Source organism: Thalassophryne amazonica, chromosome 6 (assembly GCF_902500255.1).
Source record: "Thalassophryne amazonica chromosome 6, fThaAma1.1, whole genome shotgun sequence".
Classification (NCBI taxonomy): Eukaryota; Metazoa; Chordata; class Actinopteri; order Batrachoidiformes; family Batrachoididae; genus Thalassophryne; species Thalassophryne amazonica.
Genome location: NC_047108.1, coordinates 42,789,851 through 42,934,029, shown reverse-complemented (window position 1 = coordinate 42,934,029; position 144,179 = coordinate 42,789,851). Strand labels below are relative to the sequence as shown.

At 40.9% G+C, this 144,179-nt stretch overlaps 5 protein-coding genes and 1 long non-coding RNA gene across 8 annotated transcripts; 4 read left to right on the top strand and 2 right to left on the bottom strand.

Moving 5' to 3' along the window:
* Positions 1-31,761: 31,761 nt before the first annotated feature.
* tbc1d22b (TBC1 domain family, member 22B) lies at positions 31,762-62,639 on the top strand. 2 transcript variants are annotated; one of them, XM_034172082.1, is made up of 14 exons: positions 31,762-32,013; positions 41,764-41,820; positions 42,224-42,407; positions 45,934-46,102; positions 46,515-46,682; positions 49,276-49,346; positions 49,640-49,768; positions 49,848-49,913; positions 54,501-54,615; positions 54,843-54,949; positions 55,024-55,099; positions 57,060-57,187; positions 60,514-60,609; positions 61,474-62,639. In XM_034172082.1, the coding sequence occupies exons 1-14, from the start codon at positions 31,958-31,960 to the stop codon at positions 61,600-61,602; spliced, it is 1,551 nt and encodes a 516-aa protein (XP_034027973.1). In that variant the 5' UTR covers positions 31,762-31,957; the 3' UTR covers positions 61,603-62,639. The 2 variants fall into 2 exon arrangements, with proteins under 2 accessions (XP_034027973.1, XP_034027974.1); XM_034172083.1 differs by lacking the exon at positions 60,514-60,609.
* Positions 62,640-76,809: 14,170 nt separating this feature from the next.
* si:ch211-148l7.4 (uncharacterized protein LOC563603 homolog) lies at positions 76,810-82,840 on the top strand. 2 transcript variants are annotated; one of them, XM_034172081.1, is made up of 2 exons: positions 76,810-76,978; positions 80,614-82,840. In XM_034172081.1, the coding sequence occupies exon 2, from the start codon at positions 80,636-80,638 to the stop codon at positions 82,190-82,192; it is 1,557 nt and encodes a 518-aa protein (XP_034027972.1). In that variant the 5' UTR covers positions 76,810-76,978; positions 80,614-80,635; the 3' UTR covers positions 82,193-82,840. The 2 variants fall into 2 exon arrangements, with proteins under 2 accessions (XP_034027972.1, XP_034027971.1); XM_034172080.1 differs by having other exon boundaries at positions 80,611-82,840.
* Positions 82,841-96,618: 13,778 nt separating this feature from the next.
* snrpg (small nuclear ribonucleoprotein polypeptide G) lies at positions 96,619-102,271 on the top strand. The gene is made up of 4 exons (XM_034172079.1): positions 96,619-96,761; positions 98,399-98,421; positions 99,625-99,749; positions 102,036-102,271. The coding sequence occupies exons 1-4, from the start codon at positions 96,730-96,732 to the stop codon at positions 102,084-102,086; spliced, it is 231 nt and encodes a 76-aa protein (XP_034027970.1). The 5' UTR covers positions 96,619-96,729; the 3' UTR covers positions 102,087-102,271.
* Positions 102,272-105,999: 3,728 nt separating this feature from the next.
* On the top strand, positions 106,000-120,904 carry plpbp (pyridoxal phosphate binding protein). The gene is made up of 8 exons (XM_034172077.1): positions 106,000-106,166; positions 115,597-115,704; positions 115,786-115,821; positions 115,914-115,989; positions 116,725-116,865; positions 116,985-117,127; positions 120,481-120,579; positions 120,706-120,904. The coding sequence occupies exons 1-8, from the start codon at positions 106,035-106,037 to the stop codon at positions 120,871-120,873; spliced, it is 903 nt and encodes a 300-aa protein (XP_034027968.1). The 5' UTR covers positions 106,000-106,034; the 3' UTR covers positions 120,874-120,904.
* On the bottom strand, positions 117,871-120,263 carry LOC117512117. Its single transcript, XR_004561214.1, has 2 exons — positions 119,453-120,263; positions 117,871-119,237 (listed from the first exon to the last, which is right to left on the bottom strand). It is a non-coding gene; the product is annotated as an uncharacterized LOC117512117 (long non-coding RNA).
* A 5,221-nt stretch (positions 120,905-126,125) lies between the features above and the next one.
* On the bottom strand, positions 126,126-143,475 carry tmed4 (transmembrane p24 trafficking protein 4). Its single transcript, XM_034172078.1, has 5 exons — positions 143,280-143,475; positions 134,707-134,807; positions 132,736-132,861; positions 128,255-128,401; positions 126,126-128,133 (listed from the first exon to the last, which is right to left on the bottom strand). The coding sequence occupies exons 1-5, from the start codon at positions 143,410-143,412 to the stop codon at positions 127,984-127,986; spliced, it is 657 nt and encodes a 218-aa protein (XP_034027969.1). The 5' UTR covers positions 143,413-143,475; the 3' UTR covers positions 126,126-127,983.
* Between the last annotated feature and the right edge of the window lie 704 nt (positions 143,476-144,179).

Sequence of the window (144,179 nt, the reverse complement as noted above, 5' to 3'; positions counted from 1 at the left end):
GGGCAGCCCTGGTGGAGGCCAATGTGCACTGGAAACAGGTTTGACTTACTACCGGCAATGCGAATCAAGCTCCTGCTGCGGTCGTACAGGGACCGGATAGTCCTTAGCAAAGGACCCCGGACCCCGTACTCCCGGAGCACTCCCCCACAGGGTCCAGATCCGCGACCAGGACGAAAACCACACTGCTCCTCCTGAATCCGAGGTTCCACCATCGGTCGAATTCTCCTCTCCAGTACTCTGGAATAGACCTTACTGTGGAGGCTGAGGAGTGTGATCCCCCTATAGTTGGAACACACCCTCCGGTCCCCCTGCTTAAACAGAGGGACCACCACCCCGGTCTGCCAATCCAGAGGCACTGTCCCTGATCGCCACGCGATGTTGCAGAGGCGTGTCAGCCAAGACAGTCCCACAACATCCAGAGACTTAAGGTACTCAGGACGGACTTCATCCACCCCAGGAGCCTTGCCACCGAGGAGCTTTCTAACCACCTCAGTGACTTCAGCCTGGGTAATGGATGAGTCCGCCTCTGAGTCCCCAGTCTCTGCTTCCTCTTCGGAAGACGTGACGATGGGATTGAGGAGATCCTCGAAGTACTTCTTCAACCGCCCGACAACATCCCCAGTCAGGGTCAAATGCTCCCCACCTGCACCGTAAACAGTGCTGGTGGAGAGCTGCTTCCGCCTCCTGAGGCGTCGGACGGTTTGCCAGAATCTCTTCGAGGCCAACCGATAGTCCTCCTCCATAGCCTCCCCGAACTCCTCCCAGACCCGAGTTTTTGCCTCTGCGACCGCACGGGCTGCGGCACGCTTGGCCTGCCGGTACCTGTCAGCTGCCTCTGGGGCTGTCAATACAGTATAGGTCCTTTTTATTTTCAACTTCTCAGACAAAGGAATTCCGACGAGGGGCTGGATGACTCCTCCCACAAGGAGTGCTCACAGGCGAATGACGTCACCGACAGGCGTGGAAAAACTCACGCTTGCGCACGAGGGTTCAAGCATGTCTGACTTTTACGTCAGACATGCTTGAACCCTCGAAATGAAATGAAACCCATGAAATCCATATAGTTTTTGAAAAAAATAAAAAGGACCTATACTTTATTGACAGACCTCGTATGTAAATCAAGGAATATTTGTAGGTCACCCTTTGTGCATTCGCAGGTATTAATGAGACAAATTTAACTCCATAGGCCATGCATCTTGATTAGTTCAGTGAAGCAACTTAAGAATTTTCAAAACTTCTGTGTGATGTGACATATGAGTAGAGCAGAGACACACACACACACACACACACACACACACACACACACAGTGCTTCACAGTCTCATGCGCACACTGACATTTGCACCCAAGCAAATTTGAACAGCCACCCCTGGACTGGCTGTCAAAAGGAACCCAACCTTTCTCCAACACACACACATACACACAAAATGTAGAACACTTGAAATGCTATTGCGTGCATGCCACATATACTCTGGATTCCATTCCTACAAATTGATTTGGTTTGATTTTTTTTTTTAACAAGAGATAGATCATTTTGGCAGCGCAGACAGCTGTCATTCATTCCTACCTCAGGAACTCTCTGAGCAAACAATATCTACTGTATGGTCAATAAATGTATTTCTGTGTTTCTTCTTATCCACATAAACCATCAGTAATAATGTTATCTGTCACTCAGTGTGACTCTGAAATTAGTGCATTCTTTGTGCTCTTAATCTGGCAGTGCAATAACTAATCAAATGTGGGAAATAATTAATCAAATACTACAAACATATAAGATCTTGCACATGCAGTGGCATTTCAAGTGATCTACGAGGGTATTTCAAAAAGTTCTGTCTCGGTGAGACCAAGTGCAATAATGTTAAGGGAAACTCACTCACTCGCTTATCTTCAACCGCTTACTCCATTAAGGGTCATGAGGGGCTGGAGCCTATCCTAGCAGTCATAGGTCATGAGGCGGGGTCCACTTTGGACAGAAGGACAGTCTGTCACAGGGCCACATATAGACAGACAAACACATTCTCACCCACATGTACACCTACGGACAATTTAAGGTTTCCAGTTCACCTAACCTGCATGTCTTTGGATGTGGGAGGAAGCCAGAGCACCCATGCGAACATGCAAACTCCACACAGAAAGGCCACAGGTGAGAATTGATCCCATGACCTTCTTGCTGTGAGGCAACAGTGCTAACCACTAATCCACCATGCTGCCCGCTAAGGGAGACAATGAAGAATAAATTCAAGAACAATGTTCCCCTGTGGCGTATTCTGCATGAGATCAAGAGCTTTCTGAAATACCCTCGTATACTGTAAAATGTGGCTCCATATAATTTCTCTCTCTCTCAGATATTATTTATTTCACACTTTTCAAATTCACCAAACAGCTAACACCTCTGTGAAGCAGAGTGTAACAGAATCAGGAAGCTGTGTGTCCTACCTTTCTCTGAGAACTGACAATCCTTCATAGCCAGGTCGTTGTGAGAGCACACGAGCGCACTTACTGATGACAGGATGACGTTGACATGAATAACTGGGCTACTTCACCATGTGCCTGTAGAGGATATTCGCAAAATTAGTGCTTCATTCAAAATGACTGCTTCATGGAGCAATTAAATGCTTCAGTGTAACCATTTCATTAACCCAGAAAAACATTTCATCATCCATTCTGTCATCATGTAAAAGACCTGAACATGAAAAATGGTTTTCTTCTCTTCACTGTAAAACTTGGTAAGTCAATTCAAACAGTTTGAGGAACACACAGCTGCCTTAAAACTTTTTACAGCTCCAGAAGGAAATTTCCAGACACTTTACCTAAAACATTTGCAACTCAGTACTCCCCAACCACACATATTCCATTATATAAAGTTCCCAAAGTGAGTGGCGAGCCCCCTATGTGGGGCACAGAGGTTTTGCAAGGGGGTGCAACAAAGCAAATGAGGCAGTTTTTGGTGCTGTAGGATTTTGTTTCAGCTACATTGCTTTTTGTGATACAGTAAGCAATCAGGATAGACAGATACAGTAGAGTTCAGAATAATAGTAGTGCTACGTGACTAAAAAGATTAATCCAGGTTTTGAGTATATTTCTTATTGTTACATGGGAAACAAGGTACCAGTAGATTCAGTAGATTCTCACAAATCCAACAAGACCAAGCATTCATGATATGCACACTCTTAAGGGTATGAAATTGGGCTATTAGTAAAAAAAAAAAAAGTAGAAAGGGGGTGTTCACAATAATAGTAGCATCTGCTATTGACGCTACAAACTCAAAACTATTATGTTCAAACTGCTTTTTTAGCAATCCTGTGAATCACTAAACTAGTATTTAGTTGTATAACCACAGTTTTTCATGATTTCTTCACATCTACGAGGCATTAATTTTATTGGTTTGGAACCAAGATTTTGCTCATTTACTAATGTGCTTGGGGTCATAGTCTTGTTGAAACACCCATTTCAAGGGCATGTCCTCTTCAGCATAAAGCAACATAACCTCTTCAAGTATTTTGACATATCCAAACTGATCCATGATACCTGGTATGCGATATATAGGCCCAACACCATAGTAGGAGAAACATGCCCATATCATGATGCTTGCACCACCATGCTTCACTGTCTTCACTGTGAACTGTGGCTTGAATTCAGAGTTTGGGGGTCATCTCACAAACTGTCTGTGGCCCTTGGACCCAAAAAGAACAATTTTACTCTCATCAGTCCACAAAATATTCCTCCATTTCTCTTTAGGCCAGTTGGCTTGCCTCTACTGGTGGTTGGCTCTCACTGCGGTATTGTATCACTTCCTGTTCTAGAGCACAGCGGTGCTTTGCTGTATCTGTTAGCTGTTTCATCTGCGTAGTTAGATTGATCTAGATAACGATTTGTTTCACAGTGTCACAGTGTAATCTTCACGTGCCTTAACTAAAGCACTCCCTCTGCTGAATCACCTCTAAATTATTTACACATTATTCACTTTGTGTGTTTTTAGGAATCCGCTAGCTTAGCACAGCTACTAGCTCTTAGCCGGTTTAGCATGGCGGCTTCTCCTGTCTCTCCCGCACTTTTCTGCTCTGGGTGTGAAATGTTTAGTTATTCCTCGGCCTCCTTTAACAGTAACAGTACTTGTAATAAGTGTAGCTTATTAGTAGCTTTCGAGGCCAGGCTGGGCGAATTGGAGACTCGGCTCCGCACCTTGGAAAATCCTACAGCTAGCCAGGCCCCTGTAGTTGGTGCGGACCAAGGTAGCTTAGCCGCCGTTAGCTGTCCCCCAGCAGATCCCGAGCAGCCGGAAAAGCAGGCCGACTGGGTGACTGTGAGGAGGAAGCGTAGTCCTAAACAGAAGCCCCCTGTACACCACCAACCCGTTCACATCTCCAACCATTTTTCCCCACTCGGCGACACACCCGCCGAGGAACAAACTCTGGTTATTGGCGACTCTGTTTTGAGAAATGTGAAGTTAGTGACACCAGCAACCATAGTCAAATGTCTTCCGGGTGCCAGAGCAGGCGACATTGAAGGAAATTTGAAACTGCTGGCTAAGGCTAAGCGTAAATTTGGTAAGATTGTAATTCACGTCGGCAGTAATGACACCCGGTTACGCCAATCGGAGGTCACTAAAATTAACATTGAATCGGTGCGTAACTTTGCAAAAACAATGTCGGACTCTGTAGTTTTCTCTGGGCCCCTCCCCAATCGGACCGGGAGTGACATGTTTAGCTGCATGTTCTCCTTGAATTGCTGGCTGTCTGAGTGGTGTTCAAAAAATGAGGTGGGCTTCATAGATAATTGGCAAAGCTTCTGGAGAAAACCTGGTCTTGTTAGGAGAGACGGCATCCATCCCACTTTGGATGGAGCAGCTCTCATTTCTAGAAATCTGGCCAATTTTATTAAACCCTCCAAACCGTGACTATCCAGGGTTGGGACCAGGAAGCAGAGTTGTAGTCTTACACACCTCTCTGCAGCTTCTCTCCCCCTGCCATCCCCCCAATACCCCATCCCAGTGGAGACGGTGCCTGCTCCCAGACCACCAACAACCAGTAAAAATCTATTTAAGCATAAAAATTCAAAAAGAAAAAATAATACAGCACCTTCAACTGCACCACAGACTAAAACAGTTAAATGTGGTTTATTGAACATTAGGTCTCTCTCTTCTAAGTCCCTGTTAGTAAATGATATAATAATTAATCAACATATTGATTTATTCTGCCTTACAGAAACCTGGTTACAGCAGGATGAATATGTTAGTTTACATGAGTCAACACCCCCGAGTCACACTAACTGTCAGAATGCTTGTAGCACAGGCTGAGAGGGAGCAATCTTCCACTCCAGCTTATTAATTAATCAAAAACCCAGACAGAGCTTTAATTCATTTGAAAGCTTGACTCTTAGTCTTGTCCATCCAAATTGGAAGTCCCAAAAAACAGTTTTATTTGTTGTTATCTATCATCCACCTGGTCATTACTGTGAGTTTCTCTGTGAATTTTCAGACCTTTTGTCTGACTTAGTGCTTAACTCAGATAAGATAATTATAGTGGGTGATTTTAACATCCACATAGATGCTGAGAATGACAGCCTCAACACTGCATTTAATCTATTATTAGACTCAATTGGCTTTACTCAAAATGTGAATGAGTCCACCTACCACTTTAACCATACTTTAGATCTTGTTCTGACTTATGGTATGGAAATTGAAGACTTAACAGTATTCCCTGAAAACCCCCTTCTGTCTGATCATTTCTTAATAACATTTACATTTACTTTAATGGACTACCCAGCAGTGGGGAATAAGTTTCATTACAGTAGAAGTCTTTCGGAAAGCGCTGTAACTAGGTTTAAGGACATGATTCCTTCTTTGTTATGTTCTCCAATGCCATATACCAACACAGTGCAGAGTAGCTACCTAAACTCTGTGAGTGAGATAGATTATCTCGTCAATAGTTTTACATCCTCATTGAGCACAACTTTGGATGCTGTAGCTCCTCTGAAAAAGAGAGCCTTAAATCAGAAGTGCCTGACTCCGTGGTATAACTCACAAACTCGCAGCTTAAAGCAGATAACCCATAAGTTGGAGAGGAAATGGCGTCTCACTAATTTAGATGATCTTCACTTAGCCTGGAAAAAGAGTCTGTTGCTCTATAAAAAAGCCCTCCGTAAAGCTAGGACATCTTACTACTCATCACTAATTGAAGAAAATAAGAACATCCCCAGGTTTCTTTTCAGCACTGTAGCCAGGCTGACAAAGAGTCAGAGCTCTATTGAGCTGAGTATTCCTTTAACTTTAACTAGTAATGACTTCATGACTTTCTTTGCTAATAAAATTTTAACTAATAGAGAAAAAATTACTCATAACCATCCCAAAGACATATCGTTCTCTTTGGCTGCTTTCAGTAATGCTGGTATTTGGTTAGACTCTTTCTCTCCGATTGTTCTGTCTGAGTTATTAGAGTTAGTTATTATTATATATCTCATTAGTTACTTCCTCCAAACCATCAACATGTCTATTAGACCCCATTCCTACCAGACTGCTCAAGGAAGCCCTACCATTAATTAATGCTTCGATCTTAAATATGATCAATCTATCTTCATTAGTTGGCTATGTACCACAGGCTTTTAAGGTGGCAGTAATTAAACCATTACTTAAAAAGCCATCACTTGACCCAGCTATCTTAGCTAATTATAGGCCAATCTCCAACCTTCCTTTTCTCTCAGAAATTCTTGAAAGGGTAGTTGTAAAACAGCTAACTGATCATCTGCAGAGGAATGGTCTATTTGAAGAGTTTCAGTCAGGTTTTAGAATTAATCATAGTACAGAAACAGCATTAGTGAAGGTTACAAATGATCTTCTTATGGCCTCAGACAGTGGACTCATCTCTGTGCTTGTCCTGTTAGACCTCAGTGCTGCTTTTGATACTGTTGACCATGAAATTTTATTACAGAGATTAGAGCATGCCATAGGTATTAAAGGCATTGCGCTGTGGTGGTTTGAATAATATTTATCTAATAGATTACAATTTGTTCATGTAAATGGGGAGTCTTCTTCACAGACCAAGGTTAATTATGGAGTTCCAGAAGGTTCTGTGCAAGGACTAATTTTATTCACTTTATACATTCTTCCCTTAGGCAGTATTATTAGAAAGCATTGCTTAAATTTTCATTGTTATGCAGATGATACCCAGCTTTATCTATCCATGAAGCCAGAGGACACACACCAATTAGTTAAACTGCAGGAATGTCTTACAGACATAAAGACATGGATGATCTCTAATTTCCTGCTTTTAAATTCAGATAAAACTGAAGTTATTGTACTTGGCCCCACAATTCTTAGAAACATGGTGTCTAACCAGATCCTTACTCTGGATGGCATTACCCTGACCTCTAGTAATACTGTGAGAAATCTTGGAGTCATTTTTGATCAGGATATGTCCTTCAATGCGCATATTAAGCAAATATGTAGGACTGCTTTTTTGCATTTGCGCAATATCTCTAAAATTAGAAAGGTCTTGTCTCAGAGTGATACTGAAAAACTAATTCATGCATTTATTTCCTCTAGGCTGGACTATTGTAATTCATTATTATCAGGTTGTCCTAAACGTTCCCTGAAAAGCCTTCAGTTAATTCAAAATGCTGCAGCTAGAGTACTGACGGGGACTAGGAGAGATCATATTTCACCCATATTGGCCTCTCTTCATTGGCTTCCTGTTAATTCTAGAATAGAATTTAAAATTCTTCTTCTTACTTATAAGGTTTTGAATAATCAGGTACCATCTTATCTTAGGGACCTCATAGTACCATTTCACCCCAATAGAGTGCTTCGCTCTCAGACTGCAGGCTTACGTGTAGTTCCTAGGGTTTTTAAGAGTAGAATGGGAGGCAGAGCCTTCAGCTTTCAGGCTCCTCTCCTGTGGAACCAGCTCCCAATTCAGATCAGGGAGACAGACACCCTCTCTACTTTTAAGATTAGGCTTAAAACTTTCCTTTTTGCTAAAGCTTATAGTTAGGGCTGGATCAGGTGACCCTGAACCATCCCTTAGTTATGCTGCTATAGACTTAGACTGCTGGGGGGTTCCCGTGATGCACTGAGTGTTTCTTTCTCTTTTTGCTCTGTATGCGCCACTCTGCATTTAATCATTAGTGACTGATCTCTGCTGTCTTCCACAGCATGTCTTTTTCCTGATTCTCTCCCCTCAGCCCCAACCAGTCCCAGCAGAAGACTGCCCCTCCCTGAGCCTGGTTCTGCTGGAGGTTTCTTCCTGTTAAAAGGGAGTTTTTCCTTCCCACTGTCGCCAAGTGCTTGCTCACAGTGGGTCGTTTGACCGTTGGGGTTTTTCCGTAATTATTGTATGGCTTTTGCCTTACAATATAAAGCGCCTTGGGGCAACTGTTTGTTGTGATTTGGCGCTATATAAATAAAATTGATTTGATTTGATGTGTTCTTTGGCAAATTGTAACCTGTTCTGCACATGTCTTTTATTTAACAGAGGGATTTTGCAGGGGCCTGTCAGACTGTCTTTGATCATCCTTTCTGGCATTCTGGCATCAGCCACTCTGGTTGTTCTTCTATCCATTTTGATGGTTGTTTTCCATTTTATTCCACGCGTCTCTATTTTTTTTTTTTTTTTTTTTTTTTGTCCATTTTAAAGCATTGGAGATCATTGTAGATGAACAGCCTAGAATTTTTTGCACCTGCGTATAAGTGTTCCCCTCTCCAATCAACTTTTTAATCAAACTACGCTGTTCTTCTGAACAATGTCTTGAACGTCCCATTTTCCTCAGGCTTTCAAAGAGAAAAGCATGTTCAACAGGTGCTGGCTTCATCCTTAAATAGGGGACACCTGATTCACACCTGTTTCTTCCACAAAATTGATGAACTCACTGACTGAATGCCACACTACTATTATTGTGAACACCCCTTTTCTACTTTTTTTTTTTTTTTTTACTAATAGCCCAATTTCATAGCCTTAAGAGTGTGCATATCATGAATTCTTGGTCTTGTTGGATTTGTGAGAATCTACTGAATCTACTGGTACCTTGTTTCCCATGTAACAATAAGAAATAAACTCAAAACCTGGATTAATCTTTTTAGTCACATAGCACTATTTTTATTCTGAACACTACTGTAGAGAGACAGATAGATATGGGGGGAGAGAGAGAAAGAAAGTTTTGTGCAATTTGGTGTTTTTTATTTTGTTTTGTTTTTGAATCCATCAGCTGTATCTGGTAACAGTGAGCTGAATAACATGGACAAGTCTGTGAGAACTTTTTTTTTTTTAAGATACATGCTGAATGTCACTTGTAATTGTTCCACTGTGAAGGTGATTTGTCATTTTATTTATTTTTGTTTTGTTCAATAAGTTGCAGTTTTGTATAAATTATAATGTTTAAAATAAATTCCAGTGCAGTTTGGAAGCAAAAAACATCAGAATGGGGATGGTTAAACATATTCTGAATGTTCAAGAGAGTACTCTGCTGAGAAAGTTTGGGAACCACTGATATAAAACAATGTGTGTGCAAAGTCAGTTATTTATTTCCAATTAAACTTGTTGTTGTTGTTGTTGTTGTTGTCCTTTCAGCCACTCCCATTTGTTCGGGGTAGCCACAGCAGATACAGCCAGATCCGCATTGGTATTTGGTACAAGTTTTACACCGGATACCCTTCCTGACGCAACTCCAGTTTTACCTGGAGAAACACACACAGCCCCCGGTGTTCCGAAGAGGTCTCCCATCCAAGTACTAACCAGGCCCCACACTGCTTAGCTTCTGAGATCTGACAGGATTGGGCTTACACAGTAGACTGGCTGCATTTTATTTCCAGTTAAACATATTTTTAAAATTATAGATAGATTATAGATCACAAGCAGGATCATCACCAATCCTGTTTTTGATATACATGGACAGGATATCCAGTTTGGTGGGCTCAGGGTCTCATCAATGCTTTTTGCAGATGATTAAAATGGCGATCACGCCTCCTTACTGACAGTATTTACTTAATGGTTTTCATTATGCTTTTGTTCTTATTTTGAAAGTTCAGTAAGTGGACTGATATGTTAAACATGGTGCGAATGCTATTTGAAAGACTAAAGTAAGGTAATTTTATGTTTACTGAACAAGTAGCAGAATTTTTTTGTTTTGTTTTGTATATTGTTCTGCAAGCCACTTTTAATTACAAATTCATCCACACACCGCCCGAGTTTTCATTATCTTTCATTTGTTTGGCATTTTTTGTTGAAAATTTAACAGGTGAATACTGGGTGCATTCAAAACAATATTGTGGGTGCTCTTAATTCATAATGTGAAGTAAAACAGAGCATGCCATGTAAAAGAAACAGTATTATTTTTGCTTAATCAACTGTACTATGTGGTCAAGACTATTTATATTTAGTTTATTTTGTCTGTATTAGCATATTTGATATTGGAGTAATCCAGAAATAATTGAAAGTAATCAAATTACATTACTTTTATGTTATGGTACTTGGATTACTATACTCACTACATTTTTCAATAGGTAATTAGTAACTGTATTGGAATACATTTTTAAAGTAACCCTCCCAACCCTGTTGGCCAGAGACCACCAAATTTGAATGGAGGTTCCAATTTTATGCCTGTTTGTCTATCTTCCAGTTATCAATCGGAAATCAAGTGCCAAAAAGCAAAAACAAATTGTGCATAGCAGAGATAAGGGCCCCTTCACATATACAGCAAAGTTTGGACGGCGTTTCGACGAAAACGGTGAAACAGCGTGAAACAGTTTGAAATTAGCACACAAAACATCGCACCAGTGGGCAGGTGTGCATGAACCCAGTGCCGCTTAGGTGAAAGAAATAAAAATCAGCTGGTATGTGTGGAGCTACATCACGGTACTTATGTGGAATAATAATAATAAAAAAAGAAAAAAACACACCACCTGGGATGCAAACTTGTGCCTTTCAAAACTTCTGATGCCCAATCAGAGACTTTACCACTGAGCTACAGAGCTGTTCTTTGAAAGCTGCAGGAAGCTGCCTCATATCAGGAAGGACATGGAAGTATTACTAAAAAAATTTAAATCCCACACCATATAAAAAACACTGCATTCATCAAGTGAGCAATACAAATATGATCTGTCTGTTCCTCTGGTGATGACCCATGGTCACTGACATACAGTCATGAAATGACATGAATGAGAAGCAGTGTGCTCCAATGTCACACATCTACTGGTCAGGTGCGTCCAGTCGGCCACGCGCGTGTTCTGCCCAACACGTGTCTTTTGGATGGTGCGCCGCAGCATAGACACCGCGTCATGTGGAACAGAGCTCACGTGGGTGACATGACGTCAGATCGTCCGCTGCGTGTTTTGATCTGACGGTCCATTCCAACCTGGGAGGCTGTCAGTGTCCACTCCATGAGTGCGCTCCCTTGTTGCAGCTTGTCACCACCACGGCGATATATGTTTTTATTTATGTCCACGTAAATACAGGAATCAGACACACGTGCCTCACTGTGGACAGTTGTTAGTCCATGTCTGTCCAAACACAGTAGGTGTTGTGTAGCTGGAATGTCCAGAATGACACATCACCAAAGCTGCTTCTGTCGGAATCCACGCCTCCCGTGAGTGGAGCGCACACATCCACGTGTCAGTGTGTGTGTTTGCAAAGTCACACTTGTGGGGAACTTAGACAGATTTCACAGCAGTACAACAGTGATTGTCTGCAGTCTGTTGCCATGCCAAGAGTGTGACTGGACACACATTTTCTAAGTGCCATAAGAGCGGTGTTAGGTGTTCGTGCATGTCACCTGGAATTTGGCCGGTACCTGCCACGAGAGAGTGCGATGGGTTCGCACAGCGCACACTCTGTCTTTCAGGCGCTTGTTTGCGCAAATAGTTGTAGCAACAGGTGTACAAGGTATTGGAGGCAGGAATGACATTACACAGTTTGCACACGATTCCTGCAGCATGCACACGAAGTGTGCACTTCGCCCAAACTTCGCACTATGTGTGAAGGGGCCCTAACCAATGTTCCGTGAAAATTATCTGAAAAAGAAATCACAAACGGAAAAAGTTGGAAAAAAACTGACACCACAAAAAAACTTCAATTCGAGTGCATGAACTAAAGACATTATCCTGACATTTGATCACATCTAATTTAGCTTATGAAAAAACACTTCTAACAGGACTTTGACCTTGACAAATTTTTTTCCAAGGTAAAATTTGTGGAATTGGAAACTACACTGTAAAAAAGGAACTGCTGTTTCAGTGAGAAAAAATTATGTAACAATTTGCATAGATTTTTTTTTAAGTTATTTCAACTTGGTTATTTCAACTTTCAACTGAGTTAATGCCACAAGACTTCTCTAGTTAAGTTGAAATAACTTTAGTTAAGCTGAAATAACTTTAAAAAAAATTATGCAAATTGTTACATCACTTTTTCTCGTTGAGACAGCGGTTAATTTTTTAGAGTGTAGAGTTCCACGAGGTTTGCCCTCTACGAGTGCAGTGCTCTAGTTGATATTTGTGTTACTGAAGTTAAATATTTTAAGGCAATTGTTTTCCTCAGGATTTACAGAGTTCTTATCATAAAATACTTCTAGTATTATGGCCAATAAGAAAGACATACAAAACCTGACCACAAAATAAATGGCATGAATTATAAACAATATTATTCTGAACTTACCTCTCCTGACAAAAACTGAAGAGCACAGGTAAATGTTGTATAGGATATAATCCACTCTGTGCACATTTCCTCTCAAATATTTAATTCTATCTCCCCTTGGTCTTCTGTAGAGTTAAAAAAAAATCTTGTCCACTGAGCTTCAAACACAATGACTGGATGACAAAAGAAAAGTTCCTCTGAAAGAATGCTGTCGGGGTAGTTTTTTGTTTTGCTTTTTTGCCGCTCGGCGTGCGGGATGAGAAGAAGTCACAATGCTGAGATGCAGAATTAAACAAGGGGGTCAAACTAACCAAAACACAACCAAGGGCTGGAACGCTACTGAGCACGTGCCATACCAAAGCACAATGGACTTTTATTTTCAAAAGCTAAAAAAAAAAGTTCATCATACCCCTGAAGAAAAAGACTAACAAAGTAGTACTTAGAATAATCTTGCACAGTTTGAATTTAGGCCTTAATATTAAAAATAGCAAATTAAATTTACCCACAGGGCGCCGAGTCTGAGTCCACATTTAGAGAAGAAAGGCTCCCATTTCAAAGAAGTTTCATAAGGCGACATAGTGGCCTGACATGAAAAAGTTGAAAGTAAATCTAGAGTGTCATTCCGCGAGCTCTGGTGCCCCTGGCAGCTCCAGCAGTTCCACACAGTTCCCCATTGTCCTTCCTTGTGACTGTATCAGCGAATCTCCTCCCAGCCAACTGTTTTCCTCTGTAAACCAACCACACAAACATAGTAGAGTTGTGGGGGATCATAAGACCTGCTTTAGATGAGGTTTAAAATCTGAGAGTGTTTTCAAAAGTCATTGCAAATGGATAATCCCAGAGAATGTGTGAATGGAAGTATTCTCCTCTCACGATGTGAGAATCAAGAGTTACGGCAGTTCCCAAGATGCACAAGCACGAAAGATTAGGAGAAACTTTAGACCATGCAGGTAAAACACACCTGAAGTCTCACCTGATTTTGTCAGTTGGCGTCCGTTGGCCAGTGGAAGACTAAGACAGGCAGGGAGCTGCAGTGATTTCCCTAAACAAACACACACAGAAGAGCACCTGCGATTCAGATACACACCAGAATGTAAAATGAAACCAAGTCGTGTTTCCAAAACACACATTTGCCTGAATTTGAATAACACAAAAACAGCTTTGAAATGCTCTCTATCAGTCATCAGAAGTAATGTCAAACTAGAAGGGTACTCAAAAAGAACATGCTTCCTTCAACCAACAAGAACGGTCTTCAGATGTGTGATTGATTTCCTATCAAAGTGACAAAAATGCTTACCGCACAAAATTCAACTTTGTGATGTCATATGAAGGTTAGTGGTGTGGATACAAACCCAGGAATTTAATTTTCACTTTTGGCCCAGTATTTCTGACTTACGCTGTCATAAAAAAAATAATAATAATTACTGATACTTTATGGTTCCAAACAAGTCATAAAGGAAACCCTCTTAAATTCTGACTTGATAAACTAGGAATGGTTTTCCTTTATGAAGTTATAAGGCAAGAATGTTGTGCTTTCACTTACAGTTGTATGTAAACGTTTGGGCACCCCTGATAATTTTCATGATTTTCCTTTACAAATCATTGGTTGTTTGGATCAGCACTTTCAGTTAAATATATCATATAGCAGACAAACACTGAAGTGAAATAAAGTTTGTAGTATTTACAGAAAGTGTGCATTACTTATTTAAAAGAAATTAGGCAGGTGCATAAATTTGGGCACCCCAACACAAAAAATACATCAATATTTAGTAGATCCTCCTTTTTCAGAAATAACAGCCTCAAAGCGCTTCCTATAGCTTCCAATGAGAGTCTGGATTCTGGTTGAAGATATTTTGGACCATTCTTCTTTACAAAACATGTCAGGTTTGTTGGTTTCCGAATATGGACAGCCTGCTTAAAATCACACCACAGATTTTCAATAATATTCAGGTCTGGGGACTGAGATATCCATTCCAGAACATTGTACTTGTTCCTCTGCATGAATTCCTTAGTAGATTTTGAGCAGTGTTTAGGGTCGTTGTCTTTGAAAGATCCAGCCCCGGCGCAACTTCAACTTTGTCACTGATTCATGAACATTGTTCTGAAGAATCTGCCGATATTGACTGGAATCAACGTGACCCTCAACTTTAACAAGATTTCCAATACCTGCACTGGCCACACAGCATGATGGAACCACCTCCAAATTTTACTGTTGGTAGCAAGTGTTGTTCTTGGAGTGCTTTTTCTGACACTTGTTATGTCCATATAACTCAATTTTAGTTTCATCAGTCCACAGCACCTTATTCCAAAATAAAGCTGGCTTGTCCATATGTGCTTTAGCATACCTCAAGTGACTCTGTTTGTGGCGTCTACATAGAAAAGGTTTCCTCTGCATTACTCTCCCATACAGCATTTCCTTGTGCAAAGTGCGCTGTATAGTTGAACGATGCACAGAGACACTATCTGCAGCAAGATCATGTTGTAGGTCTTTGGAGCAGGTCTGTGGGTTGACTATGACTGTTTTCACCATTCTTCGCTTCAGCTTAGCTGAGATTTTTCTTGGCCTGCCACTTCGAGCCTTAACTAGTACTGTGCCTGCGGTCTTCCATTTCCTCACTATGTTCCTCACAGTGTAAACTGACAGCTGAAATCTCTGAGGAAGCTTTTAGTATCCTGTCCCTAAACCATTATGTTGAACAATCTTTGTTTTCAGCTCATTTGAGAGTTGTTTAGAGCCTCCCATGTTGCCACTCATTAGAATAGATGCAGAGAGGAGAAACATTTGCAAATGACTACCTTAAATACCCTTTCTCATGATTGGATTCACCTGTGTAAGGAGGTCAAGGGTAAATGAGCTTTCCAAACCAATTTTGTGTTCCAATAATTAGTGCTAAATGTATTCAAATCAATAAAATGACAAGGGTGCCCAAATTTATGCACCTGCCTAATTTTGTTTAAATAATTATTGCACACTTTCTGTAAATACAAGAAACTTCATTTCACTTTTCAAATATCACTGTTTGTCTGCCATATGATATATTTAACTTAAATTACTCGTGCAAACAACCAGTGACTTATAAATGAAATTCATGGAAATCATCAGGGGTGCCCAAACGTTTACTTGCCACTGTATTGCTCCACAGATCACATATGTAAAGCAAGAATGTTTACTTCCTGATGTCATGAGGCAAGAATATTGGGACTTGAGGAAAGTGAAAATAAAAGTCTTGGTTCTGAATCCAAATCAAAATTTATTGGATTCATTTTTGTTTTGTTTTTAGCCCAACCAGACCCCTATCAAACACAAAATTTCATTAACATAAGTCCTTGTTATTGTCCTTGTTATTGAGGCATTGTGCTGAAAAACAAACATAGGCCTATGAAATACTACCTACCTACCTATTTTTTTTATAAATCAAATGACTTTTGAAGTTAAAAAAAATATATAACGCAATGCTAAAATACCCTCAGCCATATGAGCATGTAATCAATGAAAGAGTGTGCAGAAAGAATGTGACCTTTTGACCCATTAGAATAGGTCACAGTTAGCCATCTTTGAACTTGTCCAAGGTCTGTGTCCCAAGAATGCTCCCTGTGAATTTGAAGACTCTGGCAGTAATAGGACTGGAGCTATGCTGAGCACAGACAGACAGACAGAGAGACAGACGGACAGATGGGCAGATGGACAGACACAAAGCCTTCAAAATATCCAATGGCCATATTTTGGCCTCGGATAATCAAACAAAGTTCACTCTCAGATGACCAGAGAGTAGATTTAATTTTCCAAATTGCACATTTGTATCATGATTTTAGAGGAATCTGAGTGCTGTCAGCTATGGTCTGTTACAGCAACGAAAAAAAAAAACAAAAAAAAAAAGAACAAGAAAATGGGAAACTAACTTTTCTACAATTAACAGAAAACAGGAGTTGGCTAAACTAGTTTCATTTTCTGGAGGTTACTCTCCACTGCAGGTCTCTGTGGAAAATCCTGCCCTCAAGTGGGCAGAGACTTTAAGTGCAACAACATCTGAGAAAAATGAGAGGGAGACAAGTGATACTCAGCATCAAATAAGATGCTATGATTTGTGTGGCAAATGGAAATGGTTTGTAACAGCTAATAACTGCCATTAATGTTTGAAAACAGAAGGCAGCTGCACTAACTCTAAATGAGATATAATGTCTTAAAATGAGAAGAGTAGAGGAGCAGGTGTTCAGACATCTGGACATGATGACATCCACATGATGTCATAGATTACTGATGTATCATCCCAAGGTCACAAGCTCTCATCACACCATGATACCCTACATAGAGGTCAGAGGTCAGTTCATTCATTATACTGCTTAATTCTCTTAAAGGCTGAATGGTTGTGAACCAGAAAGAGAGAGAGATTGTTTAACACAAGTGTTTCCAGAGGCTGCAGGCCAGGGCCTCGGGATTCTGAAGGGCCCCGATGAGTGTCAACATGACATTACACATCACCAGAACAGACACAGAGGGTGTGGACAGGTGGTGCAGCAAGACTCGATGTCATGTTCTAGTCTGGGTGCTATCATGTTTTGACGTTTGTTGTTCGTCGAGTCCCTGGAGGGGTTTGCAAGACTAATGCAAATGCTTTTTGTGCAGGTGTGTGTATGTACGTGTATGTATGTATGTGTATGTATGTGTGTGTATGTACGTATGTCTGGGCAATACATTGATGTCTCTCACTTTTCACATGTAGTGCCCTGGTTAAGACCTCTAGGCATAACATTAACCCCTTAACGCCCATCGTCGCATATATGCTACAATCGCTGACTCAAATATGCAACTTACCAAATTGACCTGTATGCCTGTTGTCGCAAATTTGCAACATACCATCATTATTATTATAACATTATAACATAAAGTCATTATAAGAATACCCAATATTACTACTATCTAGTTTTTGTGCAAAAGTGAAATTAATAATCTCAACATTATTTACCATCTACTTAAAGGCAAAAACACACACAAAACATTTTTTTATATACAGCTATATAAATTCAGGCGTTAAGGGGTTAATATGAAGATCAAGGTCAAAAGTTATAGATGTCACAAAACAGCATCATATGATGTCATATTATTTTCAATGACATTAAATGATACTGTGGTTAATGTATCGTCCTCGTGACATAGTAAAAATAATGTCATTATCACATGATGTCCCATGACGTCACACTGAAATGAGAAAGAATTTTGTAATTGCAAGTGAAAGGGGGTCGTAGTCAAGGAGTTTAGTCAGGTCAGGTATGGTGGGATGAGAGCAGATGATATCAGACAGGGTCAGATCAGGTCAAGTCAGAGTGAATGAGGTCAGGTCAAGACAGGTTTCCCTCGGTGTATGGAAATATTGGAAATATAGAAAAAGTACATTGAGACCTAAGTCAAGTCAAGATTTCCAAGTAGCTCTGTGCGATAAGCAGTTGGGCTACTGCTTATGGACTTCATTCCCTTCTTTGTCTTTCGGCTGTTCCCGTTAGGGGTCGCCACAGCAGATCAATCGTTTCCATCTCACCCTGTCCTCTGTATCTTCCTCTGTCACACCAACCACCTGCATGTCCTCCCTCAGCACATCCATAAACCTCCTCTTTGGTCTCCCTCTTCTCCTCCTGCCTGGTGGCTCCATCCTCAGCATCCTTCTCCCTATATACACTGGGTACCTCCTCTGCACATGTCCAAACCATCTCAATCTCGCCTCTCTGACTTTGTCTCCAAACTGTCCCACCTGAGCTGTCCCTCTGATATGTTCATTCCTAATCTTGTCCATTCTTGTCACTCCCAAAGAGAATCTCAACATCTTCAGCTCTGCCACCTCCAGCTCTGCCTCCTGTCTTTTTGTTAGTGCCACTGTCTCTAAACCATACAACATAGCTGGTCTCACTACTGTTTTGTAAACTTTCCCCTTCACCCTTGCTGATATTCTTCGGTCACAAATCACTCCTGCCACCTTTCTCCACCCACTCCACCCTGCCTGCACTCTCTTCTTCACCTCTCTACCACACTCTCCATTACTTTGTACAGTTGACCCCAAATATTTAAACTCATCTACTTTCACCACTTCTACTCCTTGTAACTGCACTATTCCACTGGGCTCTCTCTCATTCACACACATGTACTCAGTCTTGCTTCTACTGACTTTCATTCCCCTTCTCTCCAAAGCATATCTCCACTTCTCCAGACTAGACTCAACTTGCTCTCTACTCTCACTACAGATCACAATGTCATCTGCAAACATCATAGTCCATGGGGACTCCTGTCTGATCTCATCCGTCAACCTGTCCATCACCACTGCAAACAAGAAAGGACTCAGAGCTGATCATTGGTGTAATCCCACCTCCACCTTGAATGAGTCTGTCATTCCGACTGCGCATCTCACCGCTGTCACACTATTCTTGTACATGTCCTGCACTACCCTAACATACTTCTTTGCCACTCCAGACTTCCTCATACAATACCACAACTCTTCTCTTGGCACCCTATCATAAGCTTTTTCTAAGTCCAAAAACACACAATGTAACTCTTTCTGTCCTTCTCTGTACTTTTCCAACAGTATTCTCAGAGCAAACATTGCATCTGTAGTGCTCTTTCTTGGCATGAAACCATATTGCTGCTCACAGATCTTCACCTGTTTTCTAAGCCTAGCTTCTACTACTCTTTCCCATAACTTCATGCTGTGGCTGATCAGCTTTATGCCTCTGTAGTTACTGCAGCTCTGCACATCACCCTTGTTCTTGAAAATAGGAACCAGCACACTTCGTCTCCACTCCTCAGGCATGCTCTCACTTTCCAAGATTTTATTAAACAATCTGGTTAGAAACTCTACTGCCATCTCTCCTAGACATTTCCATGCCTCCACTGGAATGTCATCTGGACCGACTGCCTTTCCACTCTTCATCCTCTTCATAGCAGCCCTCACTTCTTCCTTACTAATCTCTTGTACTTCCTGATTTACTGTCACCACATCATCCAGCCTTTTCTCTCGCTCATTTTCTTTATTCATCAACTCTGCAAAATATTCCCTCCACCTTCTCAGCACACACTCCTCACTTGTCAGCACTGTTATGTGTCGGACGCAGGACGGAGAATCGACCAGCGTTTGAAGGACCCAGTATGAAATAAGCAGAGCACGGTACAAAGGATAACTGAATTTAATAACATAACAGTGATGTGCTACAATATAACAAATGAGTGCGCGGTCTGCGAGGTGGAATGACGGTGTGCTCCCAGCAGCACAAACGGTCCGGAGCCAGAAACAGTTCGGACCCAAGGACCCCGCCGACACCCCCCAGGTGGCCGCGACAAACCGAGTCTGTGAAAGAAGAAACCATTATGTGAGTCCACACTCCACACACAGAGAGACCACTCAAAGGTGTACATAAACAGCAAACACTTCCTGGCTTAATCACTAATCAGCTTCCCACCCTGCAGGCATGGAACACCCAGTTCACATTCTTCACTGCAGTGGAAGCTGATTAAACGACTAACATAACAGCTCAATATAATAAGGTGTGAGGGACACCACATTTACTGACTGTACTAATGTTAGTCACAAAACCTAACGTACCTCAGGAAGTGTGCTGACGAGCGTGAGACCTCACCCCCTCCTCTTTCACAGAACATGCATCAAACCTGGTACGGTCTCTGCATCCATGATGATGAGATGGCTCTCGAGACGACGATCTCACCCGTCTGGTCACAAGGTCGAGCCCCCGGCAAATACACACTGTGTACTCCAGACTTAAATGCCACCATGCCCCAATCCATGTCGATGCACCACAGCTGTGAGTCCTGACGAGCTGCACATGACCAGCCTCAGGTGATCAGGGTGAGGTCCTAATAGCTCAGCCACACAACCACTCAGTCCTGAACGCAAGCCACCTGGAAGGAAAAACAAAAGACAGAACAGAAGACAGAAACAAAAGGCAGCCAGGCACCCCCAGCCATACAACAAGCACATTACCATGTGCATCTTTTACCACCCTAACCTGCTGCATATCCTTTCCAGCTCTGTCCCTTTGTCTGGCCAATCGGTACAAGTCCTTTTCTCCTTCCTTACTATGGACTTCATTCCCAGTCATGCTAATTGTTTGTGTCCTTGATCAAGACACTTCATTTGCATTGTCTCAGTCCACTCAGCTGTAAATGAGTACTGGCCTTGGCTAGTGAAGTAACTTGAGTGTTGGACTGACATCACGTACAGAAGGAGTCACAGACTCTTGCTAAATAAAGCCACCTTGACACTCGCACGCAGAGGTGGGACAAAGTCACCAGCAAGTCACTCTCAAGTCATGAATCTGCAAGTCTCAAGTCAAGTCCCAAGTCAAGTTTCAAGTCATAATGTCCACCAATTGTTTGCAAGTTGACTTGAGACTTGACTTGAGACTTGCAGCTTGATGACTTGAGAATGCCTTGACAGTCACTTCATCCCACCTCTGCTTGCACAAACCTGATCCCTGCACTGGCACGCAATCTTATGTCCCAATAAGTAAACTCATCATAAACTGTTGTAAACTGTGCAAGGCTGCAATTATGTGCCACTTGCGTTAACTAGCTGTGAACATTGCCCAACCTATTCACAAACACTGCGTGTCAATGTGTGTCATTGCACGCAGGGCATCGCACAGTTTACACACAGTTTACTCATTGGCACACAAGCTTGCATGCCAGTGCAGGGATCAAATTTGTGCGAGTGTCATGCTGGCTTTTCAAGCGTACCATCTAATGACACGCACTGGCATGACAAATTAGGTGCCAGTGCGGGGATCAAATTTGTGTAAGTGTCAAGGTGGCTTAACAAAAGGCAAGAGCCTCTTGATAAAAGGGACTAAGTGCCATGGTCTGCCTTTGTCTGCCTCTCTCCTTTCCTGTTTTAACCTTGTGTAGTTTGTGTGAGGTGGGCGCCACTACTGAGGTATTACCTAGATTTACAGAATTTGATGGTATCTCTCTAGACATGCTGATGAAACTCATAACATCACCAAAAAGCACAACCTGTTCATTTGATCCTGTACCAACAAAAATGTTTAAGGACCTGTGGCCCACTCTTGGGCCGATTGTGCTGGAAATTATTAATCTTTCTTTAACTTCTGGATCTGTTCCTAAACATTTCAAATGTGCAGTGATTAAACCATTACTTAAGAAACCTAATCTTGACCCTAGTGTATTGAAAAACTATTGGCCGATATCAAATCTATCATTTTGCTCTAAAATTCTGGAAAAAGTGGTGTCACGGCAGCTTGTAGACTATCTTACTGAGAATAATCTCTTTGAGCCACTGCAGTCTGCTTTTAGAAAATATCATTCCACAGAAACAGCTCTCACTAAAGTGGTGAATGATCTTCTGCTTACAATGGATTCGGACACCACTACGGTTCTGTTGCTGTTAGATCTCAGTGCTGCATTTGATACAGTGGATCATCATATTCTACTTGATAGGCTGGAAAATCATTTTGGGATTACTGGGAGTGCCCTTGCATGGCTGACGTCATACTTGACCAGTCGTTCTCACTGTGTTTTGTACAGTAACACTACCTCTAACCTTAGTAACATGAAATTTGGGGTTCCTCAGGGGTCTGTCTTAGGCCCCCTGCTTTTCTCCCTTTATATAGCACCCCTTGGGCACATATTGCGGCATTTTGGGATTACCTTTCACTGCTATGCAGATGATACTCAGTTATATATGCCGATAACTGCTGGTAATCTCGTTCACATAAAATCCTTGCATCAGTGAGAAGCTGGATGTCTAGAAACTTCCTACTTTTAAACTCTGAAAAGACTGAAATGATGGTTCTTGGTCCAGTGAGACATCGGCATCAATTTGACCACTTAACACTCAGCCTAGGCTCATGTGTCATACATCACACTGACAAAGTGAGGAACCTTGGGGTAATTTTTGATCCTTCGTTGTCCTTTGGTCTCCATATTAGAAATATTACTAGGACTGCTTTCTTCCACCTGCGAAATATAGCGAAGATTTGTCCCATCCTGTCTATGGCTGATGCTGAGACCCTGATCGATGCATTCATCTCTTCTAGATTGGACTACTGTAATGTTCTATTTTCTGGTTTACCGCAGTCTAGCATTAGGGTTCTCCAATTGGTTCAGAATGCTGCAGCCAGACCTTTGACATAAAGCATAAAGTTTGACCACATTACACCCATTTTGGTGTCTCTTCACTGGCTTCCTGTCCCAGTGAGATCAGATTTTAAGGTTCTGCTACTAACCTATAAAATTATTCATGGACTGGCACCTCCCTACCTAGCTGACCTAATTAAACCTTACGTACCGGCCCGGGCTTTACATTCTCAGGGTGCAGGACTACTTTGTGTCCCTAAGGTGAATAAGAAGTCTGCGGGTCACAGAGCTTTCTCTTATCGTGCCCCTGTTCTGTGGAATGATCTCCCTGCGTCAATAAAACAATCAGATTCTGTGGAGACTTTCAAGTCCAGACTTAAGATGCACTTATTTTCCCTTTCATATGGCTAGCATACTGGTGCAGTTTTGTTTTACGCTTTTTACTCTTTTAATTCATGTTATTAGTAGTTGAAGTGGGCCGCGGCCTCAACTTCACCTAAATTCTGGGTCTTTTAGTGAAGCTTAGGGCTAGCGGCCGGCGATCACCTTAGTATTTCTTCTGTTTTGCTTGTTGATTAATGCTGTCAAATTATACAGTATTTTTTGTCTTTCTGATGCCTCATTTTGTTTTTCTCTGTTTAAGGTGCAGCTCCATCCAGAGATGGGAGTTGTGTTTGTGTTGGCGATCCTCCTGTCCTGTGCACCAACAACAATTCTTGTATATTCGTCCGTGAATTGTTCTGTGAATTATTTCTGTAATTTATGTTTGTAGCATGGCCCAAGCAGAGGGTCACCCCTTTGAGTCTGGTCTGCTTGAGGTTTCTTCCTCAGAGGGAGTTTTTCCTTACCACTGTTGCTCTGGGAGTTGGTAAGGTTAGACCTTACCTGTGTGAGGCAACTCTGTTGTGATTTGGCGCTATATAAAGGAAATAAATTGAAATTGAAATTGAAATTAGTTTGTGAGTCTTTCCCCCAGATGGCGCACTGCAGAGCCAAGGAACACCTGCTGCTTATCACCGCCACACACCTGATGTGCATAAGCGGCTCATTAGCAGCAGGATACTTCATCCCAGGCTTGCAGCTCATTGACTGCTGGATTCTTAGTGGTTTTCATAACCATGCCATGAAGCCAGATGGTTTTCCTATGCATGTCATGAAGGCAGATTCTCTGCATGAGATTCCATGACCTTGACCTCATCTTTCCAGTCGCTCTAATGCACTCAGACAATGGAGATTCCCGCAGCTATTCTCAAGGTAACCTGGCCAACTCTAATTCCCGTATTAGAGAGTGCTGTTTTTCCTAGTGTTCCCAGATACTATCCTGCATGGCTTCCACGCTGCACCGACTCCTGGCTCCACAGCTACCTGCACAACAACGTCACTTTGGAACTCTTTGGCTCTCAGCTCAGAGCGCGCAGCTCCAATTAAGTTTTTTCATGTTTCTGTGGGCTTCTGTTTTCACGAATTCCTGCCTGTGACTGTGCATGATTAAGTACAGTTTCCAAGAACTGTTCCAAGAACCAGTACCAAGAAATATGTCCAGGAACTGTTTTCCAAGAACTGTATGAACTCTGATACTGAATCACTAAGAACTTCCCAAGTCATTTCTAAAATCAAGTCCTGCTTAATTGGAACTGCGTCATGAGAAGCGCAGCACTTGACCTCTGACCTCTGAAGATAACTCATGAACTATGAACGATTCCTGAACAGCAAACCTCATTTCCTAAACTGTGAACAATATTCCCAGAACTGTGAACATTCCTGTGTTGAGCTTTCAGTGAATTGTCTGGTGTTAAAGGCTTCAGTGTTATGAGAGCAGTCACTCACCTCTCCTCTCCTCCGTTCTCCTAGTTTCCGTCCTCGGCTCTGTGCGTCCCACCTGGCCCTAGGATTCCAGTTTGTTCTCAGACTCCCTAGTCTGTCTGTGTGTGCTCTGCAGCATCCAGATGTTCCACGGCTACAAGCGGGCCCTGTCTTGGCTCAGCAGCCCATCTAACCAGTGCTGTTGTGAAAGTGTAGTGACACGGACCCACAACAGGGGGCGCAAATGAACGGACAATAGAGGGAGTTAAATTTGAACACTTTACTGTTGTGAATGTCACAACCACACACAGCAGATTATAGAATAAATACAAGTCAATGGATAAAGGTGTCGTGTGGGCAGGCTCGACGATAGGAGACGTCCATCTGGAGATGAACCGGAACCACACGATTTCCACCGCCACCGAACCTGAAGAATACTGGAGCTGCCAGGTCCCGAATTTCCCAGGTGGCCACCGTCTCAGCGTGTCGGATCTGGTACTGCTGGCGAAGAGCAAAGACAGTCAAGTGTGGGTGTGTGTACACCCCGTAACAACAACGGTGGGAATTCCACCTCCACCTCTAACACACACTCGTGCAGCGTCTGAGTAACCACTTATCTGGTGGGAAGTAGAACGAAACAGTCGCGGCCCACGCCGGTCCTCTGGGTAGACAGCTGCAACAAAGTAGCTCTTGAAATCACTTATTATAATATGCAGGCAGAGAAAGTTACCTCCAAAGAAGTACGATATCTCGGCGACGTGGTGGAGGTGTCATCTTGCTTTTATCCGGGGTGAAGTGCAGATGATCGGTGACAGCTGTCATAGTTGATGAGTGACAGCTGTCACCTCGGCTGTTCCTGTAAGGCGGCAGTGCCCCCTCGTGCCTGAAGCCCGCACTTCAGGCAGGGCGCCCTCTGGTGGTGGGCCAGCAGTACCTCCTCTTCTGGCGGCCCACACAACAGGACCCCCCCCTCAACGGGCGCCTCCTGGCGCCCGACCAGGCTTGTCCGAGTGGCGACGGTAGAAATCGGCCAGGAGGGCCGGGTCCAGGATGAAGCTCCTCTTCACCCAGGAGCGTTCTTCGGGTCCATACCCCTACCAGTCCACCAAATATTGGAAACCCCGGCCCATTCGACGGACATCCAGGAGCCGGCGTACTGTCCAAGCTGGCTCCCCGTCGATGATACGGGCAGGAGGCTGTGCCGGACCGGGTGTACAGAGGGGTGAGGTGTGATATGGTTTCAACCTTGACACGTGAAAGACTGGATGGATCCGCAGTGAGGCCGGGAGTTGGAGCCTCACTGTGGCGGGACTGAGGACCATGAGGATCTGGAAGGGCCCTATGTATCGGTCCTTTAGTTTGGGGGAAGCCACCTGGAGAGGTATGTCCCGTGTGGATAGCCATACCTCCTGCCCGGGCTGATATGTGGGAGCCAGGGACCGTCGACGGTCTGCATGGGACTTTGCCCTCGTCCGGGCCCTCAACAAGGCCAAACGGGCGGTGCGCCACACCCGACGGCATCTCCGCAGGTGGGCCTGGACCGAGGGTACACCGACCTCTCCCTCCACCACAGGAAACAAAGGGGGCTGGTACCCCAGACACACCTCGAACGGGGAAGGCCGGTGGCAGAGGACACTTGGCTGTTATGCGCATACTCGATCCAGGCCAGGTGTTCACTCCAAGCCGTCGGGTGTGCGGATGTAGTACATCGCAGGGCCTGCTCCAGCTCTTGATTAGCCCGTTCAGCCTGTCCGTTGGTCTGAGGGTGATACCCAGACGAGAGGCTCACGGTGGCCCCCAGCTCCTGGCAGAAACTCTTCCAAACCTGCGAGGAAAACTGGGGACCACGATCTGAGACGATGTCTGTTGGTATCCCATGCAGACGTACGACATGGTGGACCAGGAGATCCGCTGTCTCCTGGGCCGACGGGAGGATGGTGGTGTGCCCCCGGGACGGCGGGAGGCCCGTGACGAAATCCAGACCGATGTGGGACCAGGGGCGATGAGGCACAGGAAGCGGCTGAAGGAGTCCCTGTGCCTTTTGGTGGTCCGCCTTGCCCCTGGCGCAGGTGGTGCAGGCCTGGATGTAAGCCCGGACGTCAGCCTCCAGGGACGCCCACCAGAAGCACTGCCGGACCACTGCCACGGTCCTACGCACCCCTGGGTGGCAGGAGAGCTTGGACCCGTGACAGAAGTCCAGGACGGCAGCCCTGGCTTCTGGTGGGACGTATAGTCTATTCTTCGGCCCTGTTCCGGGATCCGGGCTCCGTGCCAGGGCCTCCCGGACGGTCTTCTCCACGTCCCAGGTAAGGGTGGCCATGATAGTGGACTCCGGTATGATGGGTTCTGGTGGATCCGACAGCTCGGTCTTGACTTCGTGTTCATGCACCCGGGACAAGGCATCCGACCTCTGGTTTTTGGTCCCGGGGCGGTAGGTGATCCGGAAGTCAAAACAGCCGAAGAACAGTGACCAGCGGGCTTGCCTGGGGTTCAGTTGCTTGGCGGTCCTGATATACTCCAGGTTCCGGTGGTCAGTAAAAACCGTGAAAGGCACTGACGCTCCCTCCAGCAGGTGTCTCCACTCCTCAAGAGCCTCTTTCACTGCTAGGAGTTCTCGATTGCCCACGTCATAGTTCCGCTCTGCTGGGGTCAACCTGCGGGAGAAATAGGCACACGGGTGAAGAACCTTATCGGTCTCTCCGCTCTGGGATAGCACGGGTCCTATCCCTGAGTCAGAGGCGTCCACTTCAACCACAAACTGGCGACTGGGATCGGGCTGCACCAAGACGGGTGCAGTCGAGAAGTGCTGTTTCAACTCCCTGAACGCGGCATCGCACCGATCCAACCAGATGAAGGGAACTTTTGGTGAGGTCAGGGCTGTCAGGGGGCTAACTACCTGACTATACCCCTTAATGAACCTCCTGTAAAAATTTGCGAAGCCGAGGAACTGTTGCAGCTTCCTCCGGCTCGTAGGTTGGGGCCAGTCTCTCACCGCCGCGACCTTGGCTGGATCCGGGGCGACGGAGTTGGAGGAGATGATAAACCCCAGGAAGGACAAAGAGGTGCGGTGAAACTCACACTTCTCGCCCTTCACAAACAGCCGGTTCTCCAACAACCGCTGCAGGACCTGACGTACATGCCGTACATGAGTCTCAGGGTCCGGAGAAAAAATGAGTATATCGTCCAGATACACGAAGATGAATCGGTGCAGGAAGTCCCACAAGACGTCATTTACCAAAGCTTGGAACGTCACGGGGGTGTTAGTGAGGCCGAATGGCATGACCAGGTACTCAAAATGACCTAACAGGGTGTTGAATGCCGTCTTCCACTCGTCTCCCTTCCGGACCCGAACTAGGTGATATGCGTTCCTAAGATCCAGCTTTGTGAATATTTTGGCTCTGTGCGTTTCCCTAGCAACGTCAGCAGGGGGAGCTGTTGCCCCACGGAGCACTGCGGCTGTGGAGCGTGGGGAGGGCGGAACCTTTTTGAACCCAGAAGGGAGAGGGACGGCGCGTGCCCGGCCACGTCCTTCGCCTCGCTCCCGACGGCGTTCCTCCAACCGATTGTCTAACTGTATAACGAGATTGATAAGCCCATCTAAATCCCGCGGTTCTTCCTTAGCTACCAGGTGCTCCTTCAGGACCGACGACAGTCCGTTTATGAAGGCGGCGCGGAGCGCAACGTTATTCCAGCCGGACCTCGCAGCCGCGATGCGGAAGTCGACTTCATATTCGGCTGTGCGCCGGCGCCCCTGTCGCATTGACAGCAGCACTGTTGAAGCGGTCTCTCCTCTGTTAGGGTGATCAAACACTGTTCTGAACTCCCTCACAAACCCAGTGTACGTATGAAGGAGCCGTGAATTTTGCTCCCAAAGCGCCGTAGCCCAAGCGCGTGCCTCTCCTCGAAGCAGATTAATTACATAAGCTACTTTACTAGCATCAGACGCATACATGACGGGACGTTGTGCAAAGACGAGCGAACACTGCATGAGAAAGTCCGCGCACGTCGCCACACAACCTCCGTACGGCTCTGGGGGGCTTATGTATGCTTCAGGGGATGGTGGGAGGGGTTGTTGAACGACCAGTGGAACATTCATATCTTGCACAGGGTCGGCAGGAGGAGGAGCTGCAGCAGCGCCCTGAGCGCTCGCTGCCACCTGTGCGGAGAGAGCCTCCACCCTGCGGTTCAGGAGGATGTTTTGCTCGGTCATCTGATCCAACCGAGCCGTAAAGGCAGTGAGGATGTGCTGCAACTCACCAATCACGCCTCCTGCAGACGCCTGTGCACCCTGCTCTCCCATTGGTCGTTCAATTGCTGGGTGACGCCCCTCGGAGTCCATGACGCTGGCCGAGATATCCTGTTGTGAAAGTGTAGTGACACGGACCCACAACAGGGGGCGCAAATGAACGGACAATAGAGGGAGTTAAATTTGAACACTTTACTGTTGTGAATGTCACAACCACACACAGCAGATTATAGAATAAATACAAGTCAATGGATAAAGGTGTCGTGTGGGCAGGCTCGACGATAGGAGACGTCCGTCTGGAGATGAACCGGAACCACACGATTTCCACCGCCACCAAACCCGAAGAATACTGGAGCCGCCAGGTCCCGAATTCCCCAGGTGGCCACCGTCTCAGCGTGTCGGATCTGGTACTGCTGGCGAAGAGCAAAGACAGTCAAGTGTGGGTGTGTGTACACCCCATAACAACAATGGTGGGAATTCCACCTCCACCTCTAACACACACTCGTGCAGCGTCTGAGTAACCACTTATCTTGTGGGAAGTAGAACGAAACAGTCGCGGCCCACGCCGGTCCTCTGGGTAGACAGCTGCAACAAAGTAGCTCTTGAAATCACTTATTATAATATGCAGGCAGAGAAAGTTACCTCCAAAGAAGTACGATATCTCGGCGACGTGGTGGAGGTGTCATCCTGCTTTTATCCGGGGTGAAGTGCAGATGATCGGTGACAGCTGTCATAGTTGATGAGTGACAGCTATCACCTCGGCTGTTCCTGTAAGGCGGCAGCGCCCCCTCGTGCCTGAAGCCCGCACTTCAGGCAGGGTGCCCTCTGGTGGTGGGCCAGCAGTACCTCCTCTTCTGGCGGCCCACACAACAAGTGCAGCATTGTTCATAAGTTTATTGTAAATAAATCTCTTTTCGTTCACAATCTGTTCTGTTCCTTGCTCCATCCCCAAGTACCGGTCGGTCCCGTCCGGACCTCTAACCATTACACTAAGGGTTAAAACAAAGTCTGAAAAGTTAGAAGACTGCAGTAATACATATAACAAAGGTCACCTACATGGTGTGCAGTCTTAACAGTCCGAACATTTTGGAGCAGAATTACAAGTTTGCAATAATTACTTCATAGTACTGATAAAAAAAAGTTTTCACACATTCTATCCATTGTCTAAGCCTATAGATAAATAGAATCCATACAGCCCTGGTTTTACTTTCCTGTTCTGTTGCATCCTGACCATGCCCCCTGGTTGTCTGCTTCCGGAGGTATTCCAAGCATGTCCAACTGGGAGAAGATCCCAGGACAGATCAAGGATGTGCTGAAGGGATTATATTTCCCAGCTGGTTTAGGAATGTCTCAGGATACCCCAGGAAGGGGTAGAGGAATTTGCTGAGGATAGCGATGTGTGGGATGAGTTGCTTGATCTATTACCACTGCAACCTGGACTCAGACAAGCAAAAGAAAATGAATGAATGACTGAAGGAATGAAGAAAGTTGAATTTATGATTATTCTGGTTGATCAACATTCACCAAATTTGAATAGGTTTGTCCTCTTTGTATGCTGTTTTAAGATGGAGACCTAAAAGATTATGGCATTTATTGTTTTTCAGTTATTGTCTACACAAGATGGAAGGAATAGACGAACCCACTCATTTGCATTTTTACCAGCCAAGCACTGTTTTCGCACTGAATTTTGTGTGAAATTGTGTTTCATTTTAATTTGTGAGTTTGAGTCATGTAGAGGGAAGATGCTGAACTTGCACAACAAAGTCAAGGTTTTTTTTACAGTTTACAGTAGGGCTGCAGTTAATGATTATTTTCATGATTGATTGATTGATTGATTGATAATTTTCTTGATTAATCAATTACTTGTTAGGTCCATAAAATGTCAGAAAATGGTGAAAAATGTTGAGCCCTAAATTAATAACTTCAAAAATTTTGCATTATCCACAACTCAGAAATATTGAGGTTACTATCAGCAGCAGTAAAACAAACCAGAAAGTATTCACATTTAAGAGGCTGTAATCAGAGAATTGGGATTTTCTTTTCTTTTCTTTTAAACAACCCCAAATCAGAAAAAGTGGGGACAGAATGGAAAATGCACCAAAAAAATGCAGCAACAATACAGTGATCCTTACATTTACTTCGACGTCTATTTCAAAGAAGACCGTATAAGATATTCAGTATAAGATATTTCATGTTTTGTGTGGTTAATCAAATGTCACTTGTGCACATACATCCATTCCTGCATTTCAGATCTGCAACACATTCCAAAAAAAAAGAAGGGATGCGAAAGATTTTTTGCACTGGGAATGCCAAACAATGTTCATTTTTCATTTCAAAATTGTCCACACTGGTGAGAGATCAGGACTACAAGCAGGACAGTCTAGGATCTGTACCCTTGTTTTTTGTTTGTTTGTTTTGAAATCCAGCCATGCCTTTGTAATGTGTGCAGAATGTTACTTTGATCCGTTTTATTGCAACAAGATGTCCCTGGACACGATGTAAAGATGGGGTTGTAGGTAACTCAAAATGATTAATTGGTTTTCAAAATAGTTCTTGATTGATGTTGATAACCGATTAACTGTTGCCGCTCTCTGTGTGACAGTTATATGTCACACAGGTGACATATAACTGTGGATTTGTCATTGCTTGCTTGATGCCTGCATGCATGTGAATGTGTTTTAGTGTGATGCAAGTTACTTTATTAGCGTCAAATATGAAAGTGAATCTTTGTACCCTGGAGGTGTGCAGGCAGTGTTTCACTTTGTCAAACGCTGGCTTCACTCTGGGAAAGTTGAAAAAAGCCCGCTGCTGATAAAAGCAGGGATTAGACGGCTCATTGTTTGTGACATCAGCAGGTTGTTTGTGACGTCAGCAGGTTGATTTCTTTCCCGATGAAGGTCCTTTTCTTGGTGTTTGTCAGAAAGCATCCCTCAACTTCGCTCCTATTGGTTGCTTTCGCTGCACCTGTCGGCCCGCCCACCAATCACACGCCTCAGCCCGTCTACCCAAAGATGGCGGCTTTCAGAGCTCCGTAACACACAACAGCGCAGTAAAAGCCGAACAGAGCCGAATAAAACCGTGTTCTGGCTGTGGGAACGTATGAGGAGCGGGACGAGAGGGAGCCGAGCCGAGCGGAGTCGCCGCCACTGAAGGCGGACTCTCGGTTTTCCGGGCGGTCGGAGGAGCCGGTGTGAGCAGGATGGCCACCGACAACAGGATCAATTTTTGGAAGCGAAACCTAAAGGTTCCCGGCAGGTGAGTTTTCCTGTCACATCGGGACTCCACTGTTTTATTTAATGTTTGGTAAATAAGAGAACCGAGCGTACGTTCCAGTACCTAAACTCATATTGAAGCACATGAATGTCCGTGCTGTGTAAACGGCCACTGAACGCAGCACCCGATTATAAACGTTCCTACGATGATTCGTAATCGTAGATTATGATTTAACACTGTGGCATTTAACTCTCCGTGAGAGTTGCCTTTGGCCTCTTTGACTGCAGCCGTAACACCGTGTTTTGTTCTTCGTGGGGTGTCATCTGTCACCTTACGCTTTCTGCGCTGGTGAACGTGAACGCTGCACTGATCTAATCCGGATTTTACTTTAGAAACTCACTGGATGGTTTTGGAGAAGTTGGGTGAAATACATCCTCTTTTCATCAGCAACCGCAAAGAAAGAAAACAAAGAAACCTGCTCCATCAGCACACACTTTATTCGCAGAGGAAGCGCCTGATTGAAGCTCGTCACAAAGATCATATTGTGAGATATGTTTTATAAAATGAATATTGTAGTACTGAAATGACAAAATGTACACACAAGTGTGGACCTGTGGAGACTCTGGTCTAGGAATCCACGTGACCCCCATTCTCACTTTCACTTTTGTGCATCTCGGGCCCTAACTTGGAAAAGCTGAGAGGGTGACTGTGACGAAGTGGAATATAGCATCACTGTGCTGTGGTGGGGTTTTAACCATGGTTTGAATTTGAGATGTTCAGAAATCACAACTCCCCCACCACCTACAGCACAGCCTGTGGGCTAAATGTCACTGTGCGGTCAGTCAGTTATGCAAGTGTTCATTTGTCAGCAAGATTACTTCATTTGTACTGTCTGAGTGGCATCAAACATGGTATATGCATTACAAACAGTGACCCCAAGAAGTGTGTTGATTTTTGGTGTCAAAGGTCATGGTCACTGTAGCACACTGTGTAAAAGTCTTGTGAGTGCAATAAAGTCTTTTTTAATTGCCAGATTGTCACCAAAATTGATAATGTCTGTTGGGTGTGTTGACCCCAAGAAGTCTATTTTCTTTCGGATCAAAATAACAAAAGGCAAGGCACTGTAGCAGACTTTGTAAAAATCATGTGTGAGTGCAGTAATGTCTTTTTTTTTAACTGCCTGATTGTCACCAAACTTGGTATGTGTGTTTGGTATGTTGACCCCAAGAAGCCTACTGGCTTTTGGCTCAAAAGGTCAAGGTCACTTGAGCTTACTGCAAAATGTTGAGTTCGATAACTTTTTTCCTGATTGTCATCAAACTTTGTATGTATGTTAGGCATGGTGACTCCAAGAATCTTAGTGATTTTTGGGGTCAAAGGTCAAAATCACAGAACTGTACTTTGTAAAAGCCTTATGCAGATATGCATCACTTGTTAAGCTTATCAGTATTTGCCTGTTGTATTCTGGATTAAGGCAGACTATGTTCTTGTTTCCATTGTGACCATTTACATACTTTGGTAAACTGTTCCATGTAACATTGTCGCATCACTGGGATGATTTCTGAAAGCACCATAGTTGTGTCAAAGTTACACTATCAGTGTGTCACAGTTGATTTTACATGCATCACATGGTACAACCGTGTGCTAGATAATATTTGTGAGCAACTGTGATCTTCACACCCTGGTTTGTCACGGTTATTAGCCTTTCAGGATGCATATCTGTCTGTCTGCACAAATGGCTGATTGCTGCTCTGTGTCAGTTTTAGGGCTGTAGGTGAGCACTAAGTCAGGACTAATTGTGTCAGAAGTCAATATCAGCTCACTGGCTTTGCCAGTCAGTGCCAGAACAATAGCCACGTGTAATGTGCAATCGGATGTGTCTAAAAAATATTTAGTAGAAGTGTGGACCTCAGTTGAACTCACTGCGCTGTATACACAATCACAAATGCTAGAAGAATAGCCGATGTTCAATACTGCTGAGCTCAAACCTGCAGCAGTAGCCTAGAGTCAGGTCCATAAGTATTTGGACAATAAACACCATTTTGGTAGTTTTGCTTTTGTACGCCACCACACTGAAGTTGAAATGAAAACAATTAAGATGTGCTTGTACTGCAAATGTTCTGCTATAATTCAAGAGGTTTAACAAGAATATTACATTACCATTTATAAATTGCAGTCACATTTATAGAGGCAAAAATTACCAAATAAAATTTACCGTTCAAATATTTTTTTAAATGTCATTTTAAAATGACAGATATTTATAATTTGGAATTTTTACTGCCTATTGAGCAGACATAGTAGTATCATATTTTCCAGAGTATAAGTCGTTTTTTTTACTAATTGGGAGATCCTTAAGCGTACACTCTGATGCAAATTACGGTGCCTTGAAAAAGTATTCACCCCCTTGGGATCTCACACATTTTAATTTGTTTATGCTATTTCAAATACAAAAATTATTTCAGGTTTCTCAATATAAAAATTTCTAACATTATATTAAGATCCTATTGTCTTACGTACAATTTGTACATGTTCAATAAAGCCCCTCTATCAATCAATCAATCAGTCAGTCATAAACAGTATTTACGTTTTAATGGCATCTGCAGGAGGATGTACGTGTGAGCATACATGAGCTTTTCACAAGCGCGTAAATTAGCTTTGAGTTGGTGGAAGTTAGCGTGCACGATGACATTTTATAATGTCTTATTAATGTCTTGTAAATCACTCCAGAGGTGTTATCAGGTTACAAAAAGAGCGTTTTCAGTTTTAGATGGGTTTATTTCTCACTAGCTTTTACATAATGACAAAGAGGTTTACATGTAACAAAGAGGTTATATTTACACACAAACAAAACAGAGTTTGCAACTAGCTACCAGCCTATGATGTCACAGTGCCACTCTACTCTGATTGGCTGTCAACCCGTCCCTCAAAAAAAAAAAAAAAAATCAAAACAGAACACAATGCAACAAAATGTGACATTTTGACCTCTTAGAGTAGGTCAAAGTTAGCTATCTTTTAACTTGTCCAAAGTCTGTGTCCCAAGACAGACAGACTGATGGACAGACAGATGGACGTAAAGTCTTCACAGTACTCGATGGCCATATTTGAAGGCCTCGGGTAAAAAATGTAAAGTTCCTGGTTACACTATTAAAGTCCACCTTAGCATGGAATGGTACGCAAGTATTCCAGACCAGGTGTTTTCATCAGACTTTGTAAACAGTCGCTCTTTAGACGTATTGGTTACATTATGTTGATGTTTCTCTTTTTCTGTTTTGTTTTGTTTCATGAAAATGTCCTGACTTTGCTCCTTTATCCAGATGTGCCCCAGAATATCATGAATTATCTTTGAGGATAGGTACAACCTTTTCACTAAGCTTCAGGAAAATGCCTTCTGTTAACATTCCCTACGTTACAGTTTAAATAAGAAGAGGTGCTCAGACACCTGTGACTTACATTTTTGACACTGTGTTGTGTAAGTTCATTCTCTGTGATTCAGGAATTGCAAAACATGTGGGTCTGCATCTGCGTGGACTTGACATTTGATCAGTTCTCTGATTTGATCATTTTATTCTGGACTGCCTCACAACCTTTCCACCATGCTTAATCCATGCAGGCTCCAAAATGTTTGAGTTAAATAGTTATGACCTTGAGTTTGACCTGTTAAGGTCACGCATGGTCAAAGGTCATGGGTGACCAACAAAAAGGTGACATGTGATTTCATATTGATGTTTACTATTATCACCAAAGTGTATCTTTAAGAAACCCCATGAATATATTGTGTATCTGCCATTTGTCCATCTCGCGCATCAGTGATCTGTCAAGTCTGGTGGACTCTGCAATGTTTGCTCTGACTGAATAGTTCAATCTAGGAGTGACGATCCTTCTTACATCTGGGGCAGATGAACTCAGATATTGACTGGTTCTGTCTTGTTGTCTTCCGCTGCTGCCTCTTTTGGTGTATGGTTTCAGTTGAGATCTCTCCTTCAATTTTTGTGCCAGTTTTAATCATGCTCCTCCAGACTGCACACACCCACACTCCCACACCCACACGGTGTGGGAGTGTGTTTAACAATTTTTTTTAAATGTGTTTAACTAATTTTTAACTCTTCTTTTTTTTTTTTTTCTACCCTCCTCAAAAATCTAATTATTTTGTCCTTGGCTAACCCGGAATCATTCCATCATGTTCCCTCAAAATTGGATCAAACTCCTAGTTATTTTGTCCACCGACAGATGGAAGGACACACAGAACCAAAACCAATACTCTCACGTGCACTCCCACGCGCAGGTGTAATTTTAAAGTTTGACATTTTCTGGCTCTGCCTATTTCTACAGGTCACCCTAAAATTTTCTGGTTTCTATACCAGGTCAGAACCAGACTTCGTACCAAATTTCATTGAAATTTTTTTTTCTTAATGATTTTTTTCTAACAAACCCACACAATGTTCCATAGCAGAAGGACTGCATAAATAAGTGGCCTGAGAACTTATTTTAGTCCCAGGCCGTGTAGGTGGAACAGCAAGTGTCATGGTAACGGGCTGTGTTCAGAGGTTGTACTCCTCGTTATGTGTGACTGGCGTGTCATCGGTTCAGTGTCACATTAACCCTTGAACTAATCAGGCTTTTTTTAATGCCTGTGCACTAGTGTTAACTGGCTCGTGTCAGAGTGTGTTTTATGGAGCTAGGTTATGCCTGGCAGAGAGGGTGGAGCGCAGAGGGTCCAGTCTGTTTGGGGAAATGTGAGAAGAGAGGATCGCCCTGTAAGGAGAGGGCGTTGTTGACTTTCTCACACACACTGATCTTACTCAAACCATAGTGGGTGGAAGGCTGGAAACCCAAACACAGTCATATGTTTGAACAGGAAACCAAGCAGCTAGTCTTCATGGCTGTCCTTGAGCTGCTCCTGATAAAAACACGTGAGGCTGGTAAACGAGTGACTGGCTCTGCCAGATAGTGTGCACGCTCAGTTCTCTGCCGTACTCCCAGTTTGCTCATGCAAATAGGAATTTAGCTGAAGCCTTCTTGCCTCAGGCCAATTCATGTGAAGCCGACATTTGACAAAACCCACAGTGTGAAGATGTATTTCGTTTTGTGATCCGTCTGTGCTTTGAACAAAGAGCTCATAAATGAGTCAGACGTCTGCCTGAGTGACAGCCAGCGTTTAATCTGAGCAGTTTGTGCACCACTGAGTAAAGAGTCCTTACATATAAAGAAACACACCAGGCAGCGTTCAGCCTCCAGGTGGCCCTCTAGTGACAAACACACCGATTTTATGCATTAAAAAAATTATAGTTTCATGACATTTTTTGAATGCCAGAATGCTCTTTAATCTCAATGTGAAAACAGAAGTCTCCCAACATGATCTACGTAATCACAAAATAATGGATTTAATAAGGTAGGGATGTCCCAAACAGATTTATTGCTCCCAATCCCTGTACGAGTCATTTTATAATGAGTATCTGCTGATACCGAGTCCTGATAGAGTACTTCTTTTTCCTCAATATTGCACTTGCACAGAACAGAATACAAGCACATTAAAGTTATTCCGTTGTTTACTGTGTTTGTCACTTTTAACAGCTCTGTCATGCATAAAAAACTCACCTTTAATTCAAACTGCTTCTTAATGTTTTTATTTATTTTTTTATTATTGTTATTAAAGCAGTATGGCTTTTCAAATTTCACAAAACTGACTAAATTTAGTTTCTACTGAAATCCAAGCATTATGATGTCAGTTTATTTTTGAAACATGTTGCAAAATTACAGCTCATTATAATGAATAGAACATATTTACCTGCGGGGAATTCCATAGTGAATATTTTATTTTCCTTTTAGCGTCGTCTTCAGGAAGACGCGCATGTGCGCCTGCAAGAGGTTTTGAAATTACCGGATGTTACCTTTGACCTCATGTGAGGCATGTGTGCACCCTGTGCATGCTAACATCCATAAAATGTCTTGTAATTCACTTCAAAAACAGCATTATTAGATTTAGAAGTGGTTATTTCTCGCTAACGTTTACAAAACATATGAGAAATTTGTCAGATTTATACAGAAACGCAGCTGTTTCAGAGCGTTTTCTGCCATTTTTAATTGTTTTGTTTGAGAGAGATGACACCGGCCTTTCTGTACTCTGATTGGCTGTCACCATGTATTTCCCATGTCTGGGGAAGCCCCCCACATGATCTGTGACATTGCTATAATAGAGTGTATTGGTCGCTGCTGTCAGTAGTTCAAGGCCACTTGTTCTCTTGAAATTTACACCTCCAGGGGAACTATTCATTAATTTTTTTAGACAACACAAATTTTGATCATATTGGCAATGCCATGTTATGAATCTAACAAAATTAAAGTGGTGCCAAAGGAAATTCTTTTAATGACTTAAGTCTTAAAAAGCTCAGTGACGGTCTACCTTTAAATAAAAAGGTTTATATATATATCATCAATTCCACTACAGAATTGTTGCAGTACAGCTATGATACAAAGAGTAATATTGACTGAATGATGTTTAATGTGTTAAATTGGTTTGTTGTTGTTGTATTTGAAAAAACATTTAAAGTGTCTTCAAAAGTGGATTTTTACTGTAACAGGGGTTTGGGGGAGATGGCATTTTGCCTCGGGAGTTAAACAGATGACCGTAAGGAAATACTTGTTTATATTTTGTGGAATCGCAACGTGATTGGTTGGGAGAAAGGTCATTGCATAGGTCAGGCTTGTTGCATATTTAAAGAGTACCAAATAGCTGGTTTCGAAGATCCATGGTGCCTTGGATTAGGTTGCTTGTGCGCATGCTCCACCTACCTAGAAACAAGCAGTACCTGGGCATAACAGACCGCCACACTGTTTGGAATGTATGTTTATATAGTCCAAGTAATGCACCGAGGCTCTGTAGTGAAGCAGCAGAGTCTGTTTGGCGCACAGATGTGGTAATCGAGTTTAGCTAAACTGATACCGATTAAAATCAGTCAGGCCGATACTAACTACATCGGGACGTCCCTATGATAAGGGATATAATCGTTCTTAGTCTAATGCAGCTTAAACTACAAGGCTGTCAGAGAATGTATACCTCAGCCAAGGCCACATATTACTAAAAACCTCTTCAGGGTCCTGGATCCAAACTACATTCCAAGTGAGATTAAGAAAAAATCCCTCATTTTCTAGAATGTTATCCATCTGCTCAACAAATTTCATATATATCCACTTGAAATGTTTTGAGTTAAGTGTTGCTCTGTGCCAAACATTCTTTTGGATCTCAGTTCTAGAATATATTCCAGATCACCTCCCAAATTGAATCACTTATTTTCCAGAACATGATCAGCTCATCATATTTCATTGAAATCTGTTCTTTACCTTTTGAGTTATCCTACTAACAGACAAACAAGCAGACAGACGAACGCTCATGAAAACATTACGTCCTATGTCGGAGGTAATAAATGAGCCTTTTTGCAGTCAGTCATCTTTCAACGAGTCATCGACACAAGAACTGTTGTAAATTACTAAGCAGCTCTTTTGTTCTGTTAAATATAGTGCACAGTGATCATGCCCAAAGGACACAAGTGAAGGAAGACAACCATCAAAGGACAACTTGGAAGGGAGTTTCAGTGGCTGTGACTGGAGAGACTGTGCATAGAACAGTGTTATCATGTTGCTTCACCATTCGCAGCTTTAAAGGGTTGATATTGTGCAAAAATCAAGTTTTATCTTTTAGTTGCACGTCTGGGGTTTTGTGATGAATGGCCCCAAAGTCACGCAGTTCTGTGTCTATGGATGAGTTTTCCCTGCTAAACATGAAATGGCTAGTTTTAGTTGTCTACAAATGTGGACTCCTGCTGTTTCTGTGAAGCACACAGTCAGCTGACCCAGTACTGGTCCAAATGCACACATGCTACTTGGGAGAAAGCTGCAACTTCTTTGCCTTTACAGCAGCAGCAGACAGATCAAGAGAGAGACCTGAAAGTGCCCTTGTGTCCCATGTTGACTTGCAGAAAAGGGGTACAGTATGTCAACTCAGCAGGTGTTAGAAGCTTTCAGTGGCTGTGCTTTTTGAGACTGTGAAACAACACTTGCTTGTTGGTTCACCAAAACCGGGTCTTTTCGAGAATCGTTAAGAAATGATTCGATTCACTGACATCAGTAGCGTTTTTGCTTAACGATTCCCTTATCGGTCTTTCACAGCGGTCGTTGTTTTTGAGGGTGTTTTATCAGGAAAATGTTCATTTCTCTACATTTATTGCAGACCCTGCAGCGGGTCTGTAATCAACCGCTTCTGTAATGGCTCCACTTTGAAGCTTGAACCAACAAAGCAGTGCTCCGACCTGCTGCTTTGTTGATTCTTTGCTTTGCTGCTTTTCAGAAGCGGCAAGTCCGCTTCTTAACCCCTCTCAAAGCCATTTAAATATGTCAATTGTGAGTCACTTTTGTGTGGATTAAAGTCACTAACTGGGACTCTTGTCTTGTTGCAGGCAAGAAATGACAATAGTCCTCCGTTCCATTCGCACATCTCCAAACGCTGCGCCGCTCTGTGCCGAGTCAAGCTCGAGTCCGGCCGGAATTAATAACTTCAAAGTGAATTGCCGTTATAATAAAATGACACTTCTTTCCAAATGTTGTAATACAAACAATAAACTACAATCGACTAAAACTTTTTTTTCCTCCAAAAATGAGACGTCCTCCGTTCTTTATGAATTGCATTGATGCTGACGTGCAGCGCAGCCGGCTGAGCTCAGGTATGGAGTAACATTCATGCCATTAATGTCTGAAAGGAAATGCTTTTGACAAAAACAATAGATTTTGTTTATTTCTATTTATGTCCAGAGATCAAGGATCCAGTGACCAATTTAGTATTTATTTACTTTAAGACTCAATAAAATGTTGTTGACATAGAAAACCTGTAAAGCCTACTTTTAGTACACAGAATATTCACAAGTGGTATTGATAAGGGAATCGATAAAGAATCGGATCAATAAGTGGAATCGATAAAGGCATCGATATCGATAAAATCTTATCAATGCCCATCCCTAGTTGGAAACAGATAAAATGAGGGTGCATAAGCAGTACCTACCAAAAGTGGTCCAAGAAGGTGAACCAGTGACAGGATCATTTGGGATGTGCTGATCAAGCACGTCTGATCCATGGAGGTCTCACCTCACAATTTACAGGAATTACAGGATTTGCTATGAAAGTCTTGGTGGCAGATACCTCAGCATACATTCATTGGTCTGATGGAGTCCATGACTTGATGGGTGTGGTAACAGTGTTATAGCTGTACGTGTATACGTGTCACTTTGAGGAAAAGAAGTATTTTACAGCACCTCATATAGTTGTCATGACCAGATGTTCCAACTGCCTATTGAAATTTTTAAAATTACTGGAACTTATCTCATTGCAGATTGACCTTAGTCAAAAAGAAGCTGAGCAGTCATTGGTCAGTTGAGATATTTAATTTTTTTAAATTGTTTTTAATGTTTGGTTTTGGGATGTAAACATATAGGATTTTCTATCCACCCATAGTCCTTACATCAGAATAATTTTCTGAGGGGGTCATGTCATCCTGTAAATAGAAATCAACCTGAATCTTAAATAAATCATTAAAATTGGCAGTTATTGAGTTGATTATAAAACATGGAGCAATTTACCATGATGCATGAAGGGAATGGAAAATAAGTCAAAGGTTGGAACAGTGTTTGCCAACTTTCTCTTGAATGATAATGATCGAGTGGCTTTGTGAAATTCCATCTTTGCCTATTGGAGTCAAAGGTGGATAAGCTACATGTATGATAGCATTTCATGTGTCCTTTTCTGCAGTGTACAACCGGTTTATGGAGCACAGCATCCACCGCTCGACCCACGGTTGCGGCGCACGTAAGTGTCGACAGAACGGTGTCATTCACGTGGAGGATTTTGATTTTCATTCCCGTGTTCAGCTTGGTTTGTTATGTGCAGAGGATTATTTTCATTGGACAAGTGTGGTGTGCACGCTCAGCATCAGTGGCTTGCAGTGTCGATGTTGTTCAACCTTTTTCGAGAGATTTTCGCTGTTTTGCTTCCTTTTTGTTTTTGCCTGCAATTGAATTCTGTGTGGTGTTTGAAACCAGCATGTCATAAATTTGCTCCAGGATTGTACAGGCTACTGCTTTTAATTGTCTCAAATTCTGTCAGATTTTTCACTGCACATCAATTCTGACGCGGATGAAACCATTGAATTATGTAACTTTGCTATTGTTTTCTCTCTTTGTCTTCATGATGCTGATCTGTCCACCTACAGGCATCCCAAAGACACAAAGGCCAAGTTCAATAATCTCAAGTCTAAAAAGGCTTCTAGTTTCCACGAGTTTGCTCGCAGCACAAACGATGCCTGGGATATTGATGATGAAGTCGATGATGATTTCCTCGGGAACCCCACTTCATCACAACCATCAGATCATATCTCTGAGTCCACACACAACCAGGTAACTATCTGTATGACATCCTTTTGGATTTAAAGTGGAGTCTGATCTATGTGGATTTTTGAGGGGATTGATGTTGATATTATGGAATAATAGCTGCGATACATACATAACAATGACAATAATTCCTAACATTTCATTATCAAGCCCTTATGACAAAAAATTGTAATTGAGGTTTGATGTTTTGCAGTTTAAACATGAACTTTATAACAAACTATAACTAGAGCACTGCACTTGTAGGGCACAAAGAAAGTCCTGTTAGAAGTGGCTTTTCATAAGCTAAATTACATGTGATCAAATGTCAGGAGTATATATTTAGTTCATGCACATGAATCCAACTTTTTTTTATGATGTCAGTTTTTTCCCCCAAGTTTTTCAGTTTTTGAATTTTTTTTTTTTTTTAGATAATTTTCACAGAACATTGGTTATCTTTGCTATGCACAATTTGTCATTGGTTTTTGCCACTTGGTTTACGACTGACAACTGGAATACAGACAAACAGGGATAAAATTGGAACCTCCATCCAATTTTGGTGGTGTAGGTAAATTCATAACAGAAATGTGAGAGTGATTGAGGCACTTTTGATTGAGATATAATGCAAAATGTGCACCAAATGGGCTTTTCAATATTAAATTTAAATGTCCACAAAATCCACAGTCCAGATCAGATCTGGATCAAACTTTGTCAGCCAATGGTGAGTGCCGGTCTACACTTCACTTTCAAACATGAGAGTGATTGGGACATGTTTGATTAAAGGAAAAAAAAAAAACACTGATAAAATACAGCTGGGAAGATAGACTGTGCTATAAACTAACGATTGATGCGCATCAGTGAAAATAAGGAGCTCTTACAACTGAAATATCCACCTTGAAAGTCGGCATTTAAGCAGAATTCGACAATTTCATAAATGCTGCCATTGACACAAATTTAACCAATCAAAAAAAAAGCTGGATCGCTTGCAGCACTGCTGTGATGCAGAATGAGCACAGAAAGCTACAGATGGCAAACATGCGCTGTTGTAAAAGTCCTCCCTCCCTCTCTCTGTCTCTCCCTCACTCTCTGTTTTCCTGCTGAGCAAATACGAAGCCTTTCAACTGTAAAATAAACTAAATTTCTAAATGTATCATCAGTGGTGCTCACGGCTCTGGATAAACATTGAAGGATTTTGGTGGTTTTTCCGTTCAGCGGAGAGAAAGTGAATGAATCTCTGTTCGGCTGTCCTCTTCAGCTGCGCTCTGAGGTGCTGTGAAAGCATTTCATTTCACAGCCTCAGGACAAAAAAAGTGGCTGATTTTCAGTAATAACTCAGTTCATTTTTTGGAAAATCCATGCTCTGCAGCACAAACTATTTGAACCTGAGAGCCAGGCTGAAATTTGCTGTTACTGGTGGATTAAAACTTGTCTCTGGTGCCGTGCATGGAAGAAACAGCTTGCCTTCAGAAACTTCCCACTCCCCCTCCCCTCCTCCCGTTCAGCAGTAAACAACAGGCAACACGAGAGAGGTTACACAGACGTGGTTTCTCTCTAGTATTGGAAAATCCCGTAGGTTGGCTCGGGAAATTCCGATCCGCGAATTACATCTGTAATACCGATCCGGGATCCGGAATGTTGATTGCCACTTACATACTTTGCCCCTTCTATACTGAAGAGCGACACTAGCGGAGTTGTGAACCTCTGTGCCCATGTGACGTCACACATCGCTGTTAAAGCAGCCGGCATGGTCACCTGCTGGTGGCTTTAGACCAGCCATACAAAAACGCTCTTAACTTTAACATAAATGATCACACATGCCTACAACTTTTCATATGGGCTCTCAATATCATAATCTATTAACCCAATCAGAAATGATCAGTGGGTTTGCTTTTCTTTTACGATATAATGTAAAATATATATCAAATGGGGTTTTCAATGTTAAATTTAAATGGCCACAAAATCTGTAATCTGTATCAGATCTGGATAAAACCTTGTCAGTCGATACCCTCCATAATGCTCTCAAATATGAAAGAAATTTGATATTTTTGGGCAGAGTTATGAATTTTTGAAAATTTGTTCAGTGTTAAAGATAGAAATTTTTGCAAGATTTTTTCCTGACTTTGACCTATAACCTTGAAAATTTAATCTCTTCTTGCCTATCAGGATATGAATCTTCAGTAAAAATTTCATAACGGTATATGACAAATTGTGGACTCCAGGCACCAACTTCTTTGGCAGAGGTAACTATAACCAACATACTTGTATATGGTATCAGTGACAAAACCCCATTCGCGTAAAAATTCACGTGTAGATATTAGCTGCGCATGTGCAAATTATCTCTGCACGCTTGTGCAAAGGTGCTCCGTGCGACAAGCAGCGCTCCCCTCGCCTGCAAAGTTTATTTCTGCTCGCGCGAAGTTGATTTCTGCTCGCACGCAGAGAATTCCTGCTCAGTCGCTTGAAATTTATGGCACTATGGGGGTGGGAACCAGGTCGGCACTGGCTCTGCTGTGATTAGCCATCTCTGGAGAGCGAGGTTTGATTGACAGCCCTCCCCTGACGCGGAGGTCAGTCGGAGACAATGGCGTTAAGCGCTTATCACCTCATTTCTGCTTAAAACTTCATTCCAGTCATCATCTATCTCAGCGACAGGTCTCTGAAGCTTCTGTATGACAATCATTTTCACATAAATTCAGCATTATTTCATAACAAATTACAGAAAGTCCTAAAAATAACCTCCTGACACTTGTCTGCAGACTGACTCTGTACACCCAAAGTGATCAAAGTAAATAATGTGATTAATAGCCATCAGATGACAAATTAAAACCTCTTAAATCACGTGCAAACCAAATAATATTCAATAAGCCTCTTATGTTCTTGTATTCGGTATTTTCATGTATACAGTTCTTTCAGGATTTTGTACAGGACCTGTTTTGTTTGGATTTGATTCATAAAATTTTTTTTTTTTTTTTTAAAGGAGATGCCGTTGTCTCTTTCAGGGAGGTGGTGGTGTCATGGTTTGCCTCTGTGTCTTGTATCTAATGTGACCAAGGGATAATGGGGGGTCCCAGCTGTGCTTGACAGCATTTCAAACAATACTGTCAGAGTGCCCCCTGCTGGACAACATACATAATGACACCATTTTTAACAGCCAATGGTTTTGTTTTTGTTTGTTTTGGGTTTTTTTTGTTGTTGTTGTTTTTGTAAAATAAAAGTTTTCATATTTGACGAAAATAACTTTACTGATATGTTCGTGAAAAGCTCATATTGGCCAATGTTACTGGCCAACTGATATATCGGTCAGGCTCTACTTTAAAGTGTGTGTGTGTGTGTGTGTGTGTGTGTGTGTGTGTGTGTGTGTGTGTGTGTGTGTGTGTGTGTGTGTGTGTGTGTGTGTGTGTGTGTGTGTGTGTGTGTGTGTGTGTGTGTGTGTGTGTGTGTGTGTGTGTGTGTGTGTGTGTGTGGCCTTTGGGGGACAGTTGTATATTTTTGTCCATGACACTGTACAAACTGTGAATTCAAAGATTAAATTGTCAACACTTTGTCTTCTTCTTAGCAGCATCTGAATCAGACTGGTGAGCGTGAAAGTGGTACAGAATCCAGATTGACACTTCCCTTTTTAGAAGATCCAGCCCTCCAGGACATGCAAGAGGTCACAGAGTGCATGCATGTCAATGGAAAGTTTGTCAAGTCCAGTAGTGAGGCCAACCTCAGCACATCCTCAGGTATGTGGGAAATATGCTGCTAGGTTCCTTCTGCATTAATAACCACTGAGCATCTTATCATCTGTGGAGCTAATTTCAGACTGTCAGCAGGGACTCAGGCCTTCCAGCCTGTGACTGGCAAGATACACTCTTGTAGAGATGTCCTAAATATGTTTCTCTCAATGCTCTGTGAACTGAGGTGTAATTTAACCATGTTATCTGATCAGTGATCCAGAGTACTCACTCTAATCAAGTTAAAAGTGAATTTAAAGCATGAACACCGTGGTATGGATGGCATGTAATGCCTTTTTCTGGTTTTGTTGACCTTGTGAAAATGAGCATTAAAACCCCATACCTTCAATGAAGCTGATTAATGGAGTGTTTATTCCAAACTTGTCTGATATTCTCAGTTTTTATTTGCGGCCCCTTGCAGTTCTCAGTACCCTGCAAAAGCAGCAATCACTCCCAGCACGTCCCGTCATCCCACTGGTGGCACGCATCTCAGACCAGAATGTATCGGGCGCACCACCCATGACGGTGCGGGAGAAGACCCGGTTGGACAAATTCAAACAGCTGCTTGCTAGTCCCAGCACTGATTTAGGTGAGAAAACAAATAGTTCCAACAACAGTGTCATGCAGGTTTCCAGCTGATCCTGAAAAAGTCCTTAATAGTGCAGCAGACGAGTGTAAGAATTGTTTAGTTGGTGATACAAGCACCAGATATGTTATAAGTACTTCTGAGATGTCCTTTTCTTAAAACAAACAAACAAAAAAAAACGTTAGTCACATGAAACTGTAAAATAGCCTATTTTGCAACTAAAACGCATTGGCATGGAAATATAGGGGATTATGGCAATAAATCATTAAATGTGATGCTACTAGACACAAATGAAACATTTTAAGATATAATTTGAATCATCTTGATTTGTGAAAGTAATCTTTATACTGTCGTGCATTGACAGAAACTCACAAATTTACACAAAACATGTTACACTGGAGACAGACATTAGTAAGTAAGTTCAATCCAAGGTCAATTCAGTTCTGATTTATTTATATTTATGTAGTGTGATCAGGTGTTTATGTTCAGGGGAGAAGCTCATCAGCAACCCACCTGCTGAGGTGACTGGTTGCAAGGAAAACCTGCAGTGTCTCAGCCCTCATTGCCCATCCCTGGACTCTAACCTTACCTCCCCCCAACACAGGCGACAGTAGTCAGGAAAAACTCCTTAAGGTGATTTTTGGTTGCAGGAAAACACCTGAAGCAGACCAAACTCAGAGGGGTGAACTGCTGTTTAGTCCAATTTAACAGTTACAAGGTTTTTATCAATTTTACAAGCATTTCCTCACAAAGAAAAGAAATGGGAAACAGAAAAAAAAACAGAAGAAGAGGGGAGATGCCGAAGAGACTTACTTATTTTCTTACCAAGTTTGAAGGGCCATAATTTTTTCAGCTTTTTTTCACCTGTGTACCTTTTGTCCATTTTAAACCTAACAAATATTTTCTTGATTATATGGCTTTCAGTTTAAGGATGTTGACCAAAAAGGTTGTTGTTGTTTTTTTTATCATATCTTGCCTCTGTTGAAATAAAATGAATGTGGTTTTGAAAGTATGCTTTTAATGAAGAAATAAGTATCCTAAATGTTTTATAATATGGAAAAAAAAATTGGTTCAAAGTGGGACCAACCCCCAAAATGCCTGAGTGGGTGTCCTTAAGGGTCAGGAAGGAAAGGATTCATTTGGATGAAAATCTGGATTTCATCAAATCCTGATATCATCTACCTATGGACCAATCAAACCAGCATTCCTTCCTTTGAAAATATCACCTCAGATTTCATAATTAGACTTTGCATCTGCAATGATCCAGACTGAAGCATGTGTGCTGGGTACTAGTGGAGCACATTCTTGCCATCATCGATGTTCCCAGGACTACTGGATTGATCGCAACTATTATATCTCCACAAATGATGAAACAAGAAATAAAGCTGCTTTTCACAGCTTCCAGCTCTGATATTCCATATATGGAAATTTGCAGTCTGTAAGTATGAGTGTTTTAGAATTGTTTGCAGAGTTATTCCATCAGTGCTATCATGATTGTGCACATTGTGTATATGCAGCTTTTACAGTAAAGTGCAAGCACTTAGTCTTGCCGTACTGACAGTGAGGCACAATAAATAGTCCATTTCAACAGGAGGGAATGCTGGTTTGAAAATGGTTTTCGGCCCATAGGTAGATCACATCAAAATTTCATCAAATTTAATTTTTCATCTAAACTAACTCTTTCCTTCTGGACCCTTAAGGGCCCCAGAAAATGACATTTTGGGCATCAGACCTACTTTGAGCCAGGTTTTCTCCATATTATAATATGAAAATTATATATTTATAAATTTATAACATGGGAACTTGTAATATGAAATTTATAATATGGAGAAAATATAGGTCTGACCCTCAAAATGCCCTTTTTCAGGGCCATTTCGACAGTCAGATTTATTTGAGCCATATTATAAATCATTTAGGATACTTATTTCTGCATTAAAATTATGTCTTCACAGGATACTTTCAAAACCATGTGCCTTTTATTTCAACAGATGCTAGGTATATCAGGAAGGGGACTCGGAAAACATTCTGTTTTTTTTTTTAACTGTCATTTGAACATACACCAATTGAAAATTGCATAACCAAGGAAACTTTTATTAATATTATTTATAAATAAGCATGTACCTATTGTCCATGTTAAATGCACAATAGGTACAAGTGAAAACCACCAGGAAAAAATGACGGCATTATCTCTTGCTTTTAGAGATACAGTCCTTCAGAGTTGATAAGGCGTCCATGCCAAAAAAAAATACATTGCCACCTTTTTCCAACCCTTCTGGAAGAAAAACTAATTGGAATATGTAAAACTAATATTTTGGATTTTTTTGTATTTGACCCACAATCTACAAAGTAGGTCAAAATGACGCAAATCTGAGACCATGAAGCAAGAACATTTGAAAAAAGGTTGATTTCATATGGAATAACCCAGTTTGATTCTCTGTCAGAGAGGAACGTCACTGAGATACTCTTGAACAAGGTCCTGAAGTCCCACATTTTTGCTAGTGTGCAGTTGCGTTCCTCGCATGGCAGCACACTGTCAATGATGTCTGTGTGAGGCATCCCTGGTGTGTGTGCTTCATATCTTCCTTTGTTCTTTCAGCGGAACTCCGGAAGCACAGTTGGTCGGGCATACCAAGAGAGGTCCGACCAATCACATGGAGACTTCTCTCTGTAAGTTTCTAAAAAGAAGCAGCAGCTCTCTTTAGGTTCTGTGTCTTTTAGTTTCAAAACCTGTTACACTCTGCATTTTGTTTCTAAACCTGCTACAGAGTGCATGTTCCATCTTATCTGTTGTGTAGCCCATTTCCTTTTTTTTCCTAGAAACCTGACATAATGGATTAAGCTTTCTCATTTTTCTGTTATCTCAAATAGCTTGTGTCTTTGTTCCGACCAAATATCTCCTGTCTGGTACGTTCTGTCCTTTTATTTATTTTTTATTTTTTCTCCTCCCGGCTCCTTGACAGGGTTACCTGCCGGCCAACAAGGAGCGTAGAGAGTTGGTGCTGAAGAGAAAGCGAGAAGAATACTTTGGCTTCATAGTCCAGTATTATCACTCTAGAACAGATGAACACTATAAAGACACATACAGACAAGTAATAAATTATGCCATTAGATCATTGTCACATGTTGCTTTATTATCCTAAATGGCATCTCACTTTGCCTTCTGTTCAGATCCACATTGATATTCCAAGGACCAACCCTCTCATTCCATTGTTCCAGCAACCAGCAGTGCAAGAGGTGAGGCATGAAATGCTGAACATTAGTGAAATTAAAACAATGTGGCTATCTCAGGTGTTCATCACATGTGAATGTGGGTGTTTAAACATGACCACACAGGCTTTTTTTTTTTTTTTTTACCTTGCCAATGAAGTTGGAGGCGGTGATGTTTTCACCCGTTTGTTTGTCTGCCTGTTTGTGAGCAGCCTGGAGCCTACAATTTTTCATATGTCATTGTGAAATTTTTACTGAAGATTCATATCCTCATAGGCAAGAACTGTTTCAATTTTCAAGGACATAGGTCAAAGTCGGGAAAAATCTTGAAAAATTGGAAAAGTCTCTATCTTTAACATTGAACAAATTTTCTAAAATTCATAACTCGGGGGGGTGTGACTCCCCACAACAGACCTAGATTAAAGGTCCACTTTTGAAGGCTTCTTCATACTATTACTACTACTAATGCTACTTATAATAATAATTTCAACAACTAAAATCTTTAGAAAGAATTTAAATGTTAGAAAAATGTTAGAAAGAATTTAATAGTTACAGTTATAAACAATGGAGGTTAGAAATTGAAAGTTTTACTTTACAGTGCTATCAACAGTTAAATATGAGGTCAACAAGATGTCTTTATTTTAGTTTTTATGAAACAAGTATTTATGTTCATTGAAGTCAAGAAAGGGTCACAATAAAATGCGTATTGGCAAAATGGGTTATCATTTTCATGTTGATGTGGCAGGGGGTGTTGTCGGCAGCTGCTGAAAGTAACTAATGAAGTAAGTAGTAATCTAACTTGGTTACTTTTAAAATTGAATAATCAGTAAAGTAACTAAATTACTTTTTCAATAGTCCATTGGCTGAAGGGGATCCCCTGGCCATAAAATGTCCCCTAAATTTTTCTTCATATCTTTAAACTAGACCATTAGACATATCAAAAACGGTTGGTTAGACTTTTGCTACCCCGGCAGCAAGCGAGAAAATTATGTAATCAGCCATGCCTACTTTCGGCTTCTGTAGTTGTATTATTCAGTGGTAAGGGAAACATAAATTGCAATATCGCGAGATTGCATAAGTCTTGTAACAGCTATTTGTCATATGATAGACGAAATTGTTATCACTGTCCCTGAGGGACGTCAAACGTTTGGCAACGTGATCCAGTCGAATATCTGCAGCTTCTCGGATGCGTTTTCTCCCAGTTTCACCACTGCTTGTGGCAACTCATGTTTTCTTTTGGCAAATAATGCACTTGTCGACTGCGACTTTGTCGACCTTGGCCGGCAACAACTTCACCCCACTTGTTCCTGCCTCCATCTTTCATTGAAATCACGCAGGTTCCTGCAAGAAAGAGAAGGATACCTCAGCTAACTAGTAATAAAGTGGCCAGTCATGCATGTGCATATACAGAGAAGGGGGCGCAGACACGTGTCCCTCTATTCTGATAGAAATATTGAATTTTCATGCTAATTTGCATAATTAATATGCACAGTTATAAGAGGTCTCAAATACAAACATTTTGAGGTATATATGGTTGCTATGTGGCTTGTAAATCTCGAGATATTGCAATTTATGTTTCCCTTACCACTGAATAATACAACCACAGAAGCTGAAAGTGGGCGTGGCTGATTACGGAATTTTCTTGCTTGCTGGCGGGGTAGCAAAAGTCTAACCAACCGTTTTTGATATGTCTAATGGTCTAGTTTAAAGATATGAAGAAAAATTATGGGACATTTTATGGCCACGGGATCCCATCAGCCAATGGACTATAAGGAGTAATTAGTAATCAGTGGATTACTTTTTCAAAGTAACTGTGGCAACACTGTCCTTGATGTACATGATGGATCCTAGATCTCTGGACATAAATAGAAATTAACAAAATGTGTAGTTTTGTCAAAAGCATTTCCTTTCAAGTATTAATGAGATAAATGTAACTTTTGGCCGGTTGTAGGTTGTTGTCTGTATTACAGCGGTTGGAAAGAGTTGTCATTTGATTTAAAATGCCGATTCTCTCTGACATTATGAATTCCGACCGAAACCTATCTTTCCAACTTTACTTGGCAGAAAGCTGCGAAGCGTTTGGAGCTGTGCAGTTAGTCCCACAAAACAGGAACAGAACGGAGGATGATTGTCATTTCTTGTCCACAACAAGACAAGATTCCCTGTTAGTGACTTTAATCAGCACAAAGGCGACTCACGATTAACATCTTTAAATGACTTTGAGAGGGGTTAAGGAAGAAATCGTGGACCTGCTGCTTCTGAAAATCAGGGAAGCAGTGAACCAGTGAAGCAGCGGGTCGCAGAGCTGCTTCGTTAAATTATCTGAAAAAGAATTCAGATACTGAAAAAGTTTAACAAAAAAAAACCTGACAACACCACAAAAAACTTTGATTCAAGTGCATGAATTCTGACATTTGATCACATCCAGTTTGGCTTATGAAAAGCCACTTCTGACAGGACTTTGACATTGAAAATTTTTTCCAAGGTACAACCCCAATTCCAATGTAGTTGGGATGTTGTGTAAAATGTAAATAAAAACAGAATACAATGACTTGCAAAACCTCTTCAACCTATATTTAATTGAATACACCACAAAGACAAGATATTTAATGTTCAAGTTGATAAACTCATTCTGAAATGGATGCCTGTAACATGTTTCAAAAAAGCTGGGACAGTGGTACGTTTACCACTGTGTTACATCACCCTTCCTTCTAACAACACTCAAGAAGCGTTTGGGAACTGAGGACACTAATTGTTGAAGCTTTGATGTACGACTTCAGTTGTTCAACAGTCCAGGGTCTCCGTTGTCGTATTTTGAGCTTCATAATGCGACACACATTTTCAATGGGTGACAGGTCTGGACTGCAGGCAGGCCAGTCTAGTACCCGCACTCTTTTACTATGAAGCCACACTGTTGTAACACGTGCAGAATGTGGCTTGGCATTGTCTTACTGAAATAAGCAGGGACGTCCCTGAAAAAGACGTTGCTTGGATGGCAACATTTGTTGCTCCAAAACCTGGATGTACCTTTCAGCATTGATGGTGCCATCATAGATGTGTAAGTTGCCCATGCCATGGGCACTAACACACCCACATACCATCACAGATGCTGACTTTTGAACTTTGTGCTGGTAACTATCTGGATGGTCTTTTTCCTCTTTTGTCTGAAGATACAACGTCCATGATTTCCAGAAACAATCTGAAATGTGGACTCATCAGACCACAGCAGAAAGATAGCAGCGTTTCTGGATGTTGTTGATGTTTGGCTTTTGCTTTGCAAGGTAGAGTTTTAACTTGCACTTGTAGATGTAAAGAACTGTGTTAACTGACAATGGTTTTCTGAAGTGTTCCTGAGCCCACACCATCCTTTACGCAATGATGCCAGTTTTTAATGCAGTGCCGCCTGAGGGATCGAAGGTCACGGCATTCAATGTTGGTTGCTGCTTACGTGTAGAAAGTTCTCCAGATTCTCTGCATCTTCTGATTATACGTATTATGGACTATAGATGATGGAATCCCTAAATTCCTTGCAATTGAACATTGAGAAACATTGTTCTTAAACTGTTGGACTATTTTTTCACACAGTTGTTCACAAAGTGGCGATCTTCGCCCCATCTTTATTTATGAATGGCTGAGGCTTTTGGGGATGCTCCTTTTATACCCAATCTGACACTCATCTGTTTCCAAACAGGTGTTCTTTGAGCATTCATCAAATTTCCAAGTCTTTTTTTGCCCCGTCCCAAGTTTTTTGAAACTGTTACAGGCATCCATTTCTCCTTTTATACCCAATCATGAGTGTCCGCAGTTCCCAAACACTTATTGGGTGTTGTTAGAAGGAAAGGTGATGTAACACAGTGGTAAACATACCACTGTCCAAGCTTTTTTGAAATGTGCTGCAGGCATCCATTTCAAAGTGAGCAAATATTTGCACGAAAACAATAACATTTATTAGTTTGAACATTAAATATCTTGTATTTGTGGTGTATTCAATTGAATATAGTTTGAAGAGGATTTTCAAATCATTGTAATCCGTTTTTAATTTACATTTTACACAATGTCCCAACTTCAATGAAAATGGGGTTGTAAAAATTTGTGGAATCAGAAACTAGTTTTGGCAGAGGTTTGCGCTCTATGAGCGTCGTGCTCTAGTTCACCTTGGTTTGTTTGTTTTTGTGGCTTTGGAAATTATAACTCATACAGACCCAAATATATAATAACCCACATGCATAATTCTGTGCACAGTGCTCTAGTTTGTTTCTGTAATAGTCCCGGTAAGCCATTGTACTCATCTCATGGTCATGGACATGACCTCATGGTCAAGGACATGGCCTCAGGGTCTGTGATACAGAGACTGGGAGATGAGCTTCTTTCTGTTAAAAGCATGAAGCACTAAAACTAGTCAGCACTTTGACACAGTACAGTGAAAGTTAATTTAGTTTAGGATTTGCTACCTCAGTGTGTAGGGGGTGTTTTTGTTGACAAACACCTGGTGACCCACAGTTGGCTACAAAAGAGTGTAATATCTTTTCATTTGAGATTGATGTGTAAATGTTAACAGTATGATGAGCTCCAGATAAACAGTTGGAAGACTTGCAGTTGTTGCCTTGTCCTCAGGTATTTGAACGTATTCTGTTTATCTGGGCTATCCGCCACCCAGCTAGCGGCTACGTTCAGGGAATAAACGACCTGGTCACCCCCTTTTTTGTGGTCTTCCTTTCAGAATTTGTCGGTGAGTAATATTTTGGGAAATTGTACTTATACAATGAGCAGTGGATTAACATGATGGACCAATGTTATGTTGGCTTTATTTCTTATTTTAACTTCTTCTGAACTAACATTTTTTAAAAGATATAATACAGTTATGTGATGTCATGTTGATTTCATCAGCTAATTTCAAGATCGGAAACTTTCCCTAAACCCGGTAACTTGGTGTTTGGATGTTGTTTGTATTTCAAGTGGAGGATGTGGAGAACTTTGAGGTGGCCACTCTGCCCCTGGATACCCAGAGAAACATCGAGGCTGACAGCTTCTGGTGTATGAGCAAGCTGCTGGACGGAATACAGGTCTGGTTACCTCACTTTTTATTGTTGTTTTTAACTGTGAATAAGTCCAAAGTGCTGAATTTGATGTCCTTCAGGACAACTACACCTTTGCTCAGCCTGGAATCCAGAATAAAGTGAAAGCGTTAGAGGAGCTGATCAGCAGGATAGATGGTAAGTGGGCCTGAAACAACAACAGCTATCATCTTGTATTAAGTGTTCTATGTGGCACTGAGGTTTCAGTTTCAGTTTTGCTCATACCCGTTTTTAGACTTGTTGACTCTTGCTGGCTCTGGGGGAGTAGATATTTGTTACCTCCGCCAACGAAGATTTGTTTGTTTGTCTGTTTGTGAACAGCCTGTAACCCACAATTTTTCATATATCGTTATGAAATTTTTACAGAGGATTCGTATCCTGATAGGCAAGAACTGATTAAATTTTCAAGATGAAAGGTCAAACTCAGGAAAAATCTTGGAAAATGGGAAAATCCCTATCCTTTAACATTGAATGAATTTTTAGAAATTCATAACGCTGTCAAAAAAGATTGAATTTCTTTCATGTTTGATGGTTCTGTAGGATGGTATCCTTTATCTACTGACAAAGTTTGATCTGGATCTGGGGCCTCATGTACAAAGACTTGCATAGCTTTCTTACTGAAACATGGCATATGCTAAAACCCAGAAAGTGGTGTAAGCACAAAAATATCCAGATGTATCAGAGTGTGCGTACACATGGATCCAAGCACCTTCCATTTTACATCCCAGTCAACCTGGACTTGAGCTCACACGTACCAAGCCCCTCTCTTTCCACGCCCCTATTTAATTATGCAAATTCATGTAAATGAGCCCTGGGAGCTGGGAATCCCCACTCCGTCAGATCAGTCAACTTGAACAAAGAAAATAATTTATACAGAGTGTAAGCTAGAGATCTGGATTCCAGATTTTGTGGAAATTTGAATTTAATATTGAAAACCCCATTTAATTAATATTTTACATTATATCTTAATCAAACATGCCTCAATCACACTCATATTTGAAAGTGAGGTGCAGACTGGCACTCACTATCACTTAACAAAGTTTGATCTGGATCTGATCCGGACTGTGGATTTTGCTGTCATTTGAATTTAATATTGAAAAGCCCATTTGATGTACATTTTGCATTATATCTCATTCAGAAATGCCTCAATCACTCTCATTTGTGTCAGTGAGGTGCAAACTGCCACTCTCAATGAATAGACTGTTCCGCATTTGATCCATATTGCGGATTAAGCAGATATTTGATTATTTTTAACATTGAAAAGCCCTTTTGATCTATATGTTGTATTATATTTTTCTATTATGGATTTACCTACACCACCAAAATTGGATGGAGGTTCCAATTTTATGCCTGTTTGTCTATCTTCCAATTATCAGTCATAAACCAAGTGCCAAAGAGCAATGACAAATTGTGCATGGCCAATGTTCTCTGAAAATTATCTGAAAAAGAATTCAGACACTGAAAATTTGAAAGAAAAAAAACCTAACACCACAAAAAACTTAGATTCAAGTGCATGAACTAAATACATACTCCTGAATCCTGACATTTTATCACATCTAATTTAGCTTATGAAAAGCCACTTCTAACAGGACTTTGACCTTGAAAATTTTTCCAAGGTAAAAATTTGTGGAATTGGAAACTACTGTTGGCGGAGGTTTGCGCTCTATGAGCGTGGTGCTCCAGTTCACCTTGGTTTGTTTGTTTTTGTGGCTTTGGAAATTATAACTCATACAGACTCAAATATATAATAACCCACATGCATCATTTATTTGGTTTTGAATTCATTTATTTATTTTTGATTTTTGGCAATTGAAAGATCATGCAGAAACTGTGAGTACTTCTACGATTTGTTGTCACTAGGGGACACTGTTGCTGTTGCACGGACATGAAATACTGCAAATGTTTTGTGGTTGAACTGCAGTTGAATTGTAAGACAGTAATTATGTAGCGCCACCAATCTCTTTGTCCCTCACTGCTCTTGTTTTAACTAAAAGCCACACATATAGGACATGATAAACCTGATTTCAGATTTGATTTGGAAACATGAAACCTCTTGTTTGTTTGCTGTCTATGTATTTGTGTGTAAAACTATCTGCAGAGGACATCCACAATCATTTCAAGAAGTATGAAGTGGAGTACCTGCAGTTTGCTTTCCGGTGGATGAACAATCTGTTGATGAGAGAACTCCCACTTCGGTGCACAATCCGTCTGTGGGACACTTATCAGGTAGAACAGTGCAGAGATCATCATCAGACCTTTACAATTTAATATATTCAAATGCAGGACCACCACAAAATTTGAATTTCAGGGGTTCGACCAACACCTCACTGGCAGACTCAAAATGTAATTCAAAAGTTAAAATATATCCAAAAAGTATCCAAAGTTACTAATATGATACTGTAATACTCAGCTGTACTGTTAAATTGTGTGGTGTCGTACTTGTTTTTTAAACTTAGAAATGTGTAAACTTAATGTGTAATATACAGTTAGGACAAGAGGTATTTGGACAGTGGTGAGATTTTTGTAATTTTATATCCGTACATCTGTGGAGTTGAAATGAAACAATCAAGATGTTGTGCAGATTTCTAGCTTTAATTCAAAGTGTTAACCAAAAATATTTCATTAAAATTTAAGAATTATACTTGTTTCTATACATAGTGCCTCCATTTTGACAGCCCATAAGTAATTGGACAAACTAATAAGTACTTTTAATGCAGGTCCAATCACAGCCACAGAAGCCTATAAATGCTACAGAGTTGTTATGGGTGTGTGGGTGGCTTTCTTCACTGGTCTCCTTCTTGCATGAAAATGTCAGACAGATTTACCATACGATACCATACTGTTTCTATTAATGACTTGGTAATGTCCATATATATAGGGTGTCCCAAAAAAATATACAACATTTAAAACACTCGGTTTGACCCTTAAATGCTACAAACTTAATCACTTATGTTTCTTTTTTACTTGCAGAGATCCTGAAGTTTATGTTGATGCCAAGCAAGACTCAGGAAAATGCCAAGATTAACCACACTACAGCGAACAAAAATTATTTTTGGCACCAGACCAAGAGTGTCAAACAGGTGCAACGACTTTATGCTAGACTGACAAAATGCAGGGCCAATATTGACATTGGTATGAAAAACTTTAACCTTTCAACTTTCTATCCAGCCATAAATTTATTTCCTAGAATTATGCTTTGACCATTTTCTTTGCTGATAAAATGTTGCATATTTTTTGGGACACTTGTATATCTCCTCTGACTTTCCTAAAGAACACTGGCATAAAAAGTGATGATTTGTGTTTACAATAATAATTACTGACAGCATCTGAAAATAGTGGGACTCTATGTAAAATTGGCTGCAATTCCATATTGTTTAATGCAGTATTTTTTATTGAGCCCTTGAAATTAAAGAGGAAAGTCAACACTTAAACAGTCCCAACTCGCTTCCACATACATTCCACACATAGATACTTGAAACCTCACTTTTACTTTCTTAAATATTCAGGTTTGAAATTTATTAACATTATGGATTGACCAAGAGCACTGTAGTTGATCAGTCTGTATTATAATAGCCAAGTGGCCTCTGTGTGCATGTGTGTGGGTGTGGTTGTGGCTTTGATCATGGAGAAACTAAGGAGAGCTGACATTTGGTATGCTTGTGTATTTTGGGTCCAGGATGAATGCTGCGAAAATGGAAAGTTGATAGGACAAATATTTTGGAGAAATTAGCGATATTGGCTAACAACAATGAACAATGGATGTTGTGCTGCAGTGCACCATGGGAGTTCTGGGTTTGGGGGTTTTAAATGTTACTGTGGTTCATTTTAGTTTAACTGCATTGTTAGTGTTGTTGCTTTATTGTGTTTTTGTTCAGTTGGTTTAGTCAGTTTAGTTAAGTGCCATGTTGCCATTACTATGAGTGAAAACTGTAGCGCGTTTGATGTCTTCCTCCACCGTCTCTGTTTGTGGGGAAAAAACTAAAAGTACCTCCTTGCGGCATAATGCAGAAAAAGCAAAGAGCTCTGCCTGCGTGTGTGCATGAATATAACTTTAAGCACAGACAAACTGGGGTGAGCTGACATTTATTATTTGGTATGCTTATGTATTTTGGGTCAAGGTTGAGTGCCACCAAAATGGAACATTGGTAGAACTAATATATTTTGGAGAAACTACAGATATCGGCTAACAACACTGAACAATCAATGTTGATAAATAAATTCTGGACTCACACTCTATTCCAGCAGGTGGCGGTAAATTATCTGTATATTAAGTGTGTGTGTGTGTGTGCATGATTTTATTTAGTAAGTTCAATGTAAGTACATAATATAATTGTGAATATGTTAAAACACATGGATGACACAAGAATGTGAAAACACTTATTTCCATTGTGGTCCATTTAAAAATAGAATAACAATATGGAAGTAATAATGAAATAATACTGATAATAATAATAGTGTTTATGATAAGAACCTAAACAATTAATAAATACATTAAGCCAGTAAATTAACATTAAAATATTGTGTCATTAACACAAAGTAAAAGGGTTGAGTTTTTCTTCTAAACACTGTTGAGGTCTAAGGTTCTAGAAACATTCTGGACTCAAGCCATTCCAACTCATTATAGAAACTTTGCATAATTTATTGCCACCTTTGAAAAATCTCAGCTACCTATTTTATAAACACTACCCAAGCTAAAGCCCGTGGATCCTCCCGGACAAGACGCTAGTAATAAAATTAATCCTAAAAAATACAACTTGCCTATCCAGATTAATCTATTATGTCTGTTAATCTTCATGAAAGGGCTCGTCCATTTGGTGAAATGACGTAGTTTTATAATGCCTCACTATAATTGGCTCCACTTTGTTGATTACTCACCACTCTTTTTGCACACCATGAAGCTGTTGCCTGAGTAGCACAGATGAAAATGGCTCTTACACTTGGAAAAAGCTACTCTGTGGATACAGAAGTGAATATATATATATATATATATATATATATATATATAATTATCAATTCCTGGGGGAAATGAGATACCAATATATGCTTATAGTCTGAAAACGATTTACTCCAGATTTCTGCACTGTACTGTCTGGAGTCTGGTACTGTGTTCACTGTCCATAGTAGTGATGATGTACTAAGGGAATGGGCAGACATGGAATACCCTCCACATGTTGGTCAAGATCTTGCCAGAATACAGCGTTGTTGTAGTCAAAACAGGATTTGAGGCAAACTGAAAAAGCGCTTTACAAGCAATGGCTGACATTCACCCATTCTCTCTCTCTCTCTCACACACACACACACACACACACACACACACACACACACACACACACACAGTCGTACACAGATGTGTAACCAGGGCTGTTGCACTCTTCAGTCCAGAGATTGACTCATTTGTTAATTAATGTATTTCATCAGGAAGGATTTCCTTCCATCAGTGTATAATGCATGTAGCAGCTCTGTGGAAGAGTAGGCGGGAGCCAGAGATCCAAACTACAACCCTCCTGTAACAAGACCAGTTCAGTGTTCATATGCTTGTCATTTTTCACCAGGCTGAAGCAGAGGGCTTCTCTCACTTCCACCTGTATGTCTGTGCTGCTTTCCTCATTGAGTGGCGCAAAGAAATTCTCTCCATGGTCGACTTTCAGGTATTGTCATCGGCAAGTTTTCAGTGAAAACAGCTGAAGCTGCAAATATACAAATAATTACTGTTTATGAGAGCAATGGTAAGAATGCTTGCCGAGTTGAAAAATGGAACATTCCAGTTTTCAACAAAGACAATATTCTTTCCATTGCACTAATGGAAAACATTCATTATTTGTTTTATATGACACCTAAAGAGATCCGTGCCATTTGATATTTTACTTAAAAGTAGACAGGGGTTTCATCTCAGAACAGGAAGCGGACAACAACCACACTTTTCAGAGATGGCAGGCGAGCCACTGATACACTGTTGAGCAGATTGAGTACCACTGAGGACCAAAGCGGACTGTGTGGAAGGATGCATCTGCTTTCCTAAATCCAGGAAAAAAGAACTTGTCCAATTCTTCATCTGAAGCACTTCGATGTACACTAAAGATGTCCCCATACACACTATGTAAGCTTCTAATAGGCTTATGGCAATCTGGATTTAGCTTCCTCGTATTATGGACACATTTTTACGAAAAGGTAGTGAAGTCATTCAATAGAGCGAAACATGTAGGACAAAAGTCCACGAAAAATGGTGTCAGTCATACAGTGGACTATTTGTCTACACAGTGGGATAAAATAACATTGTCATGTGACATACATTCCTCCAATCAAAAGAGAAGGATCCATTTTAGGTGTCATAATAACACACACGCGCACACACACACACACACATATATAGTACATGTTGCTGTCTCTCAAAGCTCAATTTAACAAAATAACTCACATTTTGTGTGTATTTTATGTCAGTGATTATATGTACTGTGATAGTGTACATAATGCCTTCTTAAACTGTGCTGATGGATATTTTGTCTACTCTGTAGAGTCTTCTCATGCTACTACAGAACCTTCCTACAATCCACTGGGGTAATGAAGAGGTGGGTCTTCTCTTGGCTGAAGCTTATCGATTGAAATATACTTTTGCAGATGCACCCAGCCACTACAAGAGATAGGCTTTATGCTAACACGACACAGAAAAGCCAGAACTTTTACCATTTAAGACGAACTCCACTGTGACTGGATGGACACAGTATTTGGGATTCTCTGGACTACAGTAAAGCCTCTTCCTCTAAGGTAACCAGGAAAGACTAAATAGCGGTGTCTGCCCAAAGATACCGTACACATTGTAGACTTCAAAGAAGAAATTTAACTGCAGCTCTCTAGTTTTGTCCAGTTTTACCTTGAGAAAACTTTGCGTTTGCTGTGTGAAGTTCCAGAAGAGTACCTGAGTAAAGCCTCCAAACCTTGTGACAAGTCCAAAAAACATTCACCTGTTACAGTGTAATCTGAGACAGTTTGTGTCTTCTGTGCAACCACAGGACTCAATCAAAATGGACAGTTACGGTCAGTGGACTGTACTGTGTTAGCGGACTCTTCAAGTATAAACAGCCACACCGGGGACTTGTTTTATTTATATACTTGTCAATCATGCAGCATTGAATGTCATGTTGTATAAAGGGGTGATGAATGTTTGTGAGATCATCTTTTTTTGTCAAAAATGGTTGAGAGAGACTATACGTGTACATATATTTTTGCAGATTTGTTATAGTTATTTTAAAGGGAAAAAAACTTTCAAGTGTGAATCTGGTGTCTACAGTGTTTTGTTATGTTCTGCTGTGAAACCTAAAGTCTTAATTTTCAGTTTAGTATTACACTTTTAAACTGTCACCATTAAGACCCAGTTCAGGTTTCCCACTTAAAATAAAAGACGTGCACACACACACACACACACACATACTGTGTGGTTTTGACAAAAAAAAAAAAAAAAAACTTGTCTGTGGTAACAAAAATCTTCAGCCCCAAATGTTGCTGAGCTGATCCACAGGATCAGAGACGACCCCTCAGCTTTAGAGCTTTTATCACTATCAGACATTTAATCAAATAATCTTAATGTTTTCTCTTGTGCTGCACGACCTTCCTGCCCAGTTACTAATACCTTGAATATTCCAGAAAATGGTGAATAAATTGCCATTATAATTTCAGAAGTGAAGGCGACATGTTTAAACAATCTTTTGTTTGCTGAACAATCAAAAACACAAATTTTCTGTCTGTAGTGATATAAAGCAGAAGAAAGAAGCAAATCAAGATAATTTATTTTAAGGAGTACGGTACTTCTGCTTGATAAACTTATATTAAATGGTCAAATAAAAATAACTTAGTTTCTGCTGATCAGCAATGATTAATACTGTGAGAAATCTTGGAGTCATTTTTGATCAGGATATGTCATTCAAAGCGCATATTAAACAAATATGTAGGACTGCCTTTTTGCATTTACGCAATATCTCTATAATCAGAAAGGTCTTGTCTCAGAGTGATGCTGAAAAACTAATTCATGCATTTATTTCCTCTAGGCTGGACTATTGTAATTCTTTATTATCAGGTTGTCCTAAAAGTTCCCTAAAAAGCCTTCAGTTAATTCAAAATGCTGCAGCTAGAGTACTGACGGGGACTAGCAGGAGAGAGCATATCTCACCCGTGTTGGCCTCTCTTCATTGGCTTCCTGTTAATTCTAGAATAGAATTTAAAATTCTTCTTCTTACTTATAAGGTTTTGAATAATCAGGTCCCATCTTATCTCAGGGACCTCGTAGTACCATATCACCCTAATAGAGCGCTTCGCTCTCAGACTGCAGGCTTACTTGTAGTTCCTAGGGTTTGTAAGAGTAGAATGGGAGGCAGAGCCTTCAGCTTTCAGGCTCCTCTCCTGTGGAACCAGCTCCCAATTCAGATCAGGGAGACAGATACCCTCTCTACTTTTAAGATTAGGCTTAAAACTTTCCTTTTCGCTAAGGCTTATAGTTAGGGCTGGATCGGGTGACCCTGGACTATCCCTTGGTTATGCTGCTTTAGACGTAGACTGTGGGGGGGTTCCCATGATGCACTGTTTCTTTCTCTTTTGCTCTGTATGCATCACTCCGCATTTAATCATTAGTGATCGATCTCTGCCCCCCTCCACAGCATGTCTTTTTCCTGGTTCTTTCCCTCAGCCCCAACCAGTCTCAGCAGAAGACTGCCCCTCCCTGAGCCTGGTTCTGCTGGAGGTTTCTTCCTGTTAAGAGGGAGTTTTTCCTTCCCACTGTTGCCAAGTGCTTGCTCACAGGGGGTCGTTTTGACCGTTGGGGTTTTTCATGATTGTTGTATGGCCTTGCCTTACAATATAAAGCGCCTTGGGGCAACTGTTTGTTGTGATTTGGCGCTATATAAAAAAAAAGTTGATTGAGTTGATTGATTTGTGTAACACTAATACTTTTTCAGACCACGTTGTCTCCGCTTTGCACTTTGTACATCTGTCAGCCTCTTTCCCTTATGAGCCGTGGTAGATCTCTGTATTGTGAGTGCACCTCTATTCTCGAGTATGGATGTACATTAAACGCTGTCGCCATGTAAACACATAACATGTCGGTTCACTACGAAAACAATATTAAAGATGTCAGTTGGTTCATTAATACCCCTCACTTTTTGGGTTCTGACAAATTGTGGTTTAGGTTTTATTTTTTAGCAGATCAGCAAAAGGTGATCTAGTATGTGCTTGACATCTGTTACTACATACAGTACCACTCAACCATTACCGCCCTTTGACCTGGGTATTAACAGATGATGTATGTGCACACCCACATAGGCCACAAAATTTACTATTTTGCAGCAGCAGACTTTTTCTTTCTTAACGGCTCCTGTTGTATATTTGCATGTCCACCATCTTCATTGAACTTTCCTGGGAAGTTCTTCTTTGGTTTCCAGGCTCCAGCTGCATCATTTGGGTACTATTCCACTACTACTAGGTATTTGAACATCTTACAGATTGTGATGTACTGCTTTTTGCGTACAATATAGTTAGCTAGTATGAATATTAGGATGTAGACATGGACTGTAATGGTCCAATCTTCACCTGTTTATGCCCAGATTTTTTTTTTATTGTGAGTAGAAAATGATAGTGATACACTTCGGCAACAATTGGTGAGCGTGGGGCAAAACGGGTTAATGATCTGTGGCACCAAAAGTGTATATTGCAAATGCATTTGGTGCATGTCCAAATCCATATTACTATTTACATAGCATGTAATCTGAGCACAGCGTAAGGTGTAAAAGGGTTGTATTTCCTCATTTAATTAGTTATGGATGTGTTTAGTGTTAAATAATCCAGTCATTCCCTTTAAGGCGTGTGCGCCCCCATTTGGTGTATTGCCATTAAGACAGCAGACTCAAATGTGACAGATTTTCCAGCAAGAAAGGATCTTGTGTGCTGTGTCAAAATGCATGAGCAGATTGGTTACAGGCACAGCGGTTTTTCACTGTCGCTCTTAGAGGTGAGCTATTTGAGCACTCCATTCTGCAAAGCCTCCTCCGTCCACCCGATGTCCTCCATATCCAAAAAGAGACAGACATCGGCCCTCCCCACTGCACCTGGACACTGTGGCCAGCTCCGTATGGGTTGTGTCCACCTGTTAACCCGTGGAGGAGTAAAAACTGTAAAAACTTGATAGAAAACACTTTGCTTTTTACTTTTGTTTTAATGTTCATTTTTGTTTTCAGTTTAGGGTTAGTATGATGTGCTACTGCACATTCCTGTATGTACCAGTAGAGCGTACACGTCACATAAACCTGCTTATCTAAGGCCTGTCTAAAATATTGCATTGTGTATATAACAGAGAAATTTCTGCACTCCACTTTAGACCAGGTTTTGTGGGTCTATTGCACAGTCACTTTCTGCTGCCACACAATAGCAATGCAGAGGCACTGCATCTGACCACACATCATTTTTAGACCAGCGTGCCCAGGAGCACAGAGCTGAGCGCAGGTACGTGATGTGATCACTGGGCCTGAAATCAACAACTGCTTCAGTTGAACACAAGTGATGACACTTGCCATTGGTGGAAGATTGGACCTTCAAGCTTTTTCTTTCAATTTTTGGCCGTGTTGTTGGAATTCATCCAATATTCACATTATTAATAATTGAGAAAAGCTCGGGCCTATGCTGGAATAAATTCAATCATATTTTGGGATGGATCTGGACAAAAAGGTGGCGCTGACATTTTTTTTTTTTTACATTATGAGGTAAAAAAAATTTTGCTCATGAACTAATTTTTACAGACCTTACTGAAACAGTTTGAGGGCAGCCGGTCTGCTCTGTGTAAGCCTGATCCCGTCAGATCTCAGAAGCTAAGCAGTGCAGCATCTGGTTAGTACTTGGATGGGAGACCTCTTCGGAATACCAGCGGCTGTGTGTGTGTGTGTGTGTGTTTCTCAGGGTGAAACTGGAGTTGCGTCAGGAAGGGCATCCGGTGTAAAACTTGTGCCGATTACCAATGTGGATCTGGCTGTATCCGCCGTGGCGACACCGTCCCGAGACGGGAGCAGCTGAAATGACAACAGACACACTGAAACGGTTTGAGTGTGAACAGGAGTAGAAACCCTAACATTTTGGGAAACAGCTTCGCAAAGCGATGGACATTTACAAAAAAAGGAAACAAAAAGCAATACAGACACATTTTGGACCATAAGTCACTGTTGGATAACTTTTGAAATGGAATATTGTTTACTAGTTTTCAAGTCACTTTAATAGTTGTCTGTAGAAAGGTGATTATTAATGTTTTTGTAGCGTCCCACTTGAGAAAAAAAATGTAGCTCAGAATATACACTGGCTTTGGAGTGCACTCATATCTTTTCCTGTGTAACCTCAAACTTATTATAATAAATTATTGTATTTGTTTCAAGATGCTCAGTGGCCCAATCCAAGAAAGAACTTATGTGTAATTGTATTTTAGAGAGAATGTAAACGTGCTTTACTACTAATCTACCTACAGTGCCAGTGATAATTATGTGAACACAGTGTACAGTGTATTTGAAGGATATGACAATCATTATTAGCTAGTTGTATAAGTACCTGACCATTAGAAATGTACATTTAAAAATTTTTATTTAGCTTTTTCTTCACAATTAAAATGAGATGAAAGACGAGTAGTTATTTGTACGTGACAGTACCGTTTAAAGCAGTCAGTTTGTTCAGTATGGGTTCTTGCTACCTTTGATAGTTAAATGCGGTTGTGGTTTGATATTAATTTACCTTTAAATCAAAGTCTGTGCAATGTAGAAATAAGATGACTGTACATATTTCTTGGAACAACAAAGCCCATTTGTTTTGCAGTACATGGAAGATGTTTGGTTTTGAAATCAAAACATGAATATGAGAACACTGTTAAAAATGTCAGCATTTATTTACAGGCATTTACCTCTAATTGTGTTAAATAACAGAAAATAAAACATTTTGTGTTAGACACCCTATTTTTGGCTGAGCAGAACTATTTGAATTATAAATTTTCAAGTTAACACTTGGTTCCAGATCACTTGTTTGCAATAACTGCATCACTGACATGGCCCTGTTTTCTGCTCTTACAACAAAACCTCTTTCAGTTCTTTCTTTGTTCCAGTTGTCTCATTTTCATGAGGTGAGGTCCACGCTCACTTGGGCTGCAGTACAGTGAATTGACTTGGCCACTCCAGAACCTTTCACTCTTCCCCTCTTTGTTTAGCTGAAGTGTTTTCAATCATTGGTTTGCAGTTTGATGATCTTAATCTTCCCAGTTTGGATACAGTTCTCTTTAAAATGGCAAAGTGTTCCTGTAGACTTCTGAATTAATTCTGCTTCTACCATCATGAGCGACATAAATTAGTAAAGATCAGTGCACCTGTTCAAGAAGCAGCCATGTAGACCTAAAAGCCATGACACCACAGGGTCACGAGCTCATGAGCAGATCCATTATTCAAGGATTCAAAGGATTCAAAAGAATTTTATTGTCATATGCACAAAAGAACATGTTCCCTGCACAATGAAATGTGTCTACTGCATTTAACCCATCCTAATTGCCAGTAGGAGCAGAAGTCGCCATTAGGCACCCGGGGACCAGCTCCAGATGTACATCCCTGCCTTGGTCAACAGCAGGGCTGAGCAAACCAAGACCGACCCATAACAAACGACACACAACACACATAGGCCGGCCTCGGTACATAAACACATATTAAAAAAGCACACACGAGGGAAAAAGGAGAAAAAAAAACCCTCATAGCCGCTGCGTTACACAGCAGCAATGAGAAAAAAAAACCCCATCAGCACAGAAAAACAATAATCACACAGACAAACAAAGACGCAGGACAACAACCGAGATTTGAAGGTCCAGTTTATCAGAACACTCCGGAGGCAGCCTATTAGGCGCCGTCAACGGCCTTGTCCGACAATCCTGGAGGGGGAGGGGCTCAGCCCTGAGCAGTCCACTGTCCACAGTCAACGTCAGAGCTGGAGAAGCTGAGGGGAGGGGAATGACCAGGGAGCGAGGCTTAAGTGTTGATCTTCTTGAGGTTTTTTATTATTCCTCTACGTTTTGACCTTCCTGTCACTTTCATCGAGGTTGACCTTGCTGAGATCAACACATAGAAATTTATTGTAGCCTTCTTCAAACTGTGGCTTGTTCAGGTCATTGATGATGTCACTGACTTGTTATTTTGGTGTGGGGGGGGGGGGGGGTTCACAGTTTTCACAATTTTTTTTCTGTCATCAGCTGTTGTAGTTATGTTTGGTCAACCCCATGCTCAGTGCACCAGTGGGGTTTTTTTTTGTTTGTTTGTTTGTTTCTTTCTTTTTCTTTTTCATGACATTATTCTTGTTGGCTATGCACAGTGTTTGTCCAATGCCTCGGTTCAATTTATCTTTCTTCAGCTTCACACTGGGTTACTTTTATGCCACAAACAGCTCTCTGGTCTTCATGTTGGCTTATCCTTTGTAACAAAACCTGCAGTCTTCAGAGCTGAAAGCCAAGGATGAAACTAAGAGTAGACAGCCAGTGCAATATGAACAGCTGTTTAAGCAATCAGTCTGAGGACACACAGGGGTCACACGAAACACCCAAGCTACAGGAGTCAATATTTTTGCTCAGTGAAAACATGGGTGTTATGTTCTATGTTGTTAACATCTCAGTGTAAACACCAGATATAACAAGTAAGAAATAAGATTCTGAACTCTTGTATATGAGGGGTGGAGGCAAAAAAATAACATAAAATAATCACTTGAATCATCACTTTCCCAGTCATTCATTCATTATTCATCATTTACAAACAATAATTGCTATTTATCATTTCAGAAACATGTCTTCAATGGTACTAATTAGTAAATGATGAAAATGGAGTGATAAATACAGTCTGCTATTTATCATTACCAATGCTCAATTGATACCATTTTCAGCAAGCAATTTTTTTTTTTTTTTACTACAACCTAATCAACATGAACATTTCCCACTCAAGGGGAAAAAAAATCAGCTGCAAGGCCAACATTCATGCCAAAGTGCGATGGCATGATGCACTGTAGATCAAATAAGTGGAGAGTCAAGTGAGTCACTTTTTTTATAAGGTAGATGTAATAAAACATTAGTAGTAGACAGTATTTATCGCTCCATTTTTCAATTCGCAGACATTTTTGTCAGCTCCATTTTCAGTTAATTTTGTTACTCATCTTTTGATCTCAAACCCAAATATTTTCTTTGTCCAGAAAAAAAAACATATTGATCTTGATGTTCCAATATTTAATATTTGTTCATTTAATATTTGTGTAAACTAAATTTAAGCCTATAATGGTTCATAGTAGATCTCTATAATGTATAGGGATTAGAATCAAAAAGCAGTTCTTCAAAAGTTTAAATCCTACAGACTCGAATGCCTCACACGCTATCAATTCCTCTTATCAATGTGTGCATGTTTTTCTCATAGTTCCACATGGCAGAAATTCATGTCTGATGTCACATGTGATGTCATGATGCCAAATTCTGCATTTAGCAACAAGGAAACCAGCTGCAATGATCCCGAAAACCTTTGTAGGCTCGCAGTTTTACCGAGAAAATTGGTCAGGCATAAGAACCAGATAGATAAGCAGAACCAATAATGGCATTAATATGGATAAAATCTTATGAATTCCCATCCCTAGTAATGTACAACACTGTGCAAATGTTTCGATTCATATTTGGCTTGAAAAATGTGATTTATTTTAGGTGGTTTCTGGCAGTGTATAGGAAAAGGAGTACTTAACAATTTAAAGAGGTTTTTTTTTATAATTGTTTTATTATTAACTGAACATCTGCGACTGTGTTAGTGTTGCTATGAACCAGGCAGTACACCTACAGAAAAGTGTCTTGCAGAGGGTTGTTTTTCATTGTTATTGCTTTGACGAACCTTCTGTAATTTTGTTCAGTCTTGCAGCCATCTTTGTCTTTAATGTAATTATGTCTTTGCCTCATGTTAGTGTCACTGTAAACTGATTCTTTTCATGACTGCATTGTTCATTCCTTGTTGTTTCTGCAAAACTCTGACATGTCCTCATGATGTGAACCTTGATGATGATGATGATGATGATGATGAATGGCTGATGAAATGGAAAAACACAGAAATGTTGGTTTCTTTCTTTCTTTGATAATATGCCAAACATCTATTGGGGCAGTTGTTGAAGATGGTAAATGAACTGCATTTATATAGCGCTTTTCCATCTGCATCAGACGCTCAAAGTGCATTACAATAATGCCTCACATTCACCCCGATGTCAGGGTGCTGCCATACAAGGTGCTCACTACACACCAGGAGCAATAGGGGATTAAAGACCTTGCCCTTAGTGATTTTCCAGTCAGGCGGGGCTTTGAACCCAGGATCTTCTGGTCTCAAGCCCAACACCTTAACCACTAGACCATCACCTCCCCCTGAAGAATACTTTTCATGGTTATCAGCCTTAAAGGAAGAAAAAATTGCTACAGTATTTGCTGTGTATTACCATTTTTTTTGTTTATATTAAACAATTGACATGTTGTCACGTGCATGCTTGTGTATTTACTGACGGTCATCCTTTGACTTTTATTATAACAGCCAGATACCGGTGCAGGCCAACAATAAACTATATTTCTACAGCACTTTGCTGTGTAAGACAGACGCTCAAAGTGCTACAGTGATGCCACACGCACATGCACACAATTATCTTTCTCTGACTTTCCCCCATGCACCTTTTCCTTGATGGGTCATGGGGTTGAACCTATGACCGTCTGGTCACAAGAATCTTGCTCTTGCACTCCATTTGTCCACCACTTTCTTCCACAGTGGTGTTTCACCTCATGCATAAATATGCATAATATTTTTATTGCAAAATAACTGAACATCACTCTAAGTGTCAGTATGTTTTTAATTAAACCTAATCAGATTAAGTTCATTTATTTTTTGGATGAACTTCACACGTTTGATGTACTGGAGTGTTTGTATTGTTCAATTTCAGTTCAATTTATTTCACTTGTACAGCACCAAATCACAGCAAAGCTGCATCAAGGAAAAACTCCCTCTGATGATTTGAGGAAGAAACCTCAAGCAGACCAGACTCAGAGGAGTGACCCACTGCTTCTAACAGTTACAAGCAATAGCGGTTTTTGGCATGGGCGAACCGGGCAGCCGCTCGGGGCGGCATTTTTTCATGACACATGGGGGGCAGCACAAGCACTTGAAAAAAAAAATCTGTGCAACAAAGTGGTTTTCTATTATCTGTAATATCACAGTGTGGGGAATTGGCAAATCCCCCCCCCCCCCCCCCCCAGCTGCAGGCGCCCCTGCTGAGAAGATGCACAGAAGCAGTGAGAAGGGGAAAGACGATGGACACACAGGGTTAGAGTACTTTTACACAGAGAGTAGCGACATAACGAGCCAAAAACACGATCACATGACTCATGATGCATTCTTGGGGCCAAATTCCTATTCACTATTAAGCTAGCTGCGTGTATATCCATTTTATTTATTTATTTGTTGAAAATGTTGGGTTGTTGTGCATTCGGATGCACAAATAGGCTCAACAAGGGGTTCAAGATGTACAGATTCCCTTCACATCCCAAAAGACGAAAAATTTGGGAAATCAAGTCAGCCATGTGGGATGGAAGCCGGCCTCATCATTTTCATGTGTGTGTGTGTTTGTTTTGGTATGTGTGTGATTGTACCTGTACGTGGATCTGTTACTCATTGTGGTTAACTGATTTTAAAAAAATGTTGAAAAGGTTCATTTACTGTGCATTGACCAAGAGCTTGGGTGTACGACGTGCATGTGTGTGTGTCTTAACTCTCTGGAGTCTTTGGTTTAATTGGCCGTTTTTTACTACTTTTGGTTTTACCGTCATAATTTATCTTACAAAAACTGTTTACCTTGCCTTCTTTGGTGTCATTTTTTCAGCACAAACTCACCTATGTGACTTTACAGTTTTTCTTTCATTCTGACATCCTTTATTAACACAATGAACCTAAAATCACACAAAAAAGCATAAAATCTGAATAGAAAGAAGTTTGTTTTTTAACTGTGAAAATCACAAATATGTTTAACAAACCATTTTTATAACTTAGAATGCAAATATAAATTGTAAATTTCAAAAACGTTTCAAATGTAGGAAACAACAGTTACATACAAACTAGTTACATTAAAATACAGGAAATGTTTCAGGCAGTTTTGTGCAACTATTTACAAAACGATAAGATGTCACACAAATTATATTTGTGCCACTCAGAAAAACAATTCCTGTCCAAAACAAGACTTGTGTTAAGTTGTGGTGGACATGTCACAGACCTCCTGTTGTCCAGTTGGATGCACGTGGGGCCTTGGTGTGTTGACGTCATGCGTTTCCACCAATGGTAAAGGGGAACACTTTTTTCCCCCAACAGCCAGAGGTGTCAAAATCGCCAGACAACCAGCCCTGAATTGGGCCAGATACTGGCCTCTCTCTCTCTCTTAGCTTTTTGTTTTTGTTTGTTTTTAAATTAAAGTTTAACAATTGCACAAAATACAAAAGTACAAAGGCATGCCAGGGGTCAATACACGAATAAAGAAAAACAAATAAATCTAAAATAGATAATCTGTCAGCACTTATAATAATTTAGACTATCAAGAGTCTTCACAGCTTTAGGGTTTGACGATGATTGAATCTAATCTCTGTAATGTTGTAATTCAAGCAAGTAGAGTTTAAACAGGGTTTTTTCCCCTGAAAATTTACATTTATGAATATGAAATTTAGCAAATGTAATTGAGAAATTTATTAGATAAAATTCTCTCTGTTTAGAGTTGCATACATTATAGAAACCAAAAAGCAAATCAGAGTACATTAGACAGAAGTTACCAAGAATATTAGACTATATAAAGCGAATGACATCTTTCCAAAATGCAACAGTTAGAGGGTATGTCCAAAAGAGATGGATGACAGTTTCATTAGCCTGAGAACAAAAAGAGCAGCTGCAGTCCATGTCCTTGAGAAAATTGAAAAGTGACTATTGAAAAGTTGCCAAATAAAAAATTACATTGTTATTGTACCAGTTAAGGAAAAATGGAGATTTGTTTTTATATAATATTTTATATATAGTATATAACTATTGTTCCAAATTTGAGAAGTGTGGGGAGAGAATGAGTGTTTATACAAAAGTGACCAGGCTAGAAGCATTTGTTTATGAAAATTGGCCAATTTAAAGGGTAATTTGTCAATTTTGTAATGTGATTTTAAAACAAATGGGAGACCACCTATTTTTGAGAATATAAAATTTGGAATGAAATTCCACATGGAATTGAAATTTAATAAGAACTTTTTGAGCCAATTAATTTTAAAAGTGGAGTTTAAGGAGGTGAAATCTAAAAAGTTTAAACCTCCAGAGTCTAACAAATTCACTAGCACACTGTCTTTTATAAAGTGGGTCTTATTTTTCCAAACAAATCTATAAAGCAATTTATCAATTATTTTACATTTTGAAGCATTGATGTTCAGAGAGAGAGCTGCATAGGTCAATCTAGAAACCCTCTGCTTTAGATAACAGAATTCTATCTCCTAAAGCTAAGTCTCTTTGAAGCCAATGATTCAATTTGTTTTTGGTTTTATCAAAGACAGGATCAGTGGCCGAGACGCTGACGTCAGCCCATACGTCAGCCTCACATTGATGTGGCGCCAGCGCTGCTCTCCTCTTGGTTATTTAGGAGTGGGAAATCTCACTCCAAAATGGAGGCCAGTATCCGGCCCAATTCATAGCTGGCCGGTTGTCGGGCTAGTGTCAAAACGGCCGGACATTCACGCACGTAAATGCAGTCCGCATCCATAACCAAATACATGGCAGGACCGTATATAGGAATGTGAAAGGGGGGGTTCAAATCCTTGCTTGGGATTGGATCAGTTGCCATAAGAACCACCCAGGAAGAACCAAGATAACATTAATGCAAACTTTATACCTGCCTGTTGCTTGCGAATGACACAACCGACAGGCGTGAAAAAACTCACGCATGCGCACGAAGGTTCAAGCTTGGCTGATGCAAGCGCACATGATTCAAATCCATATAGTTTTTGCAAAAAATAAAAAGGTTAGATAGTTTTCTAACAGGCCTCGTATTTAGCGGTATTAATATTCGCGTTTACATTATGAATATATACGTATATGTACGTTATGTATTAAAATAGCGGTATTTAATTTGGCGACCTTGTTTAACTCGCGAAATTCGCATAATAAATCCCACGAGAATATTTGCACCTTTACAGTATTTGCAACAGGAAGGAGAAGCTCCCTTTATTTCTCAGCTTATACATACAAACATGTTTTTACAAACCAGACAGGCCCGGTGCCAGAAAAAAAAATTAAGGGGGCGATGAGTTTATCACAGGGGGCGGGGTTGCTCCCCCCAAAAAAAGTGCGCACCAGAGGGGACGTGCCAGTGAGTGTGCGTAATGAATTGGGTGCGCTCCTGGAAAGCTCGTATATTGAGGCTACACCGTTGTAAGAGACTGACTAAGAGTAAAGAGTGATGACAGTATTTTTTTATTATTATTTGAACGTATCGACCCAGTCAAGTGATCTCCTGCATACCACAAAACCAAACCAACAACTGATCTGAGAAATGACACGAGACAGTAGATTAACCCCACATACAGACCTCCATCACAAGCGCAAACACAGCGCAATTGGGCATGACAGTCACACAACGGGTCAAAGATAAACCTTTCATGTAGATATATTTACAATACATAACTTTAATATCTGTCATTGCGGGTGACTGGCCGTGAACGGAGGGACTAAGAAAATGCATACCGCACGACAACAGCACTATCACTATCATTATCACTTTTTACTGAGATACACAACAAAAAGTTGGCTCACTTTTGTCGTGTCGGCTAGCTGGCGCACGCTGTTCTCCAATTTAGCCAGTGTGTCCTCATCAAGCTGGCTGCTTTAGCTGCTGTTCATTGTCGTACTATCCATGAGAAAATCATCCGGAATATCCATATTGGGACCAAAACACACTTCTCGCATTTTCATCTTTTCCTCTGCGGACAGTTTTTTTTTCCCCCCTCTGCGGAGAGTTCTTGGGCTGCGTGCGCGCTATGACGTCATTTGTTTACGCATAGCGGGCGGGTATAGCCAGGTACCGTCGACGTAAATCTACGATACCGGCCCAGCAATGCCCCTGTAAAGTGATAATAATATTGAATAACTAATATTTTGCTATATTTTCCAGTATTTCTTTTTCTTTCTTTTTTATTTTTATTTTTTTGATAACTCTCACATCCGAGGGGGCGGGATTGATGACGTGAGGGGGCATCGCCCCCAAACGCCCCCTCGTGGCGCCAGGTCCGAAACCAGACAAGTGTAACTGTGTGTCTACATGGGTATTTACAAGCCTACTAATCTGTTTGATATCAGAGGAGGATAGGGACCAGGGAGCAAAAATTCTCAACCCCCATGGGAAAAGTTTATCTAGCAGTTTCCCCTTTCATCACTTAAGGGATTACTCTGGCAGAGGAAATTGAAACTTGAGGGTGTGTGATAATAGCTCTGTAACAGTTAGTGCTTGTTGCTTGTTATCAATGAAAAGAAAATACATAACGTTGATATCCAGATCAGAAAAAAATCAGCAGAAAAAATCTGAAGAATTCTCGGGGGGGTTCGGTTGAACCCCTTGAACCCCCTCTATATACGGCATGCATGGGACTGTCAACAAAATAGCATATATTGCACAACAGCAGCGCAGGACCCCATAAGCGGTCAAATCCTGCGATATCACACAGGGTTAAAATGAGACTGCAGTGCCCTATTGCTTGGAGCAGAGAGAAAATGCTTTATATAATATTGAGTGATTCACCCTGTCAAAAGTTTTACTAGCATCAAGGAAACATGCAAATATACTACCATTAGGCACTTAATAGGCATCTATTATTTCTTTCATCACATATATACACTCATCTGATTTACCTGCCCCTAACCATACTTCTCTCATTTCACGTGAGGCTTTATATAGGCCGACCACATGTTCCTTCCATCCTGGCACATTAAATCTACTTTGGTTCCCAACATTATTGAAGACCTGACTCCCGGAATTTTTGATAATGTTATTGTATAACAATTTGACCCCATCTGCATACTGAATATTGCTACAATTTGTATCTCTGCAATACACACAATCATATGTAGGTACATCCTTTAACAAAACGTCGGTTATACAGGCATATCTGTATAACTTCAGACAGAATTTCCCAGTTCAGTCTAGGAGTGCAAATATTCATCAGACTGGGTATCTCTTCAACTGCCAGAGACAAAGCAACCGGAATATGATCTTCATCTGTCAAGTTATAACAGACATTCATACTGCTGCTAGCACTGTCAAAGGCTTCTGTAGACATAACATGGTCTAACCAGGATTCAGAACCCCATAGGTGTAACTGTCATTGGCTAACATACAACATGAGAAAATTATGAGATTTTGATATTCCCAGAAATGAAGCAGATACTTAGCAAATAAAGAATTGCCTGGATCCTTCAGGTTAGCATTCCAGTCACCTAATACCACAGCAAAACACCCAAATCCTCCAAGTACTTATCTTCATTTTCCCTACACTGATCAGATAGATATAAATTAATAATAATGATTTTATTTTTAGCACTGATTTCAACTTGTATAGCAACGCACCAGTTTATGTTGATATATTGTAACTATCACAAAATTTTGCTTTTTAAAACTTGAATATAACAAAACGTATTAAAGGCCAAATGAGAAGTTCAGTTGCTTTTGTGTAAACTTCTAGACGTCACCTGCATGGATTACCATCAGTCCAGTTGGTGGCGGTAGTGGACGACTAAGCTGATGTGCCGCCCGTCGTCACGAGGAGAGAAGAAAAAGACAGTGGCCTGGCTGTCTGATAAACTTAAGTTTCAGTTTTGCAGTCATGTCAGCGCGTTTTGTGGAAATGAAACGATCTGTACTTGGAACACATCGTCTGAAATTCAGCTGTTGGACGTACATTTGTGGTGCAGCGTTTATGTGAGTACAATAATAACCTGTTTTTCGCTGAACGGAGGCGTGCATTTAGGCATGCTAACGAAGCTAGCATAGAGCTAACGTCAGCGAACGTGAATCCAGCAAGATGTCGTCATCTCAAGTTAATCTCACCTTTGCTAGTTATCTCACTAGTCACTAACGGTATCTTTTGTTTGGTTATCTTTTGTGGAAAGTCTGTGTTGCTTTAAAAACGTAATTTATTTTAAAATATGTAAGTCATTAACGAGGGACTAGCCACCAAAAGGATTAGGTTCCTGTTATTTTTTCAAACATTCTGTTTTTGGGCCACTCTAACTGAATTACTCTGAGTGAAATTTGGGTATGTATTTAGCTTCCACTCTTATGTTGCAAATAACTAGAAAAATTATATTGTGGGAAGATCTGTTAACTTTTTGGGGGGGTAGATTCACACTTAAGGAAGTACATAGCGCAGCCTTGTTATGGTTAGGATTAGTGGTTGTGGTTATCTCTATCTTAGGAATCTACATATCAATAACAAATGCAAGTATAGCCCCATGATCACATGACCTATATTGACCAATGACAGATGTTTTTCTTAATTGATTGATTGACATAGAAATTTCACATAAGACCTACAATAAAACACATAGTGTTAAAACGTGCATATATAATACATTTATAATGGAATTTCAAGGATAACACAAAAAAGTCAAAAGACATTTCCATTGTGGTCCTTTAGTACAGCAGATACAAAATAGGCGGCAAAGATTGGTAAAATCTAGATAATTTTTTTGTAACAAATAAACAATAAAAGAATAAAATAAATTACGAAAAAGACAAAAAACTGACTAGAACAAAGAAAGCAAATAAGACAAACTTAAACAAAATGACTAGATTGGGTTTCTAAAACACTACTGGGCAGAAATGACTATCATTATCTTAAAACAGTTATTATCACAAGTTTGAGCACCAGGTGGCAGTTGATTCCAACTAAAAGCACAAATATATTTAAAAGAATTTTTACTAACATTAGTGGTATATCTTGGAATGAATATTGATGAGTGACTAGATCTATTTCTGTTGTTGTGTATATCAGAGACATAAAAATAGTTCTGGAAATATTTGGGACAGTTACCATTAGGGATGGGTATTGATAGGATTCCGCTTATTGATCCGATTCTTTATCGATTCCCTTATCAATACCGCCTGTGAATTTTCTGTGTACTAAAAGTAGCCTGTATGGGTTTTCTCTGTCAGCAACATTTTATTAAGTGTTAAAGTAAATAAATATGAAATTGGTCACTGGATCCTTGATCTCTAGACATAAATAAAATCTGTACATCGTCACTAGCTCTCTGGCCTTAAATAAAAATAGGGTAAGTGTACCCATTAAGTCCACCAAAATCTAAGTTTCACTGTTTTTCCTATATATATTGACATAATTTGTGACATCATTTGTTAAAGAGCGAGATTTATCTATCATTTGAATATTTAGTAATTAGTTGATGTACAGTTCAAAAGGCATAATTAAGAAATTTTAGGGAAAAAGTCAAAAGTCTGGAATGGGCTTAATTGGTACCATGGTACCAATTAACAAATATATATATATATATATATATATATATATATATATATATATATATATATATATATATATATATATATATATATATATATATATATAAAGTATTTTCCTTTTTTTTTTTTTTTTTTTTTTTTTTTTTTTTTTTTTTTTTGGTAAATTGCCATCAAAGTTGAAAGTGGACTTAAAGGATGCATGGATTGAATGGATACACTTACCCTAAATAAAATTTGTACATGGTGGATCCTAAATCTCTGGACATAAATAGAAATAAACAAAATCTGTAGTTTTTGTCAAAAGCATTTCCTTTCAGGTATTAATGAGACATTTAACTCCATGGACCCTGAGCTGTGCTCTTGCAGCCGGCTGCGCTGCAAGTCAAGATCAATGTAATTCATAAAGAATGGAGGATGTCTCATTTTGGTCAGTTGTAGTTTGTTGTCTGTATTACAACGTTTGGAAAGAGGTGTCATTTGATTTAAAAATGACAGTTTGCTTTGAAATTATTAATTCCAACCGAAATCTGTCTTTCCAACACTACTCAACAGAGAGGTGCGCAGCGTTTGGAGCTGTACAGTTAGTCCCACAAAACAGAGGATATTATTATTATTATTATACAGTTAGTCCCACAAAACAGAGGATATTATTATTATTATTATTATTTCCTTTACCTGAGGGACAGTAACTTCAGTTTATAAACCGGCGAAGTGGGCCCAGCTCACGCCAGAGAACCATCATGTGCACTGCCATTTGTTTATACCATTTCAAATACAAAAACTACAAAAAATAAAAATTTCTAAAATTATATAAAGTTCTCAAAAACTGAGTGCCTGTGCAAGAAGGAAAACAGTGAGGAAAGCAACCAAGACACCCAGAAGAAATTATAGGGTTAGAAGCCATACAGTGGCTTGCAAAAGTATTCAGCCCCTTGGTATTTCACACATTTTCATTTGTTTATGGCATTTCAAATACAAAGAGTAAATCAGGCTTCTCAATATAAAAACTTCTAAAATGATCTTGCTTAGACTCAAACTGAAAGTAAATCTCTACAATTTGATAGAAATTAATAAAAAATATAAAAGCCAAGACTATGGGTTGCATCCGGGGTGTGCCATGATGAATCATATGAGTGCAGTGTGTGCACACAATTAAAATGAAATTGTCATTTCAGCACTAGAAGTACATTCACGAGTGCACAAATTAGCCATAATTGGATGCTTAAATTAACCAGGAAGGAGTTTCATAAAGAAGGCCATATTTATAACACATAAAGTAGATATCAATACCTTAAAAATTGAATCAGTTTGAAGAGTTTTATTTACTGCCCACATGTGCTTTTCTTCTGATAAAATTCAACCACAAAATGTTTTTTTCAGATTTCAGAGGTTTCTCCCATAATCACTGTTTACCACAGATATGCCAAATTTACATATTTCATGGCCAGTATAGCTGGCATTAAGGAGCCAAGAAATGAAAAGGCTTCTTTGAGTGTAATGGTATGCTTCAGTGTCTCAAACATGGATGCTCGCAATAGTCAGTTATATCTTCCATAGTTTGAGCATACATAAACTTCACAGTTTAGTGTCAATGTCTGTTGTTTAACTATAGTCCAAGTCTGGATGTCCATGACAACTGCCACAGAAAATGTCAGGCCTCTAAGTCCATTATTTGCTGATATATTCTACCTTGAACATGGCACCAGAAATGACGGCCATAATTTTTGCTTAAAAAACATCAGACACCATGCACACTAAATTGGCCATACCTCAGAAACTACTTGGCCTACAGGCCTCAAACTTCAGATTTGTTGTTTTGAATAGTCTGGGAATATTTGAAGAAAATCTGAGACAAAGTGCGTGAGGCCCCTCAAATATTTGTTGAATTGACATGGAATGACCCCCCCAGTTATACAGCTTCATGATGATGATTAATCTGAAATTGTTTACACTTCAGCTTTATTTATTTATTTACATTTGCTGTTTCTTTTATTTGTGAGGTTTCTGAAGCCAGTAGCTGACTTCAAATAGAAGTTGTGTTTTCAATTCAGTTGAAATTGTCCTTTCCACTGAAGCAGGACATAAGTTTGGAGAACAAGGATGGACGGAGTCAGGTGGAGCACCACGAGGAACCATGAGTCGTTCAGCCGCTCCCATCATGCAGCAGAGACCCTGTCCAGGCTCGCCAGGTTCATCGCACGGGCTGATGCCAAACAGCACACACAGAACCCTAAGAAGCTCCCATATATTTGTACAGAATGTGGCAAGGGCTTTCCCTATGCAACAGAACTGCTGCATCACCAAGCTCTGGAGCATACATTACCCAAGCCTCACCAGTGCCCCTCCTGCAGAAAGACCTTCTCACTGAAGTCGTCCCTGCACCTACACAAGTGCTCTCATGATTTCTTGCCTTGTGAGCTTTGTCACGGAGAGTCGCAACTTGGTACTCCATGCCCTGCATGTGTGACTGGAACCTCAGACCCTGACAGCCCATCGGAAAAGTCCTGTCATCATCATCCCCGTCTCCTGGACAGTAGCCCTTACACTTGTGCACCATGTGGCAGAGGTTTCAGCCAGAAGCAAGCTCTGCTGCAGCATCAGCAGGCTGGGTGCAGTGAACCACCATCCCTTCCGATGTTAGCCGGCGCCAGTAGCATTCTTGTTGATTCTCCTCCTGTTTCTGATGGAGATTTGAGCCACTCGGATTCCTCAGAAACACCAGGACCCAGCAGAGTGACCAGTATGTGCCATTTTGGACCCACAACTGTCCCAACAGAAGCTGGACTGCAACACCGTAAGCAGACTAGTCATATAGAGGAGCAGCTGATGGCTCCACAAGCACAGAAAATCAAAGAAGAAGAAAGTGGTGGCGATGTAACAGAAGGAGACGCTGAGGTGAATGGAGATCCAAGTACAAGGACTAAATCCAAACAAAAGCTGTGGAGCTGTCGCTCATGCGACATGGCTTTTAAGAGCACCACTAAGCTGTATGTGCACAGGAAGGAGAAGCATCGACGGGAGAAAAATCCGAGGAGAGAGCAAAGACCAGTCCGTGCCAGACGCAACAAAAGGAGCACATACGTATGTGAAGAGTGTGGTGAAGTTTTTGACCATCATTTGTCTATTTTGGCACATTACCGAAGGCACAGAGTTGCAGAGTTTACAGCAACCAAAAATGAAAATGCATATAGAAGCATTGCCAAAGACTCTGATCCAGACTATAGCCCAAATGAAATAAAAACTATCCGAGCTCTATACAAGACACTTCCGCCTGGTCCAGGGAGGCACAGGAAACCTCAGAGGTTCAAACGTCCAGGGAGATACAGAGAAGTGCCTGAGAAGGAGGAGAATGTGGACAGAGAGTTCCCATGCCCCTCCTGTGTAGAGGTTTTCTCACTGCAGACACAGCTGCGGGAGCACATGGAGCTCCACCAGTCATCTGTGACAAAGATCAGGCAGTGCAGCGTGTGCGCCACCAAGATGGATACCAGAAAATGGCGGAGCTCAAAGAAGCGCCGGCTGTACCATTGTGTGCCCTGCCAGAAGGGTTTCTCCCAACTGGACTCTTTTCTAGAACACTGTCAGGACCACCTTAGAGTCCGGGTAGAAGAGGACAGCGTCACTGAGGGTTACAGTCAAAATGGTAACAAAACATGACGTGCTGTTTGAATGTGGTCAGCAGTTGCCTTTACCCTCCTCCAAGGTTGTCAAATTCTAAAACAGTTTGTTGCTTCGAAGTCCAGGGTCACAGTTAATAACGCCGAGGGTTTAATGTTATCCATACAGACATACCAAGCATTCAGAAGTGTTTTTAAAATATCCTGTTAATGTGTTTGTGTTTTGATTACATTTAATACATCTCACAGTTTATTTCCAAACTTGATTTTTATTTTAAAAGATTTTTGAATATTTGCTTAATTTTGGGCAGCTACTGGTTTCTTTTCCATTGTCATGTGAAAGTGATTTGGGACGAACAAAATAGCTGCTTGTTAAAACCTTTGAAAACAATGGCATATTTTGGATGTTTTTTTTTTTATTATTATTAATATTTTTACTTTGTTCATGCTTATGTAACCCTCCATCATCCCAGGTGTCATTTGTCAAGGAGCATTCCACTTACAAGTTACGCAAAGGAAACGTGAGTTTAGTTGACAAAATTTAAGCATCAAATTTAGGTTGGCAGTTTCATTAAAATTGGAAAAAGCTGTTTTTGCTTCATTTCAAAAGAGTGTTATCTTGAGATTAATACACTGCTTAGCATGAGCATGTTGGTTTGCAGCTATTACAAAGAGATTGATTTAAAAAGTTCCATGACTGCTGTTGTGAGGTTATTGTAAAGTGTGTTGAACCCTGGGGGTTTGAATGTATTTGCAACAGCTTGATCTTGGGGTTGAGATGCCATTTGTAATGAAATCAGTTTCCTGAGTGAAAGGAATTACAACTACTCAAACCTGATCATGTTCAGTTAATATTTTATATCAAATCTTTTTTTCTTTTCAAATCTTTTTTTTTTTTTTTTTTTCTGCACTGGTAATAGCATGGGGCTTGTCCAGGAAAAACTTAGTTGAGCGGGTTATCCATCCCAGCCAGATTTTTTTCAGGAATTACCTAAAAAAAAAAAAATCATTATGTAACTTTCCAAATTAAGAGAGAACATAATGACAGTTAGTTAGTTGGTAGTTAACGTCGATGTACCATCTCATTTGAAAAAGCAACCTTGTATTACCTGTGTAATGTCCTGTAGACATGTCTGCAAAAGTGGAAAAGCAGGGATGACATGCAGTAATGTAGGACCTGCTGTTCTCTGAGCAGAAGTCTCCTAGTCCTCCTCTGCAATGTGAAACCCATGAAAAACATCATGCACGGAAAACAGTTTTGTCAAAAACATTTTAACTTTTTGAAAAAGTGCATACAAACAAATCATGTAATGAAAGTCAGAACTTTTTTTTCCCCTACTATTTTAAACAGTTGGGCCCGATTTCCTCAATTGTTAAATTGGGAGGGAAATTTAGGCAAAAAATTGGGACTGGGAGGCCACCGTATGGACTACAGTCAGTGTAGAGTGTGTGTGTGTGTTCCTTGTGTGCCTCAATAAATAAGCCTCCTCTTGGACTCAGGAAAGCTGTGTAGTTGTGGCCTGTGGTGGAGGCACCGTTTATTATATTAATGTTAATTAGAGAAAAACGTCTGGCAGCCAACTCTGAAATGAAATGAAAGCATTCAACGGTCCATTTCCTTTTCTTACCACAATGGAATTTAAACCAGTAGCAACCTGAGAATATGCATAGGCGTGTGTTTGGCAGGTTCACTCTATTGTACCATTAGCAATGAGCCTCAATAATTTACTGGTAAACGTGTCAGAACATGTGGTACAGTTTAGCCACAGCACTGCCGGATATCTGGTTTGTAATTTAATTATCAAACAAAATGTACTGTTACTTGGGTCAGCTTCTTTTTATATTTATTTCCTTGCTATTTAGGCAAGGAAAGGGAAGGTAGAAACCTGCAGACCTGGTAATCTTATCTTTCTTTAAAACCGATCTGGATTGGATTTTGTTTTTTGCGCCTTCACTTGTAGTACAGCATGAAGTAGCAGATGGAGGTTCTGTGTGCTAGTCAAGGCTACAGTGTGTTTGCAGATTTTTGTTTTGCCTAATTCTGAACGAAAATACAAAGACATGCAAACATGGACATAGTTTTTCATGTGCTTCTGGGATTCCAACATACTGTAGTTGTCAGCAACTGCATGCATATTTATTTCATGGCAGTACCATATGAAATGAAAATGTTCAATGAACAAATCTGATCTCCATACAAAACATCTGTGAAGTTGTTGTATCCTGTGAGAATATGGTGTGATGTTGGCCGGCACTAGCTATGCAAACACAATGATGGCAGCCCTTATGTATGTCTGTGGGAAGTACACTTTGGAGAAAGAGTCAGTAGGATTTTCTTTTTTCCTTATATTTTGCTACTGTTTTGAAGATGTAACTGTGAAAATTTAGATAATTTCATAAGACTTGAAGAGTTGACTTTGAGATCTTTTTGTAAATCAGTTTATCTCTGAATTAAAACTGAGTGTTGTCATGGTTTATTGGTGTCCGGTGTACTGATTTTCCCTTTCTTACCTCTGTCAAAGTAGTAAAGTTTTCTGTCCTGTTCCTTCGCAGGTCATCTGAAGGAAAGATTTTGATTTCGCACTCAGTCATCTTCAACCACTTATTCCAATGAAGGGTCATGGCGGGGCTGGAGCCCATCCCAGCAGTCATAGAGCATGAGGCATGGTACAACCTGGACAGGACGCCAGTCTGTTGCAGGGCCACATATAGACAAACACATCACACCTGCACCTACAGACAATTTACAGTTCTCAGTCCATTGAACCTGCATGTCTTTGGATGTGGGAGGAAGCCAGAGCACCCGGGGAGAACCCGCACACACATGGGGAAAACATCCAAACTCCATACAGAAAGACCACAGGTGGGGATCGTTCCCATGACCTTGCTGTGAGGCAACAGTGGTAACCACGAAGCTACCGTGGTGCCTGACACTGATTTTCTTTTTTTGTATTATTGTTTACTGTGTGTGTGTGTGTGTGTGTGTGTGTGTGTGTGTATATATATATATATATATATATATATATATATACACTGAACAAAAATGTAAACACTTGTTTTTGCTTCCATTTTCATGATCTAATACATTTTGTATATACACAAAAGACTTATGTCTCTCAAATATTGTTCACAAATCTGTCTAAATTTGTACTGAGCGCTTCTTTGCTGACATAATCCATCCCACCTCACAGGTGTGACATATCAAGATGCTAATTAGATAGCATGATTGCACAGGTGTGCCTTAGGCTGGCCACCAAAAAAGGCCACTCTAAAATGTGGTTTTGCTTTATTGGGGTGGTGGTTGGGTTGGAAAACCAGTATCTAGTGTGACCACCATTTGCCTCACAGTGCAACACATCTTCGCATAGAGTTGATCAGCAGCCAGATGCCATTGAGTGTGAGCATTTGCTCACTTAAGTTTGTTACGATGACGAACTGCAGACAGGTTGAGACCCCAATGAGGATGACAAGTATACAGAGGAGCTTCCCTGAGATGATTTCTAACAGTTTGTGTAGAAATTCTTTGGATCTACAACACGGTTATTGCAGCAGCTGTCTGGGTTGCTGGTCTCTTGAAGGTGAACATGCTGGATGTGGAGGTCCTGGGCTGGTGTGGTTACACGACTGCGGTTGTGAGGCTGGTTGGATGTACTGCCAAATTCTCTGCAGCGCCTTTGGAGACGGCTTATGGTAGAAAAATGAACATTCAATTCACGGGCAACAGCTCTGGAGGACATTCCTGCAGCCAGCATGCCAATTGCACGCTCCCTCAAAACTTGCAGTATCTGTGGGATTGTGCTGTGATAAAACGGAGCATTTCGTAGTAGCCTTTTATTGTGGTCAGCCTAAGGCACTCCTACACAATAAAAATGCTGTCTAAACAGCATCTTGATATGCCACACCTGTGAGGTGGAATGGATTATCTTGACAAAGACAGATTTTGACAGATTTGTGAACAATATTTGAGAGAAAGATTTTCAATGTATAGAAAATGTTTTAGATCTTTTGAGTGCAGCTCATGAAAAATGGGAGCAAAACCAAGTGTTTATATTTTTGTTCAGTATGCATATATATATATGCACACATGCTGTTTCACACATTTTTATGTTTATGCAATTTCAAATACAAAAAATAAAATTTCTAAAGTGATCTACCTTAAACTCAAACTGGAATGTAATCTCTACAACTAGATAAAAAAATATAAAAGCCAAGATGATGGGTTCCATAAGTAATGGGCCCTTGTAAATAATCAATTCTATTGCCAATTTTCTTCAGACAAGTCAGGGGATGGATGCATGAACATTTCCAAGTCACTGAATATTCTTAAACATCAAATCTAGGCTTGCATCTCAGATGTACCTTCTGGCAAATTGTAGCTGAACTTCCAGGTCTTCTTTTAAAGAAAATCCTCCTCTATTCCACTTCATCATGAAGCTGTATAACTGGTGATACAAAATGCAAAACATGCACTCTGCACAATTTCTCCAATCATAGCCACAGAAGCCACTCTTCTTGCACAGTCACTCAGTTTTTGAGAACTGTCAGGGTGCCATAGTGCCATGTATTTCTTGATGTAATAAAATCCAAGACATATTCAGTGACTTGGAAATGTTCATGTATCTATCTCCTGATTTGTCTAACGAAAACTGGCAATAAAACAGATTATTTACAGGTATTATACTAAAGGGGCCCATTACTTATGCAACCCATAATCTTGGCTTTGAAATATTTATTTAATTTATATCAAGTTCTAGGGATTTGCTTTCAGTCTGAGTTTAAGGAAGATCATTTTACACATCTTTATTTTTTGTATTTGAAACTGCATAAACAAATTAAAGTGTGAAATGCCAAGTGTTCCAATACTTTTGGAGGGCACTGTATCTACATATATAAAAAGCAATGTATGTTTGTATGGAATGCCTCGGGGTTCCCCCGGAGGAGCTGGGGGAGGTGTGTGTGGATCGGGAGGCCTGGGCGGCTTTGCTTTATCTGCTGCCCCTGCGACCTGACTCCGGATAAAGCAGAAGAAAATGGATGGATGTTTGTATGTGGCATGGTTTGTGTTTGGGGTGAACTGCCACAGTGTCACTAAGTGCAGGTTGTAATGCTTCAAAGGCTTCTCGGAGCTCTTGCTCACCTCCTCCCTAACCCTTTCTTCCCTAATCGGAAAGCAACTCCCCTGGCTTGCCTCTTCTCGCAATAAATCTTGGGAGGGCCATCAGAAATGAGTCATGGTCCAAACTAGAGAGAATAAGGGCGCAACTCGCGTTGTTACGCACTTAAATATGATGCCCCACCTTTAGTCAACTCGACGGCCCATTTTGATGACAAAGGGCCCAAAACAGTCTACTCCTGTAGAGAAGAAGGGTGGCTTTAGCAGTCTTAAGCTTGCCTCTGGAAGGTCTGTGATCTTGGGCACAGTTGGCATCACCCTCCACTGCTGACAGTCTGGACAGGAGCGGTGGTGTTTTTTGACTGCTTCTCGCCCCCACAGGATCCAACACTTGCGCCTTAGCTCTGCAAAGAGGCACTGAGCCGGGGTGACGTAGAGCCTTGTCTGTGTCATGAATGATGAGTTGGAGTTGGGTGACTTTATGGCGGGAGTCCAGGACCACAGGGTGAATGGCATCAGGTTCTAACTAGTCGCTACGACAGTCTGCCTCCAACTCTAATAATCCCTGCACTGGGGTCATGCTTGGGTGCCAGGGTTAAGAGTGGACTGGTGGGAACTGGTTTGTTAGCACTCAGCAGGCTGCACTCTTCTGGAAAGCTGTCTTGCTGAGACTGTCGCAGGATTTTTCTCTCTGCTTCCTTGTAGTTTGTAGCAGACTGTGTGTTTTGTCCTGCTGCTGCTCCATGACTGGCATGCGCTACAGCTTCTAGTAGTTCAGCAAATGAGGAGCAATGGTCAGCCTGTTACTGCAGAGTAGTCTTAGTAGTATTCGTTGTCAGACAGGAGACGGCGGGTTTGCATACTTCAGTGTCGTTTTCTGTCTCCTCTCTAACTGGCTGAGTGGGCCAGAATTCTGTAGCTTGCAGGAGGAACGCTGGATCGTTTCTCCACCCGCCATTGTTGGACAGCTCCAGCAATGTCTTACCCCGAGTGACATCATCAGCAGGGTTTTGTGATGAAATCACATATCTCCAATTCTGAGGGTCTGTCAATCAATCAATCAATCAATTTTTTTATATAGCGCCAAATCACAAACAGTTGCCCCAAGGCGCTTTATATTGTAAGGCAAGGCCATACAATAATTATGTAAAACCCCAACGGTCAAAACGACCCCCTGTGAGCAAGCACTTGGCTACAGTGGGAAGGAAAAACTCCCTTTTAACAGGAAGAAACCTCCAGCAGAACCAGGCTCAGGGAGGGGCAGTCTTCTGCTGGGACTGGTTGGGGCTGAGATAGAGAACCAGGAAAAAGATATGCTGTGGAGGGGAGCAGAGATCGATCACTAATGATTAAATGCAGAGCTCCCAAATCTCAAGTTCCTACAAACACCTTAAATCTACAGGAATCTGACTACAACCAGGTGAGGACGGTGGTGGAATCTGTCCAGAGGGTGGTGCTGTTTATACTCACAGTCAGCTCTCATTGAAGCAGTGCAAATTGTTGGGCAGCTGTCAGAGCTGCGTAGAGCTCCAACCTGGGCATCGACTGTTGGTTTTTCGGGGCCACTCTGCATCGAAATGTGAGGAAGGACACCTCCACCTCACCTTTCGAGTCCTCTGTTCGCATGTAAGCCACCAAACCGTAGACTTTCTCTGATGCGTTGGCAAACACGTGAATGTCTCTGAGACAGCTGCTTGTGTTTATGGCAGGACTGTCATAACAGTGTGGCAACATAATCTGGGACAGATGCTGTAACTCTTTCCCACTCTGACCACTGCTGCAGCACCTCCTCAGGCAGGGATGGGTCGTCCCACTCTCGCTGTTTGTCCCACAAACGCTGCACTAAGACTTTGGCTTGTGTTGTGAAGGGAATAATAAACCCCAAAGGGTCATACAGATGAGCCAAAACTCTGTAGATGTTGTACCTTAAGGTGTCAGAGTGGCAGAGCCAATGCATTCCCAGGGCCAGTTCTTGTGGTTTGATGCTTGATTCCTTCAGGCACAGCTCACTGCTGTCAGATCGGGCTTCCCTGGGCAGGTGTTTGATGGTGTCTGGGGAATTACCGGCCCATTGTCTCAGGTCAAAACCACCATGCAGCCAACAATATTTTTTGTTTGTCCACTAACAGCCTTATTTGATGGAACATGCCTTTTTATATTACTGCTTACAGCAATCGGATGCTCTCTGAAGTGCAACAGCACCCCCAGCAGACTGGTTGTGAGAGTGGGCCCTGGCAGCAGCAGCTCATTGAAGCTGTCCCCTTTATAGCAGGAACAGCAGTTGAAGACAATCCTATTTTCCCATTGTGGCTCACCATATGATGTGGAATGAACCACATCTTCTTCGTGCTGTCGAGCGCTTCTTCTGGGACCTTCACCACATAGCCAGCTTTCTCCAGTTTGTCGATCTCAGCACAGTAGGCACTAGCTCTCTCAGGGTCCTTTACTAACCTCTTCTCTGTGTTGTGGAGGTTGGCTATTACAGCCTCTTTGGGGGCGTAGCGCTGGACTCCCTGGATGACACTGGTGGTTTTCAGGGGTGGTCCTGGAGGCGCCCGGGGCGGCATCGCGGGGGGGGCACGAGCGTGCGGAAAAAAAAAAAACCTGTCAAAAAAATAAATAAAAATAAAACCGGGGTGGGGTTGTCCTGACGGGGGAGTTCGTGGTTACGTTACGGCAGAGCGCTCCCCTCATCTTGTGCAGGGGGGAGGGGGGAATCATTCAATGTTTGGACGAGGAAGTGGTCAAAACAAGACTTAATCATGGATAGGAAATGATCAAAGCTATCAGGTGCCCAATTTCGAAAGAAAAATGCTTATCTGAGTGCAGAATATTTTTTGCATCACTCTCTGGGTTTGCCACATTTTTCTCAAAATCCACACAGAGGATGTCTTTTTTTGAGTCTGCAGGCTGCTCAAGGTTGCCCAGAAATGCTCCTACTCGATGGAATTTCACATCACGGATAGTGAGCACTGTGGCAAACAATTATGATGCCCTCCTGCAAACTTTTGTATATAGACTGTTTTCCTCTTACTTCTTTTGCACTTCTTGTTATTTATGACAAATTATTGTGGTTTGCCATTTTTGCCTTTAAAGAGTGTTAACTTCTTCACTTGTTGCTTCCTGTTACTTATGATACACAATAGTGTTTGTTATTTCTTCTTATGTGTACAGTAATGGGTATAGAATTTACCTCTGTCGTTAGTTCATTTATGATACATGATTGCGCTTTACCATTTTTGCCACTTTAATGTATATAGTGGGGTTCTTTGTACATTTTTTGTCACTTCATGGTATTCTGTAATATACAGATTGTTTAACTTCTTTTGTTATTTATATGGTACGACTTTAATGGAGGTTTAAGTCTTGTTCATTATGGTGAATGGTACTCTATGATAATGCAAAGTGCACTCTGTTGGTAAAACTGAATGACGTGCAATATTTTGCCCATTGGGTGGTGCTGTAGTGCAGTTGTGCTTTCTTAAATACCTGTACTGTACATAGTTGTAATGTGAAGTCACTGAGTTTTTTGTTTTTGTTTTTTTATGTTTAAAAAACTTTATTGAAGTAATTATTGTTTCGTTGTGTTTGTTATTGCAGTAGTCATTAAAACCGGAAATTTGTTCTTGAAAATAGCTGTTGTGAGTTAATTTGTGGGATTGTGGGTGTTCTGGACGAAGTTAGTGTTTTCATGGGTGGTGGGGCAGAGGTGGTGGCCACGTTAGTGTGTGCGGGGGGGCATGCAGGGGGTTTCGCCCGGGGAGTAAATCACTCTAGGACCGCCACTGGTGGTTTTAGTTTCCAACAGTTGTATTGCTACCTGATCCTGTCTGGAGCGCACTACCAGCTTTTCACTGCGGTAGGGGAGGATATCTAATTGCCACAGCTTCTCCACTTTTCGTAGGATTTCCACTGAAGGTGGCGAGGTGGAGATGTGTAGACACTGCTGAGCTGCAGGCTGTTGTCGGCCATTCTTAATTGGCCCCTGAAGTGTCTATCCTAACTTTGTTTTGATGGCTACAGGGCCTCCAGGACATCCCAGCCACACAGGTGCCAGTGGAGTGATGAGGTGAGGGTAGTCTGAGCTTATCAGCAGCAAGGGGCGCATTCTGTTCATCGCTGGAAGTGGGAGACCTCGCAGGTGCTTGTACTTTCTTTGAAGTGCCTCAACTGAGTATGTGTGTTGGGCGAAGCTCAATGGGTCTGCTATTTTGAAGGTCTTGTGTGGCTGGTCAGCGGGGGAAATGTTGAATAACACTGCTGTGCCGTGTACAACTCTCACATCCTGTCGAACTGTTCTGAGAGTGAGTTATTCTGGCTTACCACTGAGTTGGAGGCTCTGAGCTGCTGCAGGGAGGAGGATAGTCCGCTCTGACCCATCATCCAGTACTGCATAAATTTCTAAAGAGTGCTCACCTTTTCGCAGAAGCACCCTGCTAATCTTAAGCAGAACTTGACTGAAGCCGGATCGTTTATCCAGGTACAGCACTTCATTAGTTGAGCTGCATGGGTGAAGAACTTTCTCTGTTGAGGGCTTCAGATTTAGCTTGTGTAAAACTTACAGGTATCTTCCCTTATACTTTGCACAGGTGACCTTCATTCGACATTGTGCCACTTGGTGTGAGCAACTGCAGCGCAGCATTTTTTTTTTTTGTTGGACTTGATCCATGCTGTCACTTGTTCTACAGTCAGCAGGGCAAAGTTAGCACACTGGTCAAGGTAGTGCAATAAGGGCAGAATGCAGTCTTCTCTGACTTCTTAGGGCTGACCTGTGTCTGCTCTGCGGGGGAGGCATCACTGGGCTTATTTGTAGTGTGAAAGATGCTGACTTTCCTGTTACCCTTGCTTCCATGACGGCATACTGATTTATGCTCATGGCAGCTGCTTAGTTCACTGCAATGGCTCATACACTGTCTCTTGTATCTTCAGCTCATAATTAAGCCAGTCAGAGAAGTGCAGGAGACTGGGGATTGTGACAGGAACCTTTTGAACTTTGCCCTCATATTTGTGGCAGCTTTGACAATAAGCGTGTTACATGTGACCCACGGCTAAGCTATGTTTGCCCACTTTCTCCCAGTTGCTCCAACAAACCCACCAGTGCCCTCACTCTTAGGGCAAAATGCTGGAAGCCTGTAGTATCTCCACGATCGACATTAGGGGACTCCATCAGGTCAGCTATCTTTCAGAGAGCCAACTGGTGGGACTGCCCATACCTTTCTCTCAGGCTGGCCATCGTGTCAGTGTAGGGTTGCATGGAGTTGATGTAGGAGTCAGGGATGAGTAGAGCATCTTCATGCTGCAAATGATCTAACAGTATCTGATATTTAAAATGCTCTGTTGAATCTTCAGGCAGTAGGTTTTCCAGGGCTACTTTAAGCCTAGCAAACTCTGTGATCTCCCTTGGTGAATGCAGGGATAGTAGGCTTTGGACCCCGATACACTGTCTCATGCTGGGTGAGAGGAGGTAACCTACTGTGCTCTGATTCACACTGGGTTGGAGTGTAGGAGAGACAGTACCCTGTTGCCAACATATCAACTGAGGAGCCGTGCACATTTGTGAGTGGGTGTTCTGTGGTCCTCACCGTTTTCAACCTCTCTGTAAGCTCAGCCATTACATTGTGGGGTGATGGTGGCAGGGACCTGTCAATAAACTCTTCTGCTACAGGCGGAAGTGGTGGTGGCCAATCATCATCAGCATCTGGAGGTAACATGAATGTACCGGGCTGGGCAGCAGGAGGAGGCTGAGACTGGTCATGATCCTGGTGTGTAGGTTGCCCGGCGACTTGAGGATGGGTAGAAGCTGGCCTGGGTGTAGACATGGATGGTTGAGGTGGACGTGTTGGTCTGGTGTCAAGCTGCCACTGCATCTCCATTATTTGTCTTTGCATCCTCTGATTTTCTTCAAGCACACTGTGTAGTAACATCAGGGTTTCAGGTGGTTCCTCTGCAGATGGCCGCTGTCTATGGTAAAATGGTGTGCTAGTAGGTAATGGGAGTGAGTTTTCATCTTCATATGGATTCGTACCTCTTGCTCCCCACAGAGCATCCCAATCGTATATCAGCCGTGGAGGTGTGAGAAGTGTCATCCTGGCATTCCTCTCCACTGATCTCTCCTTGTGGGAATATGAGTGTTGCTGTGCAGGGGGAGAGGCAATATAATCCTGCATCCACACAGGTGGCCGTCTCTCTCAACGTGGCCTCGCACCTGAGTCGCGCGGAGGGTGACTCTGGTCTGTATACATCTCTGCTCAGTCCATGGTGGCCACACTTTCCCAGATTTCGGCACCAAATGTCTAGGGGGGAGCGAATGTGCCTGGTTCTTTATGGCTTTGTGACCGCCAGGGGGCACCGATTAGAATGCACAGGAGATGTTGTGGAGTTACTTCTTTCTTTAAAAAATGTGGTTGTCACAACAGTGTGTGGTTGTTTTAAAAGCACACACGCGGACATAATCACAGTTTTTTTTATCCACATTTGTCTAGTGAAACTATTCTCACTCTAAAACGAAATACTCTCAACCTAACTTAGCACACCCCTTCAATCCGATTGGCTATTCAAGCTGTCAATCACACTGCAAGCGATATACATACAGTCCATCACACATACTGTATTAATTAAGCAATCAACACCAAACTTTGTATGGTGACTGGGGGCACCAAGGGGGAGGTCACTGGTGCCTTTAGGTTGAAAGCGCATGTGCGCAAACACACACACACACACACACACAGTCAGCCTTATATAGGCTTTGAAGAATTATGTCAAAACTACTTCATGGATTCTCACCAAATTTTCACCACGGATACATATGAGGCCACGGAAGACTCCACTAAATTTTGGAGGTGATTCAGATCTGAATCTGGATTCCTGATCAAGATTCACTTTATACTGGCTTTGAAGGATTACATCAAAACTACTTCACGGATTCTCACTAAATTTTCAACACAGATACATATTACACTAGGGAATACTCCAATAAATTTTGGAGGTGATCCAGAGCTGGATTCTGGATCGATTTCACTCTATATAGGCTTTGAAAGATTACGTCAAAACTACTTCACAGATTCTCACCAAATTTGCACCACAGATAAATATTAGGGCATGGAAGACTCTACTGAAACACTGAGGGTGATCCGGATTCTGGATCAAGATATCACTTTGTATAGGATTTGAATGATTACTTCAAAACTACTTCACAGATTCTCACCAAATTTGCACCACATAGATATTAGGACATAGAAGACTCCACTGAATTTTGGAGTTGATCCAGATCTGGATCCGAATTCTGGATCAAGATTCACCTTATATCAGCTTTGAAGCATTACGTCAAAACTGCTTTGCAGATTCTCACCAAATTTTCAACACAGATACATATTATGCCAGGGAAGACTCCAATCAATTTTGGAGGTGATCCGGATCCGCATCTAGATCCAGATTCTGGGTCAAGATTTCACTTTATATACGCTTTGAAGGATTACGTCAAAATGACTTCATGGATTCTCACCAAATTTGCACAATTTATATATATTAGGACACGGAAGACTCCCCAGAATTTTGCAGGTGATCCAGATCCAGATCTGGATTCTGTATCAAGATTCACTTCATATAGGCTTTGAAGGATTACATCAAAACTACTTCACAGATTCTCACCAAATTTGCACAACAGATACATATTAGGACACAGAAGACTTCCCAGTATTTTGGAGGTGATACAGATATAAATCCGGGTTCTGGATCAGGATTCACTTTGTATAAGATGTGAATGATTACTTCAAATGTACTTCACAGATTCTCACCAAATTTGCACCACAAATGGAATGAACTGAATGACTTTATTCGGCACACAGACTCAAAAATAACAATAAACTGATAAATAAGACAATTCACCAGCTAGATATTAGGGCATGGAAGACTCAACTGAATTTTGGAGGTGATCTGGATCCGGATTGGTGGACCCGGGTAACTCAGCTAGTGTATGTGTTCGGTGTGAACTTCCACAATAATTAAGCAATCAAGACCAAACTTGGTATGGTGACTGGGGGCACCAAGTGGGAGGTCACTGGGAACCTTAGGTTGAAAGCGTACATGCGCGAACACACACACGGTCAGCCTTATATATTAGATCATGACCCACTCACTGGAGCCCTTATTTTCACTGTTCACATGGTACTCGGGTCAGGTAGCAAGTATCACACTTTGCTTACTACATAGTAGAAGCTGGTGAAGGTGGACTTTAATTAGAATCCATACGGGTCAGTACGTACTGCATGCAAGTTAAGGTGTGCGTTGTTTTACTTAAAATGTACCTGCTGCGTACAGCATGCAGACTGTCGATATGCCTCCCAAGAAGTAAGGGGCATTAGGTCATAAAACCCCAAGTGCTAAATAGATGCAATGTAATAGAGCTGGGGAAACATCTGCAGAGACACTAAGAAAATTATATAGCCCACAGCATTGCAGTCATGCTATCACTTTTTGTCATCATTCACTTGAGTGTCATGAATGTCACAAATTTCTCTATGAAAATTAATGATGGCAACATACACACAATGCAGTGCAACTTACTACACCTTAGCCAAAGTGACATGAAATATGCAGTGACATGGTTAAAATTCTTCTCTATTACCTGTGCGTAGAACAGGTAACTCAGCTAGTATATATATATATATATATATATATATATGTATATATATATATATATATATATATATATGTGTGTGTGTGTATAAAAATGTGTAGAGGTAGGCAGGCATTCTGGGCAGGTATAAAATATATCTATTAATCCTCCTCCAAGGAAGTTGTGTTATGACCCACATTTGTTACCAGGAGTGGAATGGGGCATAAAACAACAACAACAAAAAAGTCCATTGTGGGCACTCCAAGTGCTCTCATTTGGTTAAATACTGCAGAAAAGACTGCAAAAGATATGTAAATAAAATAGAATCTCTTTCATGAAAAACCTTAAAATCATAGTGGTTTACTGTAACATGCCAAAATGAACGGAAGCCACAGCTGTTCAGGAAAGATGGAAAGAAGTCCTTTTAACTTATTACTTGAGCAGTTTTAAAATGGTTTCCAGTAACAGACAGTCATTTTTCAATAAATTATTATATTTATATTACTTGTTTATAGTACACATGGAGCCTGAAATTGCCATTTTTGATTTACTAACTGTTTTGTCTTGGGGTGGTGAGGATGTACTTACTTTGTTTCCACTACTGATAATTTATGTTAACATCGTTTACAGTCTAATGTAAAATATTGGCGTTTTTGTTGACAAAGAAGCTCAAGCCGAAACCTTGTTGAAACACGTATGTGAAAAACTTCTTCCTTGCCTGTTGGTGGCGCTGTAGCGCGCATCCCGCCTGTGGACTTCCGGGCCGTTCAACGCACATTTTTCCTTCCGCGGGTTTGTGAAACGAAAATCACACGAACCTTTCTGTCGATTTGTATTCAGCAGGAACAAAATGAGTAAAGCACATCCACCCGAGCTTAAAAAGTAAGTTATCGACTGTGTTCCTCGAAGGTTTGAGTCATTACTGTGAAACTGTTTGTGTTCGTCTGGACCACTTACTGGCTGCTTTGTTTTCTTTGAAGACAAGCTAACATGAGCTAGCCTGCCTACAGATTAGCACTTTAGAAAATTGTCATCACCAACCTGTTAATTTTACCAAGAAAGTATAGTATTCATTATAGGTTGTGAGTGGTACCTTAATACGGTTTTAAGCATTTAAAAAAAGGTACAATGTGTACTATTTCTGGTCGAAATTTGTGGATTTACGGGCTGAAAACAGCAGAAATGTCTAATTCAATAGTAAAAAAAAAGAATTGCTTAAATTTTGTTTAAAAAAAAATATGTAAACTTGAGCACCGCGCACAGAGAGCAAACCTCCGCCAACACTAGTTTACAATTCCACAAATTTTTACCCTGGAAAAAAAAATTTATAAGGTCAAAGTCCTGCTAGAAGTGCCCTTCTATAAACTAAAATATAATACAAAATATAGATCAAAAGGGCTTTTCACTGTTAATAATACAATAGCATGCATTTTCAGAGGCCCTCTGTCCATGCCCAGTCGCCCGCAATGACAGATACTATGTTAGCTGGTACTGCGCTGCTCTCCAAATTTGCCAGTGCGTCCTCATCAAGCTGGCTGCTTTGCCTGCTGTTCATTGTCGGACTGTCCATGAGAAAATCATCTGTAATATCCATATTGGGACCAACACACACTTCTTGCCTTCTTTTCGTCTGCGGACAGTTCTTGAGCTGTGTGCGCTATGACGTCTTCAATTTATGCACAGCAGGTGGGTATTGGGATACCCGCCCGTTACTGTGGGCAGGTATAGCCAGGTAGCGTAAATGTAAATCTATGCTACCGGCCCAGCAACACCTCAGTCAGTGATAATAATATCAAATAGCCACTAAATCTGCAGTATGGATCAGATGCGGATCAGTCTTAGTGTATTCATTGAGTCTGCCAATTTGTGCCTCATTCTTAGAAATGAGAGTGATTGAGACACTTTTGATTGAGATATAATGCAAAATGTGCACCAGATGGGTCAGTATTAATTTCACATCCACAAAATCCACAATCCAGATCAGATCTGTATCAAACTTTTTCAGGTGATAGTACCAGTCTACACCTCAGTTTCAAATATGAGAGTGACTGGGGGCACGTTTGATTAAGATGTAATGTAAAATATACATTAAATGGGGTTTTCAATGTTAAATTTAAATGGCCACAAAATCTGTAATCCAGATCAAACTTTGTTCTTTTGATACCATCCTACATAATGCTATCAAATATGAAAGAAATTCCATCTTTTTTTCTTTTTTTTTCTTTTTTTTTTGACAGTTATGAATTTTTGAAAATTCCTTCAATGTTAAAGGATAGGGATTTTTCCTGACTTTCACCTTTAACCTACGGCCTTGAAAATTGAATCAGTTCTTGCTTATCGGGATATGAAAACCCGGTAAAAAAACAAAATATTTACAGTATATGGAAAAACATAACCTCCACCCAACTTCATTGGTGGAGGTAATTATTGTTTGTGTTTTTTTTTCTTTTTTAGTCTGAACAAGAAAAAACATTCCTGAGCCAGTACTTGCATGGCTAATGTCTTCTTTCTTCTTTCAGGTTTATGGACAAGAAGCTTTCTTGTAAGTATAATTTAAAACCAACATATAGATACACTCCGTAAAAAATAAAACACACATTTTGTAACTACGCTGGTCTGCTCAAAAGGACTTCATGCTCCTTACTGATGTCCACAGACATTTATTTCTTTTATGCAGCTCATGTAACAGCCATGGAACAGTCGTGGGGAACGCCCGTGGAACACCGTGAAAACTAAAATGACAAAATGCTACATTTCAAACTCTTATTCATATTGACATTAAACTTAAATCACACATTTTGGCTGTAACAAGACAAAAACAGCATTATAAATTAACTTTTACCGTGTGCGCCTGTTTGACCAGCAATAGAATGATACCATAAGCAGATTCCGTATCTTTATCTGAGTTTTACGTACTGCTCTGACTTTCCTTGTCTTTTTCTCTCCCGCTCTACGCACATGCCCTTCCGGGTTGTGCGATTACGTGACTTATTTCCTCTTCAGCACAGGTAATTTCAAAATAAAAGAAACATCTTAGGCTGTAAAGCCGTGTTACTCATTGCCTTAAATAATCGTGCAATTATTCATCAAAATGAACAAAGGAAATTTTGTCATTCCTGTTGTCGTGGTAACCTATATACAATTCATTTTGGCGTCAGTTACACATTTTGCTTTGATGGTAAGATGGGTTGCCATTCAGATGAGTCAGTGCTCTACACAGCCTGCCAACCAGGGAAAAGTGATTTATTTATTTATTGTAAATACTCCTGAATATAACTGTCATTCCTGGAAGCGCTTCCAGTGTCACAGCTGCCTAGAAACTTTGCAAATTATTTAATTATTTTTTTCTAAGGGTTAGGATTATAATATTTTGTAAAGTTAAATTTTTGTAAAATACATAAAATGTTTGGAACAATACTTCCACTTCCTACCACAGCTTTGTGCACTTGTGGAAATAATATACACAAAGTCCCAGCCTACACCCTTCAAAAATTAAAACGTGAATATTTTGTTAAATGCACAATCAAGCACATTTTTAAATATACCCAGACTGGCCCCAGTGACCAGCACACCAAATTTGGTGAAGATGGGATCCAAACTGTAGATTTCTGTTGGCATAGCATCTGTCTTGATAGATAGATTTGCACACTTTTTAAAATGTAGATTCTGTTGTGCAGATTTGTTTTCATTCTGTTCTGTTTCATTTTGTTAGACATTCTTCACTGATGTATTATGTGTTCTTTAGTGAAGCTGAATGGTGGCAGACATGTCCAAGGTATCCTCCGAGGGTTTGACCCATTTATGAACCTGGTGGTGGACGACTGCCTGGAGATGGGCCCAGGAGGTCAACAGAATACCATTGGCATGGTGGTCAGTACCATCCAAGCCTTACCTATGCTGAGGGGGGCAAAACATGACTTTAATATATACATCTGTACATGTGATCAGAATGTTTCCAAATAATATAATTTTCTCGTGTCTCAGTTAGAAGCATGAGGAGAAAAAAAATGTTATTTGAGTGCATTCTGATCATGTTAAGTTATGTAAATCCAACAGACACCCCACCCCCAGTGTATCTCTGGTGCTAAGTGTAGGTTTCATTGCTTGATTTCTTGTCATTTAACTTTTGCAATTGACAAAAAAAAATAGTTGAAATAACTTGTAATTGAATTTTATACATTTGTTTTCAGTGATCATTCATGATTTAAGACCAATTTATGTCATAATGGTAATATAGTATAAAATGCAAGTACAACCTTTTAAATAGCAATGATCTTTTAATTGGGCACCACAGTCTCGTTTGAGGACGGGCACTAAAGGGGTAAAATATGACGCATATGATGTAATTTCTCTACTTCCTGGCGATAAGCCACAGCATTTTCAATGGGTTTAAGTGACGATGCAGTGGGAAAGTGGACATGTGTTGCGGTTTGTTTATGACCCGGAGCACAAACATGTTGAGGTGGTTTTGTAGGCAATAGAACGGAGCTACTCTGGTTAGCCGTGTAGGTTAACACTTACCGAGATAACACCTCCCATCTGCCTCATCTTTTCTTCTTCACTGGGAAACGAAAAAAATAAACTTTTCGCAACTGCTTCGGTGATTGCAGCCGAAAACAAAACAGTACGCCATTTTTCCGTGTGAACGTACGATGTGTATATATTGCGCAACGGAGCGAAGGTCCCCGTAAGTGGTCCATTCCTGCTATATCATGCAGGGTGCAAACAAGACTATGGTGCCCCATTCTCAAGAATATTCAACATTGGAATTCAAGTTTGAAAATAAAAAATCTTTAATCATTGATTCATATTTCAGAAGGGTGGTATGGGCTAATGAACCCTCAGTATGTGAACTATTGGGCCATTTTCTCCCTATGATAGGCCTTTCTCAGCCATCAATGGGCCTATGCAAAGTGGAATAAAATAATTTAAGAATGGTCTGTTTTTGTTTGTTTGTTGTTGTTTTTTTTTTTAGTCTATTAAAAGAGCCATGACTTGAGCGAATTTAAGTAATTAAAAGTGATGCAAATTTCATTATTTTGTTCCATATCATGCTATACATAGGTTGTAAATAATATAAACGCACACCAATATTGGATGGATATAACATTTGCGCCTATGTTCAAAACATACATACAGTAAGTAGCATGACTCAAGTCATTAGCAAAGAGCTGCCGTCGGGCACTTTGGCACCTTGAGAAACGTTTATGAATTGGATTACATCCGTTTGTTGTTTTTAATTTTATTTATTTATTTACCCCCCCCCCCCCTTTATATATATATATATATATATATATATATATATTGCACCAGACTGCCTTCGATATTTTCTCAGTTAAGTTTGTTTGATTTTGCGCAAAATGGCAGGATCTCATAAAACCTCACTGCACAGATTCACAGTTATCATAGGCAGTGTTGGTATTCGGCGTCCAACCAATCCATGACCTCTTACATCAGTTCGTATAAAACGTCACCTTTGGAATTAGTTTGCTTAAACGCGTGTAGCACGGTTCAATCTTATACAGGGACAGTGATACAATGCAAATGTAGATCGGTGCGCTTTGGTTTCTAGGTTCATATTTCGTAAGAAAAGGGTAAGTTAGCCAGTTCCATTTATTAGTCCAAATTTTCTGGATGGAATAATGTAGTCAGTTTGCTTTAACTGGCTGCCTCACTGCTGCATGAGGTGATGAGCACCTCGTTTCACACAGAGAGCAGGGCTCACCTCGCCCCCTGCACAACTGCAGGAGAAGGACAGAAGCAGCGCAAGTGGCTGACATGTTTGTGACTTATGGAAACAAACACGCATAGAAAGGGCGATCAAGGCCAGAAAAATTATAGTGTTCATCTTTATATATTGAACAATAAGTCGATACAGTAATTATCGTGACAGGTCTAGTTGTAACCCAACTGTTATTTTGTTTTGTGTGAGCTCATCCCTGTGGATTAGGAAATAATTCACTATTCAGGATTTTCAGTTGAAAATGAGGAAGCAATATATTCTGATTTCCCTGTAATTTATCCTAACCATGGAGCAAAACTGGTGCACAGTTGTTGATTTGCAAGAGGCCTGTGATTTAATATACTGAGAAGAATCTATTAAAATTTAATTTCCCAGAGGTGAACTTATGCTAAATGAAGTGTTTTGTTTCTCAGGTAATCAGGGGGAACAGCATCATCATGTTGGAGGCTTTGGAGAGAGTATGAGAGAAGTCATCATGGTTGAAGAGAATCATCTATATTCTGTTTTCACTTTTAGTTCTTTGTGAAGGAGGTGAAGCAGTGGTTCGTTGGTGTAGCACTGCTTCACCTCTTTAAGACGTGAGTTACATGAGCAGATCTGTTTGGAACCGCTTTGACTTGTGTAATGTGAATAAATGTTTTTCTTTGTATTTAGTTGTGTTGATTTCAGCCTCTAAGGTATTATCCTGTAGCCAGTTGGTATTAACAAATTAATACATCCACATTGCAGTGTTTAGTGTTTGTAAAACATATGTAGCTGTTTTTTGCCTTGACCTTAGTGACCTTACAAGAAGAGTACTGAACCCATTTAAATGGTTTGAGTCAAGTTTTGTGTAAATTCCTGGCGAGAAATATGGTGTATGGCTTGCGCAAACAAAAACTTAATTGAAAATACTTTTACAGGTTGTCCAAAATTCTAAAAGTATGTCTGAAATAAGGGTCATCAATTGTTCAGGAGAGCAGATGTGGGTAACTGTGTCATGAAAGGGCAGGTTTTCCTTGCAACCCACAGCCTCGGTAGGTGGTTTTACTGAAGAGCTCCCTCAGGACTCTCATTTATCAAACTGTATAAAAGGTTCTAAATGCTGTCATACAAACAAATTTTTTTTAATGCATGTGAGGATAAAAAAGAAACTATTAAACAGGTGGCTGCTGTTCACATGCTCGTGTACGTTTGTGGTTATTTGCATTAAAAACAGCCTTAAAGAATCAACTTAATTTATCCTGAAGGAAACTATTTTGCCAGAGTACAGAAACGGCAAACAATGGTTAGTTAAATACACAATTACAGAAAGTGTTAGTATTAAATAGAAATCAACCAATCTTTTTTTTTTTAACAATAAATACAACCGATTTATGCAAAATGACTGGAAGATGGGTCATTCCATGCCAAGTCAGCCAGTGGACCCCACATGACCCCCTCCAAAAAAAAGTGAAAAACACTGTACTTGCTCCCCAGCCAGAGAAATAGAAATACCCAAAGTTTTAATGAGCCAGCTCTAATACTTTAGGAGCTGGCTCAAAATCACAGCATTTTTGTTCGTATTTGAAAAAAGCTCTTTCTGGCCAACTTTGGAGAGCAATATAGCCTAGCCAAATTAAGTGAAACCCCTCAAACTTACTATCCTAGGCAAAATCATACTGGAAAACCCATATCTGGCATCAAAACAATGATATCTGGCTTCATTTTTTTATCCAACTGTTCTTAAAAACTGCCCAAAACGGTATGTTTTCTAAATGCGGTCTTACTTTGAGCATGCACTGTGTCAAAATGGATAAATACCCACATTTCTCTCTACAGGCATAGATTCTCATGAACTAGTTCCAATGCCAGAATGTTTCAGTTTTGCATTTCAGCTTAAATTGTGCATGCAAGAGAAAAATTGAAGTTATGCAATTGCAATTTTTGGAAAAAATACCCCATAATTGACCACAAAAATCACCAGGTGAGCAATTGATAAAAAAAATTTGAAATTTCAACCATGCAATTATATGGATGTAAAGATTATATATACTAAATTTCAAGTTTGGACAAGAAATATATATTCTTAATTTTTCTGAAAAGTCATAATTTTTATGAATACAGATCCAACAACACATGATATACAATGTCATGTGTAATCTAAAAATACTTTCAAGGTTTACCTGAATGATTCATTTCTTATATTTATTTAATAGTTAAATTCACAGTGAACAAGTAATATTTCCTACATAATCTTTAAAATGCACACATTTGCAAACAAAGTGCTCTTAATCTAGGTATACCAAACAAAGCCATCATGTCCGAAAACCGTTCTTGTGTTATGTACAGGAAAACGTTTTTTCTGCAGACACAGCACAGGCAAAAAGGCTAATAGTAAATCAGTTACTGTAATAATATTTGTCATCAGTATGCATGTTATGTGTGCAAAAACCCTGGGAGAAGTGACTCAACTTTGTTCTGATCACTGTCATTCAGACTGTACTTGCGAGCACCAGCATCACTCAAATCAACAAAATTGTGAAAGCCAACTGTCTTACACAATGTCTTTCGATGACATTCATCTTGCAAAGTCAACCCTAGAGCACATTTTGCCTCCATGATTGATGAGAATATGATTAGGCAATGGTCAGAATTACCAGAAATTCTTTGACCTATTTCTGGGAAACCAGGTTGAAATTAGGTTGTTCAGTTAATCCCAACTTCTGGGAAATTCTAAATATAGCCTGACCTTTTTCTGGGAGATTGTCAAAATTATCATTCATTTGGGTACCCTGTGCTGTTGCATCCATCAGCAATACAGTTTTTTACTAAGTTAAAATAATTGTATAATTATTATAGTTATTATGTAATAAATATATATTCACATTTCTAGCCCATTGATTAAGACTTAACACCATATAGTCAATGTGCGATTTCACACAATATTGCCTATTGTAAAAAAAATAATTTCAATAGAACTATTTCTTGCCCAAACTTGAAATTTAGTATATATCATCTTTACATCCATATAATTGCATGGTTGAAATTTCAATTTTTTAATCAATTGCTCACCTGGTGATTTTTGTGGTCAATTAGAGGGTATTTTTGCGAAAAGTGGAAATTGCACGATTTAAATTTTTCCCTCGCACAATTTTGGCTGAAATGGAAAAATGAAACATTCTGGTGTTGTAACTGATTCATGAGTCTATGCCTGTAAGGAGAAGCGTGGGCATTAATCTATTTTGACACAGTGCATGCTCAAAGTCAGACCTCGTTTAGAAAAAATACAATTTTTGGCAGTTTTTAAGAACAGTTGGATAAAAAAAAATGAAGCCAGATATCATTGTTTTGATGCCAGATATGGCTTTTCCAGTATGATTTTACCTAAAATGGTAAGTTTGAAGGGTTTCACTTAATTTGGCTAGGCTATATTGCTCTCCAAAGTTGGCCAGAAAGTGCTTTTTTCAAATAAGAACAAAAATGCTGTGATTTTGAAACTGCTCCTGTGCTTAAAGTATTAGAGCTGGCTCATTAAAACTTTGGGTATTTCCATTTCTCTAGCAGGGGAACAAGTAAAAAAATTTTTTTTTTCTTTTTTTTTTTTTTTCTTTTTTGGAAGGGGTCATGTGGGGAATTTTTTAAAATTTGACCTATTTGGCATGGAATGACCCAGATGTATTGCACAAGATGTTTGACAATATTATCAGTTATCAAGTTGTTCACCAATGAATATGGCTTTTTACACCCTTCAGAAAACCATACGCCCTAAGGTCGAAGCGTGTATGGTTTTCTGAAGGGTGTAAAAAGCCATATTCATTGGTGCTCTGACAGGACATCAGTGTGGCATGCAGGGGGGTGGGAAGTGTTGTTCTAGATGCTGAGCAGCTTCCTCAGCATCCTCTGACACCTCTATCATGGACTCCAGTTCAACCCCCAAGACAGAGGCAGCTCTCCTGATGAGCTTGTTGAGTCTGTTCATGTCAGCTGCCTTCAGCTTGCTGCCCCCTACTTTAATTGGCCTGGGTAACATATGGTAGGCTGCTTTATGCCAGTTTTGGCACTCTGGTATCATAGGCAGCTTGAACCCAGGCGGATGCTCCACCTGTGTCTTCAGACAAACCTCTGGACATTCATAACATATACTGTATGGTCACCACAAACATTGCACTACTTGTCAATGTGAATGCAATCAGTCCCTCTGATGGCTTTTAATTCTTGTGAAGTCTGCTCAGTGAGCTAGAATGGGTTTTAAAATCTTGCAAACATTGCCACGCCCGTTGGAAATTGTGCTCATTGAACTGTGGTGAAATATTTACTTTGTATTATCTGTTTTGTAAAATAAATAATTTGTAACCCCTGACGTCGTGGCTTGTTACCATGCAGGAACGATAGGGCGCTGTGTAAAGGAAGCTGGGCTTTTATTTTGAAAGGGGAATGTCGTCACTGCGGACATGTTTGTTGACGCGCTCTGTTGTCGACATTTGACGGTAATGTGGAAAAGAGCGATGTCGTCGCAGAATATCGGTAAGGCTGTTCGGGAGGTGGTGGAGCGGGTGAACCAGGCAGTAGCGCGGCGGCCGAAGGTGAGTTTTCCCCGGTGAAGTCCCCAGAGCCGCTGTGTTCGCGCCGCGTGGGGAAGTTGTTACGTAAGATTGAAAAATACTTCAACCTTTGGACGGAAGCCGTTCAGGCAGCATTTTGATAACAAGCAGCGCTCGACGTGCAGCCACTGTTATGAAGATGTCACAGCTTTATGAACGCTACTCTTTGGTGAAATAGAGAATCTCTCCCCTTTTTTAAGCGAACACTTTATTTTTCGTTTTGAAAAGCACAAACTTTGATTCGCGTGTCCATGTAAACGTGATGCACATCCAGGGCCGCAGTAAGACGACTGAGGGCCCTGTAGGGGTGAAAGGAGCGTGCAGGTTATTTTGTTTGCCTCATGTCTTCTTGAATATGATGCCACAAGTTTGGTGCACCTATCTTTGGGCAGTTTTGCCCATACTTCTTTGCAGCACCTCTCAAGCTGCAGGTGCTGCAAAAAGGTATGGGCAAGATTGCCCAAAGGTACCGTGCATCTGGAAAGTATTCACAGTGCTTTACTTTTTTCACATTTTGTTATGTTACAGCCTTATTCCAAAGCGGAGTAAATTACTCTCAAAATTAGACTCACAACACCCCATAATGACAACATGAAAAGTTTTTTTTAATCATTATTTTTGTAAATGTATTAAAAAATAAACTAAGAAATCACATGTGGATAAGTATTCACACCCTTTGCTCAATACTTTGTTGATGCACCTTTGGCAGCAATTACAGCCTCAAGTCTTGAATATGGTGCCACAAGCTAGGGTCATTCTTCAGCTGAAAGATGAACCATCACTAAGGTCAAGAGCGCTCTGGAGCAGGTTTTCATCCAGGATGTCTCTGTACATTGCTGCATTTATCTTTCCCTCAATCCTGACTAGTCTTCCAGTTCCTGTCACTGAAAATCATCCCCACACCACCATGCTTCACTATAGGGATGGTGGCTGGTTTCCTCCAAACATCAGCTAGCAGCTCATGTAGCTGTGGTGCTCTGATCGTTTCCTCCATCTTTTATGATGAAATAATGCTGAATTTATGTGGAAATTATTGTACAAAAGTTTCAGATATCTGTCGCTGAGATAGGTGATGACCTGAATGCAGTTTTAAGCAGAAACGAGGTGATAATCTGTGAACCGCAGCTAATGACGCATATGCAGTGAAGGCAGGGCGGACTGATTTTTAGGGGGACTGTTTGGTCTGCAATACCGGGCTGTTTGAGAGAGCTCTCTTCCGCAGTGTTCTAGCTGTGGGTAGCAGCAAATTTCCGCCCAGCTTTCAGAATGACAAAATTGTTGCTGAAAATGTGTGCTGAAAAGTTAGTCACTTCAGCATCCAGAGCACACTGCTCAGCGTGGCGCTTTCTTTGGAGTGACATTGCTGCTATTTCGGCATTGTGGGATAGCTCGCTGGACTACTTTTGCCACACTGTTCAGCGTATATGATTATGAGTGGTGAAATCATTAGGATTTTCCTCGTGAAAATTAAATCACAGCAATTGCCTACCTGTGGGCAACATGCAGAATGCCTCTCTTATCCAGATAGATCTCTTTCAGTGCAGCTTCTTGTTCTGACTACAACACAAAGTTAACATCCAAGTGTTTCATCGTCAACTGTAAATGGTATTCAAATTCCAGTTCCTGAACTCTTCTGCATCAAACTCCATCATGTCAATGTTTACAATGTGCTTGAGCAATAACAGTGAAGTTCCTCCAAAAATTTAAGTTTCATAAATATTTATTACAGCCACTCTTAAAACTTCAGTTATCTTCATAATTTTATTACTGGCAAATTTTAGAATTAATTTAGATGAGATATGCTCATTATCTTACAGGAATATATCACAGTTATCTGGGAACTACTTTTTGTGCAGGAATTTATGAAGCACATTGGCCACAGGCACGTACTAACAGAATACACAGTAACTGTACGAGGTCTGTCCAAAAAGTAACAGACCTTTTTATTTTTTTCAAAAACTATATGGATTTGAATCACGTGTGATTGCATCAGCCAAGCTTGAACCTTCAATGCATGTGTGAGTTTTTTCACGCCTGTCGGTTGCATCATTCGCCTGTGGGCAGGCTTTGAGTGGGCACTGGTCCACCCCCCTTGTCGGATTTTTATTGTCAGGGAAATCGCTGAGAGACTGCCGCTTTGCTCCATGAAATTTTTTTCAGAAACTGTTAGAGACAGCCAGTTGGAAACCATTCGAAAGATTCAGATGGCTTTCGGTGAAGATTCTGTCGGCGTCACACGGATTAAGGAGTGTTAAAACCTTTTTAAAGACGGCCCACAGTGGCAGAGGGCGCGCGGCGCACTGAGCGGCCATCGACAGGCTAGAACGACCAGATCATTTCCAAACTGAACACTGTGTTGATCCGGGACATCGTGTGACAGCTGGACATAGCACTTTTGTGGCACATTCCACTGATACAGGAGATTTTGTAATGAAAGACGTGCAGAGGATTTTGTGCGTCGGGACGGAGCCGCTTATGGCGCACAACAAAAAAAACACCTCCGTGTTGGAAACCATTCAGAAGATTCAGACAGCTTTCGATGGCTTTTCAGTCGAGTGAGTATCCGAGAAATTGTGTAACAGCTGGACATGCCACAACATGTCCTGTGAGACTTCCAACACGGAGGTGTTGTTTTTTTTTTTTTGTTTTTGTTTTTTGCGTGCCATGAGCGGCTCCGTTCCGACGCGCGAAATCCTCCGCACGTCTTTCATTACAAAATCTCCTGTAACAGTGGAATGTGCTGCAAAAGTGCTACGTCCAGCTCTCTTGCCATTTCTGTAGTGATGGCAGTTTCGAAGGCCCATGAACCACTGAGCCACTGCAACACAACTGGCTGAAAATCGACACACTGCTTCGACGCGTTTGATACAGTTTGAAGGGTGACATCTGCTGGATTGCTTTGAGAATTACCTTGAGCGAGTGTCCTGACAAATGTTGCATTAATTCATGACTGATGTGGTTTGTTCTTGAAAAGCAATAATAAAAAAAGTCGTATGTATTATTGTCTTTTTAATGTAATAAATAGTCCCTACAGATTCACACATAATGGTTATGAAAGCCGTTATTGTAGAATATATGTAGATTTGTGTTATCATTCCTCAAACTATATTTGGATAAAATGTGACGGGAAAAGTGAGAAAGACATGTGCTTTCAACTTTCAACAATTTTTATTCAAAAAAAGAATAATTTCAACGGTGCTCAACTTCATTCGGCTCCTCTTCTGCCTCACCACCTCTCCAGCTTTGGAGAAGACCCGCTCGCAAGGCACTGATGTTGCTCGCATCGACAAATATTTTTTTGCCATTCTCTGTAAATTGGGATAGACTGCGACTCGTGTCGTCCAGTATTTGAGCCGGTCTTCTCCTCTGGAGGTGGGCATATGTTGGGTCAAACCTTTGTAGTAAAGCCCTGAAGGCTTTGCTCTCCACTACTTTGAACAGTTGTGCATCTTCCACAACATAGTCCACCAGTGCCTCATCCAAGTCAGCTTGTCTGCCTTTAATGGAAATACAGTACGACATGCTGAGCTATTTTTCTTTATGAGTATGTTTTAATCTTAGATAAAGAATAAAATACAGCTTACATGGCCTGATTCCTCCTCCAGGAGCAGCAACAGAAGTAGCAGCCATTGATGTCTTGGGGTGTCAGGTGTCTCAGCAGCATTGAAGATGTATTGTTACTGTACGTCAACTCTTGAGCACAAATCAAGCACTTGACCTTTTTGGGGCTTATTAGATCAAAGTGCTCCCAAGCAATTGATCGTGCTCTTTTTGGAACTGGCTTCTCCATGTCCCTTCCTCACCACTACTCACTCTCTCACACACACACACTCACCTTTCTCACACCTTTCACTTCAACAAAATCACAGCTCTTCAGTCGTTCAGCTCTGTCTCTGATCTACCTATAATATATAGTCTAACCTATAACCTGTGTTGATGTACTGTGTGAATAAATGTTTTATATGAATGGATGCCTGTTGTGTATGGTATGTGTGTCTGTCTATGTTAGATCCTATGTGTATGTAGCTAACTATACTAAATTAACTCTAAGCTAGACCTATATATAAACTAATGCTTTCCTTGGCTCCGATTCACGTGGTGATTGGCAATAACAGTGTTGCTAGCAATCTCCTCCTCTCAAAAACCCACGGTTTGAGCTGCGATTCAGATCTCATTTAAATACTTGGTGGGTCGTATTGATACGCCCAGATTATTCAAATTTTCCGCGAAGCTCGACACATGGTGTGACGTAACGAGGCCTCGCTCGCAGTGGTCATGTGATGGGGGCGTGCTCGAAACGCTGCTCACTGACACTTCTGGTTCAAAAAGCTTGATGCAGTGTCGAGCAGACTGACTCGAGCTTAACATCACTACATTTCTGTGGTAGTCACACGATGTCCCGGATCAACACAGCGTTCAGTTTGGAAATGATCTGGTCGTTCCAGCCTGTCGATGGCCGATCGGTGCGCCACGCGCCCTCCGCCACTGTGGGCCGTCTTTAAAAAGGTTTTAACACTCCTTAATCCTTGTGACGCCGACAGAATCTTCACCGAAAGCCATCTGAATCTTTCGAATGGTTTCCGACTGGCTGTTTCTAACAGTTTCTGAACAAAAATTTCATGGAGCAAAGCGGCAGTCTCTCAGCCATTTCCCTGACAATAAAAATCCGTCGAGGGGGGTGGACCAGTGCTCACTCAAAGCCTGCCCACAGGCGAATGACGCAACCGACAGGTGTGAAAAAACTCACGCATGCGCACGAAGGTTCAAGCTTGGCTGATGCAATCACACGTGATTCAAATCCATATAGTATTTGAAAAAAATAAAAAGGTCCATTACTTTTTGGACAGACCTCGTATATTGTTGTTCGGCCAAAACGAGAGCATCCACTGCCTGAGCTAGTGCCGCGCATGAGAGCATGCATCCAGAAGCTGTGAAACACCAGTTCAGCCAAGGAAAACAGCCGAACAGCCACCTCAGCCGAAAATGTCACCTCGCTGGGGGGCAAGGAGCCTGAGGTTGTGCGGGAGGTTGAGAGATACCGACTAGAGATAGTCGAGCTCACCTCCACGCACAGCATGGGCTCTGGTACCCAACTCCTGGAGAGGGGCTGGATGCTTCATTTTTCTGGCGTTGCCCACGGGGAGAGGCGGAGAGCTGGGGTTGCATTGCTTATTGCTCCCCAGCTCAGTCGCCATGTATTGGAGTTCACTCCGGTGAACGAGAGGGTCGCGTCCCTACGCCTTCGGGTCAGGGACAGGTCTCTCACCGTTGTCTCGGCCTACGGGCCGAGCAGCAGTGCAGAGTACCCGACCTTCCTGGAGTCCCTGGGAGGGGTACTAGATAGCGCTCCGACTGGGGACTCCATTGTTCTCCTGGGGGATTTCAACGCCCACGTGGGCAGTGACAGTGAGACCTGGAGGAGGGTGATCGGGAAGCACGGCCTCCCCGATCTGAACCCGAGTGGTGTTCAGTTGTTGGACTTCTGTGCTAGTCACAGTTTGTCCATCACGAACACCATGTTCGAGCACAAGGGTGTCCATAAGTGCACGTGGCACCAGGACACCCTGAGCCGGAGGTCGATGATCGACTTTGTAATCGTATCATCTGACCTTCGGCCACGTGTCTCGGACACTCGAGTAAAGAGAGGGGCAGAGCTGTCGACCGATCATCACCTGGTGGTGAGTTGGATCCGCTGGGAGGGGAGGAAGCCGGTCAGACCTGGCAGGCCCAAACGTATCGTGAGGGTCTGCTGGGAACGACTGGCGGAACCCTCTGTCAGGGAGGTCTTCAACTGAGCTTCTCCCAGATCCCGGGGGAGGTTGGAGACATGGAGTCCGAGTGGACCATGTTCTCCACCTCCATTGTTGATGCGGCCGCTTGTAGTTGTGGTCGCAAGGTCTCTGGTGCCTGTCGCGGCGGCAATCCCCGAACCCGGTGGTGGACACTGGAAGTAAGGGATGCCGTCAAGCTGAAGGAGGAGTCCTACTTATCTTTGTTGGTAGGTGGGACCCCAGAGGCAGCTGACAGGTACCGGCAGGCCAAGCGTGCCGCAGCCCGTGCGGTCGCAGAGGCAAAAACTCGGGTCTGGGAGGAGTTCGGGGAGGCTATGGAGGAGGACTATCGGTCGGCCTTGAAGAGATTCTGGCAAACCGTCCGACGCCTCAGGAGGCGGAAGCAGCTCTCCACCGGCACTGTTTACGGTGCCGGTGGGGAGCTGTTGACCCTGACTGGGGATGTTGTTGGGCGGTGGAAGGAGTACTTCGAGGATCTCCTCAATCCCATCGTCACGTCTTCTGAAGAGGAGGCAGAGACTGGGGACCCAGAGGCGGACTCATCCATTACCCAGGCAGAAGCTCTACACGCTCCATCGGGTGCTCGAGGGTTCATGGGAGTTTGCCCAACCAGTCCACATGTGTTTTGTGGATCTGGAGAAGGCGTTCGACCGTGTCCCTCGGGGCACCCTGTGGGGAGTGCTCCGGGAGTATGGGGTCCGGGGTCCTTTGCTAAGGGCTATCCGGCCCCTGTACGACCGCAGCAGGAGCTTGGTTCACATTGCCGGTAGTAAGTCAAACCTGTTTCCAGTGCACGTTGGCCTCCGCCAGGGCTGCCCTTTGTCACCGGTTCTGTTCATTATTTTTATGGACAGAATTTATAGGCGCAGCCAGGGTGTAGAGGGGGTCTGGTTTGGGAACCACAGAATCTTGTCTCTGCTGTTTGCGGACGATGTGGTTCTGTTGGCTTCGTCAAATCAGGACCTTCAGCGTGCACTGGGGCGGTTTGCAGCCGAGTGTGAGGCGTCCGGGATGAAAATCAGCACCTCCAAATCCGAGGCCATGGTTCTCGACCGGAAAAAGGTGCTTTGCCCTCTTCAGGTTGGTGGAGTGTCCTTGCCTCAAGTGGAAGAGTTTAAGTATCTCGGGGTCTTGTTCACGAGTGAGGGACAGATGGAGCGTGAGATCGATAGACGGATCGGTGCAGCGTCTGCAGTGATGCGGTTGCTGTATCGGACTGTCGTGGTGAAGAGAGAGCTGAGTAGGGGGGGGCAAAGCTCTCGATTTATCGATCGATCTACGTTCCGATCCTCGCGGGTACAAGCGGCCGAGATGAGTTTCCTCCACAGGGTGGCTGGGTGCTCCCTTAGAGATAGGGTGAGGAGCTCGGTCACTCGGGAGGAGCTCGGAGTGGAGCCGCTGCTCCTCCACGTCGAAAGGAGTCAGTTGAGGTGGCTTGGGCATCTTTACCGGATGCCCCCTGGACGCCTCGCTGGAGAGGTGTTCCGGGCACGTCCCATTGGGAGGAGGCCCCGGGGAAGACCCAGGACATGCTGGAAGGATTACATCTCTCGGCTGGCTTGGGAACGCCTTGGGGTTCCCCCGGAGGAGCTGGGCGAGGTGTGTGTGGATCGGGAGGTCTGGGCGGCTTTGCTTGAGCTGCTGCCCCCGCGACCTGACTCCGGATAAAGCGGAAAAAAATGGATGGATGGATGGAAAGGGAGAAAATCTCCATTAAAGTCCTGCGCGTGAGCGTCAATGATGATACATTTATAAATTTATGGTTTTACAGTTGAAAGGCTTCGTGTTTCCAAAAAGTTTGAAGTTTGTGCAGCACGAAAACAGCGAGAGAGAAAGAAAAAGAGAGGGAGAGAGAAATTGAGAAAGAGAGCAAACAAAAGATGGAAAGAGAGGGAGAGAGAGAGAACTTTTAATTTTTACTCTTAACACTTGCTTAAACATGTTTCCCATGTCAATAAAGCTCCATTGAAATTGAAAATTGAGAAGGACAGAGAGAGAGGTAGAGACAGAGTGAGAGACAGACAGAGAGAGAGGAAGACAGAGAGAGTGTTGTCTTTTCTCTTTAAGTCTATAAAAATAAGGCTATAAAAGTCTATTAAAAAAATAAAAGCACTTAATTCTTTCACCAAAACATCAAATCTCGGCTTTCATCTTACATGAACCTTCTGAACCTTTAAGAAAATCATTATAAAATCAACAATAATCCTAATAATATTAAACACAGCGCTGGTATCGGATCGGAAAAGTGTTGGTATCGGCAGATATCCAAATTCAGGTATCGGGATGGGATCAGAAGTGAAAAACTGTGTACCGGTGCATCCATAACATAAACAGGTGTGTGTCTTTCCAAATCACGTTCAATCATCTGAATTTATCCCAGGTGGACTACAGTTAAGATGTAGGAACATCTCAAGGAGGATCAGTGGAAACAGGATGCATCTTTGAGCTTCATGACAAAGGCTATGAATAATTTGCTGGATCTGCGTGTTGATTTGGCACAAGTTTTATGTTGGATGCCCTTCCTGAAGCAACTCCACATTACATGGCTGGGGTGAGGTTTGAACCAGGAACCATTTGTACTGAAACCAAGTGCACTAACCACTTGGCCACCACCCCTGCTAAGTTTTTTTTTTATTTTTAATGAATTTGCAAAAAGAAAAACATTTTATTTTTAATAAATTTGCAAAAAGAAAAAAAAAAAAAACATTTTTCTCATTGCCATTATGTGGTATTGTGTGTAGAACTTTGAGAAAAAATTAATTACTGAACTGAACAATACTTCAAAGGTTCTCCATGGGGTATTTGTCAAGAGGACGATGAGAGAAACCAGATCCAACAATACAGATGCGCTAATGGGCTGGCTTCATAACACCTGAGATTTAACTGGTCGCGCAACTTGTGCAAGTGTTTTAAACAGATCAGTGCATTTGCACACCTGTTGGAGACCAATGGAGAGCGATGGCAGCCAATAGGGACCTTTTTTCAGACCATGGAGATCCCACTGTGAGCTCCCTGCAACTCCAGTGAGAGTGATGGCGAGCAGAAGCCATTTTTTGATTACACATTTGTCGTGGACTCAGTGTAAGCGGGGTGTAACATGCAGCCCTTCTATGGTACTTAATTTATATTGCCTACAAACTGTTTGAGGCAATGACCTCAAGTTTGACCTTTCAAGGTCACCCAAGATCAAAGGTCATGTGACCATTAGAAAAGTGATACGAGTTCATAGTACTACATAGTAACTGTAGGTGTGCCTTATATCTGTGTATAAGCATTGGGCCAAAATGTTGACCTCTGTCTGTGACCTTGACTTGTAACAGACTTATCTCAGGATCACATTTCTTTGCCCTTGGCTGACCAGTTATTTCACCAAGTTTGGTCAAGTTATTTTGTTCACCAGCAGACACACAATACTGAAAACTATACAGTTGTCAGGCTAAACTAACTGCATGAACCAGCAAAATAAAGCAGCTGAACACGTCAACAAAGGAAAACAGATTTATGGTGAGCAGAATGCTTCCTGTCAGCACTGGTTTAGTGTTCTGCAACAGCAAGAAGGACCTCAGGTCTCACGCAGCGTCTATACTGATGAAAAATGAGGCTCGTTTGTCCTTCCTTAGACACTACCAACTGTGCCGCCACGCCTCGTAGCTGTAAGCAAGACAAAACCCCCAGACATGGTTGTGGAGGCCTATAGACAAGGACAGCGCAACTTTGGAGAAAACTACGTATGTACAAGATTCTGCTCATGTGTATCCCAGAAGGAGGGAAAATGAAATGGTGACGATTTCCTTTTGTCTCCACATCAGGTTAATGAACTTGTGGACAAAGCTACAGATCCTCTGGTGGGTGCACATATTTGTAAGCACATGATTTTTTTTAATCCTTTCACATAATTCAGTGATTCATTTCATAGTGTGTTTTTTCTCATATCCAGATTTTAGATTTGTGTCCCGAAATCAAGTGGCACTTTATTGGACATCTCCAGAAAAATAATGTCAATAAACTTTTGGGTGAGTGCACATCAACTCTGCCGCCCTCACTCACATTTTTTTACAGTGGTGCATTGGTCTTCAACAGAAGCGTATTGCATTCACTAGATTAAAAAAAATAGACACCTGATCTTGTAATTACGAGATCAATTGTTTTTTTTTTTATGGTTTCCATACTTCCAATCACTCAGTAAAGAGTGAGAATTCCCATGTCATAATAGAAAATCGTCCGACACTGCGCTGTGATCAAAGTGTGGATTTTCCCCTAAGGGGTTCCTGGATGAATGAAATTCCTCCAGGGAGGCGGTGCATGGGGCACTCAGACTGACATGTGCCTGGCTGGTAGTGAGCCCCTCTTTGTCCCTCAGTGGGCGGTGGGACTGTGTGAGTGAAAGCTGGAAGTCTGGAGGGGGCGAGACACGTCTCATGTTGATGAGACGCCCCGCACCCCTCCCTGGAGGAATTTCATTCATCCAGGAACACCTTAGGGGAAAATCCACACTTTGTGTATGATCACAGTGTACTGTGATGGGATAACCTTATCCCGCTTCTTTACTGAGGGGTTGAAAGTACAGAAGCTATATATAAAAAACTAATTAGTCACCTGATCTCGTAATTACAACATCAGGAGACACCTGATCTTGTAATTATGAGATCTTTTATTGTAATTATGAGATCAGGGGTCTAATTTTTTTAATACAGTGAATGCAATATGCTTCCATAGTCTTCTATAAATCCTGATCATTTTTTCCCCAGGTGTGCCAAACCTGTTCCTCGTAGAGACTGTGGATTCAGCAAAATTAGCTGACAGAGTCAACACCTCATGGCAGCGTCTCAGAGGAGCCAGCACGCAAAGGTTAAAGGTTATGGTGCAGATCAACACCAGTGGAGAACAGAGTTCGTAGTCATTTATGTTTTAAACGCTGTAAATTTTCTGCCTTTGCTTCAGCTGTCTTGGCTGACTACATGTGCAGACGTGTTTGTCCACACACAATGAAAAATGTGAACCGTTGTAGGTAAATATGGCCTGCCACCCGAGGAAGCGGTGAACACCGTGAAACACATCGTGTCCCAGTGCACTGCCCTGCAATTCTCAGGACTCATGACCATCGGGCGCTATGGCTACGACCTCACCCTGGGCCCCAATCCTGACTTTCAGGTCCTGATACAGTTAAAATAGACAGTTTTGAGAGAACATGTTTTGTGTCAAATTGTGCCATCTGTTATTGCTGATTAGATGAAGTTGAACTACAAAAACCTTTGAAGCATAGTACTAAAGTCAATCCACAAAATTGGAGTACTTGATCAAAAACAGGGTGATTTTCACAGTTTTTAAAGTATAATGATTAAGACCAAGTTACATTGTGTGTAAATAGGTTAACAGTATACCCATACATAAGTAGTTGTGGTGAAATGTGCATTTTACACCTAAGCCTACATAGCTTTCTTCCCACAATTAAACACAATATCATGATGTAGCATCACAAATAGACATCACATATCCTAAATCACCATCCCAAAGAAACAAGGGAAAACTCACAACAGCCATATTTAATCATGTGACCACTAACCAAGCACAAATGGTATAAATACAAATGACAGAATTCAAGATTCCAGCCAAGCTGCTGTACATACGTGCACCTGCCACATGCACACTGATACACACAGGCCACAAACCTCATTCACACCACCACTGCTCATCACTTGAAGACAAAGTTTCAGCTTTTATTTATTTAGAACAGTTCAGTGACATGGTTGAACATTGGTGCACTTCAGTGCTCAGTAAATCCACCAACAAATCCATTTCTGTTCCTCCTTCAGTCATTGTGTTACAGACAGAACTAAGTAAAAATTGCTGAATGAAAATGATGGCCCACAACATCGTCTCCTTTTTTTCTTTAGTTTTTTAAAGAGCAGAGGGAATTTTTGAAGGTATCGGCTTAGGGAGGGTAGAAAAATTATTTAATTGCTAGAAATAAATGTCAAGTCTGGGAGCATGCACTGGTGCCATGCTTCGCTGCATCCACAGCGCCACTGAACCACCTTGGGTCCTGGATTGCAGACAACCAATTCATCCCCACCTTACTAAAGTAACCATCTATCTGTCGCAGCCAGGTGAAGCATGGGTGTCCCCTTGGCCTTCTCCAGACAATGCAGTCCACAACACTCAGGCACCCGTGTGCTGGATCATGCACAGGAAATGTGCCACATGGCCATAATGTCAAAGTTGACACTCCCTCAAAATACATGTGATACTCCTCATCTTAGTCATCATCTTAATAAATGTCATTAAATAAATGATGGACAATAATTTTTTTGGTTCTGATTCTGTGGGAAGGCAGCACAGAAGGATTTGCTCACCTCTGTCCTTATCTCAGTAACAACTTAAAACGGATGCATCACTACGTCATTATACAGCCTGTTGCACTCTTGAACATACTGTACTTTCAGCAAGTCAGAATATTTTTTCTGGAGTCATAACTCCCACTGCATCTCCACTTAACTCCAGGCAAGGGAACTATTGTATTTCCCTGTGTGCCACAAAAACACTACATTTTCTGTGTGCAGCATGATAATCTGATGCCAAATTGTGCACTGATGACATGGAGTACCCCCCACCTGCCCATATCAGTCCGTCAGTCCACCCAAGTACAATGGAATTAGTGCGCGTCTGGCGGAGTGGGGTGGGGGTGGGGGGCATTGTATTGTGTTGGTAGCTTCACATCATGATGTTGGTAAGCCATTAACCATTTCAATCAACCAACTACCCAGCCCAAGAGATTGAGGCAGAATAACTCAGTCTGAAGAACAGCTTTTTATTGTTGTCACTTTAACTCATTTATAGTTGTGACATTACAGGATCATATTCATCATTTCCAGACAACTCCAGTATGCTGTAGTAGATGGATTAAAATTACTATCAGTCGCAAAATATTTACTGACCTGGCTCTACATGTTAAATTGTAACCTGTCAAGAAGGCTGTGTGGTCACATGCATGTTTGTTGGTTGGTTTGATTGTTAGCAAGATTATACAAAAATGAATGTTGATAAATAATTAATCAAACTTGGTGGACAGGTGGGACATTAGCCACAGAAAAGCTTAGTCAGTTTTGGTGCAGATCTTGGTCCTGACTTTTAACCCTAATGTTTATTGGTCCTGACCTTCATTCCTGATTGCTGAACTTAAATCTTGATTGCTGACCTTTGATCTTGGCCACTCATCCTTGATCCGGACTTTGAAGTTTAATGCTGATCTTTGATCCTGCTTCTAGGATCAAAACGATCATCATTTAAATCAGTGGTGTCAGAAAGGGCCGAGAGGGTGCAGGTTTTCTTTGCAGCCACCAACTCCAGCACATGATTTTACTGATGAAGTCATCCCACCTGCTCAAAGTGATGTTAATCAGTGAAATCACCAACTGAAGTCAGTGGCTGCAAGGAAAACCTGCACCCTCTCGGCCCTTTCTGGAATAGTTTGGACACCACTGATCTAAGTCCACCCATCAGGTTCAAAGGTCAGGATCAGAAATGAGTGAACAGGTTTCCTAGTCTGCATTCAGGGTCCAAGTTCAGCAATTGGGGTTGAAGACCAAGGACATAATCACAGGATCAAAGGACAGCCTCAGAGATGAGTTTTTTGGAACAAGGATCAAGATCATAGATCAGACATGAGAACGGCACGTGATCAAATATCAGCCATCAGTCCTGGATGCTGTGTTCCAGAGGTGAACCTTGGTCTAGAATCTAGACTCTAGATCTAGATAATGATCCATTTGTGGTGGACAAATGTCTTGAACTGGGGTGGCCCAGAACTTGTCTGTTGCACCAGCAGTTACAGTTTCATGGTGGAGTGGTAGAGAAGGATTTTGACACAAGAAAATCAATCAGGCCTCCCATGTGCCTTCTGGCAAACTAGACGTTTAATGTTGTTTTTTTTTTGTTTTTTATTCTTTGTGCTGCTCTCCCATGAACTGGTGTTGCAACAGACAAAACTTGCATGATGCACACTCACTCTAGTCACAGCCACAAAAATCTGTAACTCCTTAAGAATGATCTTGGTGGCTTCTCACTAGTCTCCTAAACTCAGTTTTTGTTTGTATTTCCTAATGATTTATGTAAATAAAGTACAAGGCCTATTCAGTTACTTGGAAATGTTCATGTTTCCATCCCCGACTTGTTAAAAGAATACTGTCTGAAATTGATGCACATTTTAAAAAGAAGGGAAAAAAAAAAATAAATAAATCCTTCTATTTAGTTTGTCCAATTACTTATGGGCTCTGAAAATGGAAGTACTATGAACATAAAGGGTTGTAAATCCTTAAAGGTTTAATGCAAGTTTTGTTAAACTGTATTTAATTTTAAAGTCTACACTACAAAATTCTTCATTGAGGCAAAATTGATAAAAATCCAGTCACTTGTCCAAATACCTTTGGACCTGACTGAATCAATCTCAGTGGTGGCTGTGTGTGTGTTTCAGAAAGACAGTTAAAAAAAAAAAGTATATTTTGTAGATGCTCCTGAGTCAGAGGCAGGACGTGTGTGACACTCTGAAGCTGCCTGTGGAGGAGGTGGAGCTCAGCATGGGCATGTCCACGGACTTTGAACATGCGGTGAGTCGGATTTTCAGTATGTATGCTTAATATGTAATATAATATGTAAATGCTTAATACTTGTGCGATTTAAAACTTATTTTATTGCTGTTTTGTGTGTCTTCTCTGTTCTTACTTGTGGTGCAGATCGAAGTGGGAGCGACCAACATACGAGTGGGAAGTATTATATTTGGCAACAGGGACTATCCCAATAGTGCAGCCAACACGCCAACGCCCAGTCCAGAGAAAACATCCAGGGTGGTGTCAGAGGAGGCGGCCCAGAAGATGCAGCACCTCACCGTGTCCGGGCGCTGAGTACTAACCCTCAAATACTTTTTAAGGAACAGGAGAAACTCGTGCAGAAAAATGAAGCACATTTTCTTCTCCAGAGCCATGTGGAGTTAAGGGTCGAGAAGTTTCCATGTTGTAATTTTTAAATGTATTTCCACACTCGTAATCTGACAGAACTGTTTTTTAAAAAGTTGGCTTTAAGCGGTTTTACTAACCTCTTGTGATAGTCAACGATGAAATGATCAGAAACGACACACGATGTGGTTCGTTTTGTGCTGTGTACAAACACACAAACTTATACTTAAATTATGACTTCATGTGTGAGATGTCATCATGAAAAATTGTTCTGTGTTACTGTACTTTCTTTCAACCCATCTGCACCTGAAGATGTGACCATGCTGTAACTGCAGCGTCACATTATTTCCACACAGTACAATGTACTTTTTTTTTTGCTGATAGGAACTTGATTTAATAAATAATTTATCCCTTTATGATGACTTGAGTTTCCTGTCGTTTTGATATGCCTGAGTGGTCAGACCTTTATTCTTGTTACGACACTAAATCAATCACTTTGTAACTGTCCTGTTTAAGTGCGATGGTATACATCCAGTTGTGTTGGCGACAAAACTTGATCTATGCAAAGTGATCTTTCAATTTGCTTTTTTAGCAGGTCTTTTTTTTTTTTTTTTTAGGTTTTACTTACAATTGTCGTTGTCGAGGTCTGTTGAGTCAACCGTGTATAAAGCTCATGTTTGTCTCAGTGGAAAGTGCGTTCAGTGATTTTAATGCTGTATGTTTTGTCTTACATTTTGATTATTTAGTTGGAAACAAAAGGACAATAAACTGTTGAAATAATCTGCCTTTTGCAGTATTTTTTTTCCATCCCGAGACATTATTCAGGAAAGTGCAATGAAGTGACAAACAAAAACTACATTTAGTAATAACTTTTAAAGCTACACTCAAGGATTTGCTGACATCTATAGTGGTGAGGTTGCAGATTGCAATATGTCGTCACTGATCAGGATACTGTTTCTCTTCAGCAATGGGGATTCATGGTTTCTTACCTTCTCTTGTGATAGGTAATATGTATGATTCTCCATTTCACAAAAACACGAGGACTCAAACTCGTCAGTTTGCACTACTAACCAGTCAACAGCAGATAGGGAGCATTCACCGATTATTTTTTCCTTCGGTCATTCCAGCTGTGCTGCAAAGGCTGAGTCAGTAGGGTGCGACAAGGCTGGAGGACACCAAAAGGAGGCTGTATATTATCCTAGTACAGGGTCTATGTTAAAAGCTTGAGAATGCTAATTATTTGAAGCATGCCCTACATGTATTGACAATGACAACCCTTGTAGGGTACATGTAACATAATAGGCCTACATGCATGTGAGAATAAAGATTTTACTTGTAGTACCAACTTCAAGTTACTCTGAATTATAATTAGGCCTACTGTATCAGTCCCTTTGTGTGTGTGTATGTATATATATATACACACACACACAGCACGTGGAGATCCACAGGCTCTAGATTGGGTAGTGTTTATAAAATAAGTAGCTGACATTTTTCATGGTGGTAATAAATTATGAAAAGTTTATGAGTTGAAATGGCGTGAGTCCAGAATGTTTTTAAGAACCTTAGACCTCAACAGTGTTTAGAACTCAACCCCTTTACTTCGTGTTAATTACACCATATTTTAATGTTAATTTACTGTCTTAATGTATTTAGAAACTGTCTAGGTTCTTATCGTATACACTATTGTTACCAGCATTATTGTATTATTACTTCTATTTTACCATTCTATTTTTAAATGGACCACAAAGTGTTTTCACTTCCTTGTGCCATCCATGTAGTTTTAATGTATTTACAATTATGCACTTACATTGAACTTACTAAATAAAATCACACATGCATGCTTTTCATATATAGATTATTTACCACCCCCTGCTGGAATGGTGTGAGTCCAGAATGTAATTATCAATGTCCATTATTCAGTGTTGTTAGCTAATATCCATAGTTTCTCCAAAAATATTAGTCCTATCAACATTGTTTTGGCAGCATTCATCCTTGAACCAAAATACTTAGTAAGTATACCAAACAGCAAATTAGCTCTCCCCAGTTTGTCCGTGATCGACGGTGCACGCACATACGCAGAGCTTTCTTTTCTGCATTCTGCCACAAGCAGGTGCTTTTATTTTTACACATCCACAGTCCTATCAACTTTTTTTTTGCAATGTTCATCCTTGATCCAAAATACATAAGCATACCAAACACAAATGCCAGATCTCCCCAATTTCTCTGTGATCAAAGCTATACACATGCATACATGCACAAAGAGGCCACTTGACTAGGAATCTAGGTTAGAGTCCCTTTAGTACAGTTTTAAACTTTAGTGCCTATGTCTGGTGTGCACGCCGACAGTTTTTTTTTTGTCTTTTCTGCATTCTGCCACAAGCAGGTGCTTTGATTTTAACACACAGACGGTAGCGGAAGACATCAAAAGCACTACACTTCTCACTCATGGGAACGGCAACATGACACATAAGTGACTAAACCAAGTGAACTACAACACAACAAATCAGTAATAATAACACTGCTAAACAGGATAGAGTCCCTTTATTCTCTATAAAGGGACTCTATCGTGATGATGGTCATCACATCCTCACATGGCAGTATGAAGGAGAGCACACCAGACAGAGCTCAAGCTTGAGACTTGGACTCAGATCACACTTAAGTTGCACAGTGACTTCAGACTTGACTCGAAATTCAACCTCAAAGACCTGAAACTTTGACTCAAAGTTCGAGACTTGTGAACAGCATCGGCCCAGACTGCTTCAAAAATGACAGTAAATGTAAGCCTTCTGTGCAAGATCTTCAGTTATAGATTGATTTCTGTCAATTTATGACTCCCCGTCACAGCTGTTACAGCAGAAACCGATTTGCAGCTCGAGATCTGAAGCGTGTATTAGCAGACTTATGAAGTATTGCTTCATTTCGTTTTGGATCGTTACACGTTCTTATTAAATCACCTTTTTGCATTCTTAAAACAACTACCTAGAATAACTGGCACCTTCCTGTACCCTTTTTAATGGAACTTTTCGGTGCCTCCTGGCGTTGTCATACCAAGTCAGTATGTCCCTTTTGGGCTACTATATCAACTTATCAGCATCCACGAGAAGCACGCTCCCATGTACACGGGCTCATTCTAAGCTTATGAAAACATTTGTCTTCTGTTGCGTATAATTATAGAGTATGGTTATTAGGGTTGTGACCACAAAACGTTTTTCAAAACTTTCATTTTCCTGATGTTGCATTTGATGAACTTTTACCAATAGATCATTTTTGAAGTTTATTTCATTGGATCATGAAAAAACCTCCCGCACCTAGCACATCACTTTTAAAAATACATGAGTTTACACAATACTATTTAAAAATAACGAAACAAGAAAAGAATTAAGTATCAAGAAATAACAAGAAAATATATATACAAAGAAATATTGCTAAAATACGTATATGAATAAACAATAATTAAAAGAAATGAAAAATAAAGGTAAAATAGATAAATTGATAACAGATAAAATATAAAATAAAATGTATAAATAATGTGATGCGCTGATCTACTGTAGTGTTTTGCTTTTGTAATTCATAGCATTTACACCAGTGTATAGTTGTTCACATCACATCATTCATACAATTTTGCTTTCTTTGCAGTATTGCTTTGGAAGATCTGCTGTTGAGTGCTTCTTTTTGGAAATACGTCCTTGCAAAGTAAAATGTCAAAATCAGTGGTGGAAGCAGCTGGGGGAAAATGGGTACAAAATTTGAAATCAAGCACAAAGTGCCGTCCTTGTATACCAGAGCTAAAACAGGATACGAGTGACACATTATGTAAAATGCCTTCCAACAGAGATATCATTGGAAAATTCTTGGGACTTTTTAATGAATTGAAAGGACGACATGACCGACTCAGAAAAATATCTGAGGAATTGTTGAAGCTTTGGGAGAACATGAATTTTCCTGTTCTTTCCAAACAAGTGTCTGCAAAGGTTGACAAACTTATCACATCTTTTGAAAAACACAGAAAGCGACCAAATGCAATTTGAAGAAAATCTTGCTCATCTGTTCGATATTACAAAAACAAATGGAAATTGGATTTGTAGTGAGGACAAACAACTGTTCAAAAGACAAATTGAATCAGGAGGCAGGGTGGGATATACAACTGTGAAAGTGGCTCCTATGTCAACAATCCATCCGTCAAAAAGGGCCAAATGCACATCAGAAACCTCGACAAGCCAAACGGTTATCTCTGAATCCAGTGATAGTGAGGAAGGAAGCAGCAGTGGTGTGTGGCCCTGATGTGCCTCACTCCAACATAGTAGCTGAGAGAGCTGTAAAGTTGATGGAAGAGGTTCGTTCTACTTGCAAAACAGACAAATATCTTAACAGCAAATTTATTAACGCTAATACTACACATCTGAAACACTATTAAAAACACTACAAATGCTATATGTACTCATTTTCATGTATTCCTCATGTGTATTGTATGCAAAATTGACATGTTATAATAAAGAGTGTTTGAGCCGCTCGGTGTTTTAATGTGAAATATGAAACTGTCTTAGGTGCGGGAGGTTTTTTTCAAGGTCTGGCAAAACCAAAGTAATTTTTGTGAGTTTTAGGTAAAAGTTCATCATTTATAACTCCAGACTAATAAATTTAAGATCTGTCATAACCCTAATGGTTATGAATGCTACATTCGACGTATTTGACCAAGTAAGCGCTCATAAATCCTACACACTGAAGCTTTAACAATTCTAATAAGTACTGCATGTTGTGAATTACTTAATATAACCTGAGAATGTTGAGCTTTTTCTTAAAGAGCCAAGGTTTGGTTCTCCCTTTTTAGTTACTTCTTCATATTCATACACAAAGAGATTTAGTGCTTCCTTTAAATCTGACTGCTGGGACGCACATGCTCAAAACATCTTACACTTTTGTTCCAAAATTACAATAAAGTGCTGAGTAAATGTTTTGTTACACTGAGAGGAAATTAGAGCAGGGTTTAAATTTATTGGGTACCAAATTAAAAGGTTAAAAACATAAAATGAGCCCAACAACATTTACACAGATTAAACTGTTTCATTTGCAAATCATTCAGAAGGAAAGTATGAATATTGTAATTACACGCTGTTGAAAAAATTAAGCCTTATTACATTCCTTATATTTTAAAACCTATTTTATTTCACTTGATAACCAAGTAATTTTCACTGTTTTTGGACTTATAATCCCACACTGTAAAGAATAAAACAGTTAACCTAAAGACATGGATGTGCACATACAAGTTATGAGCAACCTGATATTTACAACCTGGAATCTTGTCATCCATGACGTCTGTTGTACACATCTGCTTCTTTGAAAAAAGTACAATAACTCAGACTGTAGGGAGAAAACCTCGTCAAAATAATATGCATGAAGTATGTGACGCAGAGAGCACAGCCTGTGGTTAGGAAGAAACCAACACTCATGAATTACTGGGACCATAAACATTTAAAAACTGAGAATGACAATTTTTTTTATGATTTGTCTACCACAGCAATTGAAGAGTTATTACATTTAAATCAGATGAATGTTGTTGGAAATACAGCACAGTGCATCATCTTTAAGATGTCGACCACCAAGAATGTGTGATGTTTCTAACCCACAGATATCAAGAGATGTGGGAGTTTAATGCAGGTGCTTCCATGGCAGATGCCCACTTCATGCTAGTTCCCGAAGCCTTCTGTATTCAAGGATTGGCAAGGCCACCGCAAAATAATACTCAGCTTTGAACTTAAAAACATAAAAGCCTCAGGACCCCTTCATAGTATGCTTCCATAGTGGCACAAAAATATAAAGATAGAAAAATATGGGGCATCTTGCTTTTGTTAGCAGTAACATGATCAAGAAGACATCATGCTTCAAGTGTAGTAACAGGGAACTGTGGACACAAATTCCAAATGCGACACTTGTCAGCTCTGGAGCTTAAATGACTGACCCGAAAGAAATAATACAGGAACAACGCACAAGGAGGTGGTCACATAAAATGTGGAGAAATTACTACAACATCCATCCAATTTACATGTGAATACCCTTAAAGTTTAAGGCTTTTAGTACATGGTCATATTTGATTTTGCCTTCAACTCAAACAGTGCAGTAAATAGCTTAAAAAAAAATGAAGGGCACACAGAGTGCAACAGCCACTCTTTACATGCTGGACAGATTAATACACTTCATTTCTTTAGGATTCAGTGATAATAGAATGTATGTTTCTATGTGGCCTGGACATGTGATCAAGTCTGCCCAAAATGTAATCACTTTAACCATGACTGACGTGGGCTCTGAACAGTTTTGAGTTAAACAGCTATAACAGTTTGACCTTTCAGTGTCACCCAAAGTCAAAGGACATATGGCCAATAGAAAGGTGATGTCTCTCCACAAGTGTATTTATAACCAATTCCCTGAAACAGCATTGGGCCTTTTTTTTTTTAAACCATGGCTTTTTGGCTTAACTTTTTTCTCAAAAACAAATCACTTTGTCCATGACTAATCCTCACTGATTCCAGCAAGTTTTATCCAAAACCAATCAAACCTCAAGTGTGACAGATTAACTGATACAGGCCAGAAAAAAAATAAATTATCACTGCATGCAGATTAGAAATAGTTTATGTCAAACTATTTATAGCCCTACCTGCACTACCAAAAAACCCAAACAAATAAACAAAAACCCCCAGATCTCAAAACATAAAATACTGATTTACTATTTGAAACTTCATAAACACCCTCATCTACAGCCCAGGTCAAGAGTCCCTGTAGGAGAAAGAACAATCTCATTCTTGCACAGGAACAAAGAGTTGGATTTTTGGAACAAACGAACGAACGCACACATACCTGCATCTGGAACACTGCACTACCGTACTGATCCCAACAACAAAAGATTAACAAGGGAAAACCCCATCCCCTGTGGTTGGTGAGTGCGTCTGCACTCTATGGCTGAAATCACCACCATATTCCCTGTGGATTTTGAGCACTGTGGGTGGATGTCTGTTGCACTCAATCAAGTCTATTTTATTGTTGATGCTGGTGCAGCTGAAGCTGACATTACACCAACTTCTTGGCCTCAAAGAAGCTTTTGAGGTGCTTCATCTGCCAAATGCCGGTGACTATCAAGATGAGCGTCTGAGCGATGGACCACCAGAGGACACGTTGGTTAGTGCTCTCGCTCGTCATACGGAACCGCTCCTCGCGATACTGCAGAAGACCAAACAAAACAAGGTCACTAGGAGAGGTCATCAAGAACACAAATCCATTTCTTCAACACAACTCAGAGAGATGACATTATTACATGTACTGGTATTAGAGATTAACTGACCCGCTGATAGTTTTGCTCCTTTTGGATCTGTTCAATTTGGTCCAGGAGCTGTCGAACTCTCAGCTGCAGCTCAGTGAGTTTGTCCTTTGCTGCAATTTCAGGGTAGTTGTTGGTATGTTCCCCTACCTGGATATCCAGATGTACTCTCTGCAGCATTGTCAAACACAGAGCCATTGAGTCATTTAGGATTCATACCATCTGCCCCATGGTGGAGCGGCACCATCTTAAGAAGAAGATTTGGTTTGTTTCACTGCATGGAAATTCTTTCTCTGTTCTGCTCCACCATAAAGCTTATAGAACATAAGTTCATAAGAGAACATAAGTTTCACTCTGCACAGTTTCTCCAATCACAGCCAGAGAAGCCTGTAACAGAGCTGTCAAGGTGATGGATGCAAAAATGGCTCAGATGCTGATAAAAAGCATCAAATTTAGCACAGACATTCACCACATCATTCTAAACAATTTCCGAGGTGGAGCCAACGTAAATTGTTAAATGCTTAATGTTCGCTAAGCAACATATTTTCCTTAGCAACCTGAATACAGAATGCCTGCCTGTAAAATTTTTTTAATAATAAACACTGTTTTCTCATGTCCAAAACAATAACCATCATATTGGTACTGATTTCAACTACTTAACATATAAATGTACGTCTGAAAAATTAAAATATAATTCCTGAAGAATTAAAATTCTAATGTATAAGATTTAAATTTAATATTTACATCGATTGGTCCATAATAACAATCCTTTTGGAATAATTTTAAACAACTGTACAATTTTTCAACAACTTTGTGAGCATCCAGTGCATCCTGCCCAGAGCCGCTGTACAGTACATTAAAGCCCCCGTGAAACATAGCAAGAATGTGCAGCAACCAGGCCAAAATGGCAAGTGAGTGTGTGTGTGTGTGTGTGTTCATAAAGGCTGCATGAGCCACTAAGTGCGCACGTGTGCAACTGGACACCTTCGCTGGCAGTGGGCCAAGCAATCACACCATGTGTCAGACGTAGCCTTACCAGTGAACGTTAATTTATTTTTTGCTCACTTCAGGAGCACAACATAACTCTGTACACCATGATGTCAGTCGGATTATCACATGGGATTTAATTTTTGCAGCCGGGGTGAGATGCTTTTCACCACAGGTTGTTTGGTTCCTGTGCACTCTGTGCTGTGAAAGGCTTGTGGTTCAGTGCTGGAGGCAAGTTTCATGTTTAATAATGTTGTCACGGCCTGGGATACAGTTCTACGTCACACTTCCTCCAGAGTTTAGATGGTGATCAGGTAATAATATGCATATTACAGTGGTAAGATCCGTTCAGCTCCGTGCTTGACGTGCGCTATGACGCATTACTCCACAGAGAGGGGCAGAGGCACACGGTATTTTCAGTTTAATTGTGCACTGTTCACATTCACTGTATATGATGAATGTTTGTCACATACATGTTATTACATATTTCCTTTGCCCTCCCTGGCCGGGGTCCAGTGGAGGTGAACATCCCACAACATGCCAACAGGCTTTGCTGTGACCAATCCATCAACCGTGATCAGATCATTTCAGATGCTGTTTTGATGCTGTCAAAAATATGTAGACTGCGATCAGATGATGCAAAACTGCATATAGACCGCCGTCAGATGTGCCTCCCATCTTGATGGGGCCAAGGGTGTTTTGAACATGTGCAACATACTAGGGACAGCTGAGCGAATGAGACCAAATATGTAGATGCTCACAGACTGTCGTCCGTTGTTCTTCAGACCACAAGTCAATATTTCCTGATAGTGGCCGGATGTGTCATTCTGATGCAATTCGGTGTCAATCGGCATATGAATAGTTCAGATGCAAAACCCAGTAACAATTTTTTTTTCTTAAATGGAGAAAAATGCAGTTGAAAATGGAGATTTAAAGAAAACCATATTCAGAATCAATCAAATGAAAACAGTTTGTTCAAATTCTTTCATATTTTGCACACTGATGGTCCCCTTGACAGCCAAATACATGTTGGCCTCAAGTAAAAATTTATGGTTTTGGAGATACTGGGTTTTGCATCTGAACTCTTCATATGTGTAATGGGATATTAGGAGCAGATGTGCAGACTGCAAAAGTACTGACTGAATGTATTATTATATACTGGCTAGCAACAAAGCAAACTTCTTTCAGTATTTTGTTGAAACCGGTTTATTTTTAAAATATGTCTACAGGAAGTTTTTGATGTACTTTTATTGGCTCATTGTTAGGGTAAATATTAATATGGAACCTTGAGGATTTAATGGCTCCTCCTCTGAAAATTATCAGTATACGAGGGCTGTCAATAAAGTATAGGTCCTTTTTATTTTTTTCAAAAACTATATGAATTTCATTCATATGTTTTTACATCAGACATGCTTGAACCCTCGTGCGCATGCATGAGTTTTTCCACGCCTGTCGGTGACGTCATTCGCCCGTGAGCACTCCTTGTGGGAGGAGTCGTTCAGCCCCTCGTCGGAATTCCTTTGTCTGAGAAGTTGCTGAGAGACTGGGGCTTTTCTAAACCTGTGAGACACATCGAAGTGGACACGGTTCGAAAAATTAAGCTGGTTTTGTCAGCAGGAGATCTTTTTTTAATGAAAGACGTGCGGGCGGATTGCAGCGTCGGCTCGCAGCCGCCACGACGCTCCGCCACAGGAAAAACATCTCTGTTGGAAGCCTTAAGGACAAGTTGGAACATGTCCAGCTGTTAAACAATTTCTCATATACTCACTCCACTGAAAGCCATCAAAAGCCGCCTGGATTTTACAAATGGTTATCAACATGGAGGTGTTTTTCCTGTGCCACCGCGCCGGCTGCGTCCCGACGCGCGGACCCGTCCGCACGTCTTTCATTAAAAAAATCTCCTTTAACAGTGGAATATCCGGATAAAATGCTGAAACCGACTTCTTCTGAAACTTCTCTGTTCTCTCACGACGTCCTGGATCAATAGAGCCTGAAATGTGGAGGTTTTCAGCTTGAAACAGGCTGATGACGGCGCCTGAGAGTGCTGCATGACGTCTCGCACCGGGGGAAGTCCTTAAAGCGACAGTATCACCTCAAAATCTCTCATCAGCTGTTAAAATTTTCACCGAAAACCAGCTTAATTTTTCGAACCGTGTCCACTTCGATGTGTCTCACAGGTTTAGAAAAAATTTTGATCAAACAAAGTGCCGGTCTCTCAGCAACTTCTCAGACAAAGGAATTCCGACGAGGGGCTGGATGACTCCTCCCACAAGGAGTGCTCAAAGGCGAATGACGTCACCGACAGGCGTGGAAAAACTCACGCATGCGCACGAGGGTTCAAGCATGTCTGACGTAAAAACATATGAATGAAATCCATATAGTTTTTGAAAAAAAATAAAAAGGACCTATACTTTATTGACAGACCTCGTACAATGCATCCAGAAAGGATTCACAGTGCTTCAGTTTTTCCACATTTTATGTTACAGCCTTATTCTAAAATGGAGTAAATTACTTTGTTCCCCTCAAAATTCTACTCACAACACCCTATAATGACAACATGAAAAAATTATTTACAAATTTATTAAAAAGAAAAAACTAAGAAATCTGCGCTGTGAGCATATGACAGTGCATATGACAGAGCACTGACAGTGTTATCACAGGTTCCACATATAAGGGAACTGATTCTTGTTCTTAATGTTGCATCTGGTAAATTTTCTGCTTATAAGGAGTAAAACAAATCCTCTGCCGCTATTAGAATCAGAAGAAGAATACCATAGTACCATACTGAATTGCAGCTTCTTATTTTCTATTTAAATCTTTGGTATAATTTCTTTGCATCATATTGAATCACATCGTATCACACCAAATCACATGGTATCGCATTGTGAGGAATTGAATAGCCATCAACTACATATCAAATCACATCGAATCGGGAACAGGATGAATCATATCGAATTGTATCATCGGTATTGTCATGTATCGCCAAGATGTATCGTATCGCTGGTAGTGTATCGAGATGCGCATCAAATCGCTGTCAGTGATGAGATTCACATCCCTACCACAGACTGAACGGCCACCCCTGTCGACATATTTTAAAACTGACTTTTGAATAATTTACTTTGTCATCTTTGGGTTAATAATCACATTCACTTTGGTTTGGCTGTAGAGAGCCAGACTCAGAGTCAGTCTCAGACGCACTGGTGTTGTGCTCTGATCAGTCCCGTCTTTTATTATGAAATAATGCTGAATTTATGTGGAAATGATTGTTGTACAAAAGCTTCAAAGATCTGTTGTTGAGATGATGACTGGAGTGCAGTTTTAATCATAAACGAGGCGATAATCTGTGAACCGCTGATAACGCTCCAAAATGAAGCATTCGCAGTGAAGGCAGGGGTACTGATCTGTAGGGGGGACAGTTCAGTCTGCTGGTAAAAGGGGTATCAAACTCCCAGTGCAAATACAGCGATAACATGAATGAGGTTCTGAGGGCTGAATCACTGTGTGAAGCAGCACAGTACCAGCTTTCTTCCTGCAAAAAGAGCCATCTTGGTGGAGTTGGTGTGCAGACAGATCTGATGTTCTCCCGGTGTGTGGGAGGTGAAGGTGAACCGTCCATCTGACCCGTACTGACGAGAGAGGATAATCTAAAAAAGATGAATGCAGAGTGAACAAGAATACTCAGTCGGACCGTCGCATTAATGTGTATATCTACTGTTCTCGTCTGTCAGAAATGCTGATTTGCATGACAAACAACCGAATACCACCTGCTGTTCATATGTGCAAGATGAATGAAATCAGCCAAGTGATTCCTCAGATACGTCGTTACTACACACAAACAGACAAAGTGAATGCAATTGTCTTACAAACATGTCTGTAGCATTAATTTCGTCAGACGAAACAAAACTAAATATATTTGTCAACAACCCCTTTTCCCACGACTAAGACGAGACAATGACGAGACGGCACCAATGTTATAAAAACACTGACTAAAACTGTGTAAATGTACATTATTGTTGACAAATAAAAATGAGACAAAAATGTTTTGCAAGAAATAACAAATGAACAAAAATGTCCTCCTCATTTTTGTCTACTACAAAAGAAGAAACCCCACATCCAGTCCAACTGTCATGTGTTTGTGCCAGCAGTTCTTCTACTGTACTGTCAGCTACAATATATATCCTCTCGCTGTGCAATTCCACGAGAATCGTCCACCGCTTCACACAGACAGTTTTTATTCGTTTAGCATGAACGTGCCCTGTTAGTGGGGCAGCCAACAACGCGGATCTCTGCTGTGGACAGGAAGATTAATATCTCCTGCTTCTCTGGTTCGTAAACTAAAGTTACTGTCCCTCATGAAAATAATAATAATGATAATATCCTGTGTTCCGTATCTGTGTGTGTTGTGGGATTTGCTGCGGCTCTTTGCCAAGTAAAGGTGGAAGGATGGATCATTCCACAATCAATAACTTCAAAGCGAATCGTGGTTTTAAATCAAATGATACCTCTTTCCAAACACTGTAAAACAGACAGCATACTACAACCGACCAAAGCTGTTTTTCCCCAAGATGAGACGCCCTCCGTTCCGTCTGGGAGAACTTACCCCGGTGTCAAAGTGTCAGCGCTCCAGTCTGAGCACAGCAGCGCTGCAGCACTCCAGGCGCAAGTATTGTAGGGGAGGACGGGGTCAAAGTAACATTTTATATTTGTATCCCTTTGAATCTGCTGGGCTATGAGTCTAGCTGTAAGAGTCATATTATTTAACACCAGTTTTTATTTTATTTTGTTGGTGTTTCTAATAATATAAAACATCAGAACAAGTGCATCATTTGTAAATGTGTATTGAATCAACAAACAAGACACTTATTAAAGTTGCATTCAAGATTCATTCATTCATTTAAGATGTTTGTTATTCCAGACATTTAATCAATATTTCAGCTGTGGAACACAAGTCAACTGGAAGGAATAAACAAAAATGATCTCTGAAATAAATACAAAAAGACTAAAATGTTTTGACTAAAACTCAACTAAAATACCTCGAGTTCTCATTTGACTAAAACTAGGCTAAAATATTGAGACTTTTAGTCAACTAAAACATGACTAACAAAAATGATATGTGAATGACTAAATGTGACTAAGAATGAACTTTGACACAAGACTAAGACTAAATGGGCGACAAAATTAACACTACACGTCTGGGGGCTTGAGTAATAAACTTCTTCGTCATTTGGCTGCTCCCGTTAGGGGTAGCCACAGCAGATCAATCATTTCCATCTCACCCTGTCCCTCACCCTGTAACTTCCAAACCAATACTGGACTTGAGAGTAGACAGGGCGATGAGGAGTACACTGCTGGTTGGTCCACATTTTCATACTTTTTTCTGAAGCTGTGTATGTGTGTTGGGGGAGGTGGAGACAACTTATAACTGACCTAAGATAACACAAAATTAATAAATTATGCAAATAACTGATAGTTGCCACCCTTGTCCTGACCTTGGCATCTGGATCTTTGATCTCAACATGCATCCCAAGACCAGGGGTAGATGGGAGGAAGGAATTGGTCTGTTTATCCCACAGTTGGGTCCTGTACTTCCCTGTCAGACCAAAAAAAAAAAAAAAAAAGGCACCAGTTCACACAAACATTTACAGAACAGCAACAATTTAAGTCATGCCATATCTCACCATTGTCAATGGTTTTCTTTGCATACTTTTATTTCAAGGTTTTGTCTTGCTGGAATTTTGGCTATATTGCCATCACGATTATCAGTGGTATTGCAGTGTATATTTTTTTTCAATAAGACCAGTGATGTATCAAAGAAAAAAGCATATATTATGAAATGCAAGCTGATGATTTGTTTTATGTGTAAACTGAAGTATTATTGATGACACTCACTTGATGTTTAGAAAAACTCTGTCACTGTATGAAATAGTTAATAGTGTTCACCACTGTACCTAGACCAGGTTTCATAAAGCAGTCTAATCTTTTAGTCTACTAAACTTACTTAGTCAACTAAGGTTAGTCACCCAACATTAGCCATATATTTCCATTTCACATAGACAGCTAAACTTGTAAATTAATCATTTAACATTAGTCGAGAATTTTCACAGGCATAAGCTGCCTCGTGAGTGCCGTTGCCAAGAAAAGCCTCCAATGTGTGAGAGTTTTGTTTACTTCCGCGTTGGTTGTCTGCTACAACCATGGCCAAGGCTGATGTAAGCAGTACCACTGTTGAACCTCAATGTCCGTAAACATCTCCAGTGGATTATTCCGGTGCTGGAACACCCGCTCCCACCGCAAGGCTCTCCTTCATTCCTACTCCACTTGTCGACTAAAATAAGATTAGCCTCCTCTGTAGCAGGCTAAAAACTTTAGTCAGCTAACGTGAAACTTCAGCCAACGAAGCACTTTGTGCAATGACTAACGTCAAAAAATTAATCGACTAAGTGAGATTAGTTGACTAAAAAGATTAAAGTACTTTATGAAACCAAGCCCCAATGTGCAGCTTTTATACTCCTCAAAGTACTCTATGTAAATCATGTGATTGTGTGGAGATTGCGTGGAAATACATTATTAAAAAAAAAAAAACCCAAGTAGGACTTAAAACCTAACTAGTGTGTTGCCTGTGGGGATCCACAGGCTCTAGATTGGGTAGTGTTTATAAAATAGGGAGCTGACATTTTTCAAGGGTGGTAATAAATTATACAAAGTTTCTATAATAAGTTGGAATGGCGTGAGTCCAGAATGTTTTTAGAACCCTATACCTCAACAGCTTTTAGAAGAACTCAACCCTTTTATTTCCTGTTAATTACCTAATCTGTCATGTTAATCTACTGCCTTAATGCATAAATTGCTTAGAATCACAATCAGAATAGCCTTGATTCTCCACGAATCAACAAAAATGCAAGGAATTTGACTTCGGTTCGAGCTGCATTCTCTCTGTACCGCAAGTATAAATATATACTAACCAATGAATAATTCACAGTAAAAAATGTTCAAATCAAATGTGTGAAACAGGCAAACAGATTTAAGCTGTACATGAGGTATATGAATTAGTGAGTTTTTGACAGGTTAAATGAGGTTCTTGTTATCATATACACACTATTACCATTATCATTATTCATATATTACAATTATTTTATTATTACTTCTATTTTCTCATTTGATTTTTAAATGGACCACAACGGAAATACGTGTTTCACTTTCTTGTATCATCCATGTATTTTAATGCATTTATAATTATATTATGTACTTACTAAATAAAATCACGCACTCATGCTTTTAATATATAGATGATTTACTGCCCCCTGCTGGAATAATGTGCAAGTCCAGAATGTAAATATCAACGTCCATTGTTGAGAGTTGTTAAGATAATATCTGTAGCTTCTCCAAAAATATTACGCCTATCAACGTTCCATTTTGGTGGCATTCATCCTTGACCCAAAATACATAAGCATAACAAACAGCAAAGTTTGTCCATGATCGAAGTTACACACACACCTTTTTGTCTTTTCTGCATTCCACCAGAAGCAGGTGCTTTTATTTTTACACACCCACAAACAGAGACAGTGGTGGAAGACATCAAATGCACTACACTCCTCACTCATGGTAGCGGTAACATGACACTTAACTGACTAAACCAACTGAACGACAAAAACGCAATAAATCAATAACACTAACAACAGTGTTAAACTAACCTGACCCACAATAACCCCATGGTACATTGGAGCACAGCATCCACTGTTCATTGTTGTTAGCTAATATTGCTAATTTATCAAAAACATTAGTCCTATCAACTTCCCCTTTGTGCAGTGTTCATCCTTGACCCAAAATACATAAGCATACCAAATGGCAAATATCAGCTTTCCCCAGTTTCTCAGTTTCAGGCTAAACAACTTAGAAATAATTATGAATAGGAAAAAAAAAAACACTGCTATTAAAAAAAAGGTATGAGCTGACAAACTGCATTCATGCCCTGGGCAGAGGAGATTTAGACTGGTTTGAACAGGTATTACATAACCACATAGCAGGTGCATGATCTTGAGCGGACCTACCCAACCTTTTTTTGAACCAAGATCGACTTTTAAAGTTGAAAGTGTATCAAGATCTAAAGAGCCATATTACAGCACTGCAGATGACTGGCAACCAGCCTGTGTCCTTGGAAAAGCCACTTAATCTGCATCACCCCAGTCCACCGAGCTATAAATGGGTACCAGCCTCAGCTGGGGAAGTAATCTGCGATAGACTGCTGTCTGGGGTTGGGTATCGGGAACTGGTTCTTTTTGGGTATTGTTAAGAAATGAGTCGATCCACTGACATCCATAGCCTTTTTGCTTAACGATTCCCTTATCGGTCTTTCAGAGCGGCCGTTGTTTTTGAGGGTGTTTGTTGGGAAAATTATCATTTCTTTACATTCCGCAGCAAGGATCTGCTTTGAACCTTGAACCAATGAAGCAGTGCTCCGATCGGCTGTTTCAATGGTTATTTGCTTCATTTCATTTAATTTGTTTTTATTCTTTTTTCCATGGTAATGAATAAAAAAAGAAAGAAAACTGCACTTTACAGAGTACAAAATAATACATTCCATGTAAAAAGAACAGGAGTAGGATGAAGAAAAACATCTTATTATCTCCTACCCCATTCTTGTTTCAACACAAGTTTAGACAGCCTCACCTTTGTGTTCCATTATAAGAATACATAATGAGCATTTTTCCTTTTTCTTTTTTAGCTCTATTCATTTGGATTTTCATACAATTTTAATATTTTCTGTTTATACAGGCATTTAAATAGAAAGACATTTGAACAACATTTTAAATTATTTTCCATAGAGTTCCATTGTTTCACGCCGCCACTGAAACACACATTTGCTTCAGTGTAGTTCTAGCGAAAGAGGTTTTAAAATCATATCTTCTTTGGCTTGTCTCACTGTTTACAGTGAAAAGTGTTTGCAGACTACATGGTAACAGAAAATGTTTGGCTTTATGAAGAACTAATAATGTTTTTAAAACAACCAAGTCCTTCAGTTTTAATAGTTGTAACCTCAGAAACAGTTCTGTTGTATGTGCTGTCAGAGCAGCTCTATTAATTATCCTTATAGCCCTCTTTTGTAAAATAAATAAAGGCATTAGGTTAGCAACATATGTATTGCCCCATACCTCCAAACAATACATCAGGTATGGCAAAATCAAAGAACAATAAAGGAGTGTCATCGCCTTGTAATTTAACATATACTTGACCTTGCTCAAAACAGCAATATTTTTACAAATTTTCTTTTTTACATCGGCTATGTGCGACTCCCATTTCAAGTTTTCATCAATGAGTACTCCAAGAAATTTAAATTGAGACACTTTCTCAATATCAATGCCATTAAAATTCTACTTAAAATTATCAGGGCATTTATGATTTGTAAACAACTTCGCTCCTCTTCAAAAGTACCAACTCTGCTTCTTAACCCCTCTCAAAGCCATTAAAATGTCAATCGTGAGTCACTTTTATGTGGATTAAAGTGACTAACTGGGACTCCTGTCTTGTTGCAAGAAAGAAATGAGAATCATCCCCCATTCCGTTGTTGCAAACGTTGCGCCGCTCTCTGCTGAGTCAAGTTAGAAAGATAGAGTCCACTCAGAATTAATAATTTCAAAGCGAATCACCATTTAAATCAAATGACACCTCTTTCCATACGTCGTAATACAACCGATAAACTGCAATCGATCAAAATGGGTTTTTTTCCCCTCCCAAAATTAGACATCCTGCCCTGACGTGCAGCAGCCCAAGACTGAATGACTGCAGACCTGCAGACTCCAGCAGCTGTCTGAATTGCCATTAATGTCTTAAAAGGAAATGCTTTTGACAAAAACTACAGATTTTTTGTATTTCTATTTATGTCCAGAGATCAAGGATCGGGTGACCAATTTCATTTACTTTAAGACTCAATAAAATGTTGACATAGAAAACCTGTAAAGCCTACTTTTAGTACACAGAAAATTCACAGGATGTATCAATAAGGGAATCGATAAGGAATTGGATCGATAAGCAGAATAAAATCTTATCAATCGATAAAATCTTATCAATACCCATCCCTACTGCTGTGCTGTCCAGGGGGAGTCGGAGACTCATCACTTCACACTATGGAATTCAGAGATAACCCCAGCACCAGTCAGCCTCAGGGTCTCCGTAAAACCTTTCTCAAAGTTGCAGGTGACTTGTGACTGCATGTCCAGAATCTACATGCATCATAATGTCAATTATGTAAGGTGTGTCTGACTGTTGTAGTCACTGCTCAGGACTAGACAATGCTTGAATTTACACCAGGTTATTAAAGTTGTAAGCTGCAAAACTGGCTGGTGATAGATAAAAGAATGAGAGCAACACAACAGCTCTGTACCAGCCCACACCCCATTTTTGAACCAGCACACCTTTCAAGGGCAAATGGCATTGTAAATTACATGATTCAACCACTGGCTGTAAAATTTACAACTATTTCAAGTGTAAATTAACAATGACAACTGCTCTGGACTTTGCACCACTTTGGGCTGCTGGAAAATGGGGCCCTGTGTCCCCCTCAAAAGCCTGATTCAGTGGGTGCTTCGTAACTGCACCCTTGTGAGATCCATCATGGAAGTCCAAAACAAGCCATTTCAGACTAAAATTTTGCTTGAGCAGTCTACCTTATATGGACAAAGACCAAAAATGTGAACTTTGAGGATGGCTAACATGAAATTCTGACCATTTTTAACTGCAAAATGGAAGCACAAACTAGTTTTGTGTATCTTTTCTCCCATAACAACCACTTCATAAAACTGAATTAACAACCTTTTAGGGTTGGGTAGCTGGAGAGTTCCATTATCCATCACAGATGGCTAACGAACATCATATGGAGCCACCATTGTGATTCGGTTCAAAGTGGAGTCACCCCATTATGAACTCACTCCAGGTGAAGTCATCCCACTCCAGGTGAAGTCACTCCACTCCAGTAACACAATATTTCAATTATGGTATGTTCATGTAACAAATTATTTATACATACCAGTGGCATAATACACTGTCCTTACTCAAGTTTTGTTTATGAAATGATGTTTTAAGGTTGGGGAATGTAACTGTCAGGTAAAAAGCCCATTGATGGGAGAAGCAGGGAGCGCTGCACAGTTCTATACATCACACTGGCAGATCCCTAACTTTAAACTAGTCATTCTTAATTATTTAAAAAAATAAGCATGGATAGCTGGAGTGGAGTGACTTCACTGAAAAAAATGGGAGACTACACCTAGACTGAGGTGACTTCACCTGGGGTGGGTTCACAGTGGGGTGACTTAACTTGTTACCTTGTGATTCGACACCCCCCCCCCCCCCGACAAAATTCTATTGTCCCTGCTATAATGCAAATATGTGTTATTTATTCACACGAGATCAAATTGAGTCCTGATAAATATGTACTTTAAGGTGTGTATGCCACAGCAACCCAGTCTCCTGGCAGTTCATGGGACTGGGTTATGAAAAGTACATTAATCTATGGGTTCATGATGAGGGTAAGAAAATGGGGCATTTTTCACAACGGGGGCATGAATTCAATTTCGTGACAGGGCACACAGTTAACATTTCAGGGAGGGTACACACTTATGCTATGGTTAGAGTTAGGAGAAGGGGAATATTACAAATATCAAAATAAAAAAAATACTTTTCGTGACGGGGGCACGGGAAAAAAAAAACGAGATTGGGATGGCCACGGAGTGCAGAAACGCAGGATGGTTGCAAACTGGACTGACTATATACACCACAGGTTGTGCATATTGCGAGATGTGGTGCATATTGAGCGACACAGATGCGTAATTTGCACCACCTGGTGTACATTACTCATTACTCAAATATGATGGTAAGATGGGCTGCCATTCAGATGCGTCAGTGATCTACACTGCCTATCAACCAGAGCAGAGTGATTTATTTACAGTTAATGTTTGGGCACCACTGATAATTTTCATGATTTTCCTTTATAAATTGGTTGTCTGGATCAGATATTTCAGTTAAATTTATCATATAGCAGACAAACACACTGACATTTGAGAAGTGAAATGAAGTTTCTAGTATTTACAGAAAGTGTGCAATAATTATTTAAACAAAATTAGGCAGGTGCATAAATTTGGGCATCCATGTCATTTTATTAATTGGAATATAATTAGCACTAATTATTGGAACACAAAATTGGTTTGGTAAGCTCATTGACCATGACCTCCTTACACAGGTGAATCCAATCATGAGAAAGGGTATTTAAGGTGGCCATTTGGAAGTGTTTCATCTCTTTGCATCTCTTTTAATGAGTGGCAACATGGAAGCCTCTAAACAACTTTCAAATGACCTGATAAAGATTATTCAACATCATGGTTTAGGGAAAGATACAAAAAGCTATCTCAGAGATTTCAGTTGTCAGTTTCAACTGTGAGGAAAATAGTGAGGAAATGGAAGACTGCAGGCACAGACAAGCCAGCTTCATTTTGGAATAAAGTGCTGTGGGCTGATGAAACTAAAATCAAGTTATTTGGACATAACAAGGGGCAGTATGCATGGCTGAAAAAGAACACAGCATTCCAAGAAAAACGCTTAACGCTTGCTTACAGTAAAAATTGGAGGTGGTTCCATCATGCTGTGTGGCCACTGCAGGTACTGGGAATATTGTTAAAGTTGAGAGTCACATGGATTCCAGTCAATATCACCAGATTCTTGAGAACAATGTTCATGAACTTGATGATCCTCTTTCAACAAGACAACAACCCTAAACACTGCTCAAAATCTACTAAGGCATTCATGCAGAGGAACAAGTACAACATTCTGGAATGGCCATCTCAGTCCTCAGACCTGAATATTATTGAAAATCTGTGGTCTGATTTTAAGCGGGCTGTCCTTGCTTGGAAACCAACAAACCTGAGATGTTTTGTAAAGAAGAATGGTCCAAAAATATCTTCAACCAGAATCCAGACTCTCATTGGGAGCTATAGGAAGTGTTTAGAGGCTGGTATTTCTGCAAAAGGAGGATCTACTGAATATTGATGTATTTTTTCTGTTGGGATGCCCAAATTTATGCACCTGCCTAATTTTGTTTAAAGAATTATTGCACACTTTCTGTAAATCCTATAAACTTCATTTCACTTCTCAAATGTCAGTGTTTGTCTGTTATATGATATATTAAAGTGAAATTGCTGATCCAAATAATCAATGATTTATAAAGGAAAATCATGGCAATCATCAGGGGTGCCCAAACTTTTACATACAACTGTGAGATCAATAAAGTTTTATCTTATCTTATTTATTGTAAATACTCCAGAATATAACTGTCATTCCTGGAAGTGCTTCCAGAATCACAACTGCCTACAAACTTTGCAAATTACTTTATCTTCTAAGGGTTAGGATTATGAGTCTGAGTTAGGCTATCATTTTTGTAAAATACAGAAAATGTTTGGAAATTTTAACAATACTTCCACTTCCTACCACAGCTGTGTGCACTTGTGGAAGCCTTGCACAGGAGCACAATTCCAATATGTCCCAAGTCCAATATGCGGCATGTGGTGCATATTGCGCGATATGGATGCGTAATTTGCACCACCTGGTGTATATTACTCATTACTCAAATATTGCTAGTTTGGATCAAATATTTAGCTGTGAAATCTGACATTATCAGGAGGTTTTTCGAATTTGACCCGGGAACAGCAAAGTAAGCCATATTGCATTTAATATTATACATTAAATTTGTGTCGGTGAGGGTGGTGCGAGCAGGAGTGTACTAAATCTTAATTTACACGTCAGTGGTATAGCTTTTGCCGCTGCGAACACACACGACGCAGATCCAAGGTTTTTGTGGGTGCTCAGACTCCTGCATTTCTTTCAATTTAACACGAAACGGCTACACCTGTACTGACATCAAAAAGTCCGTCCTTTCTCTGTACCGCAGGAATGTGGTGTTAACGTTGCGTGAAATGAAACAGGCTGACCAACATTATAATTTAAAAAAGTAAACCCTCGCCGGTAACTCTTAGCCTGGATTGCTAAACCTACGTTAACTAGCTAACGACAAACAGCTTACCAATAACCATGGTTTCGTCAGGAATTTCTTCAATGAAACATTTTTTCTCAGTCTCTCCTATGTGGAAATAGAGAGTGTGACCTGGATAAATCCAAGCTAATATAAAAATGACAGCAGGAACACAGATCATCATGTAGCTTCTTTCATCAAAGGACCGAGGAGATGTTGCGGACCAGTGACGTCATCTTCAACCACGCAGAACCGGATTTCTTCTTCTTCGGTCGAGTTTATTGGCAGTTTGCAAACCGACACGGTGCATTACCGCCACCAACCTGTTTGGATGTGGTGAACTAATAGAGTCAATAAGGAAATTGAGAAATAAGGGAGGGAAGGAAAAAAGGAGGTGGGGGGGTCCACTGTACTATATTCTACTGAATAACCAGGTTCCCTTTAAATATGCAATTGTCACATCAGTGGCTGGTCTTTCCAAAACTGCTTTGTTTTGTGGGCTTATATATATGTTTCTCATATATTATGTAAAAGCTAGTGAGAAATAAAACTTCTAAAACTGAAAATGCTACTTTGGAACCTAACAACACCTCTGAACTTATTTACAAGACATTTTGTGAACATTAGCATAATGGCATCACAGGCTGGTAGCTAGCTGCAAAACTCGATTTCATTTATGTGTAAATATAATATATTACCTCCAAGCAGGTAAGTGTAGAAAAAGAAAGTAATGCCAGGGGTCAATACACAAATAGAGAAAATCAGAAAATAAATAAATATAAAATAGATAATCTGTGGGTAGCACGGTGGCTTAGTGGTTAGTACTGTTGCCTCACAGCGAGAAAGTCATGGGTTCAATTCCCGCCTGTGGCCTTTCTGTGTTTACGTGTTCTCCCCGTGTTTGCGTGGGTTTCCTCCGGGTGCTCCGGTTTCCTCCCACTTCTAAAGACA

Coding starts and splice junctions, on each gene's coding strand:
- plpbp (XM_034172077.1), top strand. CDS start 106,035: ATGTTTGTTGACGCGCTCTGTTGTCGACATTTGACGGTAATGTGGAAA. Junction 106,167..115,596: donor CAGTAGCGCGGCGGCCGAAG/GTGAGTTTTCCC, acceptor GTCCTTCCTTAG/ACACTACCAACTGTGCCGCC. Junction 117,128..120,480: donor GCCCCAATCCTGACTTTCAG/GTCCTGATACAG, acceptor TATATTTTGTAG/ATGCTCCTGAGTCAGAGGCA.
- tbc1d22b (XM_034172082.1), top strand. CDS start 31,958: ATGGCCACCGACAACAGGATCAATTTTTGGAAGCGAAACCTAAAGGTT. Junction 42,408..45,933: donor CTGAGTCCACACACAACCAG/GTAACTATCTGT, acceptor TCTTCTTCTTAG/CAGCATCTGAATCAGACTGG. Junction 57,188..60,513: donor GTCTGTGGGACACTTATCAG/GTAGAACAGTGC, acceptor ATTTTTCACCAG/GCTGAAGCAGAGGGCTTCTC.
- tmed4 (XM_034172078.1), bottom strand. CDS start 143,412: ATGATGATCTGTGTTCCTGCTGTCATTTTTATATTAGCTTGGATTTAT. Junction 128,402..132,735: donor TTTTTGCAGGAAGAAAGCTG/GTACTGTGCTGC, acceptor ACAATGCTGCAG/AGAGTACATCTGGATATCCA. Junction 128,134..128,254: donor AGGAGCAAAACTATCAGCGG/GTCAGTTAATCT, acceptor GGTCTTCTGCAG/TATCGCGAGGAGCGGTTCCG.
- si:ch211-148l7.4 (XM_034172081.1), top strand. CDS start 80,636: ATGGACGGAGTCAGGTGGAGCACCACGAGGAACCATGAGTCGTTCAGC.
- snrpg (XM_034172079.1), top strand. CDS start 96,730: ATGAGTAAAGCACATCCACCCGAGCTTAAAAA. Junction 96,762..98,398: donor CATCCACCCGAGCTTAAAAA/GTAAGTTATCGA, acceptor TTCTTCTTTCAG/GTTTATGGACAAGAAGCTTT. Junction 98,422..99,624: donor TATGGACAAGAAGCTTTCTT/GTAAGTATAATT, acceptor TGTGTTCTTTAG/TGAAGCTGAATGGTGGCAGA.